Source organism: Mchenga conophoros, linkage group LG19 (assembly GCF_057382185.1).
Source record: "Mchenga conophoros isolate Kocher_MC1m ecotype Shallow Benthic linkage group LG19, M_conophoros_male_GT1.1, whole genome shotgun sequence".
Classification (NCBI taxonomy): domain Eukaryota; kingdom Metazoa; phylum Chordata; class Actinopteri; order Cichliformes; family Cichlidae; genus Mchenga; species Mchenga conophoros.
In genome coordinates, this window is record NC_140544.1 from 24,093,997 (window position 1) to 24,238,175 (window position 144,179).

Consider the following 144,179-nt stretch of genomic DNA (forward strand, 5'->3'; position numbering starts at 1 on the left):
TTTCCTTCCCACTGTTGCCAAGTGCTTGCTCACAGGGGATTGTGTATTTTTTTGGGCTTTCTTTCTAATATTGTGGAGGCTTTACCTTGCAACATAGAGCACTTCCTGTTGTTGTGAATTCCATATAAATATAATTGAACTGAATTGAATAGGTGTCTACAACAAATTGACTAACTACAGATTAACTTGATTTTAACTTAATTTTAGTTTAATCTCACCTTAGAATTAAGTCGATTCTTATGTATTATAAATGTAAAAATGTAAAATCTGTTGGTGCTTGGTATGTGTTAGGGTCAAGGTTAATCCTGGTAAGTGCTTGTTGTACCGAATGATCATAGTTTGACACATTTCTATGAAGTATCCTTTTGCTTTCACTTTTGTGTTTGAATATTATACATATTATGACTTTTCAAGAGGCAATAAACATCCAGCCACCGCCTCCATTCAGCCTGGGAATTTTCTCCGTCTCGCGAAGCGTACAGACTCGAGGAGCTCACGACGTGGTGGTGTGATACTGTACGTGATTGGCGGGCGGGTGGGTTTGGTTTGTGTGTCTGGGAACCTGCTACTGGTCTCCCATCCATACACACTCACACACAGAGAGAAAGAGAGAGCCACGGTCAGACAGACTGGCTCTCCAAAACCGACAGCAGGGGGAAAAAAACTCTCCTCTCGCGGCTCAGAAACCAGCAACTATCGCAGAAGTGAAGTCGACGCGATGTTAACCTCGAAATGCTCTCTTTTATTTTGAGAGGAAGGCTAACAATAGGGAAGAAGCTGTTTAAAAGTAGGTGAAGTGTGACAGCTGGAGACATTTAACCCAAGGATTTGTTGACTGCACGTGGAAACTGCTCGCTCAGACGCATCGGTGAGTAGTCTCTGCGTCCCGCTTACTTCCCGCAAACAATCAAAAGTTGGGCAGATATTTTACACAGGCGTACGGGGGGAGTTTCTTGTTATTGATGAACGACTGGAAGACTGCGCCAACAACCTTTCAGCCACTTTGCGGTACAATCAATATAAGCGTGCGCGCGCGCTTGTTAATCATTAACTAGCGCACGCGACGGTGTGACTTACTTAAAAAAACAACTTGTGTATTTTTTAAATTATTATTATGTATCATTCTCTCGGGCTTTCTGAACGGATTTCTTTGTCAACATTGTTATTATTTGAATTGTTTTGCTGTTAGAAAATATATATATATTTGTATCCGCGGTCACGTTTTTGTGCTTTAAAGTGTACGTTTGATGCCTGTGTTGTAAATTAAAATTAAATAGCTCACATAGTTTCTGCCAAACGTTTAATATTTGAGCGCCAGCCCAGCATATACAAATATTCCAGTGAAATTCCTTTGAGCCCAACGTGAATGTGGGGAGTTGTCCAGCACGAGTATTATGATTGCAGGGTGTGCTTCTCTGTCATCTGTTTGTTTGCTCGTCTTCATGTCACAGTGGCAAGTTAGAGTATAAAAGCCTCCAGATATTATCCACATGCTAATGCACACATGTTAAAGCTGCAAAGGGTTATAGTTTGAATTCCTTCCAGTGAACCGTACAGAGCAAGATGTTTGAAGGCTAAATATGTTCACCTCTTAAATCTAAAGCGTTCAGTGTTAATATTTGGATAATTTGTGCAATATCCAAAACCAGGTTTTTGGCATCTTTGTGCTAAAACAAAACAGTCCAAATGTGTATGGAAACTGTTTAGAGCCCCAGGGGCCACCTCAGAGCTTTTAAAAAGGGAATGATGAAATAGTGTTTTTACTTAAAATGTGTATCAACCAAATGGCCGTTTTAAAGGGAAAAAAGACATATGCTTTGGCTTTAAATATATCTTAAAAAATCTCAGGGGTGGCTCTTTACAAAGTCCAACACATGCTTGTATTTAAATACTACTATACCAAATCCCAAAGCAATTCCCACTTTTGTATCTCCAGGACATGCTGCAGACCTTGAAGAATGTTTAGTTGGGATTAGCTGTGAGGCTCCTTATACTGCCCCTATGCTCCTGGTGGCATTAACTAACCCACTTACATTAAAATATTGCTTCTTGCTGCCTGAGTTCAGGGTTTAATTTGCTCTGGCATGCCATAAAAGATAAGCTTATACCTTTCCCCATAATTCAGTGTCCAATTACAGTCATGATGTAAACTGTTGAGCCGGCTCCCTCCCTGGCTTCTTCTTCTGCTAGACAGCAAATATCCTCGAAGGCAGACATAAAGAGATAAAGATCCTTGTTTCTGCGGTGCATCTCATATAGTGAACAAATACACTCTGCTGCCAGGGTTTCTGGTAAAATGACATTGAAGTCTGGAGTCTAAGTAAGGCTTTCCCTGAATTGCTCTGCTCTATGCTGTGTTTTAATATACTTAATGGAAAGGTAATGAAAGGAAGACACAAGAAAGATATAGGGGTGTGTCCTTTAAGTGCCTCCCCCCCCCTTGCCAATTGTTAACCTGCTAAAATTTGGGTAAAATACTGGCTGTCGTCCCTGTCACTTTCCCCAGTCCAGTTAGCAGACAGCAGAGGAAGGGCGTGACAATCCTACTGACCAGCTGCCACATCCTACTTCTGCAAATCTTGAATGACTAAACAACAGTGAGCCTTATCTGCACTAGATGACATCTAGAACTAACGCTGTATTAATGTGAAAAATACTACTTAAAGAAATGTCAGCTAGAGTGAGTTAATTCCAACACATTACGTGATATTCTTTGTCATGACAACCAACTCAATTATTTTCAGAAGAGAACCTGATGTTTTTTGGCTCGCCTTCAGATTTTTAGTTTCTTTAAATTCAGAAATTTCGTCTTGATGCATGCTCAATCATCCAGGTAGGTAAATCCACAAAATTTGATTCAGTTCATCTGGACGTAGCGTTTTCAGTGGGAGAAACGTTTCAAGGAACTGACCTCACAGCCCATTGTTCCTTCAGTGGTACTAGTTTAAGTGATACTGTTTATAAGACTGGGGACACCTGCAGTCAGCTGAGACTGAAGAAGTCACTTGGGTGAGTGACGAAATGTTTCTCCCACTGAAAATGCTATGTCCAGATGAACAGAATCAACGTTTGTGGATGTAGAATTTCATGCCTAACATCTCTCTCGGCCCATCACAGTTCACTTCAACTCATTGTTGCCAACTTAGTGACTTTGTCACTAGATTTTTTTTGTTTTTTCAGCATCCTGCAAAAAAAAAAAGTACTCAAAACGAAACACCCCCGCCCAAAAAAAACTTCAGGCGGTACTCCTTCGCGAACGCTCTTGTTCTCCCGCTGCTGGCGCAGTTTTTTCACCATCTGCTCTGTTCAGCGAGTGACACCGAACAACAAGGTTTCAGCTAGTGACAGACAGCTGTGCAGCTTATGAGAGGAAAAAAACCCATCAAGTTGCATCTGTTTCTCTCAGTCATCATTTTACTTGTAAACGCAGACAAAAATCACAGCACAGCCATTATATCTAACTTTGGCTTTTGCAAGATGATGTTGAAGGGCAGGCGCTGCGTTTAAAAAAAAAAAAAAAAATCCGAATTTTGCATTGAGGGATTGTTGCTCTTATTCAGTATTTTGGCTGTATGGAGTGGCATTTTTGTCTTTTTACCTTGATGTATATTTACGTCTGTACTGTTATGCAATGTGTCATGCCATTGGTCCTCTAACAGTCATTATGCTCGTGATCTCTGCAGTGTTTGAGAAATCTCTCATTAAGTGCTCTCTATCTGCTTTTCTTCTGTTTTCCCAGCCCCCTTCTCAAATGTTTTATTGCTAGAGGGCACTGGGCTCTAAAGAATGAGCTCATTTGGGGGCCTGGCATGTCATTCATTGATTCATGGTTAGCCCATGCTGCCCTGGCAATATATAACCTTCACTAACAGCTGACTTTCACAGGAAAATGGATGGGACCTTCCATATCTTTCTGTTTTAAGGGGAGAAAATAACATCCTATTCAGTCTGGTTGATCTATGGTGCTCCCTTTTAACACAAAATGGCCATTAAATGGCATGTGCACTATTCGTTCTCGCGTACATTGCTATATACACATATGCGCGCCATGTGTATTGTGACGAGAAAAAGTTTACAACTCATTGAATTAACAACAGAATTTAAAAAAAGATCCTTATGCAAAAGATGTTCCTTACCTGAGTAAGAGCCTACAGTTTGAGCTTCTCTTAGATTATGTATGCAGACACGGATGTCTCTGTTTATTTTCTCAAAATCTGTGCGATGCCTCTGCTGAGCATGAGCTTCTCAACTATAAAAATCTAGAATGTGTGTAATATAATTTCTTGCCTTGCTGGCATTGTTACCCACGCAGTAAACGGTTGTTTAGGTTTGCATTCCTCGAGTCTTACATGTGACAGCTCTTCATTTGGATTTGGTTATAAGGAATTTGGAAATTTTGCTGCGTCAAAAACAAAACAAACAAAAAAGTGATACCTCAGAAGAGAAGATATGGCAGTTCAGAGCCCAATGTGCTGGATGCAGATTGGCTTTTATTTCTACTGGGAAAGTCTGACAAAGCTTTCAAAGCCTGGTGGATATTGTTTAGTGTCATACTTTTGATTCCTTCTCAACAGTACTATTGTTTTTTCCATGTAAAGTACATTTGACTAAATAGATTATATCTAAAGTGTCTTATCTTGCACCACTTAAACAAACCCCATTGCTATTGGACTTGGTTTTTATTTGGCTTTAAATGAAACTTTTTGAAGAGAGAAAAAAAAGATTTGATATTTTAAAATCTATTTTCAAAGTGGCACTACTATAGAGAGCAAACTATTGGATTCTCCAAGCTATAAAATGAGTCCATTCTAGGATCACTGACCCTCTTTCATTTGCTTGTCTAGGTAACAGCTAGGTGCTAATAATCAAACAGAAGTTTAGGCACTGGAACATTGAGGTGGGTCATAATAACACAATACCATGATGTTCCGATCCCAACAAATTCACTCCAAGGACATAGAATTTGCAAAAAAAGGCAAAAAAACTCTACAGGCCTCAGCTAGCATGTTAAATGTTAAAGTTCATGATTGTACAATTAGGAAAGGACTAAACAAGTATGGCGTGTTATGAAGCGTTGCCAGGCGAAAGTCTCGTCTCTCTAAGAAGAATATATTAGCATTTGTAAAGAAGATTAGGCTAATATCCCTTTGGATGAAGAGAAGATGGATGAAAGTCAAATAGAAAATAATTGCTTTAAGTTACTTGAAGTTGTTCTACAAGGTACTGAATCATGGGGTCTACTTGGTTTTTTTTGGGTTTTTTTTACTGGACTGGATGGAGTTCTGAGAAAAATCTTTCGCTTTCAAATGACTGTACATGTTTTTGATATATTGTGTATGCGAAACTGATTTTATTTTTTGTATTTGTGGTGTAGTGCTGCATTAATACAACGCAGGCTGGTAGTAACACCTCAAAAACAGCAGGATCGATGTCGTAATCTCTCAGTTATTTTATGAGAAGTAACATTCACCATCTGTTCGCGTGGCAGTGTTGGATATCGCTCAGTCAGTGACACGGGTGAATGACATCACTCTCTAAAGATCTAATCTGTGAACGTAGGTGCGCTATTGAAGGTTTCTTTTTTTCCTGTTAAATCGAGGCCCTGAAAAGAACTGCGAGTCGATGTGAAAGATGTGCATGAAAGACTGCAGATGAGGGAGCGTGTTTTTATATCTTTGAGATATCTCCCACAGTGGAGTGTGGAATGAAAGAAACTATTTTGTTTCTGAACATTTCCAAAGCCAGTCAAATGTGAGTGGGAGGAGTAGATATGTACTTCTTTTGAAGGTGGACTTATTAGTTAGTTATCGCGTCAGATCAATATATGCGATATTCCCAGCTGTACTTATTTCATATCAGTTCAGCTGAGGTTCAGTCTGCACTGCTTTTCGTATTGTTGGCTTATCAGGAATAAAAAAAGAAAAAAAGATTGTTGGCACGCCACTGCAGTGCACCTGTATGTTTAATTCTCAAATATGGCACAAGGGACTTGTTTAACAAACTGTACACTGTGTAAAAATGTTTGGAATCTTTTTCTGGATATTAGTTGTGGATTACAACTTTCCATAAAGCTGAGTAAATTCCCCAACGTTAATTAACCTAGATTCCCAAATACGGCACCAGACTATATGCTTAGATTATTAAAGCTGTCAGTCTAAAAAGAAAAGTCTTAAGAGTTGGATATACATCCAGACTATACTGCTTTATATCAGTGATAGATAATTTACTAAACTTTTTAATTACACATACAGCAGAGTAAATATATTTAGTAATAGATGGATTTCAGATGGACTTGGTTGATGTATTTTTTTAATTAATAATCTTTTTTTTAGCCTGTGCCACCTGCTGATCTGGCTTTGAGCTTTTATGCCTCTCCAAAGGAAACTAAAGACACACCTTTAGTTTAGCTTGACAAAGCCTGTATCATCCACCTGTCTTTTGGGCCCATTTTCTCAGCTCCTGCTGTTTCTGTTGCGGTGGAAAGAAGTTGCGGTTCCTGTGTGCTTGTGAGCACAGACTGGAAAGCGGGAGGACCGTGTTGATGCTTAAAGAAGATGTGCATTGTGCAGGCTAGCTCAAAGACCGCACTCCAATGAGGTCCCAGGAGAGCACTGAGCATTGACTGAACACATTTCACATTAACACAAGAGGGGAGCAAGGGAATGAGCAGGAACAGGGCTGGTCCTTTTACTCCTTGGCAATACACAACCACAGTTAATGAAGTGTTTTTGAAAGGTTTTGCTTGAAAATGGGGTGATAAGCAGCCGTAAAGTATATGTCCGTCATTTTCACTGCTACAACAGCTCCTTGGCTGTGACTGCTCGCACAGCTCAGAATTGCATAAGACTGCTCAAAGTCAGACCATAAGCTGTGCACTGGAGCTGGCTACATTTCGCTGCCTTGAGGCTCATGTTTGCTTCCTTCTCCTATTTCTGTTCCTTATTCTCTTCCTTGCATCCCCCATCTACTTATCCCCCCCTTCCCGTCATGCTTCAGCGGACCACCTGAGGGGGGCTATGTGCTGGTGACAGCTTGAGGGGTGATGTGGGCAGCCTTCCTTTATAGCTAGAAGATAGTGTAGAAGAGGGAGAGGTGCTGTGGAATAGGGCTTTGAAAGTGAACAAGTCCACTGCACTAAAAAAAAAAAAAAAAAAAAAAGTCCACTGCACTGATTTGCTACTAGGTAGCAACGAGACCAAACAGTTGATGCATATTTTCTGTATTTGCTTTGCAGTGTGCTATCTAGTTAAACAACAAGAAAATAAAATAATTGTGAGCAACTGAAAAGGTTGAACTAATTTAGAGTGGTGCATGTGGAATTTAAAGAAAAGCTGTGACATACCCCCAGTATTGTTAGCTAAACATGCACATGCTAAAAATAGAAATACCGCATCAATATTGAAAAAGCTTGTTATATTGGGAGGATTTGATGCATAACTCTGGAGAGCTGTACAGTTTGTGCACATTGAAGTGGGGCTTCTGTCAGTTAATGAAATTAATTTTGTGAAGATTGGGTCAGTGTATTCAAGGGGGGGGGAGGCTAAACCGTGGCAACTACTCTGGAATTCCTGCTAATGGCCTCGAGGCTAGCTCTCAAAGCAGGTCAGTCTAAAAGGATGTTGGAATCATATTGCAGTTATCTGGCAAACATTATTTTCTGTGTGGTAACTTGCACTAACTTGTTTTGGTATCTCGTCTGTGCCATAGATATAACCAAGGTTGCTAATGCTATCTTGAATGATAACTTAGCATTTCATCCTTTCATCAAAATGTGGTCACTCCTGACTTTGAGAGATGAACATGCAACATGCAAAAATGCAGAGGCCATAAAACAGCTCTGGTCTGGTTCTGATTTTATTGCTCTAAAAGCTGTATTAGCAGTATAGTAAGAATTATCAGTTAATGATTTTATGAATTAATTGGCAGATCAAAGACTTTCCGAATTTCAAATGGGACATAATGAATGAACAAACAGGCTATGGATGTGCTGTCTGCATATGTAACAGTAAACCGTCACTGGGGACAGTGTCAAATCCATGAGGAACAACTGTTAATGTGTGTTACTCCTGTTGTTGTTGTTTTTCTTTTCCTTTTTTCCCCTCTTGTTCAATTTGTCTTGCTCTGTTTTCTTTAAAAGATGTCTTTTCAACCAGTCAGTGTTCTACCTACACACAGCATCACAGCTGTTCAAATACTCCCAGTTGGAATTGATTGGGTGCACACAAACACCTCTCCCTTATTGCATACCCATAATCCTTTACCCAGCCAAGACCTATGCAAATGGGCAGGATCATAAATCCTTTATTAGGAGAATTTGCAAGTCAGAAATTTTATTAAATATGTACATTTTATGTGATATGAGATTTAGAGTTAACAGGTATGTAAAGTAATAGTTAGCGCTCCTTAATGAATCAAAGGTCTGCACATTGTCAGGAATAATCTGAAGACTAAGCTCTAGCTAATTCTTTATAAATAAGGCTGCAAGTTTTTCAGTCGGTGCCGGAGCTCAGAATGGCAGTATACTGTGCATGAAAGGTCTAAATTGAAGGAGCTGTCTTATGTTGAATGCAAAATAGTCCTGTGCATATTTTGATGGGAAACTGTGCTGTCTCTTAGCCAAAGTCTGCGGTTGTTGGACATCTCCACTTCCAAAGAGAGACACATTTATTAGCCTCTTTAATTACTCTCCTGGCTGAAGTTTTTGTTTACTTTTAAGATTTGCATTGCTGAAAGAGCACACAAGAAGATGGATAGAAAGAGAGAATGTTTAATAAGTGCTGGCTGTGAAAGATTAAGTTGGAAATGTAGAATCACTACTACTGCTCGATTGTTACTTAAGCTTTCTAATCTTCTGTGATGAAAGTAGTATGTTTACCTAAAATAAAAAACATTGTCAGCACATGGTGATTGACGTTGACATTTTAATTTTAATTTGTAGTTTTAATTTTTTCAAAGAAAAAAAGTCAAGGCCATATTACCATCTTCAGATTTTTGTGGGAGGAGAATATGGTGACCTTGGAATACATTATATCTATGCTGAACGTGTTGCATTTTTGTGGGTGAGGTGCCTGTGACAGGGAGATGATTCATCTCATTTTATAGATCTTCTGTGTGTGATGTAATTCAAATGAAACCAACATAAAAGGATATATTAGAAATCACTTGGAGTGTGATGATGGGCTCCTTCCTCCATGACTATTTATTAGATTATCTTATATTGTAACAATGCTGTTGTGTCTAAGGCTTTTAAGTTCCACTTGTTTTGAAGTATTTCTTTTGGTATGATGTAATCCTGCTTTAACGCTTAGACCAGAGAACACTGAGGGTGCTTGGTAAAGTTTGTCCTTCTGCAGGTTTGCTTTTGTGCTAATCAGTCAAAACACCAAACTGTACTTCCACTAAGCTGCTGAGCACTAATTTCAAAGCTTGTTGCATTGTTACAAAAGACTTTACTTTGTGGGCAGTTGTTTTTATAAGCAAGTCAGTTTGATGAAAATGGTGTTTTGCAGTCTTTGCCTCGCTGTAGAGTAATTCAAGCGCTACTTGAGGCTGACAGATTAGTTCATAAGCAGCAGGGTGGCCTGTGCTGGCCTGTGATGTATGCGGTTGTAAGTGGTCTGTGTCTGAAATGAATGTGTGTGGCTGAGAAAATGATTACGTTTCAGTCCTCATGAGGGGGTTTGGGCCTAATTAACCTACTTCTTTATGACTGTTTCTTGTGCTCACTCACGGTTAGGGCAACTAAGCACACCCTCCTTTGACACCATCACACGTAATGTTGTGTTTACTGTGGTCTAGTCGCCGTCCTCCAGAAAGAGATTGACTAGTAGAAGTTGGCTTGTTGTAATGGAAATATGATTGCTGTTCTGTATCTGTGAGACTAGCAGTACTCTTAACAGCTTCAGCTGAAGTCATTTCATCTTTGTGAGTGGCAATACTTCCAAGGAGAATATTGCCAAAACATTTAGAGATATGCAATGCTAAGACTGACTGCAAGGGAAATGCAGCTATAGAGGATTTTGGAAATAACCTAATGAGCTGTGCACTGTGAGCAAATTCAGGTAGTCTTGTGTGGATTTTTCTCTGCTGGAAAACAAGATTAACTGGTCCAAGACTAGGTTTGTGCATGGACAAAAGATCTAAACAAATCTGCAATTAAGTACCTCAGCTTTGTGCTACCATGGTACAAGGAAGTGTCTCCTCTTCTTTCCGAAACCATTAGAATTTTGTGTATAGCACAAAAGATAAGAGTTCCAATATTTAAAGAGCGCTTATAAAAAGTTACTTTAGGTAATGTAAAACTAAAATGTTTAGCAGTTATTTTATACTTTCAGTTTTTAGGGAAAAAAACTACCTGGGTTCCTTTCGTGTGTACATTTGACTTGTGCTGTATATTGCCCTCTCACTGCCATTACACAATGCTGCTTGCACCTTGTTTCAGTAGATTCACACTTCAAATTAGGATCCGTGTTATTTATTAGAAAAGAAGAATGGGAAATGCCCTTAATGTACTTGCTAAATGAAAAATGTGTGTTTCAGGATATGTGAGATCTTTGCTTTTTCTAAGCACAGTCTAGTTGGTCCTACTTAATTTAATTAGCTGGTTTTCTTCACTCTCTTCTCTTCTTCAGTGAAGCCTGGATTGCTCCACTTTAACTGGTGACCAGCTGTTTACGTCTGCCTAAATCAGAGATGAGTGCCAAATCTGTAATCAACAAGGAGGTGTTCATACCTCACGATGAGAAGATGCTTGCTGCTGTACAGGTGAAGCGGAGGACAAAGAAAAAGATCCCCTTCCTGGCCACCGGTGGTCAAGGAGATTACATGACATTCATCTGCGTCTCAGGTCAGGACAAATTAAAAACCTCCTTTTGTTTGCTTATGTTTAAATGCATTTTATGCTTTTTGCCTTTCTATTTGCGAGAGCGCACCAGTTGCGCCTTTGCAACCCACAGTCACATTTCCGCATGTCTCCCATAATTCTTCCACTAATGTTCACACTGATGAGCATGTTTACGTTTTCCCCTGCCAACAGAATGACACACTAAATCAATTTGCTGCAGGGCTTCATGTCAATCTTTTTAAATAGATTAGATTTAAGCTGAAATTGATTAATTGCTTCACCAGAAATTCAGGTTTCAGTTGTTTCAGTTTGGGGTTTTTCTCCCTTATTGTTGGAACATTAGCTGATGTATTACTTGTTAATTGAATTACCCAGGCAAATTGTTCATGAGGAGAATATCTAGATCCTCCTTAATTCTCGTGCCAGAAAAACTGCTTGTGAAAATCTGATACATTTTTCATTTTCTGTCTTGAACGCTGCTCTGGCAGCAGTAGATTACATGACTGAGGGTTATAGTTAACTTAAGGATGATTATGAGGAATTTAAAGTATAACTAAGCAGCTCAAAGCCAGTAAAGCTCTGTCTATGTTGGATTCAAATTCAAGGTTGCCTTGCAGCAGGCAAGTTACTCAACAGTCAGCCTCTTTATTTACACCCTCAGATACATGTACATGAAAGGCAACTGTAGCGAGCGCAAGCCACAAATTGTCAGAGAGTGGACACTGTTTTTCTAAAGGGTTTATAATGAGTCATTTCGCCTTTCATGTGGAAATAAGTATTGCTTGATATTCACTTCTTGTAATGCCAGTCTCGTCACGTCCCTTGCAGCAGCGTTCACCTTTGTATCTCATTTGAGCTTGGCCACTGTGAAATATATTAAAATCACTTGATGTCCTAATTGCTTATTTTGCATGGCAGAAAAATGTGGTAATTATCCGATGTTGTAGCTTTTTGTTAAATTCAAAATTACTTTGTATCTGAAAATTGGGTATCTATGTTGTTCCTTTGCCTGACCTAACGTCGTGTGTTTTAATCTATCTATATTGTATTTTCTATGTCTTAATCCTCACTGACTTTGATACTCCTTGTGTCTGCTCTACTTGTTTCACAAGAGCAAAATAAAAAAGAAATGCATGTCACCATGGGCCAAGGGAGTCCACGCGTTTGTAGAGACATTTGATTTAGGTGGTGAACATCCGTGTGTAAGCATCAAAGCCTCTTGCTGACATGTTTTCTAATGACTCCACACCTCCGATACTGTGTTGTTGTCTAAGAAAAAACATGCTTGGTGTCATTAGTTGGCTTCCATTTGATTTGCTGGAATTGCTGCAGTTGTTTGTCCTTTCTGCTTGGTAAATAATTTTAAGTTTGACTGGATATTTCTCCTCATTATCTTTTTCTGCATTCATTTGTTGCCATCATTGTGTTGCTACTACTTTATCTAAGCCAAAAAATGCCCACTACTACACATTTTACAACAGTTGCAATCGGGGCAGTTGAGTAATTGGTCAATTCACTGACCATCATATCCATAGATGACGGGCACATAGTTAATTAAACAAAAAATACCTCCAAAATTTGATTACTGGATTTTTTTTTTATTCATTAGCTGAGCATTATTCTCAGATTCTCAACTCGGTGTTCCAAACATAATCTTTACCCACATGGACCTCCTAAGTAATGGTAGTCAAAGTGTATTTGGTGACTTATTTTAGCATTTTTAAACATCCTCAAGTGATTTATTAGTGGACAGTCTGCCTGTTGTTATTGCAAAAGTTTGGTGGTTTTGCATGCATGTGTCCAGGACTGGGGGAAGAAAATACTTTGGATTTATAAACCCAAGATTAATTTGTGCCACAGTGATTGCAATAGAAATCTATGGAAAAGAAAAGCATACCATATCATCTGTCAAACATGGCAGAGGCACACATACATGGTCATGTCTGGCTGCCAGTGGAAGTAGCATTATTGATGATGTGAAAACTGATAGAAGTAGCAGGATTAATTCAGTCCAAATGGGCCATCCAGGCATTTTGCAAAAGCAACCCAAGAGTTTCTCGAGGCAAAGAAATGGGATGTTATTAAATGGCCAAGTCGTACTCCCTATTCCAGCCAAGCGGAGCATGACTTGTAGTTACTGAAGACAAAACTGAATGCAGAGACCAACTGAAGATGGTTGCAGTAAAGACCTGGCAGAGCATCTCAAGGCAATGTCTGTGGCGAAGGACTTTTACTCCCAATATTAAAACCAGTTCTTATACGTAAAGCTGGTAGTTTGTTAATTCAGAACTGAAATTGGGCTGCGTATAAAAATGGTTGCAAGTACAAAACACTCAATGCAGTCATTTTGTTAAAACCTCTTGAATTACACCAGAAAGTATGCACTTCACTCTGGTTTGATTTGAAATGCACTGCAGAGATGTACTGAGATAAATATTTACAAAATCTGCCCTTATTCGACTGCCTTTGCCCCTAACTGTACTTTTATAGAGATTTTCTACAGTCATTGGCTCCAACCTTGGTCTAAGGATGGATAGGAATGCTGTTGTTGAGTATGAGTAAAAGGACTGTGAACTGTTGCATTCCCACTTCTTTTATTATTTTTTGGTAGGTTTTTGCATTGGTTTACACAAAATTTATGTGGACATAAGAAACGTTTCACATGCTGTCATCATTTTCTTGTATGTAGGAATGCATGTTGTACCAAAAGAAATCCAGAGAATACACTGTCTGAGAATTCTGCTATCACCACCATTGCACCCATTTATCTTCCCCTAGACACTCTGACTGTCTGCATTAGTGGTCTCCTGACTCGGCTGATGTTTTGTATCACATGTGGGAACAGAAGTAGTGCCTTCACTACTTCTGTTTCCACAAGTCATGTGGCTTTTAAGCCAGCACAGCATTGTTCTAGATTTTATGTGCGTTTTCCTATGAATGTGCTGCACAATAACACCACAAGTTTGAAACTAGTCAGCTCATGGCTCCCAGGGCATTTTAAACAGAGGGCAGCTTGTGTTGCTTACGTGTTCAGGATGTGTGTAACTGTAAAAGTACTGTGTGTGTGTGTGTGTGTATAAGGGTGGGGGATGGTGCTTGTTGACAGTCTCATGGCGACAGTAGCATATACTTGAAGCCTGGGGGCCAAGCAGTGGCAGAGTTATGTAATCTGTGGGATGTCACGGTTAAAGGAAGCCTAAAGTACCAGAAGCTGTACTGTAGAGACAGCCACAAGAGATTCACTCTCAAACTGAGTAAGGTAGCAGAATGAAACCACATGACTTCTGCACTCACTCCAGGATCATATGCTTTTGTGTTGTCAAAAGAGGAGTATCTGAATACGTCAACAATCAAGATGTTTTTGTAATAAATCACTAACCACTCAAGTCTTTGACTTGTGTGTTTGTTGAGCACATGGCTGTTTGTCTTAGGTAGAGAGCTACATTTATTAATGGAACAAAAAAGCCTGGACACCTGCCAGTTGGTGAGCAGTGCCGCTTACTACAAATTACATGTTGCTGGAGGAAAAACGAAACTAGTTTAGCTCACTTAGCTGGCTGTTGTTTGACTTTAGAGTGAAAGCTTGTAAATTAATCTTATGTTAGCAAAGAAGACTGATAATAATCTTAAATTCCCTGCAGCAATAAACTGATTTCAACTAGAGGAGGGGTTTTTTTTGCCCACAAGGTCTAGCAGAGAGCTCTCAAAAAACACTTGACTTTTTGGTGTGCATGATCATCTTTCTCTCCTAATTTGTTTGATGTAGTTCTCTGCATTTTTTTTTTCTGTTTCAATCACAGTCTAGATTTAGTATGTGTATATACACAATGTAAAACTAAACCAGTGATATCTGTTATTCATATTACTGCCTATGCTAGTTGTTATTCAACTTAATGTGAGGTTGCATAATTTCTATTCTTTCTCACTATTTAATTTCCTAGCTCTTTCAAGCACTGTTGGGGTCAGTGCATTGTGATTGATCCCTGTTCACATGCCAAACCACAGTGTCATCACAGTTTAAGTCACTGGTGGATCATTAACTTTCATAAGGGCCTGAATGAGAACAAGGTGTGTTGTGGAAAGCTCCATTAATATGATGAACTCAGTTCTGCTCAATACTGATTTTTATCTCTTCATAAAATTCCACTTTTAATAGTTTTTATAATTAGGCCATGAATATATGCAGTGGGCATAGTAAAATGGCAACAATTTATAATTTAAGTTTTGCAAAATTTCAGACTTTTATCAGTACTGTTGGCATTTTGCTTGTAGTCCAATTGCTTCATCTTCAGTTTTTCAGTTCCCCTTTTCTTGTTCAGAGAGAAAAATGTTAAAACCCAAAACAGACTACAACTGCACAAGAGTCTGGGTCAAAGTCTGTGTGGAAAATCCAAAAGACAGAGGAGAGGAGAGAGAGAGAGGTGATTGTCATTGAGAATGGATCTGTAACTGGATTTGTTAAACTGTGGATATTTGTTCTCGTAGAACGGTGGATCCAAAGAGAACCAACATCTTTACTGTTGGCATGCGAGTAAGACTGTTGCTCTCAGGCTGGCTTGAAAGAAACTGCATTTCATCTGCAGATAGGCCTTTGTCCTGCAGTTTGGTATTTAGTTCATTAGTGCAGTCACATCAACAGCAAAAGCATTTGAGGGCTCTAGAGTGTTCTTGCATTTCTTCTCACAAAACTCTTAAGTATATATGCTTTTGAGTCCCATATTCTTTTTAACAGTTTGCCCAGGCTGAGCCACCTGACAGCTGTGTGGTAGCCTCTGTCACAACGTTTAGTCTCGTGCTCCTCCGAAACTGCGAACAGACTATCTGTGATTCAGCGCTCTTGCCTTGACCAAGTTAACTATTCATTAACAACATGGTTAATTTTTAGCACTGACTTAGATCACCTGGAGTATAATACAGTGTAAAAATACCAGTTTCTGGGTTCGTTTCAGTCTTTTCATCTTGCATCTGATTCAAAAGTCCAACATTTTTCCCTGTCACATTTGGACAACCATCGGGTAAAACGCCCACGAGTGTGTCCCATTTCAGCCCAAGCCCATCAAAGCACTTACCTTCGTGAACAAATCACTCCCTGTCGTAGTGCATTGCTGTCAGCGCCTCCATAATCTCAAACTCTTTCATTATCCCACGTACAAAGATGAATAACTGGCTTGTGTTGCGGACATCACAGCTTTTGTTCAGAGCCAAGGATAAAAAGGAAAAAAACAGTCTGCTCGATCTGTCTTGGTACAGTTCTTCTGAAGAAGAGTAGAGTACATTCACTCGTGTTCATTTTCTTCTTCCTCATGGCATATTAGCATGGCAGAGTCCACCAAAAAGTCTTTGATAAGATCTCCATCAGAAAATGGCTTACTTTTTAAAAAGTTTTTATGGAAAATCACAAAAATAGTCTTGACTGCTCTATCCCTGAATATGTAAAGCTTGATAAAAAAGTTCTTGTTGCTTTTCTCTGTAATTTCATTTCCCATGAAACCCCAAAACAGTAAGTCATTCTGTTGGAGTTTATCCAAAGAGAAAACACTGTTTGGTGGCTGAAAAGGGACAAACTGGTTGATGTATATTTGTAGCCTGTTTTTTGTTTTGTTTTTTTGTGCATATTAAAGTTTTCAGGAGAACATGTTTGCTGGAACGATTGCAGAACCTTAACATTGACCAAGTTGGTTGGTAACTTTTTGTCTTTAATCACTGACGAAGCCCAACCAGCTATCAGAGTCTCTGACACATCCTTTGTGCACTTGGGAGCTTTACATGAATTTCCATTAAGACATTCAATGGCATGGTTGTATTCATGAATTGCATTTATGCAGGCATCTTATTTTGTGGGTTGGATTACATGTTTAATTTCATATGTTGGCTGGCTCTTACACATGTGCTGAGGCTAATGCTGGTCTCCTGTTTGTGGTGATTGTTTTTAAAGTTTAAGCTTCTTTTTCATCACACCAACTTAATTAAATGTTGAATAATGTAATGCAGTAACACTCTAGTTAATGTTGTAACACACAGGGATCATTTACTTTGAATACTGTTAATTGGAGCCAGTGACTTACGACAAGTGTGTTTATACATTAATGTTGCTGTCATCTGTCTTGCATCCTTGTGGTGTTAAAAATGATCAAAACTCTCAGTTACCACACTTTCTTGCGTATTGCATTTGTGCACTTTCAGCTTGACTCCATTCATCATCAGTGCCCTTGTGATTATTGATTCACTGGTGAGATGGGGCGAGTGGATTGTGTAGCGCAGTGGTACATTAAGCTGCTCAGACCAGCTAAAAAATCAGATCAGGTATGACCTTGGTTACCTGATCCAGAGACATAGAAGTCTGAAATTCTCTTTTCATATACATACACCTTAGTTTCTGTCTCTATTTGCCAGGGTTTCTCTAACTTTAGCCGGAAGGGGATAGCTTAGGATAAGAAATGAATACTATCCCTAATAAATTAGTCAGCTGATTTCCAGCAATGCCTTTGTTCACTTTTTTAAAAATGTTTGCCGCGGCCTATAAAACAGACCAACAACATTAAAATGCGACAACAAGACTGCACATACCGATGATATTTTGTTATATTTAATTGCACCTTTAAAGGTGTCCCTCGAGTCCTACCTCCTATTGGTTTAACCTTTCCCCACAGAAATCACAGAAACCGGATTACTAGGATTACTAAAATGGAAAAACATTCAGCAGTTCCCCCATAAAGACTCATTTCAAATTAAATGTGTCATTTGTTTACAATTATTCAGTCCTCAAAGGAAAATGTAGTTTGACTGTATCACGTTTGAAGGACTACTTCAGGTCAGTTGAAATTTGACCACTGTTAAATCTGAAGCCTATAACTGAGGCAGTGTTAGACAATGTACAAAACATGCAGTATTTATGACCTGATTTTAAGATATTTTGGAATAATTTGGTTTTATTTATTTTAAAAAAAAAAAAAAGCAAATTGATCTCTCCCATCAAGTATGTTATGTATAAATGACAGAGGGGAAAGTAACCATGTTAACTGCTGAAACATGTTTTTGAGACCAAAAAGGGAAAAAAAAATCAATAGTATATTGAAACTGTTGTGGCCTTAATGTCGTTCTGCAGAATCAGCAAACACCTACAAGTCGCTTGACATGTCTTTCAACATAGACTAGCTGGAGGACTCCCACAGAAGCACATGTCTGAGGAAAAAGGGCGTACGAGAAGAGCTCTTCAGACAGCACAACTGAAATCAAACAGAAGAAAAAAAAATGCACTGCTGTGCTTTACCTGTCCGTTCGTAGAAAAAAATAACCGAGATACTACTTTGTTCATTTTAACTTTAAAAACAAAGTCATTTCTAGCTGAAAATAAGCCATTCCTACTTATACTTTTAAGACAAGAAGACAGAAAATTGTGCCTCTGGGGATGGTGCAAAGTTCAGTTCAGTGTACTTTACAGAGTTTTCTAGTTTGCTGTAGCATTCCTGCTGTATCTGACTGATATAACTTCTTTAAACATCTTGGGGAGTCTGGACAAATGTTTTTTAACGAGGTTCAGCCAGACGTGGGTGTCTGGATGACCTGGGTTCTATTCTGAAGATTGTTACCTCTGTGGGTTGCCAGTGGAGCAGCAGTGACTGATGCTAGTCTCCCAGTATTTACTGAGAGCAGAGACATACAGCCCACTCACGCACAACAGTAGATACATCAGCATGGCACTAATAACACAATCCCTGTAAGGAATCTGTGTGGTTATGTTCATCCATTTGTGTGTGTGTGTGTCATCCATACTAGAGCCTCTTTGTGTCAGTGTGCTATTGTGGGCTTATCTAGACTAATTAGGTTCTTGTAGTTCAGCTCATTTCATGGTAGGTTGACTACTTTCTTAAACATGAACTGACTTCACCTTTCACTTTGCACCCTTTTTAATGTCAGCTTCCCCCTTATTTCTTTGCCTCTTATCTCCCCTAGGCCCTTGATGAAGGCTTTTAAAAGTTTTATGAAAAGTTCTGGTCCTCAAGTGTCCTGAGCTGAAGGTAATAAGCAAAAGAAGTGATAGGTAGATGAGGTAAAAAGATTAAGGAGATGAAATGGCAATATTTTGTGGAATAGTGTGCATAAGTATGCATGCACACTATTTCCTTTTTTTTGTTGTTGTTGTTGTTGATCTGAAAAAAAAAATGGTTCGGTCAGATGGTCTGTAAAGAATTGCTGGATAACAGTTTTGCTCATGCAGAAAAACAGAATTTATTGGGATGGCTAAAACTCACTTGACCTTGATGCTCGATTGCTAGCAGACCTGGGGTTGTCATCCAGACTGATGAGTCTCCAGTGCAAGTTGAGCATCCAGCCATGGAGTGAGTGTGATTTGGGAAGTCTTTGTCCTCTTCTGTGACCTAAACACAAATCCTGATATCCCAACCGATTTCTTTTCTTTTTTGGGGGCCAGAGTATTTGGATAAAATGGCTTTAATCAACTTCATTTTTTTGGTATCCATCTTCTAGTGATGTGGTGGTTAGCTCAGCAACCTTACAGCAAAAAGGTCCTGTGTTCCAATCCTCTCCACACCTCTTTAGGGTGTGTCCTCCCTCTTGCCCTATGTCAGCTGGTATGGGATTCAACCCCTTGCATCCTGATTTATTGTTACACTTGTTGAAGTTATCACTTTTTAAACTAAATATTTCTGATAGAAACACAGGGACATAATCACGCATACCCATAATGCAGCATCCTTATGTTTTGTTGTCTAATACATCTTCTCACTCATACAGGACATACACATGGATGCAGCAGGTGTAGCTGATAGATGAAAGGCTTAGGTGCTCTGCAGGTTGACTGTGCTGTGTTTGGTGTTGTGCATACAAAGCCATCCCCTGCAGAGATGGCCAGCCTGTTTGGTCCAAGAAAAATAGGAACATAATAAGCATGGGTTGGGTGTACATCTTTTTTTAACCAGCACATACTGCTGAAGTTCTGAAAGCTGTATTTGTTGTACTTTTCTGTAACTAAACTGTTTATGAGGATTTCATCATCCAGCAGCTTCTTTTGTCCAAGATACATTTTATTTCATGTTCGTTCAGTTTATCATCCATTAATTCTTCATAAGTGGTAGTCCTGTGTGTGTGTGTGTGTGTGTGTGTGTGTGTGTGTGTGTGTGTGTGTGTGTGTGTGTCGCTTTTTTTTTCCCCCAACAGAAAACAGTAGGGTGCTTTTTTTTCACAGGAATCTGATGATTTCTGTGGTGGAGGCAGTGTGTAGCTGGCTTGGAAGACTCCCTTCAGCTCCCTGTAACTCTTCTCTCTTTGGCTGCTGCTTGTGAAACTCTGCTATGTTTAGGGCTCTTTGTTTAGGACAGAGTGTGCTAACACGTAAAGCAGATAGGAGATGGGAAACGAGGCACTGTGCAGGTTTTTTTTTCTTTTTGAGGAGGGAGGTTCACTGTACCTTGCAAGCTTAGACAATACATTTGACTGCTGCAGTTTATTTTTGCTGTTTCTGAATGTTGTGGAAGTGTTGGTGGCCCAAATACGCCAGAGATGAGGTGATGTGGCAATGATGTGGCAGGTAATTATTTGTGTAGAGAACCACACAACACATGTTTTTGGCATCGTGTGCCCTGACCATATGTATTAGCTCTCTAACACAGCAAAGATGTCAGTGCAATTTCCTGTGTACATGGAAAAAGTAATCTTCATGGTGTTCTCAGCTTTTGTTTTGTGCCAACAAAGCTTGTACCCCACATCCTTCCTCTCATCTGTACAGTGTGAAATGAAGGGAGAAACGCAGAACGGAGGAAAAAAGAAGAGCTGTAGCACAGGAGTGAGCTTGCCCTCATAAAAGTCAACCATCCGTATAATTAGCTGATGTGCTGTTTTTGTTAAAATCTGAGCTTTCACAGGTATTAATAATCAACTTTAGTTACTGAATGAAATTGACTTTCCAACAAGTTTATGTGGCCAAAACCTCCATCTGAAGATACTGAAAATAGAAATGCTCAAAGGGAGAAAAATACTTTTACGGCCTGTATCTGGTCTGAATAATAAGGGTCGTTTCAGTACAATTCATTTTCATTACACAGCGTACCGACACTCTTTGATCACTAAAAAGTCTGCCAGTGCGTTATGATTCCGGACATTTCACAAAGCTGTGTTTCTCAATCTGTCACACCAATTTGTAGGTAATAACAACCCCCCTTTGGGGTAAGGAGTTGCCAGATCAAATGAAAAAGAAGCCAAGCACTGTCAGTGATGAGAATAATTGATCTTATGGAAATGTGTTATTTATTTAAAAAAACAAAACCCTTTTCATAGACGGATCAGTTCATGATTCTTTAAAATCTGCCCCGACTAAAGACGTGTAATGTAATGCATTACAATCTGTCATGTAATCGGGTTTAGAATAAGAGAAGGCAACCAGGAAATAAGCTGCTCCCGTTTTGTTTTTAATAAAGCCTGACCAATAAATCTGCCAGGTCCACATCAGTTCATTGCCGTTACATTGGTGTCAGCCTGCACAGTATATCATCATTGACATGAAATTGAAGTAGAGGAAAATCTTTTCTTTTCTATAATCGAATGTGTAAAAAAAATTTCAGAATTGCATCGTGTCATGTCCTTCAAGAAGATTGCTTTTCAGTTCAGGAATAGTCTATTCTTCAAGCACTATGGACCAAACAGGAGATTGTTACTATAGCCTTGACAGTTATAGACTAGTATTTTTTTCACCTTTTGAGTCCTACTGTAATGGAAGCCATCACAATGAGTACTGTGGATGGATTTATATAACCTTATTCTATAGACAGGCTTGTCATGGTATATATTTATTGTACACGTGTGTAATTAACATGAACGACTTCACTTATTGACTTCTCTTTAGTTTACTTCATGTTTACTTTGAGGTGATAAACAGTAGTTTCTTAGATATGTAGTGGCTGAATGTTAAACCAGAGTCACTGTAATTGCCAAGAAGGCCTTGAATTAACAGATCATTTTTGTAAAGAACTTTGTGGTTTTATCTTCAGGGACTCATTTGTATATAACAAGAACAGGTCAATGCACCACACACTTCTCTGCAGGGGATCTCTGCTGTTAAATCCCTGGTTGCTTGATTCTGTACAGTTCCACCTGTTCTTTGTTGGATAAAAGTCATCATATATGGACGTACTAAGGTCACTGTTGGCTGAATGCTACACTATTATCCTGGCTTTGTGCCTTCTCTAAAGTTTATCATGTGTTTGGCTGCAAACTTTGGCACATCTGCAAAAAGTATCCAGTCGTATAAAAACATATGCACATAATGCTGCCAGATGGCATATTTTAGAACTGTGGGTGTAGTTAAGCTGCTTTTACGAGTTCAGTGATGTTCTTCGATACATTTTCAAAATTAGTCATTGATCATCCTTTTTTAAATGAAGCATATTGTTCTATTTTATCCAAAATATGTCTTATGTATTTTTTTTCTGTGTTTGAAGTGTTAATGCAAATTAACACTCCCAACACTCCCTGAAATTCTTGGCAGCAGACAAAAAACTTGACACCTACAAAGTTTGACTAAAACTAATTTCAGTGGTGATAAATGACAGCTCTGAGAGTGGATGGGTCTCCTGTGTGTAAATTTACAGATGCAGCCAGTAAATCTTTTAGTCAAGAGCTCCTATGTGACTCTGTGTTGATGCTGCCTGAGATGCATGTCATTATTATTAATAATAAGAAAAGGAGGAGTATTTAGGGCTTCAGCTTAGACTGGGAGAGGAGCAGACCAGGGAGAGCAATGGATAGTGAGGCACAGATGATAGGGAGAAAAAGGGAGTGAAAGATCTCAGGGGTCCTGATCTCTGATAGTGTTTACTGGAAAGAATGAGGGTTTGAAATGGAAAGTAAAAGCTGGAAAGTTGTTACTGTTGTTAAGAACTTGAGCTATGAACTTTTTTTATATGCGTCTTTTTCCCCCTAGACTCTACATCCCCTAATTGGTGTTTCCCTGCCCAAGTGTAATCTGGTTTTCCTGTTTCTGGGTGCAGACAGTGGTTTAGACCTTGTTGTTAACTGTGTTTACATTCATGAAGGCAAGGATCTCTTGATTGTATACTTTGATAATCACATGCCTAACATTCTCGACTTGATAGATGTTGGGAAGGTGTCTTTTTTTGTTTGTTTGTTTTTTCCCTTCTTCTTTCCTCTTTTAAACCAACTATGCAATCATCCACTTTAGTTGTCTTCTGTGGTCTTTCTGGCCTTTCACTGTTGCTGAGCTGGCCAGTGCATTCCTTCCTTTAAAGATTGTTGATTTGGCCACTTCTGAAGTTTTTGTTATCTCTGCATAAGGTTTGTTTTGTTTCAGCCTAATGATGACTTCCCTCTCTTGTGCTGATATCTCTTTGGCTCTCATATTGAAAGTTTCACTTAAGGATACAAAATCAAGTTAAGCACTTGGAATAAACTGTAGATCTTTTATTTGCTTAATTTGTGATGTAATCCAGTGTGAAGAGGCCTCACCCTGCCATGAACCTGCTTTTGAGTCAGTTGTTGTGTTACTTTGGAGTATTGAAAATTTGGGACTATGGATAAAATCAACCGTAATTACCAAACTGTCGATGTAATACTTTCATTAAATCCCTCAAGTTAAAGTGTTCAATCAAAACCTGATTGTTTAATTTAAACTCCACTATAGTGGTTCACAGAGACAAAATGGTAAAACTTGTAATTGTACTTGTACTCGTAACTGCCCGGAGACTTTTGGATCTAATTGCAGATGGCTTAATTATTTCCTTGCCACAGTTGATCCTTGAGTTGTGCTTGTAGGATTCTTTGTGATTGTTTCACTTTGTCTGACTTAAGACTTCAATAAGCTGGTGATATCTTTGCATACTTAAGGTCATATAAATTGAAGTGTATTATCTGAAATTGGATGTTTCCTCCAGAATATTGTTATCTGTGGAGTCCTGGTTTTGTGGCAGTTAAGAGACTCGTTTGTTCTACTTCCTCGTGCTGCTCATGTATGTCTTCCCTTCATTTACAATTCCTTTGATGGTCAGAATAATTGCATAAATAAAACATCTGTCTGTGCCAAATGGGCTGATCAATTTGTGGATGTCCACTTGTACTTTAACCTTGTGTGCACACACAACGAAATGCATCCAATCTTCAGGGTGTCCAGTATTTTCTTTTAATTCCACCACCAGTTTGTAAACTTGCTCCAGAGACAGATAATGAGGCAACATCATGAAAAAGTTCTTAGTACATTTTTTAATTTAGTTATATTTACACAGTATAGGATATACAATTTTCTTTATATTCGACTTTTACTATTCCATTTCTGAGACATCTGTTGTCATCTTTACATAACCTTTTAAGTGGATGGGGAGTTAATAAAGCCAAAAGCATGCTGTATTCGAGCTAGCATTACAGACAAATACACACACATAAAGAGCTGTAAGAATGAAATTGCCATGCGATAACCCCGGGGGACTCATCTGCCTGGCTGAAAAACCTTAACAAGAAGCATGATATTTCTTTTCTGCTTCAGCAGGCCCTTTCTCTGGAGCTGTCCAATTATCTTTTGTTTAAATGTCTTTACTGTATAGTAGCTAGTGTGTGTGTGTGTGTGTGTGTGTGTGTGTGTGTGTGTGTGTATTTAAATTGTGTAAGAAATTAGCTAAGTGTAGGATTTCTGAAAAATAAATGAAACTGGCTTATCAATGAGACATTAGAATGAAGCGTCTGGCAAGCAAAGATATTTTTATTATATAATAATACTGTTGTGTTTCCAGTTTAGATCATGTTTGAAAATACAGCTCACCTCACTCAAAACTAAGACATTAACGTATGTGATGTAAAAACGTCTACTGTTATTTAAAAACGGTAAATACAGCCAATAGTTATATATTTTTTTGGCTGTTATTCCCAAATTAATGCAATTACAAGATGAGTCCCAGATGTACTGCTGACCCCATTTTTATGCATGATATGAATATTTTAAACCCTATACTGGATATATAGCTTTTCTAGAAATTTAAACTTAATGACCACAAGAAGTGCTGTTGATCTCATTAACTTTCCATCTTTCATATAAGACAATGTTTTAATAGCCCACAGCTAACTCTGTATAACTGGGCAGATGTCATAGTACACTGTAACATCCACACATCTCTTTGCATTGTTTTTAGTCCTACTGCTTCTGTGCTGGACTTTCCCTGTTGGTGCAACTCATGCAGCTCCTTCACACACAACGACTGCAGACAAAAGTAGTAACACAAAGTTTGTCCAAATGGGATTATTTCATATTCAGTCTCAAGAGATCAGCTGTTGAATCATTAACCTTAACAAGCCATATGCTGACTTTAGTTAGGTTAGTGGCATCTAACCAAGAAGCATAATGTGCAGCCTAAGAACTAAATCACTCTACAAGCTTTTTCTTTGTTTTCTTTGCCTGTTTTCTTAACTGACAAAAGTGCAAAAGGTTGTTAATGTTTTGTGCATGGTACCAAATGTTTTAATTACTAGGACTGCAACTAACTATTATTCTTTTTTTTGTAGTCTGCCCATTTTTCATCGATTAGTTGATGATTATTTCAATAACTCTTATGTCCACTTCCTATGGGGAAAACCTCCAGTTCTAGGCTCCAGTGCCTCACCTGCTCAAGTCTGCCCATCTGTAAATATCACCCTGTTTCTCGTCAAATGAAAATGATGACCCAGGAAAAATTTTAAAGCTGCATGAGCCTCTTTACAGGACAAACTCATCTATATGCTGGTGCCTAATACTAGTTCAACAGAACACAGCAGAGGCTCTGAAAAAGATCTTGCATGATCCATGAGAAGTTTCTGACAGGCAAGCTAACTTAACTCTCTAAAACTGTTTGTGCACTACAGTAGTTGTTGTCGTGGAAGGAAAGCTCCACTTTACACAGTCTGCAGATAACTGTTTTATTCTGTGAAATGCTTTCACATTTTTTAAAGTCTCTTTCTCCATTTTCTGCCATCCTCCTGTTTTGTCGTTTGCGCTATTTTTCTTCTTCATTAGTATTGAGTGAAGTCTTGGCAGACAATGTAGGCAATACTCTCCCCATAGCTTCCTATAGTTACAAAAGCACATTTCCGGGGTTTTAGAATAGGATGTGTCGACAATAAAATTCTGCGTTGATGAATTTTCATAGTTGACGATATCTCTTATGGTGGCAAGTTGTTGCAGCCCTTTTAATGACCTTGTGATCACGGCCTGGTCTTTAATGTATCAGCCTCTAGAGAAACAAGTAAAATCCTGGGACTTCTTTTTTTTCACACTTTGTTGTATCTTTTCTTTTTTTCCGAGAGGCCAATATGTTTATCTTATATTAGATGTTCCATTTCTTTGTACATTCCCTCATATCCATTCTGGTAGTTTTGGCCAGGAATTTGCTGACATCTGTAAATCTCTGACTGATATTGAGACTTTGAGACATACAAAAACTGCAGTGAAAAAGTAGCCAGAAAATGGGAGCCGCAAATACTTTTTGACATCTAAAATGAAGATAACACTGTATATATTGTTTTTTACCTTTTTGTGAACAACTAAGGTGTGTTGCTTATGAAAACCATGAAGTGCTACAGAGAAAATTACATTTTATTTATGTAATTAACACATTTTGAACTCTTAAAGAAATATAACAAAAGGAAAGACACCCAGCTGAACTAAAATGATCCATGTAGCAAACAAAAACTGTTGTGAGCCTCCACCCTTATATCGCCTTTGGACTTTTGGAGCCTTGACCTGACACCCGCAATCACGCCTCGCCGCCTTAACGTCTGTGCTATCTGTGCTGTTGTTGGTATATGTCGGGCTGTGCGCTGAAAAGCTACAGCCAGCTGTGTGTGTACAGCAACTGTGTGTGAAAAGTGGTCAATAAAGAGATGCTGAAAAGCATGTTGATGGAAACATCATTGGTTCTACCGTGATATCTTTATAATGGGACTTCTGCTCGTGAACCTCTGCGCACAGCGTCTGCAAATCGGGGCTGTACGAAGTCACTTTCATCTTTACGCAGGACTGTAAGCTGTCATCTGTGAGGCGTGAGCGGTGTTTGTTTTTAACATAGTTCACGGTGGAGAATAGCTGCTGACATAATGTGGATCCGAAGATCCATAACTGGCCTACCTGGGGTTGAAAGTCTCTATAAATGCACGGCGTTTCAGCGGTTACACCGGCTTCCGCGAGTGTGACGCTTGAGCGATGGAAAAAATAATAAAATATAATTTTATTTTCATATTTCAATGTCACAATAATCTTCCAATTTAGAACTACAAGTTAAAAAATAACTAACACAAATAAAATACACTTCAGCTAAATACTTCTAATTTATTTTCCCAAACCACGCAGAGCCGCACTATAAGGACTAAAGAGCCGCATGTTGCCGACCCCTGGTGTAGGGTCTCAGAAGGGTTTGCTTTACCTAAGACTTTGGATTTATACTTCTGTGTTAAATCTATGTTAGGCAAATGCGTTACCCACTATACCTATGAAAAAATAAAATGCTGCTATCAGCGTCTTCTTCTTTTTTTCCCCCAAACTGTCGGCTGTAAAAATATGTTCTCATTGCTCATGGAGAAGAATTGGCTTGTTAACCTTCTGTAAGTGATTGAGGCTGGGACTGAAAATTATTGATTAGTTCCTTTTGCAGAAAAGCCCTTTCAGCTCTCACAGTAAATATTTGGTTGGCTCTCTCCAGCCAGCCCTGAGTTTAGAGAACAATGCATACAGCATATGCTGAATAATGCTGTGGCAAAGCAAATATTTAACATTCGGTCTCCGTCACTGCCTCTACACATAAATAAATAGACTTAAGTAGAACTGCTGAGCTATTCATTCCATCTCTGTGAACTGTAATCATTGTCTCAAGTTTTACCTTTCAATTTCCTTTCTTTTTTTTCTTCTTTTGTTTGGGGGGGGGGGGGGGGAATTCCCTGATAATTCAGAAATTAAGAACTCCAATATTAATGTACATCATCTTGTATTCTTTTGTAGGTTGCACTCTGTTACAACCTTACAAAGCTGTATCTCTGCAGATATGCTGCTGCTGCGTCTCCATACTCTTACTTTGTGCTCCTTTTAATATCTCCTCAGTGCATGCAAAATTTAAAGGGAGTGGGAATAGTTTAACACATGCAGAAATATAGTGATATGTTACAAATTGTGGATGGATGGAATGATAATCCACATATCTCTACGACAACTCTACTCATTATTCTACTTGTCTTTGATGTATTCTAATTATTATTTTTTATCCCGTACTCTGCAGAAATATTCCGTACTTTGATATGCTCAGCATGTGGTGAGCCATAGCTGTCTTAGAAGGAGCAAAGAAGGTTTAAAAACCTATAGAAGGGAAAGCTTCTCTGTGAAAAGCTGGAATAATGCATAGCACGGTTGATACCATCAGATGTAATGAATTCGGAGGCGAATTTGATTCCATGGTCCTATGCTTGCTGAGCCTGATGTTTCTTACATAATTTTAAAGCTGCTAAGTATTGATTTTGAAGTGAGGCACGTGGAATTGCTGAGCCAGTACATTTAGAGTTAACTCTATCAATCTCTTTAAAGGGAGAATGGATTTATCTTTGGCCCCAAAATAGAAAAGAATTTTGCCTTTTAAGCACGTCCGATTGTAGCTACAGTCTTTGAGAAGATGCAAGGTTGAATTTGGAACTGTGTGGTGTTATGTATTTTTAGCCCTTGCTGCAAATTTTCTGTATGTAACAAGGAATTGCACCACTTTATATTTACAATAACGATGCACTATTTCAATCAACAAAATTTATTTTGAACATGCTTTGCTAGGGAGGTTAACATGGAGAATGATTTGTACTCCCTGAGTAATATGTGCTTAAGGCTAATTCTACGTGAGCCAGCTTTAGCTCTTAACAGTGTGCAGTGCTTATGGCGGTGATTGGGACAGTATCCAAAACAGTCTCCTAGAAATTCTAACTTAGTCCTTAGTCTTTCTAATCCTTTAACTCTCGAAGGCCACAAATGAGCTGCAGACTGAGTGAGAGAGTGTAAGCAGGAACAAATGCTGGAGAGAATGAGTGACGTTATAGAGCAGTCATGCTATGCTAGATTCAAGCAGCGCAAGAGCATGGGATTCTGAAGTACTGCAGGTCGCCAGAGGTTTTGTGCACATATATCCACTGTGCTCCTTTACTAATGTTTCTAATGCTGGAGTATTTGGGCGTTGGTACTATGTTTATTTGCTTGTTTATGAGTCTATCCTTGTGAGTTCATTGCAGTCAGCCCATTAGATGTGGATCAGCTTTGATGCAAATAGACAGCACTGAATCTACTAAGCTTGAGTAATTGGACCTTGTGGGGAACATCAGACCCACTTCTGGAAAATGCACACACTCATTACAGCACAATCACACTCATGTAAATGAACTGCTTCCCATAATATCACTCTTTGTAACGGTTATCTGACAAAAGGCTAATCTTTTGAGATTAGAATAATGGATTTTTTGGACAAGCACTTTCTTTTTTGCAATTGCAGAAGACACAGAGATGTCGAGGTCATTGAGATTGCTTTGATACATGCTTAGGGAGTGCCATGTTGTCACAGAAGGTGAGCAGGGCATAGTCAAGTTCCTCCACTAACTTTCAACTTATTTAAACATTTTGTAATTGTAGAATTTTTATACAAGGGCTGCACAATTATGGCCAAAATAAATGCGATTGTGATTATTCAGTGATTTGATGGTAAAAAAGTTACACAAACATTACATTGCTCTCACATCCACGTGAATCCAGATGCAATGCGAACGGTTGGTTATTTCAGTGCATTTTTGTGAGCTGTGCAGCTCTATACAGTGTGCAGGCTCAGTTTTGTGGACATTTGAGTTGATGTTAGGCGATTCAAGTCTTTATTCATTAATTATACTGCAATTTGTGCTGTGTTTTCAGGTAGTTGAATTAAGTTAGCTGTGTTTCTTTTGTGGCGCTGATTTCTTCCTGGTTAATGTCCCTTCTGCTAAATCTGCTGTATTTCCAAACAACAGAACATTCTCCACTTTGAGGACCTATCTCTGTGGCTTCTGCTCTGCTGCACATTTGAGTTTTGTCTGCTTTTTAATACAGTATTACTTGTCCAAGCCAGTCCAGGAAACTTGGTGAAGCGTCATGGTGAAGGAAGCCGCTGGGATTGACTCATGCAGGCGTGTTGTTTGGTGGTGATTTTGGAAGTGCTTGAATCACTTTTGCTTTTATTTTCAGTATCACTCAAACGTGTTAATCTAATTGTGGGAAACCAAAATTTTGATCAAGATTAAAATGTGATTACTTCTACAGCTCGGCTTTGTATTATATATTCCACTCACCTCCATCATAATGGATAGGTCAGTATTTACTGGGAAGTAATTAACTAACTATTTAACATAGAAGAGAGCTAGGTTTGTGTATGTATTGTTCCATGTAGTATTGCTCTGAATGTGTCTCTTCATTATGCAGAGGCAAAGTCAAAAGCAGAAAATATGCAAAAGGTTTCAGAAACCTTATTACTGTATATTAGTGTCAGAATAATTGTGGTGGGTGCACAGTTGCAGTTTCTTAGACCCATCTGTTTAGCCACAATTTCCTTTTCTAATTCTGACTTCCAATATTAGCCCCATAATGTTTTAATCCACTCTGTTGCATCTGGAACGCTGAGTTTTTATTTAATTGGCGAATTCTAATTACATTTGAAAGTTTGAAAATAAGCTTTTAAAAAGTGTTAGCATAATCTTATATGAAGTTGGGGTTACAAACTTGAAGCATATAAAGGAAAACACCTTTTTTATGCTCTCTCCTCCTAATAACTAGCACGCTTTACTGTGTCTAACATGCTCATTTTTACCTTGCTACTTTTGAACAAGAATGCTCTATAATCAAGGCATTTCATGGTGGTTGTGAAATGACTGAAATGTAGAGTTGCCAGAGAAAAGCATGGAATTGGAATTTGGCCTTGTCTCCTGAACTTATCAGAGTTGCAAAATGAAATGGAAAATATAATCGAAACTAGGCTGTTAGTTTTCTTTTCTGCGATTATATGTAACAAAAAGGCAGAACACCTCTGGGACATTATGACACAAAGCTGGTTTTCTGTTTTCTGTTTTTTGTACATGACGATTATAACAGTTTTATTTCCAAGAAACTGTGATGGTTTCTTTCTAACTGAGCTGTCGTGCTCATACTCTAACTGAACAAGCGGGGGTAAAAGGAGATAGCTAACCCTCGTCATGTCTTTGATCACGTCATATTGAGTTTTCCTTTTCTGTGATGGCTCTTTGATCGTCTTCTTTACTCTCCCCACCCATACCCTGACATCTTTTTTTTAAATTTTTTTTTTATCTTTGACCTTCTTCTTGTATTCAACATCTGTTGGCCTTCATCTCTCGTTTATCCTTCATTCAGAACTTTCTCACTGTGTTACTGAGGAAAATGACAAGTCTTTTGATGTAAAGCAAAAACAGGCTTCCCTTAGAAGCACAGTTAGACCACCCGTTAACTTTTGATGAATCACAGATGAATGATTATAACATGTTTAACACTTGAATTCACTTTATGAAATGGTTTAATTGTCTCGTGATTAGTCAATGATTAATAGAAGGGGTTATAATACATTTAAATTGCTGAAGTCATTACTGAAGATGCAGAGGTTATAGGGCATGCAAAGTAACTGTCAGAAAGCTGTTGTAGATTTGCTGTAGTACACCCTTACACCACTAGTTGAAGAATAGCTATTAAATGATACGGAGAACTCTTGCAGTACTCTAACTGCATCTTGATTTCTGGAGAGATTTACAAGTTTTTTAAAATGAATCTTGAAAGGACGGTGCTCTTCTAACTAAAGTGCAGTAAGTTGGGTACACACAGCATCCTCTGAGCAACGACTAGCCTATGAAGTTGTAGCAATGAGCATATTTTAGGTGTAACAGTATATACAAGGTACTCAGTAAGCTAATAGGGTTTTTTTTTTTTTTTTTTTTTTAAAGGTAACAAGCTTCCAAGTCCAGTGTAATGTTGAAGGTTGTTTGACTGAAATTGCATCTCCACTTCAGCCAGTTGGTTATGGGTGAAAACAGCTCTGTTTCTTAGCTCCTAGTTAAATAAACTGGCGACAGTGAACCCTGTGAGCTCTCTCTTTGTCTTGTGTTTCTTATTGTAAACAAAAGCTGGTATGCACATGATATTAATTTATTATATGTTGAAATGATGAGAGACTCAGAATCTACCAGTGCACACTTGCCTATATTTGTATGATTTCTTGGTGTAAAACTGTATCAACTGAATAACTACTACTGAGGAACAGAGCCTCATGACCAAAGCAATACAACGACTTCCACCATGATATTGGTTTTCCATTCTAATGAGACATTGAATCCAGCTTGGTATGTGTATAGCTCCTGACATTAGCAGACACTGCCAGAATAACAAAAACAGAAGAAAATAATAGCATGCTCTGCTGCTAATGTGGAAAGCTGAATAATTGATTTCTAGAGCCAAAAAATATACATTTCTGTCACAACAGGATAAAGAAGGAAAAAGTTTCTCTGTGCCTGGTTCTGCTTACCAGTCACAGGTTTATTAAAACCTTAGCGTAAAGCTGTGAAAATTCCTTGCATTTCTATATAGTGATGGTCTGCTGTAGGGAAATATCTGAGACATGCTCATCCCAAAGTTGGAGTGACTTGGTTAATACAGGCTCAGAGCTTGGTGCCACCTGTTTTTCTTATCTAACTATACTAATACTGAACACTGGCCTTACTCCAATTACACATTCTGCTAACAAAATAGAAGCAAAACTACCGACCAGCTTCAGAAATGCTTAAAATTTTAAGTATTTCACATCAAAAGTTATTTTGTGTGCAAGCTTTCTTGATCTTCAGGATTTATGATTGATGCCCAAATGTTGGTTTCACCTGAGGTGCTAGTTCATGTGTCTGTTACACATGAACTAGCAGCCAGTTGCATGTCAATGAAAGCTTATAGGTCTAGTGTGGAGACAGTTAATGTAAACCAGAGATTTGTTTGGCATCTGACCTTGTGCTGCTACTTATTGCAAGCCAGCTTTAAACAAACTGACACTGAAACAGTATCCTGTAAATAAGCAATTTTTTCAGTACGAAAGTATGTGAAAATATACAGTGTATACAATGTAGGGCTGCAACAATTCAAGTAATTTGACTCTAAAAGATTTGCAACACAAATGCTTGCTTTTAAAACATTGCTCGCCATGGAAACGCAAGCCACATTTGTGACTAAAACCAGACATGCAATACAAACGTATTTAGGAGCAGCATGTGAATAAAAAGTTTGGCAACATTAAGCCCACGCACACTGATAACTCAACAGCAGCAGTGACCATGACACTAGCACAGTTCAACTTGGAGTTGGTTTACAAACACATTGCGAAGAAGCGGCACCATTACTGAGAAGGTGAGCTCAGACTGAGTGATAGAAAATGTGTTTCTCATGTCCAAAACAACAGTGCTGTACTGGGAAAAGCCTGGCTTCATCAAATCACCCGATCGACCAACGCTGATGTGAAGAAAAGCAAACTTTGTCGTGTGATTGTGTGGTGACCACTTACAGAGCCAGTCCTAAAATTGCCCCTTTATAATGTCTTAAGAGTTAGCTGGCCAAATCAATACACGTGAGAAGTTGGCTGCTGCAACAACAAAGGAGCCTAGCATTGCTCTGTTCTTGTATCATTAGAAATGTGACACTATCACTGACCAATTAAGCTTTGTTTTTGTTTGCCTTTTCCCTGGAACATGAGAGCTGATGAGGCATGTAAATGAACAAGTCTGTTGAGAAGGCAGTGAAAATTGGAAGGTAATGGTCTCTGTTTTCACTTTGCTTTGATCGATTAGCTTTAGAATAACAAACAAAAGTTCCTGAATAAAGTGCCCGTTAGCTGTTGTGCAATAAGCTGACTGTTTTCTCAAATTGATTTTTTTAACATCCAGGATTTTTGACAACAACCAAAATGATTTGTAAATAAGATTGTAGCGCTCTCAGATGACCTTCAGCTCTAGACACAGAATGATGATGGCAGATTTGCATCAAGACGTTAAAGCCAATGCCAGAAAAATCAGTGCATATGTATAATGGCTTTGCAGCTCCATAAATATAGTTCATTATTCATTTATTTTAATGACTAATATAGACTGAGTGGTTTTGAGTGATACACATAGGCAGTGATAGGCAATATAAGACCTGCACCACCTTGCAATCTTAACCTTTAAGAAGATTCACCAGACACAACTTTATTATTCTCAGAAAGATATTTTTCATTCACAAACATTAAGGATGAATTTGATTAATAGCATTGTTGTTGAATCCCACCATATTTATTGGTAGCCTGATTTTATCAGCAGTTTTCATCTGTTTTTATCAATGTTTATAATGGCCATAAAATGAGAATTCAAAAAGTAAGAGATGAGAGAACCACCCTTGAACTATGTTATAAGTGCTGACGTTACCTAGTGCACTTCCAATGTTTGCAGCTCGTGTTTGGAAAGCCACAGATGCAACAACTAGTTGACCCAAGTATAATCAGACAGGCTGTAAATGAGTAAAGACATTTATTATACATAACAAATGTTAGGAAAATCTGTTTGTTTTGTTGTTTCATATGTCTGATAATGGCATATATTCAAATAATATAGATTATTTATCTGTTATTTGAATACTGGTGTAGCATTTTTTCCTGTTATCCACCCAGTTTTTACATCTAGAAAATATGCAGCTTAAAAGGTGATGTAGACTACAGTTATGTCAAGTAAAAATGAGCTGACTTGAAAAACAGTGGAAATTCCCGATCAGCACAAATTTTTTATTTTGTGTATGTGACATAAAATAAAACATTTTATGTCAGTAGCTTCATTATAAAGTTAAGCTTGTAACAGCCTATATTTAAATGCTGCTCATTTTGTCTTGATTTCACTGATATAAAGAAAGGTATTGCTTGTTTGTCAGTGACGGCTAAATTAGTAAGATTGTTGGACTTCATTGCATCTCTAATTCAGCAGCTGGAGGGGGACTCCAGCTTTATGAATGCTTTCATTTATATGATTGTCTTTTGCAGTGTTTTATTATGGAAATAAATATTGCAATAACGCTTAAAGAGACAATACAGTTTTGTCTTCTTGGGATTTCAAAGTTTATGCAGCAGAACACCGGTGAGAGATCTTAATAAAACTAATGACACACTTACCCTGAAAGCTCAAGTATCTAATTTGACAATATAGTTCACTCTCTTAAAGATTAATGGGAGATGAGCCTGATCTATTATACAGTTTCCATTTGCACTGTGGCTCATTACCATAATATAATCTAAGGAATACACAGGGTATAACCAAATAATGTTAAGCACTGAATGATACCACAGTTTCAATTGTTTGAATAAATACAGTATAATGTAGTATTAGTTCCCATTTCATGAAAATGCTTTTTGATTGTGTTCTGTGTTTTTCTTAGTAATTCAGTAAAGCAAACACATTTACATTTACATTTTTGAGATGGCCTCTGTGGAACCTGCTAAAACTACTTGTATATGCTTACAGAAAGAATGATTTGCAATGTATTTTAAGTTCAAACACAAAAAGGTGTTCAATATGATGTTTATTGTATATACAGTTCTTTATGTAACATCTTAAAAAACAACTACAGAAGTAGAAATTGTTCGAAACACGCTTTTCTATTCTACCTGAACACTGAAAATTCTTTATCCTTCCAAGAAGAAACGCCCAACTTTAGAGCAGAAACAAGCAAATAAAAGAGCATGGTACAAAATAATCTGAATTACAGCATCTGTCTCAAATCTACTTTGGGTTGACTTCACAGTCCACAATGTCCATCTTTTATGTACAGTATATGGAACAGGCATGTCATCTTGTTCCAAAGGTTTCTTTGTTTTTTTTTTAAAGATCTTTTTATCAGTTTTGATTTCCTCCCATTTCGATTGACCCACTTCTTAAACTTTTTTTGGCTCTCCACTGCCCAGCTGTGTCAGGCCTTTCGGCAATCCCTTCTCTCACTGTGATTACAGTGCAGATTTGACTGCATTATAGTGTGCTTGTGAGTGGCATGCATGTTAATTGTGATAATGAAGGTCACCTAGAGGAGCAACTGGAGTCGCTCTCTGAATTTACAGTACTCCCTGTAGGGAAGTCGCTGCCCAGTGTGAACCTCACCAGGATATCGAAAAACACCATATGCTCCCCACCCACCACCTCACACCTTTTCCAGGCCTGCCACTGAGAAATTCAATCATAGAGCCAAGAGCCTTTTGAGATATGTGTGATATTGTGAGCTCTACTGTCCAAACTTGCATCAATTGAAACAAAGAACAAATTGAACTAAAATAAGCTCTAGAAAGCTTGCCCTAGTCAAAGTTGCAGTCATTCCATTTAATCATGATTTTGCCAAGTAGGAATAGAAATGAATCAAAGAAACGCCACCTTGAAATCAAGCTGCAGGAGATGTGGCAGAAATGATCTCGGCATTTAATTTGTACCTAGCAAACACAATCAAAATAGCTCAGAGTAATCCAGATTGTACACCTGCAACAAACAAGTTAATATTGATGTTGGTGGAGCTCAATAGCTAGGTTTCATTTGACGTAGACGTGACGTCGACGTAAAGCGCGAAATTTGACTGGCGGTCGGAAGTGAAAAAGATAAGCGCAAAATCACAGACAGACAGTACGCAAAATGCCTATGTCCTGTTGTGTTTACGGATGCTCCAGTAGGTCGACCAGAGAAACTGATAAACGGTATTTTAGGGTACCAAAAATAGCCCAACGAAGAGGAGAAAAATGGAAAATTCTAACCGAAAAACGTAGGAAAAAATGGATTTTAAATTTACGTTTACAGTCGGGAGGAGCAGAGTCTGCCAATGCCCGTGTCTGCAGCGACCACTTCGTCAGAGGTAATATTATGTTTGCAAACGAACTTATTAGCATTAGGTAGTCGTTAAATTCTCGTTTACTTAGTGCTTTTAAGTTAGTAGTCTAATATTGACTTGATTGGGACTATAGGCTGCCCAAGTGCTTTGGATGACGAAGAGTCGGAGGACTGGGCTCCGACGGTCAATCTCGGCTACGAACGAAAACCCAGATCGGAATCAGTTCTCAAACGAGAGAAAAGAATGAAGCTTAAGGCAGAACAGCATCGATGTGCAGAGGCGATTTTGGATATGCAACAGACGGCTGAGAGCCCGGATTTGAGCCTAGTGACAGTGGAGAACAGGCTACTAACCCTGCCATACAATTGCAATGAGCTGCAATCACTTCTCCATCCTCCTTTGCAATTACCCAAGTCTTCAGAGGTGTCTCGTTAGACCGCTGAGAATGGTTTACCTTGAAACAAACAACTGTCACTCTAACGAAGTCCTAAGGATGTGGCATGTTTGTTGACGTTAAAGCCGCTACCGCTAACTGTTAGTGTGTTTAAGATAAAGCAATATAAGAACAAACACTCACCCTTGCAAACACCAAACTGTATCCATCACGGAGACGTTTTGTTCCAAGGTTGTGGACCCACCCGCTGACAAAAAAATTGTACGCCTCCAGACTCTTGAAAGCTTTCATTTGCTGCCTAGTGTAGTAAGAAGTCTGGAGGACCAAGTAGTTGGTGATATCCACAGCCTTGATAGTAGGCAAATCCTTTACTTCTGTGGTGTATTCGGACATTTTCAAAGAATACGGATCACGTCCGATATATTTTTTAACTATCTGTTTATATCTCTCCCGAGAAACGGGGTCTAAAGTTGCACAATAGCTGCTCTCCTGACTCTCCACAGTGTCCTCCATGTTTACTTCCGCCCTCCACTCAAAAATCGCGCTGCCTCCGCACGTCATCAGAACCACGTGACCGCAACCCAACTATACAGACTCGTGCTGACATTCTTGCCATAATCACCGTTTTTGATGTGGATCCAAGTATGTGGGAGGGTTTTTTGTTGTTGTTGTTTTTCTTGACTTCTTTTTTCATTTATTTTCTCTGGCGGAAGAATCCTCTCTGTATATGATGGAAAAACTCCTGGGATGAATTTGTATCTAATTTTTTGTTTTCTCAGATCCAAAAGTAGGCAAGAATACCTTAGTATGCACACAATGGGCATGCAATATTGAGATAATTCAAAAGATTTTATTTCATAAACCAATACCCCCCCCACCCCCCCACCCCCCAAAAAAAAACAAAACAAAAAAAAAAACAAAACAAAAACATTGTACTAAAATTCAAATAACAATGGATATACTAGCTGGTATATTGGCTGCATTGAAACAGATTTGACTTTTTCTTCCCAGCGAGGGGAAAGATCAATGTTTGTCATGAAAAGAAAAGTATAATAAAATGCATGGATGTAATAAGGTTAATGACTTGTAATGAGAATACTATTGTACATTCTTTGGATTTGCCTTCTGTTTAAATCTATAAATGTTACTTTCATTTAAAACAGTATTTGCTTAACACGAGAGATTTGGTATACTAATAATATATAGTGAGATATCTTCTGTACATCAAGTTTTCATTGCATGTGTTAAGGCCAACACCTGGCAGTTAGACAACTTGCTGTTTAGTGCTTGTCATGAGTCAAAGGTTAAACAGGATATGGACTGGCACTTTGTGTCCTGTCACCAGGCCAGAGATGCCAGTCTTCTGTTCAGACTTCCTTTGTCAGCCCTGGGTGGTCTTTACTGTGGTATTTCACATTAAGGGCATGGCATAGCACCCCTGCAGGCTCCCTGACAATGCGGTATCAATACACACTGTGTCAGTAGTGGGATGCCAAGCACACACACATACAAACAGGAGAAAATGCTAAACATGGAAGGAATGATCTCATACTTTAATACCAATCTCACAACCCCCAGCTGTTTTCCTACTGCATGGAACATCATTCATGGGAAGACCAGATGGAAAGCCATTGACTGCGGAAACAAATGAAACTTTTTCCTGCATGCTCACGCAATCTGTGCCCTTCAGTAACACCATTTACATGTGTGGGTGTTTGTGACAAACCCTCCTCCCCCCCCAGGGTTCATATTCACTGTGTCCTTTCACTCAGTGCTCTGGAGTGCAGCGTCAGCCTTTGCTCTACAACTGCTATTCAATTGGAGATGAGTTTCAGCTCAAGATGCGGTACAATGTCATAACACTCCGATTTACTCTTACAACCTGAGTCATACTATAAAACTATCAGTTTCAATTAGATGTGTGTTTGGTTTGAGACTGTGAGCTGGAGGAAAGCTGTTTTCTACGTTGGACTGAAAGTCAAAATAAATATCCAGCGTGTGTCGTCAAGCCTAATGGATACTTTGTATTTCCGGTCTGCTGTTGTTGATAATGTCCCAGTATTCACCCTGTTAAGGGTCTCCGATTGATTGATTTGTAATGTCTTTATTACACTTGTGGTAAAACAGTATGCTGCTTGACTTGAATTTACTATTATTTTTTTTAAATAACTCAGAGTACAGACTCTTTTACCTTGGTGTTTTCATTTTCTTTAGATTTACAGCACTCTCCAGTAAAGCTGTGCACCTAATTTATTCTTTGGGTATATCTCATACAGATCTAGACTGTATTACAGAGCTGTGTGTCAAGCTGAAACCTGGTTTAATGTATCACTGCACACATGTTCACAGTGTACTGTTGTATGTGTTTATGTGGCCAGATCACCCTCTGTTTCCTCCCTTGACACCTCTGTTATGAATCCTGCATTATTAATCTTTTTCTCCACTCCTCCTTTGTTCCTGAGAACAGGGATGATGAATTTAAACGGAATGAAGGGAAAAGCAATTAATTTCCTCACCCATGTAATTTGAATAAACTTTCCCTTTTCAATTAACTTTAACTACCGAACAAATGGGCGAATTATTTTATCATTTTGAGACTCCTGTAGTTAATAGTCTATTTCCATTTTCAATTTGGTGGTCAGATTTTGGGTCAATTAGAAAGGAGCATTTGTTTTTTTGTGTTTTGCATGCCCATTTCCAACAATGGTCTGCAATTACTTGCAGTGAGGGCCTATATTTAAGTGGAAAAAAAAGTACTTTGCAAGCATTTGGGAACTGAGAAAAGCCGTTGTAGTTCTGACAGAAAAATTCTTTCTCATATTTGCTTGATACAGAATTTTAGCTGCTCAACAGTCTGGGGCCTCCTTTGTCATATTTTTCTTTTCATAATGCACCAAATGTTTTCATAGGATTATGGATCTGGACTGGGAGACTAGTTTAGCACAGGGGTTCTTTATCAGTGGAGCCATGCTATTGAAAATTCTTTGCAATATGATGTTGGAAAGTGTTATTGCTATACTCTGCTTCTGAAATGCTGCTTCTGTAACATGTTCACTTTGGACACAATTGTGTTACTAATTAACCTCATTAGATGTTTTGTTGCCACCGTCCTAACTTTTCATTATAAATGACAATATGTTATCAGATTAATAATCATTTTTTAATGACTATCAACATACTGAATGTGTTACAATATCATGTTCCAAGCACTACAAACTGCGTGGTGACTGTAGCCATATCTTTTTATTGGAGACTAACTTCCTTTTAGTACTCAAAAAAAAAAAAACCAGAAGCTTTGATCCATTTGCTTCTTTTGGACTGCTCGATTATGGCAATTTTTTTTCTTTGTTATTTGTCCTTAAATTTCAGCATCTTTAAACTTTATATTAAACAGGGGCAATAAAATTGGTGGAGGTGGAGGACATGGGTGGGGGCACAGGGTTGTCTAGTCGGTGGTTAGGCACAGACAAGGCGTAGTTTTTGATCATTAAGCTTGTCTCACAAGGGCAACCACCAGTTCCTGTCAGTCACAGTGTCCACCACCTGAGGTGTATGGGAGCATAAAGGCGTAATGGAGGCTGCCGCAGACTTGCACGCCATGGGAAACCAGTGTGAAAGCCATGGGAAGTGTGACATGGAGCTAGGCTCCCACAGAAACCTTGTTAAACTTATTGACTTTCTTTAGATAAATCTCATTTCATCACCACATAAGGTGAACTAAACAGTAAGTAAGTCTGGACTTTTAAGAGGGCCAAAAGCATGTGACTGAAGACAAAATGAATTCTTCTCTTCTTGGAGGCCAAAACCATAACTGAAAATAAAATCTGATAAATTAGGCAAACTTACTTTTACCATTATGGAACAATGAAAATTGACTTTAATGAATAAGAAAGAGAACAAGAAGCATGATTGAGCAATATTTTAAGAATATGTGACATAATAAAAAAAAATACAATTATAAAAATGTAATTAAATTATTTAAAATAATATTTACTACTCCAGGTTGCCTTAATTTAAAAATGCCATTTTAATAACTCATGAGCTTTGTTGTACATACATAATGGAGCCTTCTGTTCTGCGCAAAGTGCATTATTTGCTAATTGTTTAGTTTCTTTAGCTGTGTTTATGACAGTTGTGGTTACTAGTGTGGTTACTTCAAAATTCATCTATGGTATTCATGCAGTATAATAAGCCCCACTAAAATATATTTGACAGTGAAAATATTACATGTAGATTTACATTTTCGACTTTGTGGACATGTACTGACCTTACTCTGTAAAACCTGTAGCCACATAATTAGCAAGGATCTTGTCTGCATCAGTACAAGCCAAATCTAAACTCCTGATGTATTGAACCGCATAAATTCATGCACACACACACAGATCCAGGTGTCACACCACATCCGGATTCACATACAACTTGTAGATATGCTTGTACATAAGATTTATACTTTTGAACAAAAGCCTACACACCCTTTTTAAATGGGAACATCAAACAAATGCCAATCCCTTTTTTGTTAGCTTTAATCTTATAACAAGTAAACGGTGTATCAAAGCAGAAAGAAATAACCTTGTGGCATTGTACTTGGCATACTTGTACTTTAGATAAAAAAAATAAATAAAAAAAAATCAGACAAAAATCATCTTTTGAATGTTGTCTTTTCCTCTCCTTTTTCTCCTTATAGCTTTTTTAAAAGTGTACGAAGAGTGAACAGTATGGGTTCTTGGATATTTGGAGGAAGTGCAGTAATGTGTACACCTGCTTTTCAATGTTGCATACAGTCAGTGCTTTACTAAACCTTGTCTGAAAGAGAACAGATGGGCTGGGAAATGAAATCTGGCAACAAGCTTGAAAAACACTATTTTGATTCATTTGATTTCACTTTTTAGTGCCAAAGGTAGAATACACTTGCTTGACTCACTCATATTTAATCCAAATCAAACTGTCATTTCAGCTGTGAGCAACTTAAGGAGCTGATGGACAATCACAGAATAGAAAGTCAGACTACCCAGACAAGTAATAAATACTCTAGTATTTCTAAAATCAGTGGATAAAATTATAGCAAGCTGGACTTGCTATAAGAGGACGATTTACATAATAAAACTGGTGGTTTTACAGCATTTCCTCAAGAGGTGTCTCAGGATCATAAACAACATATTTGATTTCAGCTGAACGCACCGTTCATCTGGGCTCACAACCCGGTTATTACTAAATAAAGAATTTTGTCAGATCTTATTGAACCCAAGTTTGACACAAGATGTTTTTACTTTGAGTGCATATTTTCCAGGGAAATCATTTTAGGCAATCCTGAAGGAGTAAGTGTGGAGGAATGTGCCTTGTTTTGACTGTTTGATATACCAGTTCTTGCTATTGTGTGACGATATGCAGATTGGGTTGCGATGAGGTCTTTGCCTATTAATGTGCACCAGAAGGTTTGGCACATGCAACTCATTTCGTATGCGTTTTATCTTTTTCTACACAGAGATATGAGAATGTATTACAAAACCTGACGACCTTACTTTATGATCTCCCTCACTCTCGCTGCGCACTTCTTACTTTTTGAGCAAAGTGGAATAATGTGGAATAATTTTTTTTTTTTAAATCCCATAACATCACCACTGTAGGTAAGGCCTCATTGTAATAAAATGTTTCCTTGTATCCCTGGTTTCTGGCTCCAGAGGAATGTCTGCTATGTGGATTGGAGCCTAGCCTGAATAGCGGAGTCCTTGGAGCAGTGGGTGGTGGATGAGCTCAAGGGAATACAGACCTCACAAGAGGCTTTGGTTTTTTCCCTGGATGTGTTCAGGAGTAGGAGAGAAGATGAAAAAGACAACTGCTCTGATCTGTCGCTATGGAAAGTAAAATGGGTTTCTTTTACTTAATATTTTTTGATAATGTTTTTCTTTTGCAGTTACTTTATTGGAAAGTAGTACACAGAAAGTACACTGTGTACTACTTTCCTGAAATTGCTTCTGGAACAACATGGTCTTCATGGTCTTTGGTGCTCTTTTGCGATCATTTTGAAGCATCCTCTCTGCAGACACAAGTGCATTCAAGGCATGGCAGCAAAATGCTCTCACAGCATAGCAAATGCACTGAATCGCTTCACTATTAAGTATCATTTCCCCAAAATGTGTTCATCTGCGTTCGGTTTTCATTTTTCTCCATCCATGCAGTTGACAAATGGCTCGGTTACAGCGTAGTTCACCCGGAATGGAAGAAGTGTGGTAAAAAAAAAAAAAAATCAAAGATTAAAAATACAACATGAAACGTACAGACAGTGTCTGCAGTGGAAACTCCTGATTTCACTCTAGGTTTTGTATGTTTGATGCTGCTTCCATTGATGGCAAGGACACTGCAGGTAGGCGGGATGTCCATGAATGCATGGACTGCCTTTGCTCTACTGCCGGCCAAGCATAAAACAATCTGGTCAAATGTTTGTTTTTGTTTCGTTTGTCACCTGCCTGTATATCTTTGCGTGAACAGAAAAAAACTGGCATATATTACACACAGAAGATGATCAATTTCTGTAGTCTTGCAAAACAAAAGGGGAGCCTAAAGTTCAGCCATACTCATGAAAACGTCTTCAGTGGCTTTGATTTGAACTGAACTAAAGAAGTTTTGGTGCTTCTGAAGAGAGTTTGAGGTTTGAATAGCTGACACACGATTTGTTAAGCCTCCGGAATCCTTTTAATGTGTTGTCCTTGGGTAAGTGTTATAACTGGCTGGATAACAGATGCGACTCCAGGCAAGAAGCATCTACAACAATGTGCATTTTTTAAAAAGCTCATTTGGCTTTGAAATTCTTAGCTCAAATGAAAAAACAAGTTGACTTTCAGAAGCTCCTTCTAACAAGGACACTTGTTTTATTTCGAACATATTGTTTGAACATGATGGATGCACACATTTTTATATAAATGCTATCCATTCATTCTCTAGTTAACATTCAGTTTAAGCAGACCTGAAAGTGGTGCGCTGTTGTATTTTTTTCCCCAATATAAATCCTGGTCTCCTGTTTGCTGTTTTAGACAGCAAGGGACCCGACACTAGCAGGTATAGGCATATCAGATACCTATTCAGAGTTTTTTTGTTTTGTTTTTTTTTAACATGTTATTGCATTTCTGCTATTGTAACATCCCAAGCAATAAAATATTTTCAGTCATACAAGTTGCTTTGTCACTTAAAACTGAATCTGTGTTGTGATTAAGGGCATTATTGTAATACTATTGTCATGGGATGAACTGCTTTATTGTTTGTGCGATGTTAATCTAATGGTGTCTGTATCTGTTGTGTGAGAAACTTGTCACTGATAAGAGTCGAAAGCTAATCTGTATAGCCGATATTCATCATATGGTCTCCCTTTTACTGTTGGTGCCTTGTCACTGCTATGGCACCGTCATGACTGAGAAGAACTTGTAAACAGCACTGACTTTGTTTTCAAAGCCATGAATAGACTATAGAGGCCTTTGTTTCAGGCTGGTGTTGCCAGTCTAGCCTGTGCAGTGGTTCACTGGCGTGACAGCTTCTTTCTCAAGATCACAGTGTGTTCCAACTCGAGCAAAGTGGGGGCAGCTTTAAAATAGACCTGTAATCACGGACCCAGATGGAGAAAAAAGTCTTAGACATGCCCTCAGACAACAGCTCTAACAAAAAACAACAAAACTGAACCTGTTGACCAAACTGCTTAAATGTTTACCTTTCATTCTTGATACCAAGAAAGAGGATGGTCCAGTATTTGAAACCCCTAATCTGCAAATATAGATCTTCTTGTCATGAAATATGTAGTTCACGTACACTCATGAGTCACTTTATTAGTCACAACTATTAACGGCTTGTTAACGCATTTATAAACGAATCGCATGGCAGGAACGTGGTGAATTTGCATGGTCACGATGGACTGCTGAAGTACACACCATGAGTACACACCAAAAGTGTAGAGAATGAAGTGAGAGGAGCTTGGTCGGAGAGCTTCAAGCTGATAGGCAATACCTGAAATAACTGGTCATTACAACCAAGGTATGCAAAAGACCATCTCTAAACAGACAACACATGAAACTCTGCAGCAGATAGGCAACAACAGCAGAATGTGGTCTGAATTGGAAATTCACATCATGAATGTGCAGCCAACAAGTCTGCAGCAACTGCATGATGCAGTCATGTCAACCTTTTCCAGAATCTTTGGGGAATGTTTCAGATACTTCATTAAATCGCTGCCATGAAGAATTAACGAAGTTCTGAAGGCAGAAGAGGGGAATGAGCAGGGTGTATTGTAATAGACAGTTTAAAGGTGAAATGAGCTAAACACCCAGCTGAAAAATGCCAAAGGTTAATTGCTGAGATAAATGAAAACTATGCGTTTAAACAGTGATAAACAATTTTTGAACTTTTTCCCAATGTTTTTTTTTTTTTCTTAGTTGCCTTGGGGTTTAATAATGACTAATGTGGCGTCATATGTTTAGTATATCATCTATCCCTGGAGAGCACTCTTTTGTTACAAACAGAAAAGCCCCAAGCCAAGACAAACAAACTGCTGCGCTGTATTTCTTTGTAGTCCAGCAATTAGCATCCATTAGCTTTTCTTACTGTATCAATGACTGTGTCAAAAACTTGCACATGGACATCTAGAGTGTCTTTTCTTTCTTTCTGCCATATAAATGTAAATCGCTATGGCAACTGCATGTGCCTAACGCTGGAGTAAATAGACAATTGACTGCTGATGGAAAGAGCCTCATTTTCAAGAGGTCTTTAGCCGACCTGTTTGAGATGGATGCTGCAATGGGTTTCTTTGAAGAAGGGAAACAAAGAAGTGAAATAATTAAAAACATCATGACATTGATATAACAACTATATAACAAGATGACTACAGCCTCTCAGTACAAAGTGAAGTAGACAGAATTTTGTTTATGGACGAAGCTGAGTGTCTCATCTAGCCACACTTTAGATTCTTCTTGGTGGGTGAGTGATGAAACACTCGACTACAACACAGCGTTTCCCAGACTGTGCACATTATCTTCCATATCTGATGTGATCTTTTGTTATTCTCAGATTTTTTAGTTTTCAAAGCTTTGCTGTGCTGGGCCAAACTGTTGATGCTCTTTGCCTTTGGCTGCACGCTTTTGATAAGTGTCAGTGTTGACATGAAGATGATGCTGTGTTTTTATAAGGGAAGGAAGGTTTTAATTTTATGCCTATGTGGGTGGCACTTCGTTGTCTGCTCTTTTCATTTTCTCCAGCTGTTATAATGTTGTTAGTTTACCAAAATATTTCTGGATAACATTTGTTTTCATAGTACTCTATTTGATATTTCCAACAATGCCAATATGCAATCGGTAATGCACACAATCATTGCATGATCTGTTATGTCGTTTACAGCCTGTGCCAGAACACCACCTCATGCTCACATTTCTATTAACAACCACAGCTGGGGTCATGTTTCCTTGAAGTTAAGTTGATTCCAGGAATTTTTCCTCTGATCTCTGCAGTCGGTGAAATGTACAGTACGGGTTTCCCTTCAGGCAGCACTACTTGCACATAGCCAAACACAACAAGGGATCCACTGGAGGAAGTGAAAGCATGTCACCATCAGAGCATGAGAAAATAGTCAGACAGGAACCTCAGCATGGCCTTCCTCTGATAGCCAGCCCACATAGAAACAATGTGTTTGGCTGCTTTTCAGTGGTTGTGGTCATCTCTTGGCTTTTACTTGCACTAGTTAGTCAGGTGTTATTTGTTCGGTCTCAGCTTGTGATACAAATAATGTTTTAAGGGTGTGACTCCTGCAGTAAAATTGAGAGAAATGGATCACATTACAGATTGTTCATTTTATGTTCAGGAAGGGATAATGTATTCATCCATCTTTGTATTATCACAATAACTCAAACTCAGTGAACAGAATAATTGAGAAACCCAACATAACCACTCATCTAAAAAATTCATTTTTTTAGTTTTATAATCAGCAGAACAGTGATACATGATACTGTACAAAAAGACAAGCTTACTGACACTGGATATTAAGTATTGATAAAATGGGTTCAACATGCTTCATAAATTCCTTACTTTTTTTACTTTGCTAAAGTGTGCTGTTCTCCAGACTTGGTGTCTAAGTGAATATATTTATTATGAGAGCAGTTTAAAGTTCATTTATTACAAGAGCTTCAGTATAGGTTTTCTCGTCCTTGATTGCTATTTCAATAACGCCAGCTCTTCGAACTTTCAGTAATTGTTTTAATATTCCAGGGAGCCACTCAGACAAGGTGGGAGTCAACAGCTGAATATGAAATTGATTTGAGAGGCTCAAAGGTGTCTGGCAGTTTGATTAAGATCTCTGTGTTGATGCCTTGACAATTTAGCTCCATGGCCTTGAGACAGCGGCTCTCTTTCACACATTTCAGTAGTTCAGTCACATTGCAATGTCATCGTATAGTGAAAAAGATACTTAGGCAAACAGTGCCACCCAATTAAATTTGCTGTAATTTTTCTCCCCTCTTCATGTGAACCAGGGATGATTAAGTATGCATTTGGTGTGCATTTCTCATGTGACATATAATTTTTTTTTCTGCGTTATTCTAATCCTGGAGTCAGTGTGATTACTTTGAAAACAGCCTGACTAGAAAAGCCAGTGATTTGTCAGTGTATATGCAAGAATGTGTCAGTCAGAGCTGCTCAGGCTTGAGGGGTCGTACTCATTCATATACATGATTTTATTTTTATCATCGTTTGTGTTCTACACAGTATGCTGTGGGTGCAGAAATTTACAATCAATGAGCCTTGACATCAGTGGCTGCTTCAGTATATTGTAAAGCTACTGTTGGTGTATGTGTTTGGTGTCTTTTCAGCATGTTGCATTCTCCTGCTGCGACTGACTGTTCAGCTTTGAGTCAGAATACATTTTGTGAAAAGGATTTCTAGTCACATTTCATTGTGGAGCTTGGCATCTTCAGCCAAATAAAGAGACAGATCATGCTTAACATTTGATAGATTAGTAATTTATCAATCTTGAGCCAACCTTAATTTCTTTGTATTTGCATCTAAAATTCAAGTTTAATAAAAAAATCTTTTGAACATTGGCTCAATTTTAGTCCAGTCCTTGTAACTCCACTTAACACTGACCTGTGAACCATCCATCCATCCATTCGCTTCCGCTTCTCCTTTTCAGGGTCGCGGGGGGCGCTGGAGCCTATGACCTGTGAACCATTCAAGCATAAAAAAGGCACCTAACTCAAGGGAAATGGACCAGTGTTGTGTTCACATAACAGAAAACTTGACCAATTTTGAACTGTATCTATTGCAAAATCACATTCGTTCACATTTCTTTGGTTAAATCTATTGAAAATGCCAATAACAACAAAGAATGTTTGCACTAACAAATTGATTCTGAAAGACCTGTTGACCTGTGTCTCAGCAGGGTGTGCATTGTGTCCTTAAACAAAATAAAAAAAGAGAAAGAGAAATGAAAGAGAACAGAAGAGGTGGCAGGCCTGAAAAACTATTTACAGCAGGTGAACAGGATTTTAAGTCATACCCTTGAGAAATAAGAAAAATATAACAAAGACCTGACCCAGGACTTGAGAAGATGCATGTGACGCTACATGGGGAAATAACGAAATTGATTAAATTAGAAACACAGAAGAGATTTTTATTGTTATGCAATGCTATCTGTAAAATATCTGCTTGGCTTCATTTTTCATCATGGCAATGAGCCCAAACACACTGCCAATGCAGTAAGTGAGTACCTGGATAGAAAAACGCACAGTGGAACACTAAGTAATGCATTGACCTCCCCATTGACCCTGTTGACCTCCCCAGACTTCAACATTATCGACTCATTGTGGGATCATCTAGAGAGAGAACAGAACAAAAAGTAGCCAACATCCAAAAAGGAGCTTTGTCCGTCACGAGGTTCGGAGAACTATTCCTGAAGACTCCCTGAAGAAATTAAAAGAACACTTTCCTAAGACAGTTCAGGCTGCGTTGAAGGCATTTAAACCAAATACTGACTTTCAAATTCATTGCCATTGAATCTTTGCCCAATACACTGGATTTCAGTGTATGTTTCACATTTCAATATATCATTGCACCATTCCCATTTTCCAGCAGAGCACAGAGAAATGAAGAGTGGCTTAAGATTTTTGCACCGTATTAATCAAAATGCTGAAAAGATAAGGATAACCCACTTTTCCCCATTTTAAGATGGATATAAATTTGAAATTACATTTTTTTTAGAAAGGACATTTGAATTAATTCGGGGGGAAAAAATGACATTCATTGATAATAGAAAATAAGGATTAATTCCTGCGCCATGACGAGTAGGCCATTTTCTACAATTTCTACTTGATAATTTTGAGGAGAGTAGTGGCTCTGTATTATAGCCTATCATCTGCCACCAGTGTAAGTAAAAGATAAATTATTCTCGCTGGGAAGTGAATGACCTTAGGTTCTGCATTTCTACCCTTCAGCACATTGGTTCATTACACCGAGCCTGTCGTCTGCTTTATGAAATTTTCTGCTTTCAAGAGCTCCTATTAGCCTTCACTGTGACACAAGACAGATGTGATCATTCTGTTCATCTGTTAATCATGGTTGTGATTCTTTATCTGATTGAAATTCTCAAAGAAAAGATGAGGAAGGTGTTGTAGGAAAGAAGAAGAAATGCTTGTCTTCATCTATCTGTCTGTTCCACCCGGGCCAGCAACTCAAGTATGAACTGCAGCTGTCTAAATGGATACACAAAATGTATCCAAAGATCTCTCATCTCATGGGAGTTTGCTTACTGGCCTGACATTCAGCCCTACCTTTATTTTCCATTTCCAGAAACAGGCGTGGAAAGTCTTTCAAAAAGTGAACCAGAACAACAGGGAAAATGGAACAGCATAGTCTTGGGGTTTTTTGTTTTTTTTAAAAGAAGTGTAGGGTAAAAAACTGGAGAGAATGCAGAGAAAGTGACCCACACACTTCCATCTCTCTGACATGACACAATGGAGGATATGAGAGAGCGGAAGCAGACCTTTGCTGCCTGGGTTAAAAAAGCAGCGCAGGACCAATTGTCCCTGAGAATGACACAGAGCTCCAAAATACAGTCTTTTAGTTTGAACATTTTGTCCAAACTAAAAGCCTTGACGCGCTACAGAAATCTGGTGGTCTTATTCTCAAATGCCAACCTACAGTTAAACACAGAAGTGCAATATAAACATATGTTCTGCAATGCTTGGATAACTGGAGGGGAAGCTGAGGACAGGAGTTTGAGTGAAGCCTTAGTCATATATACTAAACTACACATAAAATACCTGAAAGAATATGCTATCAACCAGCTGGCAATTAACTCTGATTTGTAGATACTAAAGTTACTGATTAAAAAATCCCCAGCACCTAATAAGCACTTTTAGATTATATTTTATTCATTTGTTTTTGGCGAGTTGTTTAAATGCCCCTCACCCCACCCCCACCGAGCTCATATTATGTCTTTCAATTAGTTTTAGTCAGCAGTGCAGAAGAAATGCATCACATCAGTGCAGAGACCGGAGCTGTGTCCCACACTGTTTTCTGGTGACAGAAACAATATAGCCAAGACTTTATGTTTTTCAAAGTAGTGTAGTAAAAAATATGGCATTATGTTGTTAGAGCACAACAGAAATTTATAGCGCAGTTTACTGTATATAAGATTACTGCACACAGATTGGTATGAATAATAAAAAAGCCATGTTTACAGGGCGTATCTGTTCAGGGTTAGGCTGTGTCTTCTAATAGGAAATGTTTATCATGGTCTCTGTTGCTGTTGGCTCTAGAAGCGAAGTAATCATTGTTAATGGATCCCTTTGTTTCTGCCGCCTACAGAAAGGAAGCTCGTGACTTTTGCTTGACTAATATTCCACATGTGATGACCTGAGCTGTCCAATTTTCCTAATCAAAACTTGTCTGGGAATCATGTGCATGGGGTCTACAGGTTACACAGAAACCTCGTACTCTGAAATTTAATGTTGTTTTAATTATTGCTCCATTAGGCCTTACTCTTGTTTGGCTTTTGTTTCTACAGTGACGAACAAGAAACCATCCCATGTTTCAATCACAAAGGTGAAGCAGTTCCAAGGATCATCTGCCTTTGTAAAAAGGTCACAGTGGACAATTGACCAGCTACGGCAGGTCAACGGCATTGACCCCAACAAAGTATGTAATTTCCCTTCTCCTTTCCCAGTGAACACAAGTATTGCTAATTCAAAGCATGTTGCTATGTACTCCGTTCTCAATTTTCTTATAGTTACTTCTTGTTCCTTTTCCCTTACTACACACTCTCACTTCTTATTGGTGTCTCCCTTTCACTGCTGTTCCAAGGACTGTCCGGAGTTTGACCTGATGTTTGATACCGCTTTCGATCAGTGGGTTGCTGGTTCATCAGGGGAGAAGTGCACCTTTATCCAGATTCTCCACCACACCTGCCAGCGTTACAGCTCAGCACGGAAGCCAGAGTTTGTCAACTGTCAGTCCAAACTGCTAGGGGGTAAGACGAAAAAAAACAAAACTTTTCAAAATCCACTGGCTCTACAGCGCCAGACTCGCTGCTATCATGCTGTGCTGTAAGCCAGTCTGAATCTAATTACGTATGATGACAAACAGCACCTGGTGTGTATGAAAATGCATGCTTATTCCTCGTACACAGCATCTGTTGGGCGCTCTGCTGACGTGAGGTCAAAGAGGATGTCCAACGAAATATATCAGTTGTGACTCAAAGCGTCTGGCACAGATCAGCTGGTTATACAGCACATATAAACACACACTAGAACACTAAATAATAATTTTCCCTATTTTAACACATTTTGCTGTGTGCCTGATGAGAATCATTGTTTTTGAATGATTTTTACCCTTTAAAATAACTCTGACACTGGTATTGAATCAGTGAGCAAACACTCAACTGAACACTAACCTCTGTTTTTTTTTTTTTTTGTTTTTTTTAAAAAGTGTATTTCATGCCCAACTAACAAGCAAGGAGGTGCTGATCAAACGAGTCATTGCATAATCAGCTGCCAAATGTTTTCACCATACTTGGTAATTTCCCTGCCGTAAGAGGTTTGTTTACTGTAGGTGGGTTGTAGTGATGGTAACAATGCAGCATCCTGGGTGGCTTAATCAGATATTGATCTGTTTTTGCCTCCAAGTTTCATCTTTGAGAACTGCTCAGCCTATTGTATTATTCATAGAAATATTTATGAAAACGCATTCCCCAGCTGACCCATGTGTTGTGTCCTCCTGCACAACCCATAAAGAAATCTGCTACCAGAAATAGATATTTCTGAAAAACAGGACTTTTTGATTGTGAATCTTATGAAAAATCTATAAATAATAATGACTGAGAGTTCCTGTGATTTGTGGTATTCCTTATGTACGTCGCCTCATGATATGAAAGGGCCAGTTTTGTGAATTTGTAGGTTAAAAGTTAAAAAGTGTTATCGGACATATAGTAGAATGTAGGGACTAATGACTGAAATATAAATTATGTGTATAATGACACTGTAGTTAATTTCAGATTTGTATTGTTCCCATTTTTCTTACTGTGCGTGGGAGCCCATCATCTATTCATTGATGACAAACCTGCCAGTTCTTCTCAGCATTGTTATATTGCCATGACTTTCCTCCTACTCTGAAATATATGCTCATATTTAGCTCTCTTCAAATGAACTTGGGATGTACTTTGTATGTGTAGGTGGGAAGGTAGTGGTGTACCAAAGAGCATTAACCCAGGGTTCATAGAGTAGGATGCATTATGTACTGCAAATGTTGTATATCAAATACATGCCTGCGGTGTTTTAGAAAATTACAATGCACTGTAGCATTGATTTTACCATACAAAGTTTAATAAATCTGAGGAGTGTAGCTCTGATATAAATAGTATAGTATTCATGATATAAATACTTGTAATAAAGTTTTATTTCAAATACAGTTTTGTACATGCCAAACTGGTAGTTGTAAAAGAAGCTATTGACCATGAAGCAATCTGATATGTAACCATCATCTGTAGAGGAAGCTTTAGCGTGATGGATCAAAAACTTCACCATAACAGAATGAACAAAGAGGATACTGCCAGTCCTGTCCACTCCAGTTTAAGTCTCACACCAGTGCAAAACAAAAATCATGACGCTGCTCAGGTGTGGGACCATAACTGTGGGAGACTAACTACAGCAATACCTGAGATGGCAGAGTCCTATAAAGACAAAGGTAGAAATGTGAGGCAGATAATTCCAGTGTTGCTAGTAGTTAGTAGCAATCAAGCTCCAAAGCAGTGCATATGCAAATATATTGATTTGCATTCCTGCAGATGGTGTGATGTGCTGTCATTAAAGATGGCAAAGGTAAAGCATGATATTAATGCACAGTAAAAAGTGTTTTCTCATGCATACCCCAAATGTAAAAGGTAATGTCAGGTTGCATTTGAGCATTGTTTAACATCTTCTTGATGATGATTACATGACACTACAAAAGTTCATTGAAAGTAACAAACGGATGTAAATACTGCTTATCCATGCAGTGCCTTTTAACACAACCATCATTTCAAATGATGTTTAGTCTGATAATGATGTAGTGACGAATTAAAGTGATTGAAAGATTTCATATCATGATTCATTTACATTTGCATTTTTTTTATTTGTTATTTAGATCTTGAGCAACTTTGAACCTTAGCCTGTATGTATATTTATATTTTTGTTAGATGTTTTATATTCTTTTTTCGTTTCTTCCTATCTTTTTTAAAAGCCTTCTCTCAGAACATTACGGTTCAGATGCATGGGCATATGTTTTTGATCCTTGATGAGGCATGTAATCAGTGCAGAAATAAAAGCAGCCAGTGTGCTAATTGAGTTGTTATCAGTGCCGAGTTGGGCTGTTGCCCACATTGTTATACGATGTTGGACTCCAATTCCCACCTGTCTAACTGGCATGTATTCGTGAGTTGATTCTGAATTAATTTTGCTTCTCCTGTTTTTCCACTTAATGTTTAATGATTTCCCTTAATGAGAAATGATGGGTTAAGACTTTTCTAGAGAGACGCGAACACCTGGTGCCATTATGTGCAATTTCTAAGAATGTTTTCACCTCAAAAACCAAGCATATTTTCATGAGAATGAATGGAAATCTTTTGCAGTTAGCCTAATGCAGTTTCGGCGTCAGTGTTTCTTCAACATTTGCAGAGTTCAAACCTAATGCTTCCTCTAACATGACCTTTGCAACTCGAACAGTGTTAGGTATTCATGCATAAAAAGGTTCAGTGTCAGAGCTGTTGTGTTGCACAGGGTGAACATGCAAGTTCCATACAGAAGAGCTTTAGCCATTCATCTGAAACTGTTCACAGAGATGCATGAAACTGTCAGTGTTTCTTTGTCTTTTGATTGCCCTGTGTCAGTATTTTATGACTGAGCCATGATTTACACAAACAGTTTTTCCTCGAAAAAACCAGACTGACAGTAATTTGAATTTTTACGCCTTAATTGTAGCCGGGGGCACTGAATTTTTCCAGCTTGGGCTGCTAATAATTATGAAGTACAAATGTTTGTGTGTCATTAGTTTAGGCAAATTTGTGTTAGTCTATAATTGTGACTTGGACAAACATCAGACCACATTTTATGGCTCATTAATGATCAGTGCTGAAAATATTTGTAATTCCAAAGTGTTTCCAAACCTTTTCGTTAAACTTTATTTCTTCAACACTAAATACATTTTATACAGGATTAATTGTGTGACCCATTTATACATAACCAAACTCTAACTGCATTAGTTTATTAAAAAAAGAACTGAACACTTGTGTGCTTAACACAATAATCCAGTCCCTCTCATCCAATTCCAACCTGCGTGTTTTAACAAAGCTGATCATGACTTTTGATATTCTCTTGTCACAGAAGGCCAAGATGTAGGTTCAGTCATTTTCCGTTGCAAGGTCTTTTTGAACAGAAGGAGGAAAGAATTTGTTTCACATCAAGGTCATCTGCTAAGACGAGGTAAGCGCTAAATTAAAAGTCCCGCCCCCTTATAGTTGAATAACTTGCTCCACCCAATTCTAGATATGACCTAGACCTCAGAAAAGATATCTTCTATTAATCAGTGATGAGTTCCACTTATCAGCAGGCTTGAGGAACTACAGTATCTTGTCTTCCTCCCATCACTTCCAACCGGTCATGGCTGATGGCTGCTCAGGAAGGAGCAGGAGGTTTCATGAAGTGGGGAGTTTTTCCTTCCCACCATTGCCAAGTGATTGATCAAAAGGGGGTCGTTACCTTACCATATAAAGGCTCCTGTTGGTCTCCTTGGTCTCATGTCGACACAATAGGAGTGTGTTTTCATTTTCTTGCTAATAACTGAACAAATGGGCACAAATTGAAGTAAAAGCCAGCAACGCAGTCTCTTAGTAAGGTGCTGCACCACTAGATGAGTAAAGTGATTCAGCATGTTTTTACAAGTCTTACAATTCTGTCCAATTTTTTTGTAATGGTGGAGATACAATTTAAGGCTTGTGGTTTTAATTTACCATATGTACAGTGTAAGTATTGATTAATGTGATAGAAAACATTTTCATGCTCATTAAACCGCACAGTTTTACATTTAAAAACACAAAAAAACACACCCAGTCAGGAAAGAGATGTGTTGATTTGCAAAAACTATTCCCTCCTAGGGGAGGGTTATTGGAAGTTGGGCCTAACCACGCCAGCAAATTGCTTCTTAAAGCACAGCAGTGCTACTAAATTAACTCAAGAGTCAAGGATTCAGTTTTTTCTGTAATTTATCATCCCTCTGCTGTAGTTACACTTTGAAATCTGACCACAATAAATTGTTCATTCAGACAGGAATGAACAAACTTGTAACTCGTACTTGCTATTTTTTTCCCTGAAAGCCGTACAGAGAGCCATGTTTTATACATTTCAAGTGAGTACAAGGACATTGCTTTCAGTGGCATGTGTCCCTGTATGAGATGTACATTGCTGGAAGGGATTTTGAGTTTATATCCAAAGGTTATATGAGTTATGTTCGCTGTCCTTGGCCCCTCTAACAAACTGTGTACATGGTCACTAATGAAATCTGTGCAGAGGTGCAGTATGTGTATTTAAAAAATCATTACAAAATGTTGGCTTTTTTAAATTTGTTTGAAATTGTTTTTCTTTGAAACAGGGCTCACTGATGAGGTGATATACTTGAACAGCATATAGAAAACATGAGCTTTTGGAAGTTGAACAAAATATTAACATTTTTTTATGAAAAAAGAAAGCAGACCCCCTGGCCTCAGCCCCTTTACCAGAAAACGCCTTGCAGGTGTTATTGCCTGCAAGGTGTTTTCTGGTAAAGGGGTTCTTTAACTTTCAATTGATAAAACTTTGATAGTGCTGATAATGAAATGTTTGAAGCGTTCCTTGCATACACTGCCCACAACATTGCAGTCTGAGCATTTGTGTAAGCCATTCTATAACACATTTCATCTTTTCATAGTCTTAATGATGTATTAATAACTCACTGCCATAATTTGATTCAGTGAAGTAATCCCAAACCCTGATACTTGAGTTGGTATGAGGTTCTGCTGAAAAGTTGTCTTTGGTCAGCTCCAAGCTGTGACCAGTATATTTAAATTAAAGGTCCTTGCCTGCACTTGTAATTTTATTCAGACTTTCGTTTTAGACTACAAAGACTTTTCCCTTGCAGATCTCGTAATGAAATTTGGGAGTTCTTTAGAGACAAGTAGTCTGTTTTTTGGCATACACAGCCCCTTTTTGCCTTAGAGATTCCTTTAGATCACAGTATGATGACACCAGTCACGTTGGTAGCAAAGATAACAGCACACTCTGGATGTCAAAGGTTGAAATAAGACATGTTCCCTAGGTTGGTCCCTATTGAGATACTAATCTTTTGCCCTTAATCTTAAAACCCTTGGATTGAAGGATTTGGTTGTGATAAATGGCAGTGGTTTCGTCAATTTTCCCGTTTGTTTGTTTTTTGTAATCACTTAAATGATAAAAATGTAAAATCTCAGATTACAGTGTTTTGTTGGAGAATGTCAGAAAAGCCAACAGTTTTCATATGATGTATTTCTTTTCTTCAAGAGTGTAAATAACAATCTGGGGTTCAAAGGTAGCACAATGACAAAGTGCTTCTTCCCTAATTGTTTCCTCAGTATAGTCTCCACTCCTGTGAAGCATATTACAAATTAGCATTTAAGCTTAGTAAAGACTGTAATCATGGAAATTATGGCTGGTAATGCATTGTGTGATGCTAACATTAATCTGCTGATTAATGCTGCTGCGAGTAGGCAGTTCATGAATACCTAGTAGCTATTTTTCTGTCAGTGCTGGCGCAGCTCTGTGTTACATTTAGGATTTAGTACTTTGCTGAAGACTTTTTAAACAGCTTAACTGTGACTAACCTAAAGGCCAACTGTTCAAAGGTCTGTCCTTTGCCTTCATGAAAACAAGTTGTGGCATCATTCAGGGTTCACGTCCCAGAATTAATGCACACATCTGTAGGATGCATACATACTGGTAATAAGATCATTTTTTAAACTCATGGACTTGAAAATTAGGAGAACGTAATTGAGTTTACGTAGGTTGAAATAAATATTGTGTGACTCTAAACAACTTAAGGTTCTGAATTCTGGAGAATAAATAAAAAGCAGAAAATTTTGGAACTTGAAATAAAGTGATGTTATTTGATATGCAGGGTATCCAGTATGTATTTTATTGTAAGTAAGTGCTGCCTGAGGTGGGTGGGAAGTCGGGTACAGATACTTAAAGGAGCTGGAGGGAGTGAGTATGCTTGATTAAATGGAGATTTGGCGGTGAAAATTTAATAGAAGAAAGTAATTTGACCATGGGGAAAAGGTGCAGGATGAATGTGTGGAACAGTGATTGGATTAAAAAAGAAACTGGATAACTGGCTATAGAGAAATAATAAGTGTACATCTGGAGCCAAGGGGATGTGCCCTTCTTGTTTGAACCTCAGCTATATTTTCATTATGTTGCGGTGGGTAATGTCAAGATTTGCATTAATTAAACTGCAGCGGGGGGGTTGGTTATCTTGGAGTAGGAGCAGCATGGCTGTGCCTTTAGGCTCCTAGGAAGTCTGTTTTATGATTTTAATCCATCATTTTGTACATCATTCTTTTGTGTCTAAATCATTTGGTATGAGGGCTTTACCTGCCATGCTCATTTTCTACACAACAAATGTAACCTTTGGGGAAAACATTGACAGGTATTAAGACATTGTTTGACTGATCCACATATAGAAGAATGTAAAGTATTTAATTTTTGGAGCATTTTTCTATTTCTTGGAAGCTTTACTTACTCTGTTTAAAGCTTCTTTTGGCCTTTATAATGTATTTAGCTCTTTGATTTAGTTCTCTCCACTGGTACACACACAGACACAAACACACACACACACACACACACACACACACACACACACACACACACACACATCCGCAATACTCTTTTTAATCCAAAAAAATAAATTGAAAGGTGTCCTTTTATCACAAAAACATTAAAATTGTTAATACATTCAGTTTAAGATAAACTATTATCAGAAAATTGCAGTTACAATAGAAAAATGCATTTTATACTCATAGCATCCTTCACACACATCCTTGTTTACCTTGTTTTACCTTTTTGCTTTAATTTTTAAAAACAGGAGTATAGGATAATATTGGTATCGGAGTTAGTTTTTTGTATTATCAAAATGGTTGTATTTGTATTTTTTAGTTGTTCTCATTTTTTTCTCAGTCTAATTCCAGGTACTTTCTACAAAGGGTTTGCTCATTTCAGTTTGAAGATGTTTCACCTTAGTTTAGTTTCAGTGCTACTTTGAATGTTTTGTGGTATTTTTAGATTTGGGCAAATTTAAGAAGTTTAGAATGAATGCTGTATTACAATACAAATGTAAAACATTTTGAAGATTCAGTCATGAACATCCCTAATGCCAAGGATCTTCTTCAAGCAGGTGTGATGCAAACATGACCAAATTAACAGAGTAAAACTGAAGGTATTTGCTGTTTTTATTCTTATTTTAATGTTGTGAGTACACAGTATTGTTTAAGTTTTTGTTAATCTGCTTTTTACTTTTCTTTGAATTAGTGAAAATTTTTTTTCACATATTACTTTGTTTTGGTAATTGTGATTAACACAATAGAAAAATGCAAAGAAGCTCTATGCAAGATGAAAATGGGCTATTCTGTACTTCAGAGTCAAAATGCTGGTGATAGAGGTGAAACTGAGCATTAAGCATTGGCTGCACTTACCAACATCCTTGACAGTACATTTTATATTTGCATGAATAACACCAGCCTCATTCATAATATCTCATTGGAGCTGTTATGCGCACGCTAATGCGTAACAAATGACTGCAAAACATTCTCTCCCCTAAATCACCTGCACACACATTATACCCTACAGCTTTATTCTAACAGACTGACAGCCTGAAATATTAAAAGCACTCCAGCATGGATCTTTTGTGTCCAATCTTATCAATCCCATGTATTGTAATAGTAAATGTGACTTGGCTGTCAGCATCTTGTGAAGTGTATCTGACATGCTCTTGTTGATAACTATCAGGTTATTTTCTTTGCCTCACAGCAGCGCAGGCTGTAATCTGCTGCTTACAGACAAAGTGGAAAAGGAAGGGTTGACTTTGAATTATCCCACCACCCCACACCCCACTTCCTTGTTATGTTTGCCTTTGCTTGTAGTTTTTATTTTTCTAGAATATTTTGCCAGCAAACAGCTTGCCTTTTTTAGCCTCCATTGTTTGAGAAACCCTGGCTGATCATGTTGATTTCTGTGAGTAAAATAACCAAATGCCTTTGACATTGTCGAGACAGGCGCGTCATGGGTTTAGCAGATTCAGCGCTGTCACAGATTGACAAATCTTTACAAAAAGCTCCTCTTTAAGATTTACTAGTGCGACATCAGTGTCATAATAGGAGATACTTTAAACTTCAGCTTGAATTAAAACCCATATAAGTTATCTTTTTTGATAACAGTGGCTGATCAGCTTCCACTTCAAGTGCAGACACTAGGCTCAGAGCAGCACAACGATGGCACCACATAACATAATCTACTCCTACACATTTCATTTGGCTTCTGATACTGCACCTCCTATCAAAAACCAACCAGAATGTCTCCACCCTGTCTTTTATCTGAGTACTTTCTACAGCCTGTGTTGCAGCCTGCAACACATCTCTGGGAACAGAGGGAAAAAAAGGGACGTGATATTGGTGGGGAGACAAATAAATAGATATATTTATTGAGTCTGCATGGTGTTGGGTGGTTTCGAGTGTTGGGGTTATATTGAGGATGAAGGGAGTATTAGTCCCAGGGCTTCCCTGGAGGAGGAGAGGATTAAGAAGAATCTGTCTGAAGGTGAAAAGGTCTCATCCTTTCTAGTGAAGAGAATATATTTCCTAGGAGAAAGTATATTTTCAGCAAAGTTTTTTTTTAACTTAAAAAAAAAAAGGAAATCAAATGGGGAGTGCATGATAATGACAAAGTGTAGAAATGCACTCTGGCAGTGGACAGAATTTAAAATGTAGACATTATACTAAATAGAAAAAGAAGAGGTATGCGGCTCTTTTCTTCCAAGGTCCAGATGTGTTTGCCACATTGACTGTGCTTCATTTACTGTAATTTAAAGAAAATTGAAGGGAAAACTTGTGTGTGTTTCCATTTCATTTAGTGTGCACATGAATGGGTGTAAACATCTATACTCACATCCATCTGTGTGCTGCAGTACTGATACATCTCTACATAAATTGCTTTGACTGTCAAGTTAACTTCTTTTGAAGGAGCACCAGCTGGCCTCACTGTCTGCTTTTGGGCTCTCATATAATCACTGAAGTAGGTGACTACCTGCCTTGATGCCAGAGGATGTACACTACCTATATTGCACTTTCCTGTGAAAAAGATAGAATCAGGCTTATCAGAGCCTAATTACATTCAGTACTTCCAAGCTTTACTCTGTGCTGTTGGCTCAACCTGATTATATGCATATTTTTTAATATTATATATTATCATTTTATATCTGTTTTTAATTAAGTTCACTCACCTGACCTTTTTGATGGTTGCTAACAGATCAATGCCCAAAAAAGACAGAATGATCCAAAGTTGTGTTATATGTTATGCTACAGTAAAGCTGCCTTTATTGTCGTTTCCTATTTTCTTATTGTTCAATGATGTTTGGTAGTGGACTGTCTCACCACAGAGTGGAAAGTTCCATTTTAACTCCAGGAGAATTGGGACAAAGCAGTATGAGGTGAAAATGTTAAAAAAAAAAGTGCAGACATTTCCCTTAAATTACATCAGTATAAAATGACAAATTATATAGCAGTGCAACTGTTCCACAAAAAGAAAACAGCAGGAAGATTGCTGTTCCCAGTCTAGTTGTTATAGTAGTGCATAATGGCAGCACTCCCAATGTGTGGTAGATTAATGTCTTGTCAGAGGAAACATCCGCAGGGCTGCCACAGCTATCTGAAGATGTGCTCTGTGTCTTATATCCACTACGGGTCTCCGGGGTAGCCCATGCCGCCGAGCACATATCTGTTCGTTATTATATTGTAGTTTAGGGGGGGAAAAAAAGGCAGCGCAATCACAAAGCTGTCCACGAAAGTTTCAAATTGAAGAAAAGTAGTGCTGAATGTCCCCAAGAATAACCCGCTTTCCTGAAGGAAACATTACATTCGGAGTTACTTGTGTTGCAGTTGCATTCTTTCAAGTTGGGGAAAGGTTAATTTCCCTTGATCCTACCTTGAAGTAAATCAGCTTTGAAGAAAATTCATTAGGCACCTTCCCACACTGCACCTGTTTGAAGCCATTTTGTTTTTCATGGTTTTGTCTTCCACAATTAACACTGAGGCTTAGGGTCACTGATTGCACAGCCCTGAGCTGATGTCGCCAGTTCTTTCATGACAGCTAATCTGTTTACATTATTTTTTTCTTCTCTTTTCCCCTTGTCTTTTCACTCCTTTTTTGTTGTTGTTGCATTTGCTTGTCTTTTTCCTCCCTTGCCTACGTCTTGGCTTGCTTCTTCTCTCCTACCCTTATCTGCAGGTAACAGTATACTACACTCAGCTGCAGACAGTGTGACGAGTGCTGTACAGAAGGCCAGCCAGGCTCTGAACGAGCGTGGTGAGCGATTAGGCCGGGCTGAGGAGAGGACTGCAGACATGATGAACAGTGCTGAACAGTTTGCTGTCACTGCACACAAGGTGAGTCCATTTGTTACTAAGATGCATTACAATATGTAACCGCAAGGTGGGATTACCATTTTAATGTAGTACGCTGGAATTCTGACTTTGAGATGTTGCAGAATTACCAGTCATTATTGATGAAGATGAAACCTTTTCCAAAACCTGAGCATGTCTGCTCTGTGAAGATAATCATTTTTTCCCCCCTTCACTGACTCCATTTCATAGTTCTCTATAGGGTGTTCCCTCACTCTGCCTCAATCCCACATCTCTTCGTCGTCAGGAAAACTAATTGCATGCTGTTTAATGAGGCTATTAGTGCATGATCTTTTATTTTTATTACTTCAAAACAAGAGCAAATATTGTATTGCTTTGTAACGAGCACACCTGATTGTGATCATCATATATCTAACAACATCGTAAATCAGACGCCTCGGGTTTGCAGCTTGCTGTTCAACAACACCATTCACTGACAGGCATATGATTTCTGGCCATAGTGGGATATCATTGACTTTAATAGTAAAGCCATCTGCTACCTTTTGAAGTTGAATGATGCATTGCGCCTTGTAAGCCACGGTGAGATAATTGAAAGACATTTGAAGAGTATTGCATGGCCCTCTCACAGCTAAAAGACGTGTTTCCCTGCTGTGAGAAATTACAAAAACTGTAATAACCACAGGGGAAAAGCAGGGAAATAGCTTTGGTGGTTTTAGAGCATGACTGCACAACCCCCACGAAGAATTTTTCATTTTTGTTTCCCATTTCACTTGATGCCATGAGCATCGAGTAAAATGTGTTATGAAATATGTTTGAAATATGACATGTTTCAAACTTGTCATTTGTCTTGCACGTTATCAAGATTCATGCCGTTGCCTGCCTGAAATCCTCAGTTGAAAGCGCTTTGGTAACCTTAGAGACGGATAAAAAGTCTTGTCTTATTCTGTTTGAGGATGACTTTGAGAATGGATTGGCTGGCTGGAATGTGAAGGATTTGGGTTTTTTCTTCCTACATTTTAACATTAAGCATCTGTACTGCTGCGAGTAGGTCACCTTGACTCTTCGTCTGAGTCCACTTCTGCAATCCCTTGTTGACAGCTACATAGCTGCACTCTTCAGCTTTAATCCGAACCCCTCATTTTTGTGTGCTACTTTACTGCCCCCACTTGATGGATGTGTAGAATTCTCCTCATTATTTAGCACCAACCTGTAGTCTTTCTGTGTGTGCGTCTTCCACACTTTTCTTGCATTCTCTCACTTTATTGTCTTTCAACCCTACCCAAATGTTTCTACAGCTTGCCATGAAGCACAAGTGTTAGACCACTGCCAAAACCAACTGGGCTAAGGGAGGGTCAGCAATCGCCAGTTGCTGTACAGGAGAAGGATTCCAGATTTTATTCTTTGTAAAAGTTTCAATATGATTAAAATTTGTTAACAATGTTAACATTTTAATGTTTTGGGTTACTGTACTCCGGTGCTTCTCGTTCCTAAAGACGGATCGTGCAGGGGACCGAAGAGAGGTAAACAAAACTGCTTGACACTGTCAACTGAATGTTTCATGCTTCTGTTTGCCAAAAAAAAGTTACAAGCCACAGCTATGACTCTACTTGATAATGACAGTCACTCAAGACACTTCCTCTTTTCGTTCGCTCACACACAAATGAGAGCGTACACGTGTTGCCAAATCATCATCGGCAATTACTCCCTCCTAAGGAACAGCTTGGCTCCCATTTATACTGGTTATTTATGAGAGCTGCGGTAATTATGAAGTCTTAATTTATGAGTGAGGGCGCCCTCTGATTGCTCGGCTTTGGATTGGCTGCCAGTATATAACATATAAATAAGACACATATGTAAAAATAGCCTAGATTTGATGCCTAAGTTGTATTTTAATAGATATTTGTGGGAGTGGGAAGTCGAATGAAAGGGATGATCACATTTCTGTTTGACATTTAATGTTTCCTTTTCTGCTCTGATTTCTGGACATTAAACTCGGACCATAATTTCAAAATCTATCAAAACAGTATTAGTTAAAAAAAAGTTTAAGATATGATTTCATAAACTGCTGATGAGACTGAGTGATGAGTGGTTTGGGTGACAAGATATAAAAATGTTGAAATATTTTTCCCTCTTGTTATGTGTCCGTCATTGAAAAACAACCTAAACTACATGGAATAGATTTTGGGAAGTGTACTTGAAGATTTCATTTAAAGAATAAGCTTTTAAAGTATATGAATTACTCTGTCTAATACTTTATGTTAACAGGGGTAGCTTCTGCACTGTAAAAAGCAACATGTAATTCTTCTTCTACTATTATCTCGGTGTCTGTAGAGCTAATTTGTCCCTGAACATGGGGATGCTTTGAAACTGATCCTGGCTGTATTTCAACTCTAAACTCTTCAGTAGTCATACCTTGTGCTTATTGTGTAACTTGGGTTGGTCATTATAATATGTATGCTGATAAAGGAGAAAATGTCTTCAATAACAGCAGTGGCGTGTGGTAGTTTTCTTCTTTTAGTTTTTTCTTTTTCGTTTGTTTCTTTTTTTGTTGTTGTTGTTCAATCCGCTCACTGTTCGTAACGTTGGCTTCTTTGATGGCAGGACACCGCCCTCACGCTTGAGATGTATTTGATTCTTTTATATTTTCAGTTTTGTAATTCATGATGTTACAATGCACTGACGAACCTTATCTTGCAGAACACAGAGTTCACTAATGAAATGTTCCGGTTGCCTAACACTTGTGTGCTTTTATTCCTCTAACACTTTTGATGTTACTTGTTTTAATAAAAAAATAGATATAAAGACAAATTTATATTATTCTGTGTCCTTTTTATAGCCAACTCGAGCAGTTCAGTCAAACAGTGGAATCAAAGTCCATGATTTTATGGACTGCTGTTTACCGTTTTGGATTTAGCTCACATTGTTGTTTCCGGCTTATAAACAGAACACTGCTACAAAGTTTAGTGTCTCAGAGGTCTTTATGCCATTTTCGCTGATGTTCACAGTTCCACCTCATCTTTCATCATCTATAATACTGTAAGATATGAAATAAAGTCCACTCCACAATCACAGTAAAATGCTTCCTTTTTTCCTTTTGTGGCCTCTTTTTATGTCTCTCACCTCAGTCTGCTGAGGTTAAACTCCAAACCCTATAAGCACATTGCAAGCACTGAAGAAAAAAAATGCATATTTTTATATTGTCTTTGCATTATATTTACTTAAATATAGACTTTAAGTCAAACTATTGCATTCTGTAACAACCCACCTCTTTGGAAACAGAGTTGTGTGGTTGTTTTGCTACACGTTCCCAATTAGGTAGCTTCCTTTGAAGGTGACTGAAGAAGATGTTTGTAGCTTTTATTACAACTGAATGAAATAATCTGTATTACAAGTCATGAGGAGGTATTTTAAAATTTTAAACAAATGCAGTGATGCTCCAAAAGTTTAAAATAATTGATTGGAGGTGAAGACGATGCTTCCGTGAGTAGGGAAACTTTTGGCATTCATTGGTGTTTGCCGTCACTTTAAAACTAATAAATATAATTTTTACATTTGATTCATTTCTCTTGTTTCAGTTGCAAAGGGTAAGTTGACCATAATGGCAGAAAGTCTAGACAGTCTAAGGCTGATAGAACTAATCTTTAAAATTCACTGACCCCAGTCTGGAACATGGGGTCAGAAAAATGTGATGGAAATAAATGCACCGCACTAATAAATACATCAGAGGATGTATTTAGACATTTTTCACTGCAGCCATTTTAACATAAAACAGTTGACATGGGTCTAATCAAGTGGTTTTCAAGCAAACTGCTAATAGTAAGTTTTTATAATTCTTATTTTAGCATTCTTAAGCATTACTGATGTTCTGTTTGGACTCTAAGGTCCCCCTATTGGAACTGCTAAGCATATTTTAATGACCTTTAAAAAATAAGTACATATATATATTTTTCTTTGGGTGGCAGTTTGGGAATAAGTTTTGAGTTTTGGGAGGACATTTCCAGGATAAAACCATGAGGGAGATGAGAACTTCAGAAAGAAACATTCAGCTAAACAGGTGGAGGTGGTTCTCCAAAAAGGAAGAAAGGAATTACACTAGGCAGGTGGTGATGATGGATGTAAGGTAGAACTGTAAGGGGGTGGATGTGGAATGGAAAGGGGAGAAAACAGGTGAACATGTGGGTAGAGAACAAATTAAAGGTACAGAAGCGATAGAGGTGGTGTGGAAAAAAATTTGGTGGGAGTAGAGGAAAGGATAGATAGATATATAGATAGATATATGCACAGCAGAAGGACAGATGACAGTTAGTGACAGAACAAATACCTGATCTATAGCTTTAGAGAGAGCAGTAAGTGTAAGACTCACTGAAATCTGTGCACAGGACTATTACTCACTCTGACAGCACTGTGCATCAGCCCAGATTTTTGTCTTGAAACCCACCATCTCTCCTCTCTCTCCCTCTGAGCTCTAGAAACAGTGAAGTTCTTGGAATTGTCTACTGTTTTAGCTAAGATTACAACCCGGTTCATTTGAATACTGTTTTGGATTCCATACTAATTGACAAAACATTAGGACCCTGTTACTTTTTCCACATGTTGTTTTTATATGTTGAAGTTTTATATCTACAAAATTGGCATTATGCTCTTTGAAAAATAAAATTTTTTTTAGTTCTTTTTACCTCTTTGTCAAATCCAGGAAAAAAAATCAAATACTTAGAAATTGTGAAGACATTTTACGTTTGATTAATACACCAAGCACAGCTGAATTTCCTCTGTACACCACTAGATGGTGTGCCAGCCTTGTTGAAAAACATCAACTCTTATTGGTTAGCATTGGAAGGGGATCAGGTGGTGAGATGGAAGAAATGACTGAGACGTGTTCAGTATCTGTAAATGCTGGTTACTGACAAATCAGAGCAAATCACTAACCTGAAGATGGGTCGTGATTCATTTCCAGTAACAGATACATTATCAATGTAATTATGTAGGAGGTTTGTAGTGTAAAATATTGTCTTGCTTTTTTCTTTTATTAAAAAATATAATCCATATGCTGTTTTGTAATAACTGCTTATTACAAGCAGTAATAGAATAGAATAAACCTTTATTATCCCACGGATGAGAAATTTCAGTGTTACACAGCTCCTGTAGCAAGGGGAATACAAGATATACAAGGAAGACACAAAGTGGTCCTATACATAAGCAACTGAGGTTTGTATATACAGGTAACGATGTACAGAAATATGTATAGAAAAAACTGTACGGAGATACAGTATGTGTAAAATGTACAGTGAACAAACAAGCTGGTGAGTAAGATGACCAAAGGATGTTAAACTGTGTTATAATGGACTGTTAGCAATGGTAGAAGTATGCGTAGATGCTGCAGTGCCACGTTATAAAAAAATACCCCCTTGCAAAATTGTGTTTACAGCATAGGTGTAAAAGTATGAGTAACATTTATTTAATTTATTTGGTGTATTTCCTCAAATATAAAACCTCTGTGTGTATGTTACATGTTTAATATACATACATATAATGCTGAAGAGTTTAACTGAGGTCAGAGTGAACACATGTGCTACTTAGAAAGGCTGTAGACTCTTAAAAAATCCTAAATTTTCCTTATATATATTGTAGATGAAAGAAATCATAGAATTTATTTTAAAATATTAACTGAGACTCATCTCAGTTAACTTTTTTTTTCACATGTAGTGAACACTGGTGTGCATGTAACACTTTAGTAATGTATTTCTTTAGTGATCTTGGCACAAGACGGGAGAGTTTGTGCAGTCAGGTGTCACCTTGAGAGCTGCATTGACATTCCTGTCAGCCAGAGAATTTGTGTCACTTCAGCAGAGCCTTGGTGGCTGTCTGACTCTTTAACTGGCTGGCCAACCACCCTCAGGGCAACTTCTTTTTAATCTGCCAACCACCCCATAGCCGCACTGGAGTAATTACAAGTTACACCCAGAGGTTAGAAGGATGAATGAATTGGGACTGCACCTCTACTTCTCATTATCGCATACAAATCTCTGCAATGATTCCTGAGTAGACCCATTAGCCAGGACAGGATTTTACCTCAAAGTTAAAGTTTAAAATTGACATTAACTGCAGCTTTAAGGTATTCAGGATAGTGAGATGCAAAGCCATGTGTCTGGAAAGGACTTTTACCAACTGAGTACACCAAAAGAAAAGTGCAATAAAAACTTTTGCATTGCTTTCCTGACCTAATTAGTATAATTAATATGAGTAATTAGTTTGTAATGTATTTTTGGTTATAGTTTACTTAACAGGATTAATAACAATAATCTACAGACTTTATCAGTATGTACGCAGATATAATGAAGAGTTCTAAATCCGTTATTACAAAATACAAAAATTAAGCACAGAAGTAGCATTAAACTAATGAGCTAATATTATTTGAAACTAAACTTTAAGTTTGTGTTTTCTTTTTATCTTTAGAGGAGGGATGAAAGCCAATTTTATACTGGCCTCCAAAGCCCAATATATTAATATTAATCTGTGTTGCACCTGGTTGGTGAACATGGCACCCCCATAGTTATTTCCAGTTAATTGATCTGACATACTGTTATGGCAGAACCTACTGTTACAGTGGCCTTTTAGCTGTTGATTGGCATATGTGTTATGATGGCTTTTTGCTATAGTGCTTATTTTTTGTTTGTTGTTTAAGTTAATATTTACATCAATCCAACTGCCAGGTATCCAGATGATAAGTCATGTTCCTTGTTCTTTAGGGTCTGTATTTCAAAACAGTCAATGTAAATTAAAATAAAATGCACTGTGCATTGTTAAAGTATGTATTGCTAATATTTAATTGCAGTAGTTTAGTAGTAGTCTAAGTCTAGTAGTCTAATAGTAGTAGCAGCAGCAGTAGTAGTTTAATGATGAACACCATCATCATCTGCCATTATTTTTGGTAATGAAGTAGATGGTGCATAACTGTTTGCTGTCTCTGACCTGTTGACATAACCACATGCTTTATGCCTTCCTCTGTTATTTTATCCCATACCCTTAATAGAGCAGCCCTCAGCTCTTCCTTGTCGGAACCAATGCAGCTGTTCAAGCTGCCTTAGCTTTCCTGCTGTTGCTGTGCTGCTGCAAGCTGCTTTGCAACCCATCTCCACCCCAGCCCCTCCTTTCATGCTGTATCTGACTTAAGTGGGCGATCGTGGCTCAAGAGTGGGCAGTTTGCCTTGTAATCGGAAGGCTGCCGATTCGAGTCCCGGCTCGGACAGTCTCGGTCGTTGTGTCCTGGGGCAAGACACTTCACCTACCGCCTACTGGTGTTGGATAAAGGGGCCGATGGCGCGATATGGCAGCCTTGCTTCTGTCAGTCTGCCCCAGGGCAGATGTGGCTACAACTGTAGCTTGCCTCCACCAGTGTGTGAATGTGAGCGTGAATGAATAGTGGAATTTGAGGGTCTCGAAAAGCGCTATATAAATGCAATCCATTATTATTAATCCTCATTTGCTGTCACTGATTTCTGCCCCGTTTAAGTGTACAGATGAGGAAATACCAATTGTTTACAGTTACTTTCAACACTAAGATATGAGAACAGATACATACGGCAAAGCAGCTAAAAATAGACAAAAGGTTAAATAGCAGCAAAATAAGATGATCTTACGCCATGAAGCAGTCAGTCAGAATACACTGTTTACCTTGGCTGTGCTGAGATATTCATAGTCACTTGTCTCCAACAAGGAGCTGCATCTCACAGACACCGAGTCAGCACATCTGATGGAGAGGAGGAGGAGGAGGGAGTTCACAGCTACAGTCCCACCACTACTGCTGTCCAGACCCGTTAATTATTAGTGCTCCTTGTCACATGCAATTAACTGCAGTACTGTGTGTCCTGTTCGACTGGGGAGTAAAAGTGGGAGAATAAAGATTATGTTAATTGGCAGAATTAGGATTTTATGTAAGGAAACGTCAGAGACCGGTGCAGCTTGGGTCACTTCAATGATTGCCCACAGTGACTTGGCAGATATGTAGCGAAGTAAAGTGCACAACAGCTGCTTGCTCTAAATCAAGCAGCCTATCCTCCCAATTCTCCTCTCTGCCTCAGAGTTCCTGTGGAGTGCAATGTCAGCTATGCTGGAATCATCATTCATTATGCGGACATGCATTCACCTCAACCACCCCTTTCTTCCTTTTTAAAGATCAGTACTTTTATTGTTCATACGAGTTTGTCCTCACTTTACTCCTTATGTCTCCTGGATTGCCAAATACTTGGATTTGTGTCGGCTTAAGTCAAATTCTGCATTACTCTAGCAAAAGACACCTAATATAGTTTGTCGTGTTTATTAATAAACTCAAAGGGATATTTTTGAGCTGAATGGATAGACTGAAACACGTGCCTTCTGAGTAAAAATATCACCTAAAGCCCCTGAATAAATGAGTTTCAAAAGACAAATGGGAGTGGAAGGAAAAAAGATCTGCAGTGACCCACTTCCTTGTGGACCTTTTCATGCTGTTTATATTCACAATGCAGTGTACGCAGGAATATTGTTGCTACGCAAGGCACATGGCATTAGGATATTTAGTGTTTTTGTGAAATAAAAAAAGAGAAAATAAATGACAATATGTGACCATGTGCATGTAATATACAACAAATAATGTATTTTGTATTAGCTGCTTTAGTGTTTATGTATTTATAACAACCCTACAAGGGATCTGATAGTATACTACTGTATGTGACATCAATATTGATTCAACAGCACTCCTTTCTAGTGTATCCAGCTGTTACCGTATTGACTTGACTGAAGAAACGGATTGGCTTTAAACAAGCGGTGACGTGCAATCTTTTCCTGCTTCGGGAGAAGTCACCTGATTCATCATAGGAATGAGGCGATCACATGAAGGAATCAGCTGTTAAATACAATCAGCATCAAAATGAAGTGTTTCAAATACAGGGAAGATAGACTGTACAATGTGCAGGAAAATTGTGTACATGTTTGAGGTTCACTTAATTAGATTTGCCATGCATTTGAATGTAAACTTAGTCTGAGATAGATTTGAGTTTAAATGTATGTACCATGAATATCATTCACTCAGGATAAATATCATAGATTTGCTCAAATGAATGAAATATGCTAAACTACCTCTTAACTCACTTTAATCATGCATATGTTATACAAATTGTTTAAAAATGTACCATGTTTTTTTAAGTAACCTTGTTCTGAATGACAATTTTGAATAATAATGACATGCAAAACACGCACACCACAAATCACAGAGGGATCGTGTGGCATTAATCACTCTTGCATATCAGTTCGATTATGTTTACGCGTCTGCTATCAGAGCAGAGAGATTGTAACACAGGCACTGCGTATGCTTTGAAATGCACGCACGTGCATCACTTAAGATATGGACCACCTCACTTTTTATTTGCCTGAATCCTCTGTTATCAAGCTTAGTTGCTGTTTGAAGGATGTCTTCAGAAGTGCAAAGTCTTCACAGATTTTTTGACATTTCTGTTTTCCTCTGTGAAGCATCGCCATCCTATTACAATCTAGGGAGGTGTCCCATCCTATGAGCCCCTCTTGAGAACGAACAGGACATCAGTATGCAGACAACGCCCTACAGTTTGGCAGTGCATGCAGCGTGAAGCCACTAAATTATGGTGGAATATGCAGAGGGGAGAATTCATAACATTCTGTCATTTTCTGTTTGTTTATGATCCATCATCACAACCTGGTTGATATTCACTAAATTCCACAGGAGGACTGGGGTAGGCGACGGAGAGTTTTGTGTGTGTCTTTTTGCATGTGACTGCAGTGTGAAGTTGTGCATCAGCAGAAGCGTGTGTCTTCCTCTTTATCGACTTAAGAGATTTATCTTGTGGACAAAGGGGCGGTGCCCAAAACCGTGTATATCAGCAAAGTAACGACAACCGTGGCACCAGCGCCAGAGGGCAGCAATTAACATGAATTAATCACACTGATTTAGGCTCTCATCTGGTTAGAGCCCCGCCTTTCTCTCCTGCGTGCACACATACATGAAGAGGCACACTCACCTGACCTGTTATCCATAAATCAAATTAGTTTTGCCCAGAATAATGGGATGATAATGGCTTCTTATCATTTGGCTCTCTGAACAAATAGAGGTCAAGTTTAATATATGTAGAGATCCTCAGATATGTGTCATCATCTTCTCATCAAGATACAATAAGCTGGTGAAGAGAACGGTGTGTAAATCTCCATATTAATGAAATGACTTGAATTCAAAGCTTCATATCCTGTAAACAGAAGACAGTAGTGACAAAATTCTGACTGTCAAGCCTAAAGGAGGTTCAATGGCTGTTTCCTTATTCATATTCTGAAAAGTAATTATTGTTTTTTTTTTCAGCCTACCACACATTTCTATTCATTCATGTAATATAATACAATTTGTCCTTTCAAAGGAAAAATGATCATCTTGTAGCATAGTGATGTGCTCCGGTGTCTCTTTTCCTGACCGTCTCTACTAAGATCTCTAGTCTCTACTACTTCGACCACTGAGGGGCACTGCAGCTTCAGTTGAGTCCAGTGGAGCTCGAGAACCCGAATGAACTTTGAGCAGCGCGCACCAGCCGAGGCAGCGTCAGATCCTCACTTCAGTGCCAGCCCCTAAAACTTACCGAGGATGCCTAAATCTGCTGAGCTGTCTCCTCCTCCCGCTCCTCTACCGCAATATGACTTTTCCACCAACTCCCGAAGAAACTTCTTTATATCTCACTCTTCTGGTTATCCTCCTTTCCCCCCGTTCGCTTTCCCTGTCATGTTCTTACTCTATCGTCCTCTTTTCTTAGAGGCATCAGGTCCATTCCAGCTGTAGTCAATCTAATCCCTCTAATTCAGTTAATCTAATTTTCTGGATATGGTCACACTGCTGATCTCCACCACTGGTTCTGTATAATCTCTCTCTCCACTCAGATTTGGTGCCCAAATCCCCTGGAGCCTGCTCTTTCTCACTCCATCTCTACATTACTTATAAAAAAAGTAACAGATTGGCACCAGTTTGGTGAAGGTTGACAAAATATAACAACTACCAACAGCTTGCTTTAAGACATTCATTAAAAATACAGTATAGAATGATTTAATCTATGTAGCTTTTAGTGTTTGCTATATTGGGTGCTGCTTGTTTAAATATCGGTGGCATTATGCATGACTTTAAACTCAATGATTGGCATCAAGGCTTGGATGATTCATCTTTCATAATATCACTATTTTGCAAGTCAGATCACTTGTTAGGGGCAGTCCAAGCAACAAAAATAATGATTTCTTTAATTCATTTAAATCAGATTCAGGCTTGCAGTAATATAGATATGAGTAAGTATTTTAGTTTTTTCAGAATTGGGTTTAATAGATCTAATAATTTTTGGATATTTGTCACATTACAAGGAAGGCAAGTTTGCTAATTGCTCATCTTTATAGTTTTCTGAAGATTATGCACAGGAAGTATACTATAGTGTTGAGAACACATCTAGAAATTTTAGTGGTGGAGAATCTATGAATTACTGGTTTCTAGCAAACTAGTCTCTCTCATTCATTAGAAGCAGTCAGTGTTCGGTACATGCGTGTTTGAGGGATTACCAAGGTCTATTAGCAGATAAGAGGGACTTTCTCAGTGGAAATCACTGGAGATACGTTATGTGGGTTAAACACTGTGTGCCCTGCCATTCACTTTTTAATCACATTGCTTGATAAGCTCAGTGTTATTTGCATCTTGCGGACCATTTTAATGCACAGCATCGCAGCATTAAAATACCACTTGTTCCATGATGCACTCACGCTGCCGCTCTTTACTTTGTCTCCCTCACTTTGCCTCATCTATCCGTGGCTCCTGACTGCAGCAAATCTCTGCAGTTATTGTGAAAAAAATGAATGCGTTTTATCCGCATGGAAAATCATTTTCTTTACACGCCCTCCTTTAAACTGTTATCATGTAAAAGTACAAAAGGGGGGGAGGAAAAAAATCCAGTTTGCGTAGGGGGACAGGAATGGTGTCAGTCTCCGAGAGAGGATTAGGGCCAGGCTAACCAGAACCAGGACACACCCTTGTGTTGTTTGTCCTGCCTGACGGCTGAAGGGAGACAGCACATAATATCCCTGTGTGTCTGTCTCTTTCTATTTTTTCCTCCCATCTCTTTGGACTTCTCTTTTGATCAAAGCTCTCTAAGTCACACTTCTTTCATCTGTGTCTCTCTGTCCTTTCCCCTTGCCCCCTGCGGCCCACTTGTAGATTTATAGGTCAACCGTCTGGCGATTTCAGGTCTATCTTATTTAATTCCCTCCCAGTGGGTGAGATATCTGCTGCAGTTCAGTTTTCAGAAATACAGCAAGTAACCGTCCGGTGTCAGCTAAACTGATAGACTGCAGGAATGCAATCTGTGCTGCACACGAAGAGTAAAATAGAAGTGTCCAGGATGAGTCTAATCAAATGTGAGAGTGAATAAGTGAGTGGTAGAGATATTTTTGTTCACAAATGATTTCATTCGTGAGGGCTGATTAGAGTTGATTGGAGCAACATGTGGCTTTGTCCTGTGACCTTCTGTGTCTAATGGAAAATTCAGACAAGTTTTGTCTTGCTAATAAAACAGGGATGTGTGAGACATGCTGAAAAGTTTTCTTTTTTCTTTGTTGTCACTTTTTATTATATATTTATTACACTTCCTTGCGTACATCTTTTTTCCCCCATCTCGCATTAGTTCTGACATTGTCCTAAGCTGCCTTTTCTTCGATCTGTCTTCTTTTCCCCAGTGAAATATGGACGTATTCAGGATGACTGCAATGCAGTTGAAACAACAGCAATGGTCTTACTCTCACATCAGACAAAAGGGAGGGTGGCCTGTCATCCCGGCTTGCGTAAAGGTTTAAAGAGCCCATGTGCTTTCAGGATCTGGATTGGACTGGGCCGGCTGACCTGCCTCGCCAACAGATCCTAGAAGAAGAAGAGAAACGCGTTGCTCTTGTCTCAGCATGGGCATGCCACTACAGAGAGGGAGAGATAAAAGAAACAGACACAGAGAGATAGAGACTGAGAAATAACAAGACAGACTTAAAAAAATGGAGAAAAAAAAGAGAGAAAGTTAGAAAGCATAGTCACAGCCCACTCTAAAGTTCAACTTCCATGCATTCACAAAGGGAAACAGTCATGAAACGAAAGGCAAATATAACATATTTTTCATACGCAGCACAGAACCTGCTATCATTATCATGATGCAGTATTTTCAGAAACCGACCCGAGAGTCTCTCAACGTCGACTCAGCCTCATGCGGTCCGTGTAGGCAAGCCAGACAGGTGTTTTCCATTCTGCATTATCCTTTTGTTCAGTATTGCTGTCACACCTTAGCCAGGCCCCACGCCAACACAGCAGGTGACTCAGTGGCAGCCAGTGCTCACCATGCGTCAGCAAGTGTAAATATAACACTGACTTTGGGGCTTTGGAGTTAATTTGAATGCCATATGCAGCTCACCGTTTCCTTTCACTGATGTTGTATACAGTCCTGATTGTGAAAACAGTGGACAGGAATAACTAGAAACCAATAATTATTGCTAATCAGCTGTACAGATTTAACTGCCATGAGACACGAGATAACACATCAGCTGCACTTGGGGGCTGTTGTGTCAATTTGCTTGGATTTCTTACAGGATTGTAAAGTATAAATTATATATTTGTTTAAAAGTATGGTCTTTTTTTTTCTTTTTCTTTTTTGTGGAAAAAACAATGAAAGGAACCATAATCGTATTTTTAACCCTGTAACACCAAGTGTATCATACTCCTGTACAATCTGATGCATTCAATCAGACACCTGCAGTACTACTGTGAACAATAAATCACACAAAAATAATGAATGTACATGTAAACAGCATGTCTTGTGTCCCATGTGAATGATCAGGACTGTCTGTCAGTGTCCTCCTGCCTGTCAACCTGGGATGACAGACAATTAGTGGCAGTAAGAATGGCTTTTGAAGCAGACCCATTTCCCCCAAATTCCCTTGTCACAGCTCAGTGTAATAAGACTATGACTGTAGAAGCACTGCAAGCAGGATAGCGGGGCAGTTACACTGTGCATTTATATTTCAACATCCACTTGGGCTGGGATTCATTTAGAAAGGCACACACACACACACATAAATACTCACCATAGCACTTAGAAAACAGGTCCTGCTCCATCAAGCACAAGCACGGTGTTTCACTCAAGAGTCTGATTATGCCTTCATGTGGTGCACTGAGCCCCAACATCGCTCACCGCAGATGTATTTAATCCACTCGATGAGGGAAAAAAATTTTTTAATGTGATATTCAGAATTTAAATGCACTCCGCCACTGCGTGCTTAAAAACTACTAACTTATTCAGTGCACAAAAGCAATTAGGAGAAGAAATGTCTGCATTTGTGAGCACAGTTGATGTTTGCTGCTGTAGCTGTGGAGTGAATTAATTTTCAGATGTGCCAGAGAGAGAAATAGGGGGAAAAGTTGAAAATGTCAAATATAATCAGGAAATAATCTGTTAATGTGTTTTTCTTTCTCTGGTATCGGTGAACTGAGGCGTTATGTTGTTGGCTGTCTTTAGTTAAGAGAAAATGAGCGCATGCCATTTTTTCCCGTGCTAAACGTTAGCAGGGATTAACATCACTACGTTGATGCAGCATGTTCAGCTTGTTACTTTCATTAATCGTCAGCCACGTGCTGCTCGAAATTAGTCAGAGTAAAACTCCTAGAGTTGTGACTCATGCTGTCATCTGTAAGTGTGTGTGTCTCTGTTACTCATCAGTTTGGGTAGATTTGCACAGAGAATTTTGCTGTGAATTAAGTTTCAGAATAATTGCTCTGTTTTTGTGAGTTTGCAGAAACGTGTATTAACTTATTAGTGCCAGGTTATACTTAATAAAAGTTATTTAAGTTAAAACTTTAATCTGAACTTTTTGTATTTATATCACTTGATATGCAGAGAAATTGCTCACATTCGTTTCAAAGAGGAGGCATAAAAATCAGTAATTTTGCTATGAATTATAAACATTAACCTGAATGACCCTCATATTAGAGATCTATTTAAACCTCATAAACAGGATATACAAATTGGTACTTTAATATATAACTTATGCGAAAACAAATTAGCAAAATGTTAATTTGTTTGTGCATAAAGAAGCTATTATTTGAAAGTGTTACACAATAATTTAGATTTCATATATTAGCAATTAAATAGGTAATTACATTTGTGAGAAAAACATAGGTGATCATTAGGCATACAGATTAAAGTGCATAAATGTGATTGATAGCTAATTAGTGGCACATAAAGGATGCAATTATATATACATTTATATACTCATATGTGAAGTTATATAAAATTTCATGTAGCAGATTACATAGTAGTTTAAATGATCTGCATGTTAAATCCTTCAAACAAGCTTTACCAATTTACGCAGATTTTTCAACATATCAAGGGAGGAACGTTACACTCTGCATGCTAGCTCGTATCAAGGTGGATGATTGAACACTACTCATTTACAGTGATGGATTTATTTTTACATAAATCAGATAAGCTTAGAGTACTCTTTTTATTTAACCTTGCCAGATTAATCCTAAGCATTATACATGACCAGTAATGCCTGACAGCATACATTGCAAAGTGAGTGATCCAGTCTCCAGATGTTAAGTTGTATGTGTATGTAGTGTAGCTTGATATATGTATTCCAGCGTGGTTACAGAACTCCAATTTTAAAAAGAAGTTGGGGCATAAAAACATTATGCAATGACTTGCAAATTGCATAAACGTATTGTATTTATACTTTATTCACTGTAAAACAGAGTAAACATATCAAACGTTCAAACTCCTATTTGAAAATTTCCCATTTGAAAAACCCCCCAAGAAAGGTCATTTTGAATTGTATCATAGCAACATGTCTCGAAACAGCTGGGACAGGGCCACTGTGTTGTATCCCTTCTTTAGCAACAGTACATAAAAGTCTGGGAAATGAAGATACACTTCCTGGAGTTTTGGAGGAGGAATGCGGTCCAAGTCTTATCATCCAAGATTCTAGCTGCTCAACAGTCCTGGATCTTCTTTGCTGTAGTTTTCATTTCACGATGCTCCAAATGTTTTACATTTGTGAAAGGTACTGTATGAGCTAAAGTCCACTTCAGCAGCTGGACTCTTCTGTGCAGTATGTGGTTTAGCATTGTCTTGCTGAAATATTTAAGGTATTGTCTGAAAAAGATGTCGTCTGCATATGTTAGCAGTGATGGTGCCTTTCCAGATGTGCAAGTTGCCTATTTCATAGGCACTAATGCAGAGATGCAGACTTTTGAATTGAGTGCTAATAATAATGGGTGGTTCCTCTCCTCTTTAGTCTGGAGGCATCCACGTTACCCAACAAGAATTTCAAATTTTGATTCGTCTCATTACAAAACAGTTCATAGCTTGGCTTCAGTTGCGTGAGGGCCCAAAGATCATGGGCATGCATTCATTTCCAGCCTTGTTCCTTGAGATTTCTCCAGATTCTTGGAGTCTTTTGGTGATATTATGCAGTGCAGATTCGATTTTCATATTCAAAGTCTCCACGGTTTTATGTTGAGGGATCTTATTCTAAAATTGTTCCCCAATTAGTAGATTTTTTTATTGCAGATTGATGGACCTCTGCACATCTTTACTTCTAAGAAACTCCACCTCTCTAAGATTCTCTATTTATACCCAGTCAGGTTGCTGACCTGTTTCAAAATAACCTAATTAGTTGCAAAAATGGGTTATTTCCCCCCCAGCTAGTACTACTTATTTTTCTATCCAATTTTGTGACATTTTGCTGCCATCAAATTCAAAATGAACAAATCTTTTTCATGAAATAGTACAATCTCTTACTTCTAACATTTGATGTGTTTTATATTATTGTCTTTATATATTTTCTTTCTTTTTGTGGAATTGGGGCTTTAATTCAGAGATGGTGAAATCATTCTCTGTAGAATGTCCGTAGAAAAAACTAATAGCTGTTTGCATGTATTAATATGTGTGATTGGTTGGAAGCATAACAGCTTCACATACACTTTACAGCTCAAACTGAGTTTATACTAAGAACAAGAACAAATGCAGGGAGCTGGTGATTTGGCATGGAAATCTAGTAGACCTAGTAGTAACTCTGTAGAAGAAACTTATGTCATATGTAAATTGCAGGGGTTTGAGATTTAAAGCTGACCTTTGTGCCCTGACCTTTTGCATCTATCTCTGAGTCAGCAAAGCTGAATAGTGGGCACTCAGCATCCCACTGCTGGATAGAGCGGGAGCTGAAGGGGAAAAATATACAGGACGAGCTGGGACTCTTTAAGCAGAGCTCCATAGGTTGGCGGGTCAGAGGGAGGCACCAGGCCTCTGAGACCTGCTTTGATCTCCTGGTCATGGCTTTATTTTTGCCTCACTTTGGGATTTAACACATGTGCTCCTCTGGTCAGCAGTTTGACTTAACATTAGCATTATTACAACGTGCTGGGCTGTGACATGGATTGCAGGTTTAAACCATTCCCCATGTGAGTCGGATTTTATGCGGCACTGTTCGCCTGTTGCATACTGAGATGCATAGATCACTATCTTAAACACCTGCTCATTATGTTCTACAGTCAGTAATATTAAAACCAGTAGCTGCAAAGCCTGTTATATATAGTAACTAAACCTGGCAGCTATATTAATCTTTTCTAATACGCATTCATATTTCTTGTATTTGCTGAAAGAACATTTTCCTCAGGTCTGATGAGATCCATTATTAAACATTATGTATTTCACTTCTTGTATATATTGAGCCAAGCGTTATGATAAAGAATGCAGATTAAGTTTTTTACAAGGTAGACCCAAAAGGCACCATCTCTTGCAACATTAATGTACCATTATACGACAGTTAAAGCTGAATATTACATTCACTAACATCGGACATTATGTGCTTTTGCTCTTTGAATGTCATTTACCCTGAGAGCAGCGGCATGTCCAAGTTTGTATTGTCTTAGTATTTTCTGAAGGCACCGTATTTGGGAACATTGAATAATTTATGACCCCTATCAGCCACCAGGAGGAGGAAATTACATAACATCACACCACTCGCTCCAATTTACACCTTACTCGTCTACAAGCACGGCGCTCATGCCCTATCAGCTCTAACCAGCTGCAGGGGTCTAAAATTGTCATATCAAATATGATCTGAAGATGAGCAGCTAATAAAATTAATTTAGCCACTGAAACCCAACAGTGATATTTGTTCTTTGGGTAGTGGATTTGCTTTTTAGCTGTTGTACCCCAGGTGAAAGGTTTCCCTCTTGTTTCATCTCTGCTATCAACACTCATACCAAACCCCTTTTCTTTCAGTGTATTATTCGTATCAAACATTGAGCCCTTTAAAGCATTCCGAACATCATTTTTCTTACGTGGGTAGTTAGGTTTTATTTTTACAAAATTTTGGTTTATTTAACACACAACGGTGACTTCTGCTGCTGTAATTTGTATTTAATATAAAACACTAAACACAATCCACCTTGGCCCCTGTGTCACAAATGTCTCTGTTGGTCTGTTTATCTCTCTTCTGTTCAATGAATCTGTCAATCCTCAGTCATGGCAGGTTCAGCCTTGACCCTGACCTGCACCAAACGTGTCAGCGCTGACAGCATTTTAAAAAGCCAACACATGTTTCCGTCCCTCTCTTTTCTTTGTGCTCAGCTGGTTTCCTATGTTCTTTATGTTGTAGGTGTATTTGATAATCACTTGAGTATTTTTGCATTGCCTGTGCATCGCTAACAGTTTTAGACCTCTAGGATTTAGGATGGCTTATCTTCATTTTGTTGTTGTAAATGGTTCTGGTCAGAACTGATGTGAAGCTAGAAAATGTTAGCTTGTATCCTCAACTGTTGAAGAATTCATACCTCTGCTGTCCTGTAGTATCAGCTTCTGGTGTGTCTCTATCAGACTCAGCCCTCCATCGTTGCCCCTCCCCTTCTCCATTCCTCCCCCTTGTCTCAACCCCCTAGAGAGGAGTGATACTGCTGATGCATCACCACCCAAGATAATTTGTTTAAATGACAGATTAGGACTATAACTCGATTTGTGTCCAATGCAGTATGTAGTGTCTGTTACCAATCTAATAAAGTCAAACTCCCCACCCCCTTTGCTCCTTCCTCTCAACCCATTCTCCTATCTATATACCCTGCCCCCTTTGCTTGTATCTGCCGCAATAAACTCCTAGTTCAATGAGAAGGGAAGAGGAGGCGGGGGGCAGGAGAGGTTTGTCTCCAGTGTTTGCAACATGATTGTAGGCAGGGGCCACCAAGGCTTCCAGGTAATTGAATTGCAAGGCCGGGAAGCTGTGAGGTTTGGCGAGGCACTCATTGACTCATTGATCGGCGCAGAGGGGCTTCAGAAATACGCCTCGCAGTCGTGACCAATCAATCAAACAATTAAGCCTCGTCTCTGCTGCCGCCTGTGCTCCATTTAAGTCTAAACTCTTCGCTCCCGGTGCAGCACATTCCAAATTAATTGCTTCTTTCCACAGAATAAGCCCACCTTACCCCACCCCCTCATTTTTTTACCTGTGGGGGAAAAAAAAGGTAAGTGTGAGTCTGCATTTCTATAGAGCTTATGTTAAAAAGTAGAAAAAAAATCCAAAATTCCTGCTCTGCAGTATGTTTGCATAAGGGATGCTCGTGGGAGGGGGGTTGTGGGTTGGAGTAGCACGGCCTTTCCTGCGGCATGCCCCTCCTCCTCCTTCCGTTACCACCACCTTCATCCCCTTCTCTTTTCCTCTTGCCTCCTTCCAGTCTTACAGGGCAGTAAAACCATGTCCTACAACAGCAGCAGGAGGATTATTCCTCGTTCATGGCTTCGTGACTGGAATCCACAGCTGCCTTCTTCTAGCCATATGGCATTATCTTTTTTTCACTGTGGCACTGCCTATCACCTTAAGACTGCGCCTCCCTGGCATGCCGCCCTAGCTAGCATCTGTCATATGGGACTAGTGAGGGTTTGATGTCTCTCTGTCTTGCTTACACTCTGCCTTTTTTCCTCGCTTTCTTCCCTTTCCCTCTCCCAGTTTTCCCTCAAATGCCCTCCTTCCATTTCATTACAGTCATCGTGGGGTGTAACATTTAGAAGGGTTTAGGAGAGATTGCGGGTCTAGTCTGAAACCTCATGGGTATCTGCAGAAAGCCTAGCTCCCCAGCCCTTTACTGATGCCCTTTTATAGCAGAGATATGATAAATCAGATGTGTCCATTTTTTAGGAACGTGTCCTTAATCTTTCCATTGGCCACCTGGCCTGATTTGTGACCTTGAGGATATGTGTCTGATGCTGCGAGGAGCAGCAGGATGTCACAATTGCACGCACTGGCACACACTACATATGCTCATGCATTCAGTGCACACACACGCACACATGCTCACATACATTCAGGCACATGACAAGAAGCCCACTTGTCACATGGATGTCCTTGAGCTGTAAACACAGTCAGCCTGAGAAGTGAAGGACCTGGGATGTCACGAAAAAAGGTGTGAGGATTAATTCTGTCATCAAGGAGGCATCTGATGTAAACCACCAAAGACAGGCAGAGACAGAGTGTTCATATATAAATATATGTGCATATATATATCTATATATATATAGATATATAGATATATATATGCATGTATTGAGACAGACAAGTGGGAGTGTATAATTTAGGCTAAATTATACACTCCCACTGCTGTGTTTTATCATTAATGCAATCATATATGTGTGCACACATATTTAATGCTTCTAATGAAGTGCAGTTTCTTAAGATATGTAATCCCTCTGTCTGTGTGTGTGTGTGTGTGCGTGTATGTGTTTTATCATGCAGTCTTGTTTTGTTGTGTGTAGAAATAGTGGGTTTTATGATGAAATAATCCTGCCACAACAGATTGTTTATGAACATCCTTAAATCTGATGCTTTGTGAAGCTCTGCTCCTACTTTTTGTGCATCTGTCGATGTATTTAGTGCTTCTTACGTAGTGTTTTTCAGGGTTCAGTCCTCAGCTTTTTTCTCCTTCATTTTTTATGCCAATAAGCTGAGGTTACATTATCCAGCATGACCCACAAATTGAATCAATAATATTACACATTCTGCGTGTTATTTTAGACACGTTTTGGTTCAAACAGCCAATCACAAAATGTAATTCATTCACAAACTAGCCTCTGTTTGTTGGGTATATGGTCAGATGCAGGACAGACTAGCTCTACAGAGGGTTGTGCGGTCAGCTGAGCGCACCATCCGCTCCGAGCTCCCTGACCTGCACTCAATCTACAGCAGGCGGTGCTGGACTAAGGCCAGGAAGATCGTGAAGGACCTCAGCCATCCCAACAATGGACTGTTCTCTCTGTTGAGGTCAGGAAAGCGATTCCGCTCCCTGAAGACCAACACAGAGAGACTGAGGAGGAGCTTCTTCCCGCAGGCGATACGGTCTCTCAATCACACCACCACACAGTACTGACCCACACATATGGTTCTTACACACACACTGGACATTCTGGACTTTGGTTTTGCACAACACTGGTCACTATATTCTTCATTTCCAGTTAATACTTGTACAGCTGCTGTTATTGTGTATATATTTATTTAGATTTAGATTTCTTCATACATTCTTATATAGTTCTATATTGTGTATTGTGTATTTTGTTGTACAGTTATTTTATTTTCAACTTTAATTTATATATTTTATCTTATTCTTCCCAGTTAAATTTACCCTTCATTCTAATTTGTGTTGTACAGTTATTTCATTTTTAACCTTAATTTATATTTTATTCCTTCCTAGTTAAATTTACCCTTTTTAATTTTTCATATTTATTTCCTATCTTATTCATAGCCTTTTCCTTTTTTGTTTTCTTTAGGTCACGAGCAGTTGTCCAAGCATTTCACTACATATCGTACTGTGTATGACTGTGTACGTGACAAATAAAAAAATTTGAAATTTGAATTTGAGATTTATCAAGGGCTCACCAGTATTTAAGGTACAAAATCTCTCTTGTCTGGTTTTATTGTATTATTTTATTCTAGTCTTTGATTTTATTTCTTTCTTTTTTCATTTTTTTTTTAAACACAGTTAATAGTGTTAACACCAAAATAAAATCAGGGAAGAGAGAGAGAGGAAGACAGACAGCAGCAGGAGGCTTGTGTTAACATTTACTTCTAAGCAGCTCCAGCCTGTCTTCAGTAGAACATTTACACTGTATTGAAATCATCCCAAACGCTGTGGCAGCTTATTTTAGCTTGGCAGCACTTATCTCATAGAAGGTAATTTTTAGTAAGATGATGTGTCTCTTATCTGTACGTTTGGAGCACTGGATTCTCAGAGTCCTGTGATTTAATATTCACAACACAGACGGGCATAAATGCTTCTAATCCGACCCGGGAGTTCTCTTTGCTTTCAGAAAATGAACATAAATATTCAGGTCGCTGATTCAGTGATTAAGAAATATTAGAGTGGCTGACAAAAACACTGGAGCACTATATGTTTTCAGGATTGCAAAAACCAGCCTCGAACTTGCTTCTTATTTGTGGGAGTTGATCTTTTTCATGGCTAGTCCCTCTTACAGAGATGTTATTTCCCCATATCTTCTATTCAGGTTTTGAATGTATGCTTGGAAAAAGCTAGCCTATCTAAGACAGGCATCTCGGAAGAAAGACAGCATATATTATATCCTCTAAATTTGCCCCTTTATATTCACATCTTCTCTTAGCTCTTTGCATATGCCTTCATTAAGGGTTCACTCTTTCTCTTTCTCTTGTACTGTGTAACCATGACAAGAAAATGTTCGCTGTTAATGACTATCACACTTCCAATCACTAATTAGCTTAAGAGAGGAGCTCGTTAATTACTTTTTATACAGTTCACCAGTCACTTCTTTGAGGTTTTGAATACTGGGAAGGTGTTTTTTTTTTCAGCTAATATTTCTGTTTTCACTGTATAGCCCAAAGAGAAAATGCTGCTTTATCTTCATTTTACTTTGTGTTATTACATTTCCAGTGAAGAGGTGGTTAACATCTTTGTCAGCTGTCTTGTAAAAACATGACAGCTAGCTAGCACATACCAATCATGTAATAATAACAAATACTAAGCGACTTATGGGCTTTCTGTTTTCCTCACCGCTGCTTTGAAAATCTCACTACTTCTGACAGCGTGTTACCTGTCAAGGTAACACAGACACACACATACACACAAGCTGTTGTGAATTACAGAGCTTGTTAAATAGCTGTCTGTTCCCATGTTTGTGTCAGAGGAAAAATGAGACAGCAACTGGGGAAACGGGGAGGTAGGCACATCCAATTATTCTGGAGGGTAGGCAAAATTGTAAACATTTTGGCAAGTCGCAGTAATTATGACTGCCTGGCTCACCACTCCAAAGCACTCATCTGGAAGCTGAAACGCATTTGATGACAGATTCTTGTGTGTTTCTGTAACACTGAATGCAAGCTTTTGTATGCACGGGGAGGAGGGAAAAAGACAGAGACTAGTATGTCCCCTTATTTAGTTTTAAGCTCCGGCTCTGTCCGCTCTGACTGCTGACAGTGTGCAGGTTCGCGGTGAAAAGCTGCTGAGGAATCCCACAGGGATCCTATTAGGGACACTTCATCTAGATGCTGAGACTGCATTGCAGACATACAGGGCACACTCGCTCTCTCTCACACATGCACACACAGATCATTTTTATTGGGCCACAGATTGTAAAATTATACTATCATTTTGGTGTATTTACTTCTGTTATTGATGTTGAGTGACAGTTACCCAGGCTGTTAATACTCAGTTAGTGGACATTTATATTCCTTGAAAAAATACACTAAAAATGGAATTCACCTCAACATTTTAGACCGATTTCCCCACCCAAGCATTTTGACCAAACATCCCATCCCCTTTTTTGATTTTGGTACAGCAACTATGTTGAACAGGTGCAGAGAGCTGAAGCAATGTACTATTGAACCGTTTAAAGGGCGTAGATTGATCTTGGTTGGAAGCCATCAATAAATGACCATCATGATAATCAAAGGCCGATCAATACGTGACCTTGTTACCGAAATACAAGTCAATACACAACCATGTTATTATCATTTAATGATTTAACCGGCCATAAAATACACATCTGTAGAGTGCTCAAGCAACAGTGACGGCTGCAATGGGGATAAAGAGCAGAGCTGAAGTAATTATAGTCAGTATATATTGCATCTTAGTGATAAGTGTTTAGAAACAAGCAGATACTTTACTTTTATTGTGGTATCAGTTTCAATGCACCAGTGACTATTTGATGTGTCAGCAGATGCTTGTTTTATAAACCAAGAAACCATGAAGGAAAAAAAACACAAAAGACAAATGTGTGGGATGGTATCCGATTTTCAGAATGTGACAGGGAAAATCACTTTGCAAGGCTGCATTGTTCAGACCTTTGGGAGAAGCCAGAGAACATGTAGAAAGTCAGTGTCAGAACAGGGTTACAGTGCATCCTGTTGGGATCACATGTACCATTTGATGCTCTGTAGAAATATATGAAATATGAGACTGATTCTGAAAGTGAATGAACACATACAATGAGCACTGTATCTGCTAAGTCTTCCCTAGGGTCCTCTCTTACATTACTTGAGAGCATTAAGGAGAGGGTGAAATAAAAACCTGTCTGGTTGACTGATTGGAGGCTCATTTTCTTTATTGGTGGATTTAGGCTCATTAAGACTGTTTTGCCCCATTACTTTTATTTCCAGTAGCCAAAGCAAAGATGTCCAACAGCTAAAACATGGGAGGGTGGACATACAGAAACTGTAATGCATAGGAATGAAAGAATTATTCACTGTACTAGCAACTGGAGATTTATTTAATACAGTTCTATTATAGTAATTGCTGAAAGGGAAAATTGTGGCTGGTAAGCTTTACTTTCGTGCTAGTTCATTAATTCCTCAGTTTTTGCTTTTTTTTTTTCCCATAGGAACTACGTGAGACACCTTACCAATGTGCATGCCCCACTGTTGATCAATAACTGAAGTGCTATGCTTTAGCCACTAGCACATTTTTGATGGCTTTAACCTCTAAGCAGCGAATTATAATTGCCCCAATGCAACGGCAAGTTTCTGCAGCTTACACCACTGATGCACATTGTAAATATTTACATTATATGCACCTACATGCAAATTTGCCCACCTGCACGCACTTGTCACGTTGTTGTTGTTTGTCCACACAGCTGTACACATAGCTTAAGCAGAGATAACAGAGCCCGTATTTGAATTGCTGAGAAGGACTAGCAGTACGTTTGGCTCTTAGTCAGCGGCAAGATGACCTTCATTCACATCTTTCTAGACAGCATAGATCCCCGTGAAGAGGATGAAGGGGATGGAGGGAGAGGCAGGTGGGGTGATGGTGGGGGATGGTGGTGTTGATGTTTCAGTTCTGTTCACTGGCTGCATTTCTATGTGTTTCTGGCTCTGAAACAGATACTCTCTCAAACAGGAGGAAGTGAGTTGGGGAGGATGGAAGACCTCTCAAGGTGAACAAGGCAAAGATATTCACAGATGGACATATTGGTAGTTGTGGTGGTGGTAAATATTCTTTGCATATCTTTGCAAAAGATATGCAAAGAATACAAATGAAGGCTCAAACCAGGTAGCTGCAGTGCGGAAGACTGAGGAGGAAACTTCAGGGTAAGGTGGAATTGTAAATGTATTTCTCCTGGATTATTAGACAGAATTCATAAAGTTCCTCAGTGAAATTTATGCACGAAACATCCAGAGCCTCACACTACGACACCCATGTTTTATTTCTAATTAAGAAAAATGAGGTAGGTGCTACGTAAAATAGCACTTTCCAACTCGTTCATGAACATTAAAACTATACTGCATGCATAAATTAAACAAACATGCAAAAAAGGGGGGAAAAAAAGACAAATGGTGAGATTCTACTGCGCTCTCTACGGATGTTTTAAATTGCAAATGCATACTGCCATACATTCATCTGGCACATCCGGCACCCTCCCAGGCACATAAAGTGTGAAACATGCATGATAGATAAGCCACGGAAGAGCATCCTATGTCCCTTTAATCAAAGTAGCAGGTGTAGTGAAGTGAGAAAACTACGCTGCTAAGAAGCAGAGATTGTTGGATTCCCAGCACACAAACTGATTGTACAGGTGGGGGAGAGGGACCAGCAGAGAAAGAATACAGTTATACAAGGATAATGTAGGTAAGAGTGTCCAGATTAATGTGCTTACACGGATAGATAAGACGAACACATACTCTTTTGTCCTGGAAGGTCACCAGGTGAAGTATATGTATCTGGGAGTAGTATAAGGTCAGTGTCTTCAGCCAGTGAATCATTATGATAATCGTTCAAGGACATCATCCTTGCTCCTGTGGACTATCCACAGAGCAGGTGCCTCAGTGGGTGTGACAGGGAGAAGCTGTTGGGGAGACACCCTCAGCTCCTCCAATAATAAGCGAGCTACAGTGATGACGCTGACTTACTCTGCACCTGCGGCATACGTTTTTGTCTTTGTCTGTGAAAAAGAGCAGCACTTCATCTTGGAAGAAGTTTTCAAAAAAGAAAAAAAAAGATTTTGAAGTTCTGAAAAATGTTTTTTGTGTGTGGTCTCTATCTTGCGGAGACCTCAGCTTATTCATTTATGTCTCCTGTCATGGATATTTGTTTTTGGTCTATATCTTATGACTTATTTGAGCTACGCTACTAAGTCCTAATGTGCGTACAAACCGTGCTGGGAAGGTTACTTTTCAAATGTAGGAAATGCAGGAAATCACAAAAAAATTTAACTGAAATAAGCTTTTTTCATCACTTTGTCACATTAAACAAATGTCTAGATTAGTGGTTGAAACTGATCATTTTAACATGGCTGTAGTGTAAGAACTTTTTAAAAAATTGTTTGTTTGAACCTATTTCACTAAACTTCCAAATTGCATTTAGGTGTTCTAAATTAAACATGTGCAAGAGTTTCCTCTTCAAAGTAAGCTTAGACTCAAGTATTCAAGACTCAAGGTAAATTCAATAAATTACTTCAAATAATTAAAATCCAGCGTACACTTGAATTAGTGCTTAGATTTCTGCAAAAGAGATTTGTCTTGCAAATGGATACGATGCCAGAATTTGTACCATATACATAAAAAGTATACTGTCATGTTTGTTTAGTTTTGGGGGGTAAAATAATTGCCCCTGTGATGACTGCTAATTAAATTCTTAGTTTTGTCCTTTGACGTGAAAATGTATCAATTGCACTGCTGCTTTGTGCAGATATACCCTCACCAGTCACTGTATTAGGTACACCTGTTCAACTGATCAGCATGATGAATCACATGGTCAAGACCACCTACTGAAGTTCAAACGGAGCATGGCTGTTGGTGCCAGAGGAGCTGTCTGGAATTTTCCCACACAACCATCCCATGTGTTTACAGAGAAAGGTCTGAAAAAAGTGGAAACCTCACAACAAATTATAACAGTTGTGATAGCAATAGAGGTCTAAACTGGCATCAGCAAGGCGTACTTGTGAGTGTGAAAGAAGTATAAATGTGTTTCTATAGTTACCCCAGTTCAGTTCTTTGGCTTAGTGTAGTAACAGTTTACAGTTTATGAGTTACATTAAACATTCTTGCTGAGCCAGTGTTGCTGTTGTTGCATTATTAAAAACTGTGTTCTTTGTACGTAAGCCCAGGTAATGCAGACTTGTGTATAAGCTGATTGTCCCTCATTAGATGTCTGGATTAAGATCAGGATTGTTAACCTGCTCAAGGACTCTCTGACCCTCTACTTTTAGATTTCCACTTTAAAACTTAGTATTTTAAAGTGTTTTAAACCATTGCCATTTTCACCCACCAATCTAGCATTTATAACAAAACTGATTATTACCTCCACTCAGTTGTTTTCCCTTTTTTAATATCTGAATCTTTTATCAACACGCACTTTGTAGAAACACTTAAGCACTTAAGCAGATTTAAGTACGGCACTTTTCTCAGACAAAGGTCACAAAAGAGTTTCACATTGAGAAGGTACGTAGTACGTATTGAAACATAATAAAACATAAAAGGAGGTAATTATCTAAAAGCCTGTGTCAAAAACAATATCTTTATCTGTTTTCTAAACATGCCCTCAGAGCTAGCAGAGCAAACAGTAACAGGAAGCCATTCCAATGTAGGTGTTACCTGCAAACCTGGAATGAATGGACTTAATGGGTTTTTAATCAAGTATGATTTACTTTACATTATCAACAACCTTCGGTTTACTGAAGAGTAGACTAGTGTGTAGTAACTCATGAGTGGATGAACTACTTAAGAGTCCAGTGTCTTAAACTTAAGTGCAGCTTTTCCCCACTTAAAAGAAAAATGCATTCACTTTTAACTTTCTGAAGTATTTTTTAAAGGATAATTTTCTCTTGTTGGCAGTAGTGGAGCACTTAGCATCTCCTCTTCATAACAAATAGGTCCTGGGTTTGAACCTGCCGGCCAGCCTGTGCCTGCGTGGCTTCTCTAAGGAGGTCCCACTATCTTCCCAAAGATATGTTGTCAGGTTAACTCATGAATCTAAACTGGTCATAGATGTAGATGTGAGTGTGATGTGTTGTCTGATTCTCTGTGTGATGGACTGACAATCTGTCCAACCTGTACACCCTGCCTTTTGCCCTATAACAGCTACAGGGGTGGGCAATCTCAGTCCACGAGGGCCGGTGTCCCTGCAGGTTTTAGATGTGTCCTCGAACCAACACAGCTGATTTAAATGGCTAAATTAGCTCCTCAACATGTCCTGAAGTTCTCCAGAGGCCTGGTAACAAACTAATCATGTGATTCAGGTGTGTTGACCCAAGGTGAGATCTAAAACCTGCAGGGACACCGGCCCTCGTGGACTGAGATTGCCTACCCCTGAGCTAGGATAAGCTCATGTTCCTCACTGGATAAGTGGTTAAGAGAATGGATGGATGGATAAATTTTTTAGTGTTCATGGCATTATTTTTTAAAGAATGACTACTGCACCTGCTGTTGGCAGGTATAGCTACTACCCACCGTTTTGGTTCAGTTGCCTTGGATACTCTCAATAGCCTCTCATTTTTATTTTAAGCCCTAAAATGTTATTTTATTTTTCATTTGTTCAGTCAGTTTCTTACCATGTGCAGCTGTGGTGTTTTAGACACAACCCAGGAGAGGTGAGATCACGGTGTGGTGTTAACAGATTACTTTATCATCTTGTTCATTCAGTTAGCTCTATTTAAACGTTATACCTCTGTTGACACAGATGTACTTATTTCTATAGTGCTGAGGTTGTTTTTTGGGCCCTGTATTTTCTAGGTAGACTATTTAACCTGTTTGTTTTGAATTAAACAACATAAAAACTATAGTGTATAAAAATGTATATAGTATACATGCGGTTGTCGTATGGTGATGCATTTCTGAATCTGGATCCCTCTTAGAGGTATCTGTTTGAGCCCTTTTTGTTCATCAGATTTAGTTAAGCAAGAAGGTCAGAGAAGAATCATCTGATTCAGATGTGATGTAATCCAGCTCCCCAAGCTGACAAAGCAGGGGAAAGGCGGGCTTTGTGTGCCTATAGTGACCAATGTGCCTGTAAGCACTAAGCTGTGGGGTCATGGGTTTCTGGACACGTGTCATCCAAAGAAAAACTCCAATCCCCCAGACACAGTTACCACTGGTTTTCAGTGTCACATCCCTTGTCAGATGGATGCATTTTTGATATGGTTATGTGGCAAGACACTGGCACGAAACTGAATTAAAATCAAAATAATCTCAGGTTTTTTTTGGTGACAAAAGAAAAGAAGGAAGAAGGAAGTGTAGACACAGAAAACCAAGCGGATTGCTTGATTTTCGTTGTGCCTTAAGGTTCAACTCTGACTTCAGCTCTGCTTTGACGCTGGATCCAAATGACAGCCTCTGTTTCAGCTGCAAGACACCAACACTGACAGCTGTGTGTATGTGGTTTTGTCTGTGCTCAACATAACTGGACTGTCTAACATGTTTCACAAACTTACGCATGATAAAACTTTTATGCTCCTAAAATAACGCTAAAGGTAGTATGAAGACACACAGAGAGAAAACACATGAGACAGCACACACAAACACCCAACATGTGCTTTGATCTGTTTACACTGATGAAGAGAGAGGGAATCGGGGGGGAAAAAGTAAACGTTTGTCCACCCATTTGCCATGCCAGCAAGGCTTAATTACTCGCTGAATCACACTGGCAGACTTGAAGCTCTCTTGTGATTACTGTAACTCAGAGGAGCTTTTGATGTGTCACTTTGCTCGCTGTGTGTACGCCTTCACCACAAATCTTTGCCACCGAGCTCCGGGCACAATCTGATTTAAAAAAACAAACAAAAAAACTGTCCGATTAGGTCATTTGTAACTTCATTTTCATATTTTTAACTTAAAAAAATGCAGCAGCTTGATTGTCTGACAAATTAAATTAGATATTAAGATTGTGCAGCTATGTAAGGCTGTGTTTATGCAGTACTTCGAAGCATTTTGAACTAAGCAAAATCATTTTTGCCTTCTTTGTTTAATTTGTGAGCATCCTCTGATTTTCTGATCAAGCCTAACTGTAGCTCAGGATAATGGGAAGCCATTATTTTGCCCATGTAGGCATTCACAAATCTACATATTGCTTACATAATGTTCTTTTTTTTAAATCTCATAAAACTGTTATATGGTAAATTAAAGGATTACAGTTATTCCACTAAATCTACCAATGGAAGACTCTTGGTAGCACATGAACAAAGTCATCTGGATTCATTGTTGTAAGTCCACAAAAGTCTGTGCAATCCTTGTTTAGACATTACAGTAAAAACCAAACATTTTAACCTCACAGAGGTTAAAATGAGTAAGTCAGGAGATCAATGAAATCAATAGGATCCATCTTCAAAACAACATGATTTGTTAAGATTTGCTGGTGTGATGGACTGCCCCTCACAACAACATTACCAAACTTGAAGAATGTTTTGTGTACCCTGAACGTAGCACAATGATCACGGCTTTTAATTAATCTTAAACCATCTATGTACCTCCTGTAATCCGTGACATTGTTACTAATGTTCTGTAGCATAGAAAATAATCTGCAGTTCATCATCGAGAGCTACTAATTCTTGCATGCCCACTCAGGCGTCTGCCTGTCTGTCTGTATCTCGTTCTTCTATGATAGGCCATCAGTCAAATTTAATGACAGGTCATTTACGCCCAATCTGTCACAGGACTATGACTGCTCTGCATGTCTTTCTATTCACCGGGAGGAGAAAGGGAGAGATTAACAGGAAGGAAGCAGGAAAGAAGACAGTAGGTGGGCAAAGATGGAAACAGAGATGCATTTTTATGGTTTTAATGCGAGTGTCACTAGGAACCTAAGCCTCTGTCAGCCCTGATTCTCCAATAAAGTCTCTGGCTTTAATCCAGAGACCTCTTAAATCTCTCCAGAGAAGTATGACTAGCTTGTCCCAACATCTTACCCAGAGGGGTAATGGATGTTAGATGAGGTTAGAGGTTTACCACCTCAGTGTGTAAAATGTTGCATGTATAGATGTGCATGTATAGGTGATTATTCAAGTGTTTATCCAAGCTTGTGGTCTTGTCAGTGTATGCATTTATACATTATATGTTTGAGGGTATGTGAATTGCACATGTTTTTTGGCTTAAACTGCGGTCACATATGTTAAAACTGCTTGTTGGGCATTCATGTAAAAGCTATTGATTTTTTCCCTTCGTTTCTCAGTGGATCAATATCTGTCCGGGACAATGCATGCAAATGCTGAGCTGAAAATCAGGGAACAACTCCATTGATGCCTTTGCTCTCAGGGTTTCACAAAAAACCAAAGATACTTAGATGGTGTCTGAGATTAAGAGCGCTGTTTCACATTGGCTTTGCTGTTTTTAGTGGAAGGATGTACCATTGTCTTGTCACCAAAAGCTCCTTCACTGACCTTATGAGGTATATAACTGCCACTGTGGATGGCTGTCATTGCATTGTTATTGCTAACATTATTTTTTCAAATTTTTAATCACTATTCACATTAAAATGGTCTCACTGTGCGATGGCCCGTGTAGTTTAATAATTACAGTTTTACTCAACATAGTTATTTAGCCCCATGCTGCTACATTTATTTCTGGACAATTTCATTACTGTGTGTCATTAAATATTCATAGAATCCGAATAAAATCCAGTTGGGGGTAATTATGTGTTTGTTAATGTGCAAACTAATCCTTTGTGGTGCATGAAATACTGACTGGCAGCTGTCAGCCTAATTTTAACTGTTTGCTATTATTTCTCATAGAATTGTTCTACCACAAATAACATTTTCTCTTCATTTAGTATGTATTTAAATAAATATTATTTAGAGTTCTTTATGCCTTTTGTATAGTCATATTTACTGAAATGGTTCTCACTGGGAAAAAAGGCTAACATATGTTTTATTTCTAATTTATTGATTATTTTTCTTTTGGTTTGGATGCAGTGAAAATTCTGATCTCATAAATGTTCCACTTCCAGTTGTTGAAAATATCAATGCCTTCAACTGTGCCGGGTTTCATGATTGATTTTTTTTTAATTGTTCATCTGTTGATATAGCTATGAGTACAGCACGCATAGTGTCCAAGAAAATGAGAAGTATGGAGCAAAAAAGACTGACAGCACCTGCTGTATTCTGAAAGACCGCTGTCTCCACTCCTATCCCATAACCCCTCTCTGCCTGTCAACACCAGAGGAACACAGCAACATGCAGTAGCAGGTGACACTTCCATGGCTCATCACAGTATGAATAAACACACGCACATACAGCGGATCAAGCTGTCAGTGTATGTGGAGGTCTTTGTAGGAGCATCATGTCTTAGACATCTTGAAAAATCAGTTCGCCTCCTGCATGTGACACATAACTCACAACGAATATTTTTAAAGATCTGTGCCCTTTTGTTCAAAAGGTTTTCAGAACTTTTTTGCTGGTTGTTGCATGTCACCTTTGAATCTGTGATAGCATCTTGCTGGTGCCATAAAAAATGACAGCAGCTTTTTCACCTCTAGTATCTTTGCTTTATGTGCTGCAGTGGGAACAAGAGAGGGCCAGATTTACTAATAGAAACCCTCTTTTGGAATTCAAAAGCCACTCTCCAGTGACCAAAGATGCACCGTGTATATTTTGTGACAGAAAGGAGCAGACAGAGTTTGGTTGTTTTTGTTTCACATTTATCAAGAATACAGCTGTTTCTAGTATCTAAGAACAGACACAATCCCCAGCATTTCTAATACAGAGATCCAACTCACCCATTACTATCACTGGGGTAGTTAAGCAACTCCTTGCAGCTGGGCTTCTGGGGTGACCTGTGTTCCTTGGGACCCTTGATGTTGTAAGCCTGTCTTGTTGAAACACTTATGAAATATCACATTGAGATCTCTGGATTGGTGCCTCTGGATTGCCTACTGGGGTGTTGGTTGCCATATAGTTTGCCCCACCAGTCTATATGTTTTTCTGTGAAATTGGAGAAGGCATTCTACCACGTGTCTCTGGGGATTCTGTGGGATGCGCTTCGAGAGTATGGGGTATCTGGTCAGTTGCTATGAGCCCTTATATTCCTGTACAGCAGCAGTGAGAGCTTGGTCCTCATTGCCAGCAGTAAGTTGGATTCATTATTACCAGTGGGTGTTGTACTTTGTTAGGACTGCCCTTTGTCACTGATTCTCTTTATAGTTTTTATGAATTAAAAACTATGAATTTTGAGGTGGAGCAAAGAGGTAGAAAACTTCCAATTTGGTAGCCTCAAGATCTCATCTGAGTTTTTTTTGCAGATGATACAGTTCTTTTGGCTTCATCAGGTGGTGGCCACCAGCTTGCTCTGGAATAATTTAGAACCAAGTGTGAAGCAGCCTGAATAAGAACTCTCAACCAAATCAATTAGGGGTCAGGGACGAGTTGAACAACAACTAACCAAATCAAGAACATTTTCAAGGAGGTAGGTGTCGTGGGGTCTTGGCCACAAGTGAGGGGAGAGCTCGCTGTCCATCTCCCACCCATCTGCAGTGATATGGATCCTGATCCAGATCTATGTTCCTACCTTTGCCTATAGTCACGAGCTCTGGGTAGTGACCAAAAGAGTGAGACTGTGGATACAAGTGGCAGAAATGAGCTCCCTTCAATGGGTAGCTGGGCTTTCCCTTAGAGATACAGTGAGGAGTTCATTCATTTCAGAGGTACTGATGGGAGAGCCACTACTCCTCGACATTGAACAATAGAACAATCTGAGGCGGTTCAAGCATCTAACTAGGATGCCTCCTGGGCACATCTTGGTTGAGGTGTTGATAGCAGCTAACAGAAGGCTTCAGGGTAGACCCAGGGCATGCTGGATAGAATACATCTATTGGCTCACCTGAAAATTCCCCCAGATGAGCTGTAAGAGGTGGGGCTGGTGAATAGGAAGTCTGGGCTTCTCTGGCTAGGCTGCCGCCTGATGACCAAGCACTAGATATGTTACAAAAAATGGATGGATGGATGTTTATGCCCCTCTCACACGAACTGTACTCAAATAAGTACAGCTAAACTTTTGATTGATACGGTATTTTGAAACTAAAAACATAGAAAGGAACAGCAAAAATATGCAAATAAAAAAATGGAGGCAGTGAACATGATATACATAATACTAAATAAAATTAAAGAAAAGTAAAATCTGATTAGTGTTTAAGTTATTGCTCTTTATAAATATAAGAAGAATTTTTTCAATCCTTATAAAATGTTGACAGTGAAACATGCCTGTATACAAATGTAACTGGGCCAGATTCAGCTATCCTGTCAGTTTTGCATACACACACATACACACAAAGCTGTCCAAAGCTGACAAGCTCAGCAGGACAGGGCCTTCTTCCTCTTCATCATTTATTCACCAACACAGCACACTGTGGGCAACACATCCCATAGAGCAAACATTTATTCTCAGCATTCTTCAATTTCCCTCACAAAGCTCTTTTCAAGCTTGGTGCTTAGCCGTTTCACTATGCAATGTGCTGGCAATATTGGTTGTGATCCGGTCAAATACTGCTGAGAGGTGATATCGGGGTAACTGAATACATGCATGCATGGACAGTATTATATGTGAATGGACAGGATGGAGTCATGTTTTTCACAATGTGTCACCTGAAGGTCTTAATTTGTCAGCCTAAGACAAAGCACTGAACCAATGGCAGCTCTGGGAAATGATACATATCACCTGAAGTCTATTTGAAGTCCAGTTTGAAGCTACACTTGGTTCCATAAGTTTTTGGACAGTGACACAATCTTTGCAATTTTCAAATATCTGGATCGCAGATATCTGTATATCAGTTCAGCAACACCAAAAGGTCTGAAAGACCACAGAAAAAATTAAAGTGCATGATCCCAAATTATTAAGAGCAACTAACCACATCAAGAAGATTTTCAAGAAGGTAGATGTATCATTGTCAAAGTCTACAATTAACACACCCTTTCATTAGTGTCAATTCAGTTACATAGGACAAAACTGAAGGCAAAAAGACCCACAATGTCATTAGCAGTATTTTGGGGATTTTTACATTTACCACCTGTATACCTCTCTCCATCTAGGTTGTTTTATAAATATATCGTACTTTATGCCACCATTTACAGCTGGAGATGGAGAGTTTACAGTGTTCAGTGATACAGTTCCCAAAATGAAGCACATAAAATGTGAAATGGCATGCGCGTTTTTTTTTATTCACATTCCTCGCTTGCCAGAGCTATTCTATGCCGTTTCTGCATAGGTTGTGTCTCATAAGTCATACCCTAATGGTATTTGTGCTTCTGTGCCTGATAGATAGTTTCCCCATTGCAAATGGAGTTAAAGCAACAGCAGAATCATTAGCAATACCTCATTAGCACTGTAGTGGCAGGCACAAAGATTGGATGATTTAACTCACGTGTTTGTTTGTAATTCTTTTCGGGTACTATTTACTGTTTTTTTTCTACTTCATATATTGTGCACAGAGAGGCAATTATATGAAATGACTTAAATTAGCTGCATTTAAATATTCTCACTATGGCAACAGTATTAGAGCAACACAAGCATTTTTAAAAGCCTTCATGACATGTCATGTTATTGCATCAGTGAATATGTGAGGGAAAATGTAGAGTAGATCATGAAAATTTAAAAATGTGGATGGTAATTACAAGCTTCCATTTTCTAAACTCTGTTGTTGGTATGGCATGCATCTTATTGAGTTTTTCTTTCATACAGTGCCATGATGGAAGTCTTAGCTAAAGGTCTGTACTTTTGGGTCTAAACACACACTAGGAAACATTTAGCAAAAATCACCCAAAACAGGATGTTTTACAGCCGCTCAAACCAGGAGGGAATAGCATTGGAGGGCACTGATAAACTAGACGCTGTGCAGTGTCTATACAACACAATATAATTCAGTTTCACACAGGCATGTTTAAATAAGCTTGAAGAGTAATGGCCAAATTTATACTTTCCTATTGAAATATCAACAGCAGCTGAGAAGCATCATAAATCAACATGGGGAAAAACGGGAAATGGCTACAGTAAAATAACATGAATCCTACAGGATACTAAGAACACGTAAGTGTATAGTGAGGAAAGTCAGGCATATACAGTACTGAGATTCTTTGCACATTAAGTATTTACCCTGTTTTCGTCATCTTTTCAGTCACAACAATCCTTATTATAAGACAGTGTTATTGCAGCTATACCTTTAGCTATTTCAAATTGAGGCTGTATAAGAAATAAAGAGATAATAATGTCTCTTTATGAAAGTCAAATCTGGAGACGTTGCCAGGTTGACTCACAGATTGACAGTCATAGGAGATGCTCCAGAGCAACATGAGTAAGATGGTGAAATGAAGCGCCTTAGACTACAGGGGGTTTATGAGCTCTGTGTCATTCACCCACCCAGTGCCTGTCCAACCCTCAGGGGAGCGGAGGAAGTCCCTTACTCGAAGCTTGAAGCTGAATACATCATGACATTGTCCCCCAGTTTGAATCCTGCTGCTCTCCCTGCTAACCTCTGACATGAGCAGCTCACTTATGCACAAAGGCCACAAAGTTCTATTAGAGGCGCGATGACTCTGCAGACTTTTGCTCACAGCTCAACTGAAAACTTTGCTGCCTAAGTCACAATGTACCAGGCGGGCATGTGTGGTAAGTGCTCAGAAGCACCAAGTTTCGTAATATTAGTCATTTCAGCTACAGAGGGATATAGCAACCTTGAGGCTGCAGTTCTGGCATTTGGAAAATAGAGTTGGAAGATTTAGAAAGGCATGAGTGAGAATAGGCAAAGGCTGTTGGGCTTTTCCCTCACTAATTTTCCGTCATAAACATTCCACCACCCTCTCATTTAAGGATGTCACCTGACTTAATTGCACCCATCTTACCTGTGATTTAGATATCAAATCTGGCATCTGGAGCTATAAAGCACTGGAATTTGTGCTATTCAGTCTACCAACAGCATCATTTACTTTCAAAGGATCGTCTAATTTTGATGTTACCCCTGTGTCACTTTCCATAGAGGAGCACATTGTTTTAATGGGTTTATTAACTGTGCTGCCTCTCTTGGACAACACTTCAAAGACGTCTCCTTGTGGTTTAGCAAGGTTTGCCAGTGTTTCCAATAAGAAAACCCAGGCCTACTATGGTTCTGCATCAGATCATCTGGGATGCCCAATGGTATACCCGCGTCTAAGCAGGACAAGCAGAAATACTCCCAGTCTCTGCACACATGCACAAATTCCTCCTCTTATAGCTGTTTGTGTATACAGCTCACCAGAAGCAGCTTAGCTCCTTGTCGACCTTGAGGGATAGATGCAGAGGTGGTAGAGCAGAGCTGAGTGGCCATGTGGAAGCTCATAAATAAGAATGAAGGATGGCCCCAGGGGCCTGGAGTGAGGAAGGTTTGGGGGCCATCAAGAAACACCCTGGTATACAGAAGCATGATATAGACACTTGGCTGTCCAGCACCCCCTCACTCATCTGGAGATTCATTACGCCCGTTTCAACATTACTATCCAGTACCCCCATCCTTGACTCCTTCAACCTCATATGCACTCGTCATCCATGAAAATCTATCAGGCTACAAATTGCAGTATTTATGTTACTGTTAGGCTGCCTTAGAGGCTGAGCATTCCTATTCTTGTCATCAAATATCATTTAATATAACCTCTTTTCCCCACTGCATATCTGTAATCATATATGCAATGCAGGAGTAGGCGACGGGACTCTTTTTCCATTGGCCTTTCCCTGCATGATGACAGTGCTGCACTCATCACTCACCACATTGCCCTCAGAGCTTAAGCTGTCATTGGATATTGATAAGGCCTTTGAAAAATCACCCTCATAGAAAGCATTCTGCCAACAAGACCTATAAAGTAAGCTGTGGATCTATAAGGAGGGATAATGATGCTTAAAACCTGCCACACCGTACATGCTAATATATCAGTTGCCAATTATGTGGTAATTGTGGATTTCTGCAACAGTGCGCTGTCATTTAGGGGAAACCTTCAGTTTTACAGGAAATTCTGTTTTCTTTTTTTTTCTTGAAGCTTTCAGTAAAATCTTTTGTAGCTTTCAAGTAGCAGGTATGCTAAAGGAGACATGCAATTAAACCTTAGCTTAATTACAACACACAACATACAATTATTTCAATCCACCCTGAGCCTTTAGTCAGTAATTATGATTTGTGATTGATATAAAGCTAAGGTCTTAATTCCTTTTATTTATCTCACATACCCATCTATTCATGAGTCTGTGTAGATAAAATACTGAATTAAGTCCATTTCTGCAGTGTGGCTATAAAAGTGAATGTCACGGCAATGAGAAAAGCTGACATTTCTGCTAACTTTGTTTTAAAGTATGATGTGACAAGAACGCTGACGTAGAATTGATTTTTCACTTTACACTGGTGTGATATGAGAAGCATGTTATTCCGTTAATTGGGAAGTATTTAGCAACCACGTCAAGGATTAAATACGACTTTAGAGATTTTTGCTTTAGATCCAGTTAAACTCTTTTTAAAATAAAGCCTGCTGTTAATAAGGATAGAAAAAAGTATTCCCTTGTAATTTGTAATATAGTGTAGTATCATAGCTGCTCTAAATATAACGTTCTTTTCCTTTCTTAACCCTCCTGCCATCCTTTAAAAAACTCACACCCATTACCCTAGGGACCATTCTCAGCCACGCCCAAAAACGCCATAAAAAGACCATATATCCATATTTTATTCCACTTTAAATTAGCCAACCTTGTAAAACTACTTCTCCCTGAAATATTCATGTAAAGTTTTAATTATATTTTCGTTGTTTTAACCCTTCAAATCCCAGTGTTATTACATGAGCGCCCTGTGTTATAAGCCCCAAAAAACAAAAAACGAAACTAAATATTTCCACAAAAAACCAGTTGAAGTAATATGTGATTGTCATTATAAGTAGGCCTTTAGATGGACCAAAGATTGGCACCAACATACATTTTGACCTGCCATTATTTTTTTGCATTTTTTTTGCAATTTAAAAATTAAAACTTCAAGGCCCTGAGTCTTCATTGACATCCAAGAAAAGAAGAAAAAATAAAATCATATGATGATAATTTGGGGTTGAAAAATAGCGTTTATAATGGAAGTCAATGGGCAGGAAATGGTCCCCAGGGTGATGGGTGTGGGGATTTCTGCTGCTCAGCCATTTTAGGCTGATTTAAGGAATTCACACTGGAATATTAACATTGACAGGTAAAAACTATCCTGTGGCAAGTTTGGTTATATTCCACTGAACACAGTGGAAATGGCAGCCATTTAACACATAGCAGTGGCACAAAAAGGTCCCAAGAAGGCAGGAAGGTTAAACTCACAGTGGCACATAAATGTTTTTATGTCTTTATCTTTTTCTTCTACAATATAAAAAATTCATAACTGAAGTGGAATATGTGAGCAAGGGGGCGCTTCATGGCTCGTTTAAAAATAATATATCACTTTTAATTGGATCACTTAAACGTGAACGGCTTACCAAACACGGTGAAATCTAAACACAAAACGCCATTTATTAAAAGTCGTGTCCCATGGCCCACAAGTACTTCAGTTTTTCCTACAAGACAAAAGACCATATAAAGAGATAAATGTGGAGTTGTTTATTTGTAGGAAGCGCTATATTTTGATCAACCTACCTTTTTGAAAAATCTACAATAAACCCAAAATGCTGTGAGGTTATATCATAAACTAATCTGCAATTTAAAAGTACAACAAAAAATTAATCAAAAGAAAATCTAAGAAAAAAGATTTGCAGATAGATTTATAATGAAGTTATTAAATATTATATTAAATATTTTTAATATATCACAGCAGGGTTTTGCAACGCTTTGAAATCATGAGCCTTTTATGTTGTTTTGCAGCTAAATCTCATGTCAGCAGCTTAAGAGAGATGGATAGCTTCTATTTACAGCCTAATTATATGCCAGCAAAATTGCTAAACTTGTCTGTAGATCATGTTTTAGTAATCATTAAATGGTTTCTGGTTTGCAGGTGTTTTCCCTGGAGGAGCCAGGGTAATGAAACACATTTTTACTGATCCTAAACTAGACCTAGAAAATATAAAACTGTGGAAGATTAAAAACTGGCTCCCCAAGCCTGATTGGATTGTCTCTTGTCATGAATATAATAATGTAAGTCAGTTTTTAATTCAAACTTCCAGATTGATGTGCGAATAAAGGATATGGTTTGATAAGAGGATTCAATCTGATTTTCTGTTCAGCTCTAAATTCTACCAAAACCACCAAAACCTGATGTGATCAGGGGTTATCTTTTCTTCCTACCCAAGCCCAACGAGAATGTGCTGCTTCAACAAAAACTTCTACTGTAACTTTGTACTTGTGCTGATGCTTGAACATTTACTAGCTTTATCTACACATTCTTGCATGACTCAGAACTTTTTAAAAATGATTTTGTTCCCTTTTTTTGTTCTGCTCATACCCTTCGGTCTTTGCTTTTGTATCTCTGTTTCCATCTCTCTATATATCTGTCCATCTGACTTGCTCCCTCTGTTTTTGAATCTAAGCTTCAGAAACCCATACGGGGGAAGATAGCTGACAGGCTATCTAGGTTCTCAGTGAGAACATGACAGATATCCTCTACTCTCGCCTCCCTATGCATGTCGAGCCTGAGTCTGAGCAGTGCGGCTGTTCAGATTGCATTGTGACTGCTCTGTGTCAAAAAAGAAACCTCTCCATTATCTTTATTTATTCCTCAGGGAGCCCTGTCACTTGCATATCACCCTTACCCTCTGAAATAAAATAAAGTTTACAGGTAAGAAGAGAACAAACAGAATTCTTAGTCTGTATATTTACCATTAAAACACCTGCCAGATTCACTGTCCCAAACATGGAAACATCAACAGTTTGAAAAAATATGTCCCAGTACACTATAGATTGGACTTTGCACACCTTTCACCCACCGTCTGCACTGCAGTAGGAGGCGTAGATGCTCAGTAATTTTATTTTGCTTAGGGTATCTATTGATCCAGCTACAGGCATAGTGCTCTAGAAATAGAACCAAGAGAGACAGAAGAGGGAGGGAGGGAGGGGCAAACACCTTTCAGGAGCCTAAAGTAAAACAGCCGCTGTTATGTCATGCTGCACCCCTCCACTCTCCCCTCTCTACTTTCTGTTTGTGTCCCTGTCCATCTCCTGATCCAGAATGAGATGACCTCTCTGAAAACAAACCTTGACTTTGCACTACGGGGACTTTGGTTTACCCACTGCTGGTCAGGCCTGTGTTGTGAACCCCTGGATCCGCTCTTAAGTACCGAGACCATGCAATAAATCAAAAGGGGTAATGGCTGTTCTCTCCTCTTCTGAGGTTATTAATGATGTGTGCTGAGAGAGGACAAAGCTGGAAGCTTGCTGCTCCTGCTGGGAGTATGAGCGTCGCCTTATATTTAAAAGCCCTATTTCCATATTGTTGCATGTATGTGCACATGTCTGGATCAACTGTGCACGTGCATGCACATTGTTTTTCACTTTGAAATTCCAAATAATTCACCACACAGCCTTCTTTATGTGATAGCAATGCAAATGGGATGATCAAAATGGGATTTGGGAGCAAAAACAGATAGCAGTAACACTTCCTGTCCCCCCAACCAAAAAAGAAATCTAAAATTTCTGTTTAAAGGAACCTCCTCAGACAGCAACAGTCACTGAGACCATCCAAGGTCAACACTGACTAGACTACTTGTAGAGCAGAATGTCTTCCTGTGCTTTATGAAGTAGGGTTGTAGTCAAAGTGCCAAAACAATGACAGCATACTAATATGAATATTTTATTTACATAACCATCTAAGTGTAAACTCATTTAATAGTAACTGATGTGAGGATCAGTTTAGTTATCGAAGTAAATAAGATGTTAAAGGAAGGTTATGTTAGTCTGAAAAGGTTATGAATATCGTTGAATTATTGATTCATGGCTTTTACGCATAAGAATAAATCATTCTGACAGTTTATTGCCTCAAGGGGCGAAAATGTTTTTATCACTGCTCTTTGATTCTTTTTTATATGAATAACCCAGAAAACAAAAGGAAGATTATGAAAAATAAATAGAAGGCAATCTTTACCAGCAATATTTAAATGAGTCAAGTGTTTTGTTTTAAGTTTTCAAATACTCTCATATTCACAGCAGGTAGCTTCACATTTTTAAAGGGTTTCTGTCTTCATCCAGGAGCAAACTACTCTTAATAAACGAAATATTGAGTCTTTATTACTACAGGGAAACACGCTGTATGCTATAATTGTGCTTTTCTGTTCCATTTATGATCAGTTTTCAGTCATCGTATACACTTGCAGAAGCAAAAGGTAGAAGCTGTCCTGTGGTGCAGTAAAAGTACATCAACTTTTTTGTCCCTGCAGAAAGTTTAGCGAGTGCAACAAGTCATTTAGAAACAGAAGAACAGTGCTGGGTTTTGATCGTAGCGTGGGGGTTCAGGTAAAGAGTTGAACTGGCAAGATTAGAGTCATTATTCAGAAAAAGTAAAGTACATTACTCATTACTTTGTAGTAATGTATTATATTACTTGCTCCCCAGAAAAGCACTTTTTATACTACTTGTTAAATAACTGTCACATTTCTCCATAACATGTCCTGAAATGCATTATCACCTAATTATACAAACAGTCTACTGTCCCACACACTGACACAAATTCCCATTTTAATGAGGGTATGTATGTAATCTTACTTTTTATTGTTTAAGTATGAACACAAAGCGAAGCTGAAAAGCTCAAAGAGCCTTCAACTCAATCTCGTTTCCGATTCTACAGTACAAACATGTGCAGGTAGAAATGGAGGCTACGGTGCTATAACCCAGACAACATTGCTGCCATTATTTCTTGTTGAAGATCAGGCTATGTCTCCTCGGTCAGGTCGGCATATAGTAGTTTCGCTCTGAGTTCTTCACCAGCTTTGTGTTAGCATGGTGTCTGTGCAAGTTTTCGCAACAAGTAGATGTTGTGTTAGCACAATAATGCAGTTTTTGCACTTTACCATCACGCTCTTATCCTTTTGTGCAATAAAAATAAAAGTAATGTCCACATCACCACTCCTTAAAAGTTCTAGGCTGCTCCAACAAGTGAAGACTGTAGAAAGTGTATAATACAATAATTTAACTGAAATAATAACATAATTCTGACTGGAATGATTACTGAATATATTACGTTTAAGTATTGCTGTGCAAAAGCAGATAGAAAATCATGCTTTTAATGTAGTGGAGTTTGAGTTAACTACTGCAGTACCATTAACCCTTTATACAAACTGTAAGGCACATACAGAAAAGAAAGACTATGTTGTCCTAGGAGCATCTCTGCAGCTATAGTCGGTGACAAGAGAAAATATAACACCAGGGAGCTTATTTCCCACTTTCCAGCCTTTATTATGAGAAAGCACTGAATAATGTCATATATGGCAGAAAGATTTAGCCTACAATAGTCCATAATTAGTTGCCATAAGAAGACGAATATAAGCTGATCATGTGAAAAAGTATTATGTCAACATTGTGTTTTTATTACTTTTCATTATAATTTTAAAAACCTCTTAATAGGTTTTTTCAAGCTCTTTCTACATATATATAAATGGCTAATGACAACAGAAAACTAATAATACACATTAGCTAACTCAAGAGTTAAATCATGCACTTAAATATGAGTGTACAAGAAATTTTAGATACCTGATATGGCACTCCTTTTGTTGTTGTAATTTGTGTCTATGTTCATTCAGTGTCAAAAATGAGAAAACTTGAGAAAACTTTTGTCATAAAAAAAATGAAAGAATGAAATGACAAGCTCAGGTATGGAAATTCTTTATCTTTAACTAAATCTGAAACTCTCAGATGAGGGTTCCACTTTTTTCTTTTGGATAAAAGGAAAACAAAGGAAGAAGGGAAAGTGAAGAACCAAGTAGAACAACAAAACAGGTGACACGGGAACACTATCCAATGGAAAATGAAGTTGCTGATGTCTGCTACGTAATACAAGTTGACATCTGCTTGTGTCAGCAGAATTTTTTATGGAATGCTCCACCCCCTCTCAAGAGAGTGTCACGGCAAATATTTCATGTCATCGCCAGGATGAAGAGAGTCTCCCAGGTTCTGTCATGCTCTAACCTCGGAAAAAGGCCGATATCAGCAGAGCAACCTGTCTTTGTATCCGGGCATGATGTGGCCTGTACTTTTAGGGGCAGCACATATCATCAAACCAAATCCATATTTAGATATGCCACAGCAAAAACAGAAACATTTAAAAACACCTGTATGATTAATTATCCTCAGAACAGTGCTAACAGAGATTAAATCTTACCCATTTTGCTTTTGGAAGTGTTACATGGGCGGTAAAAACAACAAGCATAGTGTGACAGGAAGTAATGCCTGTAGCTGTAAAAATTTGAGCCCGCAATGCAAAAGTCTCATGACCTAAATAAATCAGCACAGACTTGCTTTCAGCTCCTTAGACTGTAATCTATGAAATGCAGGGAAACTTAACGTATTCTACAGCTACCCAAACATATCATGTCCCATTGCATTTGCTGAATGGATTGCATCGCTGTAGATTTAGATTTTTATTTGCTGTAACTGCCAGCTGTGGCAAATTTGCAGCCAGTCTGCTGACAGTTTGTTGCCATGTCTTTAGTTCTTTTCTGTAATCGTCGGTGTCAGAAATGACTGAAACCTCTGACTCAGAGTCACAAGTCAGAGGCAGAAGTGAATAATTCTTTCACTCTACTGTTTGTAATTATGACTTAATCGATATGACGTGAACATGGCATTAATCCCTAGCATTGATTCACCCCAGGTGCTTTAAGGTGGTCTGCAACTGTCTAATTTGCTTCCTTTTTTCTCACTCGTCTTCTTGTCTACTCTGCACATCCTCCTGTGTCAATCCTTTCATGAAGTGTACACGAGTTTGGAAGCTTTGATCATTCCACGGATGCCTCCTGGTGTGAGAGTGGGAAGCTCATTAGCTGTACCTTTCACCTTTCTGTATGAGACAACAGGACTAACCAATCACTAATTAAGTGGCACATGGATATTACATCCTGTTGTTTATTGGACACATATTTAATATGTTACATGTATCCATGAAGTATCTAGAGTTTACTGAAAAATGCTACACTTTAAACATATATACTCGTAATCTATACATAAAATTAGGACAATTATGTAATTCATAGTTTGATATGTTGTTGATTACCAAACCACCAACTGATTTTTCCACAATCAGCAATTACAAATGGCACAAATGTAACTGCTCTTTATGCTTGTTCCAAATAACCACTTTATGTTGGACATAAAACACATCCAGCATACACTCGAGCAGCCACCCACAGGTATACCTGTTCAATTCCTTGTTAAGATAAATATCTAATCATAGACAAAGACTGGTCCAAAAAGAGGAAATAGCCAGAAAAGTTCTCTGTGTGAAAATGCCCTGTTCATGCTAGAGGTCAGAGAAAAAATGAAGGCAACAGTAACTCTAATAACCACGACTAAAACATGCTGTGGTTATTAGAGTTACTGTTACTGCTGTTGTGATGGAAGACCACACCCATCAGATAAGAACAGTAAACTGAGGCTATAATTTGGCTCACCAAAACTGTAAAAAAAGAAGACAGGAAAATTGTTTCCTTGTCATGTGAGTTTTAAATTCTGATGCAACATTAGGTCAAATTTTTACTAGAGCAATATGAAAGCACTGATCGGGTGGTTTAGGCTGCTGATGGTGGTGTAATGTGTGAGTGATATTCTAATATTTATATCTTTTAGTACCATCATTTAAACTGTCACTGACTGTGTCCATTTATTACCACCCATTTTTTGATGGCTGCTTTGAGCACAATAACAATCATGTCACAAAAACCAGAGCATTCCAAACATCATCTGTTTTCTTAAACATGTCAATTAGTACTCAAATAGCCTCCACAGTCAACAACTCCCAATCCAATAGAGCACCTTTGGAATATGGAGGAATAGGAAATTTGTATTTTGGATATGCAGCTGACCAATTTGCAGCACTGTGTGATGCTATCATGTGTCAATACGGACCAAGATCTCAGAGCAATGTTTCCAGCACTTTACTGAATATAATGCACAAAGAATTAAGCCGGTCCCAAAGGCCGAAGAAGGTCGCACCCTACCAGCAAGCTGTAACTAACAAGATAACCTTAATGTACAACATCCGGCATCAGAAATATATGAAATATTAGTCCCTTAGGTCTATTCAAATATATCACAGCAAACAAAATGCTTTCCTTTTTCTTAATTTATGACTTTGCAGAAAGTTGCACAATAGGTAAAGCCTGATTTTGATGTGAGTTTGCATTTGTTATAGCACCACTGGGCCAGTCTATTGTTTTCATGGCCTTTGGAGCTCTGCAGAAATGAGTAAAAGTGCATAAAAAAGCTTTTCAGGGCACTGCAGTGGTATCCTACTGTATTTATCACCTGCTTGTCCTTCCTCTGTTCTTCTACTGAACTATATGAGTCACCAGCATTTATTGGCTTTGCTCCCTTTTATTTATACCAATTAATTTGTTTATTTCTTTTAAAATAAACTTTTGACCCATCTATCTCAATCTTTTCTTTCTGTCCTTTGAAAAGTGTCAGTTCACAATGGATGAGCTAAGTTTGAAAACCCTTCACTGGGATAAATTAGTGTAGTTTTAGATTTTTTTCAAGCCTCCTAGGAGGTGCTAAATCAGGTCTTAAAGGAGGCAGAGGGAGTGGAACACAAATGAAGCAGTCAGAAGTGAAAGGAAAGACAGAAAAGAGAAGCACAGTGAGCATGAGGAGGCTCTTTGTACTTTATTAGGTCGATATTGCAATCTGAGTGTCGGCGATGCAGTTCAGTTCATACTTTATCAGCCTCTTCTCCTCCCTTTCCGCAGAGAAAATCTCTCAGAAACCATTTACTCTCTTTCTTTGATGTAAAGAACTTAATGTCATTCTGAGGGCTTTCTCTTTGTATTAAAAAAAGAGTTTCCTGAGCTTTCAGATAGCTGTGATAATAGCAGAGTTGTCACTGAGAACTAAGGCAACAATTGTCCTGTGGCTACTAAAGTGAACTTGAGCTCATTCCTATTAATATTTTGTGGTCAAGTGTGGGACATCACCTGAGAGAAATGTGCTTTATCCTTGAGGAAAGAGAGAAGGGGTGAAGGAAAGATTAATTTCAGTGTATTTCGTAGTATCTCCAGAAGCGACTAATTAATTATAGCCATAACGAGCCAAGAGAGCGAGCGCAAATTCCCCCTCTAACCAATGGCCACATGGTGGTGGATTTGATCTTGTACTGTTTGTTTTAGCTGCCGTTAGTTTCCCACCATGTGTAAATTAAACTAACTAGAACTTCTGTTTTTTAGCCATTTTATATGAAAGCATTGTTTTTATTTATATGTATCGTAAGAAGCACATATTTTTGCACCTGTCCAAATTTGTCTAAAATGTAGAACTTCCTTACCTTTGCTAATTTGTAATTTCACACACGTGGATAAAAGAACTACAGCTTTGGAACTATGTAACCAGACCGGCTCAGGTCTCTGGTGTATGGCAACATAAATATAATTTTTGTCACTGACTATTTCACTCTGTTTATGTACTTTGATCCTCAGGATGGAATTGCATAAAGATAAGTAGCAGAGAAAATGTTTTAATCAGCATGCCTTTATCTTGACATTGTAAGCTAAATGTTTCAGAAACTAATGCATTTCAAAGTTATGAAGCACAGTGTGGCTGTCAGAGCAGAATTTGAAAAAACAAAAACAATGATATGATATGCTTTACATCAGGTTATTATTCAACTACTGCAAATAGCTTTGTATCCATGTAGGTCTGATGGTTGAGATAGTTAATGTGTTTCAAAAAGTCTGACACTGGGATTTGGAAAGAAGGCCCCTCTTAGATTCCTCCCCATATTAACAACTAGTTCAACTGATCAGTGTTAGTCAGTGATACCTCAGTTCAAGTTGAGGACAAAATGAGACTGTACTTTTTAGGCTGTGGCTCTAAGATTGCAGGACTTTCATGGGACTTAACATCTACAGTATCAGTCAGTATCAGTATCAGACCTCTTGTTGATACCTTTAAAAAGCAGATTAAAATCTTTCTTTTATTTCAATTAATCTATTTAAGTTTTTTTGTCCTATATTATATTGTCCTTGTACTTTTGTGACTTTTGTTCTTAAAAGAACTATATAAAAATATACTATTACTACACAAATGTCAGATTTTTTGGAATAAATGTCCCATCTTACACAAATTTTGCTAATGTAGTTTTCATCAAAGCTCCGAATTTAATATTTAATAGCATAATAAGAAAAAAAAATCTCCTGTATAATTTAAAACTCAATGTCAAATCTGTCAGTGAAAGTAGACAGTGAACTTTTTGATAAAGAAAAGCTATCTAACAAAGTTATGCTAATGTAATCAGGATACATTTATTAGATAGATATGCTGCTAATGTATTTCATCTGCTTTGTAGAGGAATATATGCAATCTACAAACTAAACAAGTTGTAAATATATCTTTTTTTAATCTTTAGTGAAATTATTTTTCTTAAGAGTGAATCCTGCAGATTTTAAAAACATAATTATGCAGTCATTAAAACTGAATTGAATGGTATCAACCTTTAATTTGAATTAGTTTTCTCTTCTCCTTATTGTAATTCTTTTATTATTATTATTATTATTATTATTATTATTATTATTATATTATTTCTTATTTTGAGGACTTTTCCCAAGACCTCTGACAGACGTCTGGGCCATAGGAATTAAATTATAGTCTAGTTATAGTTAAATTATCCTCAACAGTGCTGATTTAGTACCTGTGACTCCTGCAGTCCTCCATCAGCTTTGATTTGTTGATTCAATCGATCTTCCCCTTCCAAGATGAGCAGCACAGTGATCAATTAGAATACTCGGCTTTGGGAAGAGTCGCTCCTTGATATGGTTTGGTTGTTTTAGTCTCAGAGTACTTTAAATTTCCTCTTAATAAAGTAATTTTCTAAACATCCTATTGAAAATATAACTTTTTCTGTATTTTAAACTTGTATTAACCCCCAGGATCTAATACATCATACTTTTTTTATTCTTATTGGTTAATGGTTTAAATGTTTAACACTTTATAGTTTGAAAGCTGAAACAATTGATCCATGGGTTTTTTTTTGTTGTTGTTGTTGTTGTTTTTATCTATATACTTAATCATTTCAAAACTTTGCAGGTCTTTAGTGTTTATGTGTTTTTGTTTAGCACTAACTGTGATGCATGGTAAAATATGTTCTGCGTGAGATGCAATCAACTTTCATTGGGTGTTAACTGTTCTCCACGCTCTGCTTTTCAGTTCAGATAGAAGCAGGTTGGGTTGCGATAAGCCAGGATTGATGAGACACCCAGATCCCATCATGCCACGGATCATCCTAGGCTTGCAAACCAGTGAATTACAATCCTGACTGCCCTTTCAGTTCTTATTTGCTTATTGATCACAGATTGTCATCAGTCTTAAGTATTGAACTACTGCTGCGAGGACGGTCATGAATCTTATACCAAATAGCAGCACAAGCCATAAGTTATAGCCAAAATCAGGAGCTACTTGCCCAGTGGAAGCCCAACTCTCAGACTGAGGTTAACGTTGTAAATCCAGATCCAAGGCTTGTGATGGATATGTGGGGGCTGAAGGCTACCCCTGGGCACATCTGCAGGTTAATAACAATGTGAGTTTTGCATCAACAGCAATACACCTAAGAACAGCTATACATTATGTTGCACATACCAGACCACACCATGCACGCTTGGTGCAAGCACATGTATTTGTGCAAACATCAGCTGCATCTCTTATGCACTTCTGTCTGCATTGTTTGTCACTGTATCTCACAGCCATACAGCATGCACTATATTCACTGCTTCTCATGGTTTTCCCAGAAAACGGGGAGGGTCTCACTGACCTTTCAATTATACTGAATTATCATGTCAGTCCTGGAGTAACTACCAAGAGGATCATTAAACACTGCACCTTTATGTTCCGGTAAAGACTTTCTAATTCATTTCAAAGTTGTAAAATACTTTCAGTATATTAAATGAACTTATCCTTGCTTTTTCACATATTTTCCCAAATGCATCCTTCTGATGATGCAGAAAATGCTTCTCTACTTAGTCACTGACATGTCTGAAAAATATTTTAAAATCTGTTATTCTTTGGCTGAATTAGAATCATTCATAGTTAGCTTGTGTCTGTCTGTGCAGAACATAATCTCTTAAACTGCACTGACTACACATGCAAATCATTGCTTCCTTGTGAGAAGGCTTTTGCTGCATTCCCATTAACTGGAATGAATATGCTGACTGGACATGCATAATACATGAGAAAATGCATGCTTTTGCAATGCGTGTTTTTCAGTGGCAGTACCCTCACGGAGACAAAACGGACACTTACATCCAGTAAAAGGGACATCACAATACTGGAGGCCCATTGCCTTGATGCAATGCTAAGAAAGAAGAAGGGAGGAAAAAGAAAGAAAAAGAAGGAAAAACTCAGAAGCCCAGAGCTGCTTCTTATTATTGTTGGACTCTCTTTCTTTCTCCCTCCATTTTTCCTGCCTCTCCCATCCTTTCTTCCATCAGCCTCTGGCCCTTTAGCCACCATCCTCCTCTTTCCCCACTGGGCTACCACCAGTAAGTGGATATGGCCTGGATGTTGGCACTAAGCGCTAATTACGCTGTCTATCTCACCACAGTGACAGTCATGGCCACGAAGATCTCTGCTCCCTTTTTTGCTAATCCACAGCTGGGGAAAGAACACTTCCATGAGCACTTGCTCCCAACTGATGTGTTTAAGTTGACATTTAGCAGCATACAAAAATGATGGGAATTCTTGCACCACAAGAAAGCATCCGTTGTCCGTTGGCATCACTCCAGCAAATGAAATGGCTTCAGAGGAATTATGACATGCTAATTATCATGTGTATGTACTGCATATACCATAGATAATTAGATTTGATGTAGTGTCTTGTGTGGTATGGTTAATGTGAATGATGTGATGCTGAAATCAGTGGTCATGCAGTCCATTCAAATGCTTGATTTTCCATGTTGCATAACATGTTGCATGTCAAGTTGAGGATGTCTGAGGAGACATGGGGTGGCACCACTGCAGACAAAAAAAGATCTTGGATCATTTACATTGTAATACACTTTACCATCCCATGTTTAGATGGTAAACTCCCCTAATCCTGTTACTTTAAGCCTTCTTTCAAACCTGAGGCTGCAGGCTGCCAAGCCTATTGCAGTGCCCACTATGTGTCCCAAAACGAATGATATCTCGAGAGAGGCACCTGTGTGGTTGTGGCTAATCATGTTGATCGTGCGCTTGGTCATGCTACCTCATCTCTTGCCATAAGCAGGATAAAGGATAAGCTAACAAAAACAAGCCGAAGCAATGTTGCAGTTAGTGTGCTCGCCAGTGCAGTCGTCTTTTCAAAAGACAATCATGTTTGTTTTTGTTCAGTAGAGAGTTGCATGAGAGACAAAAGACAATAGAGATTCCAGCCCACACTGACTTGAACAAATTCTGCCTTGACCCATTTAATCAAAAAAGGAATTTATGTTTACTGGAACAATGTCTCTAAAATTTGAGCTTTGATTACGGCTTTATTTTTTTGCATCACTGGTATTTTTGCAGCATCAAAAGTGGTGATAAGTTGATAAGATGCTGCCTACTTACCCAAAATTAGTAATTATGCGACATGTGCGACACAGCAGTTTTCGACACTTCCTCTTCTTTTTAGCCCTCCTCCAAAAACTGTGGTAAATACATGGGGGTGGGCTTATATTACTGATGATGATGTCTATGACTTCCCTTGCTAAGTGCTGTAGGTAGCGTTACAAAATACTTTGATTGTTAAATGTGTTTTTGATGCATAGCATAGCTGGAATCCTCTGACAGGACAGTTTCAGGCAAATCCTCAAAGCTTGAAGGAATGTGTCCACAACAGGCCATTCTTATTTTATCTGCTAAGCCTATTTAGTTGCAACACTAAGGACATCAGTGTTTTCTCATTGTCATGTTTACTTTTCCCAAACCCCATCTCCTGATACCACACAACAAGGTCAGGCCAATTAAATGAGACTCTAGCAGTGTACTGCATATGCGATTGTTGTCTGAGGGAACAAAGGTAATGAATAGCAGCTTGAAGACATTGCAACAGGTTCTATTTATACTTTATGTGAGTCAATAGTGATATATATATCTATCTATCTATATATCTATATATATATATATATATATATGAAAGTTATCCAAGTAGCATTTGCAATCCCCAAACATTTCTAGTAAGCTGTAGCTTTCAAATATCTGCTGATTTATTTAAATAATTTTCTTCTAGTCATGTTACAGCACACAAAGACTGAGGGTCACTGGGTTTGACAACCTGTCACCTCACTGTCCTTGTAAGGTCTTGCATATGTGTGTGTGTGTGTGTGTGTGTGTGTGTGTGTGTGTGTGTGTGTGTGTGTGTGTGTGTGTGTGTGTGTGTGTGTGCAGTTCAGTATATTACTTCCCCTGCAGGATAACCTTTCAGGGACATATACCTTCACAGTGACCGGAGTGCTGATCAGCAAACAGGGATGAGGTAAAAAAAAAAGTGGACCACATCAGTCCAGCTCTGAGGTCTTTACATTGGCTGCCTGTCCGTCAGAGGATAGACTTTAAAGTTCTGATGCTGGCCTATAAAGCTCTGAATGGTTTAGGACCAAAATACATCAGTGACCTCCTGACCCAGTATGAACCATCCAGATCCCTCAGGTCATCTGGATCTGGTCTTTTATCAGTTCCCAGAGTCAGAACCAGACACGGAGAAGCTGCATTCAGCTTTTATGCTCCTTATATCTGGAACAAACTCCCAGAAAGCCTCAGATCAGCTGAAACACTCAGTTTATTTAAATCCAGGTTGAAGACTCACCTGTTCTCAGCTGCATTTGAATAAAGCACCAAATCCATACTTTTAAGCTTAAATTTCAAAACTTACATTTAACTACTTATTTTATCTACTGTTCTGATTTTATCTGTTTTGATTTTATATACTGTTTTGTTTGTTTGTTAATTAGTTTGTTTGTTTGCTTGTTTTAATCAATTTTAAATCGTGCTTTTTATTTGTTTTTGTTTCTAATGTCTCTGTAAAGCACTTTGAATCACCTTGTTGTTGAATTGTGCTATACAAATAAACTTGCCTTGCCTTGCCTAAATACACGTGCCATTCACAGCCACATGGGATTCCCTCTCCAAATGCAAGGGGGGGGGGGGGTGAAAATTAGAGACATTTGGGCTTTGACAGTAGACTGCACAATGCAACTTAAACAAGAGCTGGCAATATACAGGAAGCCATAGAGCTCTATCCCTTTAATACAGTTGCTGACCTGTACTGTATATTACAGTGCAACGACTGTGGAAAAGATCAGTTTGGGTCAGCTCCATCTCCTAAGTCAAGGTGATGTAAAAGAATCCGAGTCCTGTCTAAGTGAAGCCCTGCTGACTGCTGACCTTTGTGTCTTTTCCCATCTATCATGCCGAGCAGACTATGTGTGTGCGTTAGTGGTGAAGGGTGCTTGTTTGCGTGCCGGTTGGTGCATTTGGATGTGCATGTGCAAGTGAGGGACTTTGAAGGATTTGTCTTTGTCGTTGTGTTGCGTGAATGAGCAATCTGTCCTGCTCATATTCAGCCAAGCATATCCAGTTGTGGCCCTAGCCCTGCCTGTGGTGACAGGAAAGCCGTGGCAGTTTAAATCAGTTGACATTGTTCTGGCAGTGGGAAGTACTTATGGTGAAGATAAATCTGTTTGTTTTTGGTGATCTGCAACAATAAGAGTAGCAGAGTCATTGATAGATGCCAATCAGGGTGCAGAATTAAAGAGTAGAGGAAAACAATGCTGTAGATCAGAACTGCATTTTTACTATAGACATAGAATAAAAGATAATTTAACTCTATTCTTTATTTAAAAAAAATACTTTTTTAAGTCTTTGAAATGACTCAAAATAATGGCTTTACAAGTAAATCACATTTTCACTTTCTTGTTAAAAGTTAGAAGATTGATAATATTCTCAGACATATCTATTATAAATTATAGAGCCCTCTAGCCGATATGCTTAAAATTCAAGCCCTGAACTTCAGGACTTTCCCCAGCAAAGGTGCATTCATTCGTCTCAGTTGGGCACTAAACCTTTATCTGTCAGCTCCCAAAATCTGTCTGTTTAACTGAATCTATTTGTGTAGATGTCAGAGAAGCATAGGTAAATGCAAAATTCAAATAGTTAGATGGATTCAAAGCTGGCAAGTAGGCATCATTTGTCTTCCCTCTTGCATGCTCTACTATGACTGCTAGTGGTGGGCGGATCGATCCAAATATTGATTATATCGATACCAAGTTGGTATCGGATCGATACTCGCCTGTTGAGATCAATTCTTTACATTAAGTTCTGCTCTTGTTTGCAATGATGTTAAGAATTTTAATTGTAATTTTTGTATTATAGTTTCTCAACAGTACTTGTTTGTTTTCATTTGTTTACTGATTTGTGTGCACTTTTTATTTAAGATTTTTCTAAAAAGTAAAAGGATAATATAATTTTCTATAAGCATTTTCTATTTAATTATAAACTTTGTCCTAATTATGTCCTGGGTTTTAACTATTTAGTAATAAAAAAGGAAACATCATAAAAAACACTTAAGGTCATGAAAATTTATTGAGATTTAGCAATTCAATGATGCATCCACCTTATTATTGAAAAGTATCGGTATCGGCAATACTGGCCCATATTTACTTGGTATCGGATCGATACCAAAATAAGTAGTATCGCACACCACTAATGACTGCACCCATGTGTAAATCAAATAGTATTTCCAGTAGTGAGAACTACTCGGGAAAATGTCCCAACATTTTCTATATTTGATGTCTGAAAACACAGATAGTCCATATGTCTTTGGACAAGCCCCAAGGCTGGACTGGGACAAAAAATTGGCCCGGGCATTTTGACTGGAGACCGGCCCACCAGGATAAAGATTGAAAATGTGACGTCATTCAGGGGTAAAACCGCAAAGGGTTCTGGGAACTTGTGGCAAGAGGTACTAGCGCACGCAGGCTTTCAATTGAACTCAGTTACACAGCGATAAAAAGAAACCCAAAAAATGGCAAGAAGCTGTTGTATTATTAACTGCAATAGCCGGTCGCATGACAGCCACGGGAAGCCGACGGGTAAAGAGATGGGTTTTTTTTATCGGATTATGTCGTTGAAGAGAAATTTTTTAAGCCATGTTTCCGAAGTAACAGCCACGGATGGTCTGGATATACCAAATATAACGTCCCAGAACACTCCAGCTCACATGTTAGTCTGCTCCAAGCATTCCCACAAAGGTCAGAGTTTTGTAGTAGTTAATACGTCATTTTTCTTAACATAATTGGTGATATAGGTTACAAGCAAGTCTGGCGCTGAACAGAAATTGTCGCGCTATGCTCCTTTGTTTATTGTGCATAAATAGTGAATTGTCCTGACACAATATTGCGTTTCGCTTCTGTTATTATGGTACAGTGACAAAAACATATACTTTTATTCACAGGATAAAACAGTTGTTTTGTATCACTAATTGTCCAGTGCGATTACAACATACAATATTATTGTCACTGCTACATTTCTGTAATGCTACCAGAAATTATTTCCACTGCTAATTAATTACCGTTGAGCTCAAAGGTTATATTAATAAACGGTTAACGAATGTGTATTTATGACGACGATTTGTGAGACTGGTAAACTTACCTTTGTTCGTACGATGGTCTTTCGTTCTACACGGTGCATTTCAAGGTCCTGTACCCATCCGGCGGTAAACTGTACCTGGACTTGTTGCAGTGACCTGAAGTTACTAAACTTCATGAGTGTATGCACTCACTCCAAGAACCGTATAATTATAAATCTGAGCGTGGTGAAAGTTGGGCAACACGCTAACGTCTTTTGTCCACTCTGTGTGCTCGTAAGGGTCTGACCCTTTCACTCCTTTGATTTTTTCCTCGTATCTTTTCTTTGTCTTTTTGTCGAGTCTGTCTTTGTACGGACCGACATTGTTCTCCTTTTGTTTTGTACATTCCTTTTTTGTGCGTCAAAGAAAAAACAAGAAGGCATTGGAACCGGAGAATGAACGTTTTGCGGTGCTGCAAATGCTTGCATTTGATGCGGTACTTGGATTGTTTTGCCACGAGTTCCCGGCATGCAATGCGCAAAAATCACGTGATTGCTAAACAAGGGGGAGGGTCCATCCGGCCTCCTCGGCTGTAATTGGTCCAGCCCAGAGTCGATCATGACCAATTGGCCAATCCAACACCTTTCATTATATATACCCTTCCTAAAAAAAAAAAAAAAAAAAAATCCATCGGCCCATAACAACACAAAATCGCCAGCGGCCCACCGGGCAAATGCCCGGTATGCCCGATGGCCAGTCCAGCTATGACAAGCCCACATTATTTTGGATTTTTTCCTCTTTATAGCACCACAGAGAATTTTAAATCAAACCATTAATATTTGATTGAAGAGGAAATGTTTAGCTTTAATTCACAAAATTAACAAAAATTGTGTTATTTAGGAATTAAAGACATTTTTTCCATACTCTCCTTTTTTAAGAGGCCCAAAATGATCTAGAAAAACTAACATAAGTGTAAAGGTGAGAATGTTTTTGATACATTGAAAATCTTTTTCAGTCAATGCCTACCCAAAGTCTAAGAACATTTCTTCCCTTTAAGATCTCTGCCAGGCCTTTATAACAGCCACCATCAGTATCTGCTTATTTTTGCGTCTCTCTGCCCTCAGCTTTGTCTTCATTAACTGAGAAGCACACTCTATTTGGTTGAGATCAATTGACCGACTTGGCCATTGACGTATATCCCATTTCTTTGCCTTGAGAAACTCTTGGGGCGCTTTTGCAGTCTTTATCTATTTGCATCATGAAGCTACGTCCAATCTGTTTTGCAGATTGCTGAATCTCAGCAGAGAGTATAACATGTACATTTCAGAATTCCTCCTGCTGCTTCTATCAGCAGTCACATCACCAATAAACACTACAGGGAGTGCAGAATTATTAGGCAAGTTGTATTTTTGAGGAATAATTTTATTATTGAACAACCATGTTCTCAATGAACCCAAAAAACTCATTAATATCAAAGCTGAATGTTTTTGGAAGTAGTTTTTAGTTTGTTTTTAGTTTTAGCTATTTTAGGGGGATATCTGTGTGTGCAGGTGACTATTACTGTGCATAATTATTAGGCAACTTAACAAAAAACAAATATATACCCATTTCAATTATTTATTTTTACCAGTGAAACCAATATAACATCTCCACATTCACAAATATACATTTCTGACATTCAAAAACAAAACAAAAACAAATCAGCGACCAATATAGCCACCTTTCTTTGCAAGGACACTCAAAAGCCTGCCATCCATGGATTCTGTCAGTGTTTTGATCTGTTCACCATCAACATTGCGTGCAGCAGCAACCACAGCCTCCCAGACACTGTTCAGAGAGGTGTACTGTTTTCCCTCCTTGTAAATCTCACATTTGATGATGGACCACAGGTTCTCAATGGGGTTGAGCTCAGGTGAACAAGGTGGCCATGTCATTAGTTTTTCTTCTTTTATACCCTTTCTTGCCAGCCACGCTGTGGAGTACTTGGACGCGTGTGATGGAGCATTGTCCTGCATGAAAATCATGTTTTTCTTGAAGGATGCAGACTTCTTCCTGTACCACTGCTTGAAGAAGGTGTCTTCCAGAAACTGGCAGTAGGACTGGGAGTTGAGCTTGACTCCATCCTCAACCTGAAAAGGCCCCACAAGCTCATCTTTGATGATACCAGCCCAAACCAGTACTCCACCTCCCCCTTGCTGGCGTCTGAGTCGGGCTGGAGCTCTCTGCCCTTTACCAATCCAGCCATCTGGCCCATCAAGACTCACTCTCATGTCATCAGTCCATAAAACCTTAGAAAAATCAGTCTTGAGATATTTCTTGGCCCAGTCTTGACGTTTCAGCTTGTGTGTCTTGTTCAGTGGTGGTCGTCTTTCAGCCTTTCTTACCTTGGCCATGTCTCTGAGTATTGCACACCTTGTGCTTTTGGGCACTCCAGTGATGTTGCAGCTCTGAAATATGGCCAAACTGGTGGCAAGTGGCATCTTGGCAGCTGCACGCTTGACTTTTCTCAGTTCATGGGCAGTTATTTTGCGCCTTGGTTTTTCCACACGCTTCTTGCGACCCTGTTGACTATTTTGAATGAAACGCTTGATTGTTCGATGATCACGCTTCAGAAGCTTTGCAATTTTGAGACTGCTGCATCCCTCTGCAAGATATCTCACTATTTTTGACTTTTCTGAGCTTGTCAAGTCCTTCTTTTGACCCATTTTGCCAAAGGAAAGGACATTGCTTAATAATTATGCACACCTGATATAGGGTGTTGATGTCATTAGACCACACCCCTTCTCATTACAGAGATGCACATCACCTAATATGCTTAATTGGTAGTAGGCTTTCGAGCCTATACAGCTTGGAGTAAGACAACATGCATGAAGAGGATGATGTGGACAAAATACTCATTTGCCTAATAATTCTGCACTCCCTGTAGTGTTACCCATTGCCATGAATAAGATTGCTTCTGTCACTGCAGACAGGTGACCGTGGTAAGCTTTTCATCATAATCCTGCATTTGTCCTTTGTGGACTTTTCTCTTCCCATACAAATTAATCTTCTTGAGTGTAACTAGAGGTTTTATACCTTTTTATAAAATATCTTTACATTTATGAAAGTGTCTCTTTGTCTCTTCAGTGCTTCACTAAGACATGCCTATGTTCTTCAACTGTTTTCTTAAAGTGGCTAGATGTTGTCAATGGTTTTCCATAAACAAGGAAGGAATTATGTGATCATCCACTTTGTCTTCTGTGGTCTTTCAGGCCTTTTGATGTTGTTGAGCTGTCCAGTGCATTCCAACACAATTCTTAAAGAGTTAATGCAACTTCTTTCTTAAACCTCTGGAATTAAGATGAAAGTCATATCTTCATTGCTTGATTTCAAATTCTCTGTGGTGGTGTACAGAAGCAAAATTACAAAAAAAAAAAAAAAAGCCCAATTACAAAAATTGCCCCAAAACCTACTGACCTAAGTGTAGCTTCGGAGTATTAGTCATTTCCCTGCAGTTGCTCTTAACAAGAAAGCATCAAACAGCAAAGTGTATTTTCTAACATGTCAGCTATTGATTTATTCCCTTAACCTCTCACCTCCACCCCCTCACTGACTTAGCTGTCCAGAATGTCTAATCGTTACATGAAATATATTACCATGGTCGGAAAATAAATGTACTGATGCACAAACCAATAAGAATAGTAATAGCAGGGATCAGCATTCCAACATCTTGGTAATGTTGAGGTGCAAGTGTCATGTCAGGGGAATATTCACAGTTTTCCTGTCTTCCACAAGGATAACAATGGTGTATACAATGCAGTGCCACAGATGAGAGAGCTCAGACAGACAGTGGGATGTGTTTACCAGTACCAGAGGCATTCCCCAAGGCTCCATATTAATGGCCGCCTTACTCTGCATCTTTATGTTCATGGTTTTGGAGAGTGGCCAGTTCATTTCTTCTTTTTTCTTCATGCTACTTCATCTCCTACTTCCTACCCCTTGTGTCTTTTCTTCTCCTTTTTATCTTTTACCCTATCCTTCCTCCTCCTGCCTTTTATCTTTCACCCTTTGTTTTTAGCTTGTCCTCTTTCTGCCCCATGCCAGGGTGTAACAGTCTTTCTGTCTCTGTGTGTGTGTGTTTCAAGCCTATCACTCTAGGCTGATTTACTACACCGTGGGGGAGACCAAGGTGCAGGAAATGGAGGTCAGAACTCATTGTTAGTGGCAAATGAATTCTTAATTAGGGCAACAAATGGTGCAGTGCTTCCAGTGTGGCTGGAGTACTCCCAAAGCACCAGAGATCGGAGGCCAGTCACCTACACTGCATGCTGTATGTGATTATGTGTTGGACTGCGGCAAAAATAGGTTATCGTTTAACTTGGTGAGAGCATCTTTTACATACAGTCTCAGCAAATTGCAGCTTTAAAATTTGCTCTTATTGCAAAGACCAGCTTACTAATGTTTTAAGATGGAAGGCATGCTGAATAAATGAGAGGAGCGAGCAAAACCTATTATAAAGAGTCTCTGAGCGTGGTGTGGATGTGATATTCTATGTGCCTTAAGTGATAAAGTGATAATGGGAATACAACTGTGTGAGCTTGACTGTTTATGCACATTTAATGAGGACAGTAAGACAGCAGGCATTTTTAAAGTGCCAAGAGACAATTATTTTGTCTTGCTTTCTGGGAAGGGTCAGGACGAGAGCAGTAAAGCGAAACAGCTTTTCTCCATTTCCAAAAATTCATTTTAAAATCTTGGTGATTATTAATAAGTAAGAGCTTGTTGTAGTTTCACTGAATAGCACTGCATAATTACAAATTCCTTTATCATTCCTTTGGGTCCAGTCATTATGGTGAAATATAATAAGTTTTACAATTCTCTGGCACTCAGTTGGATCTGGTTATTGTGCATTTTTATCACAAAGCCTGACTTGGAAGAAGACGTTAGCAAACTTTGCAAGATTGTTTATAACACTTTTGTCTTAACTTAGTGAATTTGCAAGCACTGAATGTGGGAAATCTTTTCCAATTCCAGCTTTCTATTCTCAAGGCTGTGCAGTAAATGATTCAAGTCAATACTTATCTAATTAGCAACTCAGCTTGTGACTGCTTGCCTTGACTGTAAAGACAAGTCATGGTCCACTGGTTCCCGATAATTCTCTAACAATTTAGCAATGTTGTTGCTGGAATGCAACATCTGTCACACATAAACAATGCTGGGTGTAAAGGAGCAAATACACCATATAAGGTTTATACCCATATTTACTCTCTCCCTTGGCGCATGTGTTATTTTCACCTGTTCCTTTCTCCTTTTCTCTCTCCTCCATCCATCTCTTCCTTCCTCCCATCTGTCCTCTCATCCTCATGTGGTACATCAAACGTTCCCAGGCTGGCTGTATGCTGACAGGCAGCCCACTGACAAGCTCCCAGGCCATTGTGAGGGGAGCCGAGCTTCCCTTCATGAGGCTAGAAGAGACAGTGTCACAGCAAATCCACTCTGGATGCTGCCCAGCCTAGTCAGGCTTGTTCAGAGAACACACTAGAAACAAAACATAGGAGTTCTAGTTTGTGCATCTGTAATGTGTATAAAAAAATTACAGCTAATGCAGTTATGTTGCATAACTGAAAAACAAAGGGCAAGGTTAAGATTCATTTAATGTGATAATTTGAGTAGATATAAAATTTCTAAAGTTTAATTCTAGCCTTTTAACACATTTTCCAATTATCCAACTACATATTAGCCAACACTAACACGGACAGTAAAACATCAGATTTGGATGTAACCTCTGGGTCTGCAGCATAAAGTTATTGTAGAAGTGTTTTAAACCTGCATTTCTTATAACCAACAAGGTGTGACTTAGTTGGTTGCAGGAAGATGTATAAGAGTGTATGGGAAAGTGGCCTTAGCTACCTTGCTTTGAATGGATGTACTGTTCTAATGAGGCTGTGGACTTACACTGAATAAAACTTGAAGTTAATTTTGTATAATATGATCATTATTAGAGTAAGCCAGGAAGGATGATTATCCAAATATGGTCAATATGGTTTGGAAAATAGATATTGTCTAAAGATGGTTCATTCAAACGGTAGTGTGTCATTAGTTTCATTGTCAGATTAAAACATAAAATACTATAATTTTATGTACCAAACTTGAAGCACAGAGTTGTCTCTTAATACCACTGTCAGATAATTATTTGAACGACAACAAATGTGGGGTTAGTGAATCCAATCGGTTGTGAAACTCACCTGTCACTCAGAGCTGCCATTCCTCTAACAATACATAACTTTAAGCCTTAATACAATATGAACAGCTTAGTTATGAAATGTCTCGCTTTTGGAACGAGCTTCAAGCTACCTGTTGTTGGCCTCATAGGTTAAAGTAGGCTAGGGTTATCGTTTAGCATCGTGAAAAATAATTTAACTGGTAAAAGTGTTTTATTTTTCCCTTTTCATTTCCTGTATTTTGTCTTTTAGGGCAGGGCATGACTCTATAATCCTTTTTAAGTCTGAAGCATGGGTCCTCAGAATCATCCTTTTTGAATATTAACCCCCTTTGGAAGAATCAATGAGCTAGCATTAGACTAATTTGCTAGTTAGCTACAAGAGATAAAATCAGCTAGCAGAAGGTTTTGGTGAGAAATTTAATGTCTGCTTTTCTTTGGATCTGTCAGGTTGATATCAATCTCTTTTGTTCAATTTCAAAGCACTTGCTAACCTAGGTGTGATAGTAACTAACTATCAGATATAGATATCAAAGACAAATGCTGAAAGAAACAGAAGGACAACTGATAGGCGAAGCGTATGGGTCTCTTAATATCACTCTGCAGATTACCTCAGTTGACTCAGTCATGGGACCAGTTAGAATAAGAGTAGCTCCCCAGGGAGCCTTTATGTAATTTCATCCCATGTTAGTAAGAATCAAATCTGAGTGCTTGTTTCTATTCCTTTTAATCTTTTCTATTCTGAACAGCTGCCAGGATTGCATGTACATTTTCTATTTGTTGTGCTTGTATATGTATATGAGCGAGTCACATGACATCTTTCGTAATCTATAATGAAATGCTCTGCCAGAATCTGACAAAGTTGCAGCTGATTAATAACTAATTAATAAAGACAAGGCCCCAGAGGTTGAGGCAAGCCCAGAGCAATTGACAAAGAAATGAATTCATTACAAACAGAACTAAATCTTACAATCTAAACTAACTTTCCCTTTTCTGAGTTCTGCCTTTCATTTGTCTCATTTGTTGTTTTCATCTTGTTCAGCATTTCAGGAGTCTTATCACTGCTACCCTTTGGGAGAAGCTGCCCTGAAATTATCTGAAACGATCAATCTCACTTAACTTTCCTCAGAAGCTTCTCTTTGTCTGCCCTTTGGGAGGAAAGGGTGCTATGTTGTATGCATGTGTTTGTCTATGGCAGAGAGAAAGACAGTGCAGAGGGTGGTATTTAGATAAGTACACCCTCTACAATTCAGTACCTATGCTTGTTTATAAAAGATGTGGGATTGAAGATCAAGGAAATACTACTAAAACATAATGCTGTCCAACTATATCTGATCATCCTCACACACCCCCTCTCCAACGCAGATAAGCTTGCATTCACAAGGGCGCACAGGCACACGTGCAATGTACACACAGCAACACGCGCACAGTGTCATTTTCAAAGGCACCCAGGGGCGGCATGGCCGACGTGACAACAGCCCTAATGAGCTCGCCTGAGTGGGTGACCCTGGTGCCTGGCGAGAGGAGTGGTGTCGCCATGGAGATGCGGGGGCGAAGGGTCTTAGTCATGGTGTCATGCAGGTGTTTTTGAAGCAAGATTAAACACCTTAATGTCATTTTAGTATTCTTACAAGTATGGAAAGTTACATGATGAGCCACTGGTGTGAGAAAACATCTTAAGAATAAACAATTGTGCTTAAAATACATTTATTACCACACTAGATTTTCATATTTCCAGCACTGCCTGGGGTTTTTTTGTGCGTCTATCCATGGTATTTCAACCCAACATGCCTTTAGCTTATAAGTGCCCATTATTGTGCCTGACAGTCCAAACCATGACATATTTAGAAGTTTGAGGTGTATAATGATGCCTGTGTGCATCCCAGTCTTTCATCATCTTCAGCAAGAGAGAGAGAATGAGAAAAAGACAGCAAAAGTGTGAGAGAGAGGGAGAGAGAGGGAGATGGAGTACGGAGTGAGAGGAATGCGGAGAGCTTCAGGGTCCCCACTGTGCTCAGTGATGATATGCGGGGTAATGAACATCCAGACTTTATGCATCAGAAAAATGACGCTCTGCATCGCCTTGACTGTCAGCAATTTCTGCCCTTTATTGGAGAGATGAGCCCCCCTATAATCTCCTTCCATCCACTCCATACCAGCTGTTGAGGCTCGCTCTGCCGACTTAAAGCCTGCATTTCATTTGTCAGCCTAATGGTGAAATTTGTAAGGAGTTTAAATTCTTGCTTCTCTTGGAGGTGTCATGTGTCATTGACAGTGGTGTCAGCGGGGAAAGAAACGTGCTTGCTGCTTGGTTTGAAAAGTAATCACTTTAAAGTTAGAGTGAGTTAGAGTGTCCTCGCAGAGGTACGACACTCAGTGAGACTCAGTTGCGTACAGTTGCAGTTATTATAGCGTAAATGTTGTGGATGCATGTATTAAACGGCACATTTTGGCTAATCCTTTAAATTGCCGCTTGGTTATTTCTCTTGGATGTGATTGCACTGTGTTCATCAGAGCTGAGCTCAGCTGGAGTAATACATAACAGATCTAAGGAAATAATGTGGCTGAAAACTAGTAAAACTGTGTTGTTTTTTTCCAAACTGAACACACTCCAAAAGTAAAATGAATGAGATGGGTTGTTAACAAGACAAAATTATTTATTACCAAAAGTGAACCCGACAGCATAGTCATTATTCCCTTGAAACACAGAAATTGTAAAGATGGCAGTGGAAGTCTCTGTAGTGTGATGTATGCCCACAGCATTCATTCTCCTAATTACATTTTGACAACCTGAAATTTGTTTAATATCTTTAACCTTTAAATCCAAACAGCCACACTGGCACAAAAATGCACAGCGTGTGCGCGCACACAAACACGCCCGTGCATTTTCCGAAAGAAGCAAGTTTCTTGGCTTGCAGTTGAGAAAAGCCAGAGCCTCTCATCACACATGAATAATTAAAACCGAAATAATGCCTTTGGTTTTTTGCAGGGTCAGCGCACAATCAGTTGGAAAGGTCGAATCTGTGGACTCTGTTTTGAAGGGGGAGGGAATGAAAACAAGCCTGTGCTGCGGCACACAGATGAAAGAGAGGTGTGGTGTTGAGATTGGGTGGCAGGAGGGTAGGGCATGGGATATTAGACGGGGTTTGAAAATGAGATGAAATAGATTCAGAGAGGGCGGATGCCTCTTTGGAGTTATTACAAAGAGGGATTGATATCTTGGTTTGGATGATTGAACTGAGAAATTGATCACATCTGTGAGACTGGCTGATAAGACCATTTCTGCTGAAGCATTACCACCATGCCTGTCTTTATTACGTATTGTAGATGACATGCTCTGTGTCAGACTTTTTACTAGATTACGGTTGCAGAGCAACATTTCTCCATTTGAATACGCTAATGTTTACATGCCTCTTTACACGAATACTAAAGATCTGTGCTGATGAGCATGTTGTGCATGTATGGAAATTAAAATATGCTAATGTGAGTGAGGGTCTGTATGTACATCTATAATTTGTTATAAAAGTATTGACTACTAAGCAGTGACCGATGTGTCTTATTAAACTGAATGAACTTTGATATTCGATATTAAGCCCTTCAAGTAGAAAAAAGAAAATAGTGCTCGTTCTTTATAGTGACTTACAGGTTCCGATGTGGAAAAGTAGATCAATTACAATCAGCTTATTCTAAAATTCTGTTGTTGTTTTTTTCCAAAAGAGATACATATGTTTGCATTTATGTATGTGTGTACCTGTAATGTTGCCTCTACACTACATATTAGCTAGCTGCCAGCTGTCTTTATTAAGGAAACCAGAGCCTCAACTCAATTACTGTGATGGCTTAGTCCTGTGGTTCCCAACTGCTTTGGCTTGTGACCCCTTAAGAACAAAGCAATAACTTCTTGTGACCTATTGTCCCTAGTTCCTACTGTTACTAATGGTAGGGACAACATACCAAAACTAAGCAATTCTTTCCCATGTCTGATTTTGATGAGATGGGAACAGATAGAACCATTAGAGTGGCTGACCCCTCTAAATATAGCACAAAAATGTATTTTTTAAACACCAGGTCCTACTTTTTTTAAGCTGAACTAGCAACTGTTGGTTATATATAGGCCATGTGTTCTGCAGTGATTACCGATCTGGTTCTGGGTACAAGGAGAACCTAACCCAATCAGCATTTACAGAACTCTAAGTCCTCATCAGACTTTCACATGACCTCAGATTGGTACCAGACCATGTGTCCATTCTGCCCACTCTAATCATCAATCCGCAGCCTGGTTCACCAGCCGCTGGCACCTGTCAGGATGAAAGACATGGATTAGAGACATAGAGAGAGAACGTGAAAAAGGTTGGCCACACAATACTAGCATCACGTGTTCCGTTGCTAGGGAGGTTGTATGTGTGTGTTTCTGAGTGTGTGTGACTTAGGTCTGTCAGGCCTAGCCGCAGGCACAATGGGATAATATCCAGATTTATTTGTGTTTGTGTGTGTGTGTGTGTGCGTATGTGTGTGTGTGCTTTCTCTTCGACTCATGTGTGGCTTATGTGATTGTGTGTGAAGTGCAAGAAAGCTTGTGCTTCTTTGCGATGTTGTCTTGGAAAAGACTATCACCATGCATCATTCTCACCCATAGAATCAAACCTCCTTATTTGCGTGTGTACACACACACACGCACTCACACACAGCCACATGCACATTGCTTGTACTTATCCCCTCCCCATTTCATGTCTAAAAATAGATCTTTTTCTCAATGATCTCTCTGCTTCTCAAAGCAGGCGGGCATGTGCATGGGGTTAACTACAGCCCATGCTCTGAAGAGCTTTCTCTTTCTCACCCACCCCCACCTCCACCCTTATACACATGCACACGCACCCTCAGAGCAGTCCATTCAGGGTGCAGATGGCAGCCAATGTATCTGAGACAAGAGACCCTGTGCGCTCAGACAGTTAACAGGGAATCGGGCTCATTGACATGCAGGCAGCGCTTCTCTTCCAGTCCAGGAGAGCAAGCCTCACCCTATAGAGAGCTGGGAGGTAGTTAGCTCACAATCTATGACAGCCATGTCTTCATTACACCCTTACATCCTATCACCTCCCTCTGGAGAGGTTAATCTCAGGCTTACAATTAACACAACAGAATCTAATGTAACAGAACTTGTAGTAGTTGAGCAAGTATGTGGGCTAAGGATGGACTGCTAAGGAGCTATAAATATTGACACATGGGAGATTCAAAGAATTGGGAGATTTCAACAATATGCAGGGGGTTTTTTCTTAATCTTGCTGGACATTTGTTGTTATGCAGAGGACACAATATGTTTGCTTCTATAATCAGTAACTATAAGACTGAACATCATGTAAAATCACACAGACAGTTAGCTCCTTAGCTAGGTGTCTTCCATGTAATCATGCAGTCATTCATATAACCAGGCTATCAGTTTAGCTGCACAGTGATTATGAAAGAGAATCGGGTGTTTTACACATAATTATCATTTAATATTTACTATTAAATTCATGAACAGGTAAATAAATATGGGTTACGTGAAGTAAACTGAACGGATTTGCAATTTTAGATTGAATTAGACATTATTCTGTGGGTGCAGATGTAAGCTACAGCATACTGTATTAGCGGTTGGGTAAGCTGGCAGGTGTTGTGAGAGAAATGTATCATTTATTTTGGTCTATGTGTAGGATTTGTCACAAACATGAAATAACACAAGCTTTTTCATCTGCATTGCATGTAGTGCATGCAGAGTTTTTTTTCTGTTAAAACATTTCATGTAGATTCAAGTTTGAACTGACAGCACATAGCCACAAAAAACACCCACAGTTGCAAACATGCAAGTAGCCAATGTCCTCATTAGGAGGTACAGCGTAGTGTTGCAGGTAAAGGGAAGGTCACTGGGCTGTGATTCGAGTCTACTTGAGTCTAACAAGCAGACAGGATCATGTGGGATTAGTACAGCCAAGCAATCTCGTAAACATGTGCAGGGTGACCATGAGTAGTTCAGAGGAATCAACTGATTTAAGGTACCTTTTAGTATTTCAAGTTGTTTATGGCCACTTGGGGCTTCCTGCATTTTATACTTTTGCACATAAACTGTCTTTTAATCCGTTTTGTGTTGTGACTTATGAGCCACGTCAAAACAAAGCACACACAATAGAACACAAACCCTCCCTCACACTCACTCCCCAATTAGTAATACTGTTCATGTTCACATCTTTTTTTTACTGCCTCATGCAGTCATGTTAATTAATAAAATTGTCATCCCTCATAAATTAGGATAATTGCTGGACTCTGTGTGTGTGTGTGTGTGTGTGTGTGTGTGTGTGTGTGTGTGTGTGTGTGTGTGTGTGTGTGTGTGTGCGCGTCTAATCAGTGCATCTAGTGCGCTTAACCAGTAGGAGCAGTATGTGTGTCAGCAATGGCTGTGCAATAAAGTACCATCTAGCACTCTGCTCAGCCAGGCTTCAATAATAGGTTAGAATAAATGGGCCATGATTTTGGAGCAGAGAGAGGAAAAAAAGAGGAAAGATTGCCAGGCCAAAACAAAGCAACATACAATTCAATAACTAGGCCCCACCCAGAGAGGCAAGCAGCAGAGCAGGAGGCACAGTGAGGCAGAGGCTGCAGACACAAAGCGGATTGATGTCCTGTCCCTGGACGGGGCCAGTTCTGCATAAAGATATATCTGTTTCTAATGCAGGGAGGAGGCTGTGGCCCTGAGCACGTGAGGCAGAGTGACACAGCAAAACTTGGTAGTATTTTATCAGATAATATACAATGGAATTCATGGAAATAAAACATTTTGTCATTGGAAGGATTTACATGCTGATAATGTTGACTATAGTACACCCAAGGTAAAGGAACAGTTCAACAGTGGAGTTTGAAACGTGGGGGTGAAACTTTCTTTTGCAGCTATTGAAAGATATAATGTCAAAACAGAATTCAAACCTTAAAGAATGGTGCATTCCAGAACAGCCACAGTACAATTAATGGAAATTATCAATGGGCTGTGCTGATGCCATTGAATGGGGCTTGTCTAAAGAAAGAAAACTCTACCATACACATGTTGTTTATAGATCCAGAGCCTGGGTTCAGGCCACAGTCACTGCAATGGAGCCTTCAAGATCATTTGTGTGCATTCAAGTGGCATGATTTGCAAAAGCTTAGTAAAAACCAGCTACTCGTGAAGTATCACGAGTCTTCCATGAGAAAAAAGTCTTCTGCACTCAGGGTCACAGTTGTGCAATATCTAAGTAATTGCATAAACAGAAAAACAAATGGTTACAAATCAAGGAACAATAGAATACATCAGATCATCAGATGAAGATTAAAAACTACTGGAAAAATTACTGCAAATAATTTAGAATAGTGACTGAAGCGACAAGAATAAGGAGAGTGAGACTTATCACTAGTACAAAAAAGCAACAAAGGTACGGTCCAAGGTACCTCTGGGCATCTTGTGTCTTGTACAACAGCTCTTCTATCCACACCCACATGGAAACACATATTCATACTTGTGGCAGGAAGCTTATCCACTGACAGTCAGTGAACGACAAGGTAGCTGTCAGTAACTGTGAATCCTTTGGCAGATTCACTTGTACTCATGCTCATGCGCATTACTCACTTGCTGATACTATTTAATGTATACAGTGACGGATATAGAGAACAGAATGTATATTACTGCAGATCATTCTCCAAAACAAAACAGGCGGAATCCACCTTCCTCCAGTGGATTCGCATCGGGAAAGAGATTAACACTGCTCTTCTTATAGAATCTTTCATGGTGTGAAACAGAGTAGTGGCTCGGATACAGCAAGGCAATGTGTTCCATTGCCTAAAGTGGGGGTTTTTAAGTCACAGATAATCTGCTTTTGAAACAATGAGATAGTGTTGCTTTTCATTCGGCTCAGTTAAGCCACGCTCCAAATGAGGAGAGGGAGATAGTGTGGATCAAACATTTTTTTGTGTGTTGATTCCTAAAATTTTACAGCTCTTTAAAGTCTCAACAGCTGCAAATTCTCCATCTGCTCTGCTTATTTATTTTGGAGATGATAGAATTTAGCATTTGGGAGGCGGTGAAAAAACCTAATAAAGAACTCAATACAAAAATTAATAAGAAAAGAACTCATTCTTTAAAAAAAAACACACAGCTGTGTACTTGTATTGTGCAGTACTATCTGCATATAAGTAGCCTGTAGTAAGAAATACAAAAAACATAGCAAGTACAAAGAACAAAAGGTGACTCCACAGCAAGAGTGTAGTGACTTCATGTGCCATTATCTCAGTTCATCCATAGCCATAAACATTACAAGATTTCTCTTTTCATGAACATGTGTAATTAGTGTCAGTACCAAAGGATTTTATTTAATTAAAAGAAATTCAGGCACTGATTCGATTTCTCCTCATTTAAAGGCATTAAAGGTATCAGCATTTTTAAACAAATAAAAATATAATATGATGCACATGATTATAGATTACATTAAATAAGTATATAGCATAATTATTTATAGCAAGAATAAGGACATATAGAGAATACATTCATGATGTCGAGAAATTGATAGAAGGAGATAAGCAGCTCTAATGAATGTCAGACGCTTAAGCCTGATGATCAGAGTCAGCTACTATCACGTAACACTGTCACCCCATTTTATGACATCATGCAAGAGGAATTTACAAATCTTTTCTTTCCAGGGTTCATAGGTGAACAGTGAAAATATGCCATTCCCACTACAAAGAGAGTTTTCTACAAAGAATAATTGCATGCATGACTGCCCACTGCAGCACCTTGGCACAAGATATCACACTCTGTGACTCTGTTTTTTGTCCTAGTCTGAATCTGAATCCACACTGCACTGAAAAGAGCGGCCTCATTAAAATGAATGAGGGGACTGCATATTTTCACCCAGTGCTCTTCTTTGTCTATGTTTGGCCATAACAACTCACACCTGGCTAATTCCTGCAAAAACCTGATATAATTGTTGAGTAACTGGTTTTGCAAAGATGCTAAAAAATGTTATGGGTGAGGTGATGGTAGCAATTCTATAACAGGGACCTTGTTTGACACCATGGCATACAGCCATCATTTTTACCCCCTCAAATTAACCTGGTTATTGTTTTTCATGCTTTCATTTTGCTGGTTTAACTTATTTTACTCACTGTCTATTGCTGACCTTCTGGTAACTAAACTTGGATCAATCTTAATCAATCTCAGTGGACCGATGGATATTTTAATACATACATAGTACTGAATGATCAAAGCTCATTTTGCACATTTGAACACAGTTAAACTTAACTTTTGAACGTAGTTTGAATTATATACTAGATCAATTTAGTCCAATCCATACCTTGCATATCAGTAATGGACAGCTTTTTATTACTCTTGTTATTATTATGACTGGGTTGTGATCCATGTAGTTCTCTAAAGCTGTAATTCAGATTTAAGCTTAACATAAATACTGATCCTTTTTGTTCTGCTGCCTTTATTTGTATGGTAATGTTTGGGAAAGAGGCATGGTGCTGAATGACATTTCTGTATTACTTTGAATATAAGCCTTGCTGTGCAGAATACCAACTACTGTATTAGGATGTGAGGGCTGAAAAGGACAAAGCAGGACACTGCAGAATGGATCAGAACAGAGAGCAAAAAGAGATGTTTCTCATTGAAATTTCAGTCAGGAAAATTACTTCAACAATTTAATGTGATTTTTACACAGGACAATATTCTTTTTTCTCTGTGCGCATACGCATGTTGCTCGCTCGTGGCCCTATAGCGCAGCAGAGAAGGTGAAAGCTAAAAGGGGAATAAAAACTGAAAAAGGCAGAGAACACGGAGTCCTAAGCACACATATCCAGGTCTGCTAATGGAAACAGGCTGCTTCTCGGCCCTGCCACTTTGAAAAGAGCCCCGGACCATCGACCACGCTTTAATCTTTAGCAGGTGCACAAACACAGGCTTACATAGAAAACAGACATGAGGAAAGGGGAAACAAAGGTTAAGTGGAAAGAACGCTGTACAAAATGGAAACCATAGCAACTTGCTGCAGGTATAAAGTGACTGCCTATTACATAATACAGCTAAATTGGCGTCCACTCAGTCATACGCAGTCCCAATAATGAGCAACAATTCAGCTTTGTGTAATTGAACAGCGCTCTTTATTTTCATTAGTCATTGTGGCTTTTTCATTATTTCTTATAAGTGAAGTGCTATGAAAACACTTCACCCTTGCAGCTTTGTTTGAACACAAAGGTGTCGGTGTCATTTTAACAGTTATAATGATTTCCGAACGGGACGATCCAACAATTTTGGCATTTAAAAATTTCAGAGCCCAAAAACTTTGGTCAGAAAGAACATAAAAGTTAATGTTACTTTTTTTTATCTGCTGCATGCAAGAGCAGCAAACTATTTAATAAATGTATGAATCAATATGTGAGTCTGTCTGCTCTTTGCCTTTCTGAACAACTATTCATCTGATCAGTTTGGTGGCTCATCATCTGGGTAAGTGCAATGCCAAGTTTAAAATCATTCAGCTTTTGGATATTTTCCTTTATAACCTCACAGATTCTCCCAGGCAGATCTTTCATAGGTTGTAACCTCACAACTAAAATCTTTGTTTTGACTTCACAATGACCAGTTCAGTTTAACAAACCTCTACAAGCAAGTATTGAACACGCATCACATCACATCACATTAATTTTTGATATCACACTCCTCTGCAGCCTTATAATATGAACACTTTGTTTTATAAATACACTTCCACTTTCTTTGACAGCTACATTTCCCAATGTTGGCATGCATCTGACAGCAGGCACTGCTCTACTAATTACTAATTAATTTACAGACACTATATGTCGCCTGTAAGTTGCCATAACAATATTTATATGGCTGTGTGTGCATGCTGAATGCTTTCTCGCTTGTTTGTGTAGTTGTGTATGCTGTGTTGTGTGTGTTTGCTGTCTGAATAGCCTCTGGCAGCTCTCAGAAACAGAGTGCAGGATCAGAGATGAGGAAGGCACACTAGCCCCAGCTGAGCTCTGGCACTGATGAGCAAACAAGTAATCAAAGAGACGTGAAGAAGGAGAGATGCTCCAGATTTGTGATAGGAAGGAACTAACGAAGGACGGCGAAAAGAGTGTATTCTGTAGAGTTTTCGCATTAGCTGATCTGTTCCACTTTTGATGTCGACTGTAGTGGGTGACAGGCACAATATCTTACAACACAACTGTCACGCTTGACGTGACTATGTTGTTATGCTTCTTATGTTACCGGTGTGGCAAAATGGATCAAAGAAGATCTCAGGTGCTTCATTTCATGTTAGCTAACGGACTGTAAGAAAGGCAACCGGCATTTTGCATTTCCCTCATCTAATCAGCAGCCTGGTCTTACAGTGTACCTTAGCTTCCCAACACAAGCAGCAACAACCTGAAGGAGCTGCAATTTGGAGCCCATCATGGTGGCATAACATGTGTTACTCACTCTAACTCACATTGTTAAGAACAGAACGTTAAAAGTCTTTGGATTGTTAAGAAGCTGCTCATACCTTTATGGTCTTGCAGCTGTTAGGTATAGCCCGTTTAGAGCTCAGGGTGTATTTTAGACTGACAAGTAAAAGAATTGTTGCCATTTCGGTCAACTACATGTTTTAAAGCATGATTTGTGGTATAGTAGCATGGTTAAAAATATATCAGGTGAAGTGCTGGTTATGTAGAGTGAATGCACAATCAGAAGGTGACTAGGAGAATTCACCAAGACAGTGCGGCACAGGTAGCATTACCTTTTTGTATATTGAAAAACGTATCTATCTCATTTTCTGTAAGTGGAAAGTCACAGTTTTAATCCCTGCAATAGCCTTTAGCCTGTGAACCAGACTCAGGAAGTCGCCCTTATCTAAGGCTGCTGCATTAAGACCTGACCCATCTCGCAGCACTCAAATTAAATTTTAAAACTGATGCCCCTGTGCACTGCCAATACTGAAACTTCCTTTTTTTCTAAATCACTTTGCCTGGGGCCCAAATTTAAAACAGGAAAGAAACGAACAGAAAGTATGTCACTAGTTGAGTGTGTAGGTGCAGACTCTCAAGTGAGCAATGAAATGGATCAAAAGTGGCTCCCATGAGCACAAAAGCATCCATGAATCATTACTTAGGGGGCCAAGTTAAAGTCTGTGTTTTTGTACCATGCATTTTTTTTCTATTATATTATTCTTATCATTCAGTCCTACCTGAAACTGTCTCTCTGGAGATGGACCTCAGGACAACCTACGTCACCAGAAGTCTGTCAGCAACTTCACTTTTTATCACAAACTTCCCTTTCGTTGCCTCCTGCCACTTGAGAGGCCAAAGTGGAACATGAACACTGGGACATCCGGCAGGAGAGAGAGGGGAAAACTGGTTGGCTGACTGGAGAGGTGAGTCCTGAGGGAAGGCTCTCAGCCCTTCCAGAGAAAAAAATGACTGACAGTGAGTGTTTATATTGCTGGCAGACATGAGCACCCAGAGGTGGGTGAGGAGAGAGGGCCAGAATGGCAAAAGACGTGCCAGAATGGGGACAACAAACAAGGTCATCCAAACTGTGTCACCATCAAAACTACGAAGGGGCAAAAAGACTTTTGAGTTTATTGTTGCACTTTTGAACCTTAACTTTAGATACACATAAGTGTTTAGTTCATTTAAAAAGTATGTGAACGATTTGAAATAGTGAGAAAAGAAAATATCGTAGCTCTTGCATGGAAGTCATTGGTCCAGTTTATGAATGGTTTGATGTGCAGTGGATTTACAAAGGTTCACTGCAAAAAATGTCTAGAGGATTAGGAGTTTTAACACCTCCAGATAAACTGTTGATTAAATAGGAATTATCTTTCTAATTTGAAGGTGAAAAAACCAAAAATCTCAAAAACTAGGTTACCACTGTAGAAGGGTGTGTCATGGCATTGTTAAAGATTTTGCTTACAAAGCATTTATCAATTATGTAAAACAATGTCTGCACTATTAGAATGTAAATGAATATAGGGCTCAGTTCTGACAGTGCAAAGGTAGATATCTTCAGCCAGACATCTTTATGTTAGAACACAGTTACACCTCAGCTCTGATGAATTATGCAGGTGAGTTGAGATTATGTTTTTGGGATTTGGGTTTCTCCTCTGTACCCAGTGTAGTAGTAAACACTGCATGATTTATCAAAGGCTGGAAACAGCTTGTAGACTGCTGCAGGTTTCCACAGAGGCTAGCAACTTGCATAAAAGTATTTGGCAGCTCCTTGCTAATGCTGGATGGCATAGTCTCTGTCTGCATGAGTGAGATCATATCCACAAACAAGGAAGCTGCGGTGAAGTCACGTCTGGCTGCCTGGAAGAGACACTGGCCTCACACGCTGCTCCCTGGATTCCATTCCCTGGTTCTTTTTCTCGTCCTGTCTCTTTCTTTTCCACTTACCCTTCCTCACACTTATTTTGTCCTGGCCTTGTTCTGATTCATAGCACCCATGACGATGGATGTACATAGGTGATCTAATGCAGGTCTGCGCTCATGAATGTTTGAGCAGAAATTTCACACTCTATTTCAGTCATGTGAGAAGCCAATCCAAAACGGGAGATTGACTGAGCACTTTCATAAAGTGAATGGTTCTTTCCAGTCCTTCCCATCTGGTAACAATGAGAAAGAAAGAAAAAAACCTTAAAAACATTCCGTACATCTGAGAAATCCCAACAATCAGGTATATAAAGGCTCGCTATATTTTTCACTGTTTATATCTCCTCTATATTTACAGTATTTAGAAGCTATTAAACATATGGAGCTTACTGTGAATCAAGGGTTTCGTTTAAGTATGCATGTTCTCCGCTGTGCATACATTAACATAAGTTTGCATGAATTGACTATGATTATATTTCCAGAGCTGAAGTGGTTATTCAGTGAATCTCTTAGAACTTCAAACATTATTAAAGTTAAAGCAACAAAACTTCCAAACATTTATTTTTAAAATGTGTGGATCTATTGGTTTCTTTTTAAAACAGCTTGGCATAGTTACGGTGTATTTTCACTGGTGTTTGCTTGCTGGTTTATGTGTTTTCTGCAATGGTTTTCTGTAAAGTTAGTGAAGGGGTAGTGTTTGGGCAGAACAAGGACCTTTTAAATTTTGGTGCTCATCCAGATCTGCTTCTCTTCTTTGCAAGATAGGGAATTGGCCTTGGCAGAGAACTGCACTACAGGAGTGGTCTAGGAAATATATTAAACCAAACCATGTATTCAAACGTATCACTTTGTACTCTGAAATTACAGTTTTTATTGATTTATTTTTTTACATAAACAATCATTCTGGTCAGTGATGAGTAGTTATTAAGAGTTTCCCAATTGTGGGGAAAGGTATTATCTTGCGTTTTCTTAATGATTTGTGTTGGAAGAACAATGAATCTTTGGTAAATTGATGTAAGCACTGAATTAAAACAGTCAACATAAAATTTGTACCGTTTGCATCTGATTTCATTAATAAATGTGTTTATGGAGCTCTCTGGATGTTGAAAGAGACAAAGAAGGGAGCTCCAGTAACCCAGAGAGAAACAGAGTTACGAAAACAGCGCAGTCTTTGCCAGATGTGTGACGTCTCCCAGGAGGGAACCCTGGTGCACAGTGCTTCAGGATTATTCATTTGAATAAAAGAAAATATAATTAAAACCTTCCCTCATGCCCAGGCAATCAAATAGATAGAGAAAGGGAGAGAGAGAGAGTAGAGAGACAGCTTTGATGCTAACCAATTGCATCCCCAGCCACATACACACACAAATACACAACACAACATGCATTTTGCATTTAGATGACATACTGTACATAAGCACAGCGAGCTGAAATGATAACTTCTGTCTCTCAAACACAAACAGCATCAATTTTTCCTGTGTGACATTATACCGGCCATGAGATGGGCTGGCAGTTGGAGTTTTGATTACCACATGAATCAGGAATGCAGTGGTAATGATTTTGTCTGCATGGCATCAAAAGAATGTTGGTATGTAAATAAACTGCAGGTCTTTTGCATTTTTTGTGTTGTGGCTTGATCTCCATCAACAGAGTTTTTATATGATATAAAATCATTCTAATATATCTTTACAAATTTGACTATGTTTTAATTGTTGAGCACCTTCACTATCAGCTCTTGATAATGAACCAAAAATGTCTTCCTGTATTCATAGAAAATCTTAAATAGGCTCTTTTATTCTAAGCCGTCCAAACACATTCCTTTGCAGGTCTTATATTAATAAAAATTCCCTTTATGCTTTTTATGTATTGTTTTAATTGTTCAGGAAAATAATTCCAAGTAACCAAATTATCTGAACTCTATGTCTGACTCATTTGATATTATTTTGTTTAAAGGTATCCATATAAATCAATTAACCCAAAAGAGCTGACAGTGACTTTGTGGAGCAACAGCACACATGAAGAAGAATGGACAACTTAAAATTCATGCATTCATGCATGTAGAGCGTTTACAAATCAATGTACAAAAATAATTCACAAATTAAATTATTTATGCAAAAACATATTTGTATACTGTTACAAAGAAAATATGAACCTTATACCACATCAGTGGTTTCCGAGATTTAGTCATAAAGCATTATTTCTTCTGGCCAGCAAGCGGCAACCTGTCTGATTTGACTCTGTAAACTTGTATGAGAGAAGAGCCTTACTGCTCACTTGATCTAAGGGCTCATTAATCATGTTTTCATTGACTTTATGGTCTCAGTCATTGGTTTCAAGTTTATTTTTAATGCAACATGTGTTTATTTTGTAAATAAAAGTCGGCATTCGGAGCAAAAAAGATGACAAAGAATGGTTACTTTATGATTAATAAAAGGCTAATGTTACAGTTTCTACTTACAAGCCTGATAGGTTCCTCTTGAGCCTGAGTGACATAAATGTAATTATCAGACAACGAGCATGAAACCAAAGCAAGAAGTGGCATTACAGTAACCTCATCCTTCTTATATATCTTATATATCGTCAGTGTTTTGCTTTGTTTTTTACAACAGAAAACGATTCGTTTCCATCCATTTGATTACTTCTATGTGAATGAATAATAGGTATTTTTCACGCTAATTGCACCAGCTAATTTTAATTGGTTTGCAGCAGAATTTTTTCTATTTTCGCCTGATTAGTTAATCAATTTAAAATTTTGTTTTCATAAAAACAAAATTTGTCTGGAAAAAATTGTTTAGAAAAAACAGGGAAAAAGCTACTCTGTCACTAAAAATAAATTATTTGTAAAGCTAAAGCAAAATGCAGCCACCAGCCAGTCGCCTATAGGAGTGATGAAGGACACTCACCTCGCATATTTCAAGTTGGCTGCACTCATAGCATGTTTTTTAAGATTCTCAGTTGCTCCACTCCCATTTTTACACTGTTTCAGTCATTTGACAGCCTCCTCTGTATCCTTGATGACCAGTTTTGACACTTCAGTATACAGTACATCAATGAAGATGTGGTTTGATGATCGTTAGAAGACTGTAGCTGCTTATTCTATTAGAAGGTCAAAAAACATGACAGAAACCACTGAATTCAAAAAATAACTTCAGGTGTTACTCCCACTAGGCTTTCAAGCGATAAAGAGTTAAAGCAACAGTGAAAAAATTCCATTAGTCATAACATTTTGTAAGGTGTGTATATTTGAACTTGTTGTTTCCAAGCTCTGTAGAGTCATTTTGTATCCGTAATGACTCTACAAAATATTGTTTTATATGGATGGTTTTGGTCTTGTATGCCTTCTGGGTGTTCAACCTTCCACTGCAACATTTGTAAAGACTTGGCAAGCTACAAACCACCACTTCCTCAGTATTCATGAGGATATTCTGTAGTCCTGTATGTCAACATGGGGTGCATACAGCATCCTGGTTATGTTATCTAAGCACAGATTTATTGCCTATATGAAACAATGAGAGTAACTCTGCACTTTGCTTTTTTCATACCATGGCCTATACACATTATGCATACATCAGTATGTAAGTGCATAGAAACATCATGTTATGCTATACTATATAAATATAATGCTACAAAATGACGTGAGCTTCAGCACAGAGGACATTCCCAGTCAGCAGTGTGTGATGCTGCAGGGAAGGACTGTGTGGGGGGAGGGGGGCAGCTGCTTGATCAGGTCATGTGAACCCAAATCTCTGTTTGGAGAGAGACCAGCTTGTCTCCAGTTGTGCCTCCTAAGGCCATGGGAGAGCTCCCAGACCAGCCTGAGCCTGACCAGCTCTAACTAGAGAGGCATTGTACCAAGTGCCTTTTACATGTCTGTGGACAAAAACAAGGCAGTTATAGGAAGACAAAAAAATCTTAAGTATAACAGAATAATTTTTGGTTAAAAAAGTGAAGTACAAAATGACTAAGTGAATACTTAAAAGAAAGAATGTCAAGGCAATGTGAAAAATCACCATCATCCAGAAAGAGGCACTTGCGTGGGCATATGTGTTCAGGGTCTTACATCTTGTGTGTCTTTGTGTGTTTTTTGGCAAAAGAAGTTACACGTTAGTTTGCTCAAGGCAACCTTTTGAACACTCAAACACTTGCTTTAATGGAAAGACACAAACTGAGCTCTTCAGCACAAGACTACCTCAACCTAAGTAGAAAAATCCACAAACAACCCACATTCAAAAAATTGATGTACGACAGCGGTCTAATGCATCAAACCAACAGCAACTGATCAATAAAATGTAATTGCTACAGCAGATGTTTTGTTGTTGTCAAGTCAACTATCACAGATGGATATTTGCCAAATGTCTATAGGCTTGTTGGCCAGCACTGGGAATACCTTTTTAACTTGTGTTTTGGAAGATGTAAGGCAGAACAATGATGTTTTTCCCCAATGAAGGTGGGAAGCACTGACATATTCAGTGCTAGTCAGCACGATAAAACTGTCTCAAGGATTCATGATTCTTTGCGATATTGAGCTAACCTGTGTAAAGCTGCCATTTTTCAAAATGTAAGCATTCTCCATAGCAACTAAAACTGTAGTGGACAGAAAACTGCCAAGAAAAAAATTACATTTCAACATTATAAAGGTACACATTTTTGGATTGTGATAGAATAAATCAGCTGAAGTCAGAAAAAACAGACCCTCAGCAACTAGAGCCCTTCTGTTTGTTGACTGTGTATTGATCCTAGAATACCATTAAGCCATTTCTTTAAGTATTCCACTGCATCAGCAGCCTGAAGGTACAGTACTGAACTCTGCCCCCACTGTCCTTGTGCAGGTTCTCATTAGTTCTCCAGTCTCGTTATAGATTGTTGGTTTGCAACTTTCTTTAGTCAAGTCATGTGTAATTGACTAATAATTTTACATTTCTTACATAATATTCTTATTTTTTTCTAGTTTGAAGCTCTTCAGTCCAGTTTCTTGCTGTTACAGTATCCAAATACAGGTTGTTAATTATGTTATGAAATCATGGCAGTGTTGCCTTTGGCTGTAACGATAAGTTGGCAAGAGAAGGCAGAGAATCATTAACACAATCAACACATGCAGCATGGCATAGCCTGGCTGCGATGATCCTGCTAACAAATTTGCACTAGATTTGTCAGCGAAATGAATAACTCAGATTACGGGCTGATCTCTCATGATAAGGAATTTTATGGACACATTTCAAGTGCCGTACAGCTAAGACATCTTTTGGCAGGCTGGCGCACGGCGTGGCACGGATTTCTCATGTGTGGGGGAAGGTGTTCTGTGAAACCGGACTGCTTGGAAGGAGAGTCGAAGGCACAATTTCTCAGTCTAATTAACGCCTCAGTCACAACAGCAGCATACGTTTCCACACAAATTTCCCAGCAGCCCTTATTTTGTTTGGAGAATTGTCAATGGAGCATCACAGCATGTGTGCTTAAAGGTGTAGAATAGTCATTTCACGTTTCATTTTTGGCAATTATATAGAGTATTTGTAGTTCAAAGGCAACAGCCAACTTGTGTGTTACCATCACCACCGTGCTGCCCATGTCATAGATCAGAAGATTTCAAAATGTTTAAAGACAGACAGATATGAAACAGATATGATGTATGATAATGAAACCCTTTTTGTTTAATTGAATCATTCCAGCAACGACTCAAAACACAGCATGAAAATGTATAACAGGAGAAAACAATGTAATTTAGCTACCTATAATCAGCTTTATTTTCATGCCTAGTTAATAAAAAGAATAGAAATACATGGGGGATTTAAAGGTGATTTAAGTGACTCTGAATATGGTAAGGTTGTTGGTGTCAGATGGACTTCTCTGAGTATTTCATAAACTGTACCATGGGTGTACAGCAAACAAAACTGCAGCAACAGTGTGATACTCTCATGTCAATATGGAGCAGTATAGCTGAGGAATATTTCTAGCACATTCTTGCATACCGGTAAATGCCAAGAACAGCAGCGCCTTGCTGTACTAGCAAGGTGTACCGAATATAGTCCAGTGAG

The 144,179-nt window shown here is 38.7% G+C and overlaps 1 protein-coding gene across 1 annotated transcript; it reads left to right on the forward strand.

The window, feature by feature from the left end:
• Positions 1-575: 575 nt before the first annotated feature.
• On the forward strand, positions 576-65,397 carry stxbp6 (syntaxin binding protein 6 (amisyn)). Its single transcript, XM_085256822.1, has 6 exons — positions 576-868; positions 10,632-10,846; positions 51,161-51,291; positions 51,457-51,622; positions 62,187-62,344; positions 63,616-65,397. Exons 2-6 carry the CDS (start codon positions 10,693-10,695, stop codon positions 63,637-63,639), a joined length of 633 nt encoding a protein of 210 aa, XP_085112948.1. The 5' UTR covers positions 576-868; positions 10,632-10,692; the 3' UTR covers positions 63,640-65,397.
• The last annotated feature ends 78,782 nt before the right edge of the window (positions 65,398-144,179 follow it).

Bases quoted from the DNA above. Each gene is read 5' to 3' on its own strand.
- stxbp6 (XM_085256822.1), top strand. From the start codon at position 10,693: ATGAGTGCCAAATCTGTAATCAACAAGGAGGTGTTCATACCTCACGAT. The intron at 10,847-51,160 runs GTCAGGACAAAT...TTGTTTCTACAG, and splicing joins GACATTCATCTGCGTCTCAG to TGACGAACAAGAAACCATCC. The intron at 62,345-63,615 runs GTGAGTCCATTT...ATGTTTCTACAG, and splicing joins TTGCTGTCACTGCACACAAG to CTTGCCATGAAGCACAAGTG.